Source organism: Apodemus sylvaticus, chromosome 4 (assembly GCF_947179515.1).
Source record: "Apodemus sylvaticus chromosome 4, mApoSyl1.1, whole genome shotgun sequence".
Taxonomy (NCBI): domain Eukaryota; kingdom Metazoa; phylum Chordata; class Mammalia; order Rodentia; family Muridae; genus Apodemus; species Apodemus sylvaticus.
Genome location: NC_067475.1, coordinates 78895654 through 79034447, shown reverse-complemented (window position 1 = coordinate 79034447; position 138794 = coordinate 78895654). Strand labels below are relative to the sequence as shown.

General features: G+C 50.2%; 7 protein-coding genes across 13 annotated transcripts; 4 read left to right on the top strand and 3 right to left on the bottom strand.

Moving 5' to 3' along the window:
- The first annotated feature begins 3143 nt into the window (after positions 1 to 3143).
- On the top strand, positions 3144 to 12612 carry Mex3a (mex-3 RNA binding family member A). The gene is made up of 2 exons (XM_052180122.1): positions 3144 to 4142; positions 7247 to 12612. The coding sequence occupies exons 1-2, from the start codon at positions 3689 to 3691 to the stop codon at positions 8350 to 8352; spliced, it is 1560 nt and encodes a 519-aa protein (XP_052036082.1). The 5' UTR covers positions 3144 to 3688; the 3' UTR covers positions 8353 to 12612.
- Positions 12613 to 13256: 644 nt separating this feature from the next.
- Positions 13257 to 20277, bottom strand: Rab25 (RAB25, member RAS oncogene family). Its single transcript, XM_052178677.1, has 5 exons — positions 19832 to 20277; positions 16657 to 16852; positions 14538 to 14731; positions 13927 to 14007; positions 13257 to 13592 (listed from the first exon to the last, which is right to left on the bottom strand). The coding sequence occupies exons 1-5, from the start codon at positions 19872 to 19874 to the stop codon at positions 13465 to 13467; spliced, it is 642 nt and encodes a 213-aa protein (XP_052034637.1). The 5' UTR covers positions 19875 to 20277; the 3' UTR covers positions 13257 to 13464.
- A 5808-nt stretch (positions 20278 to 26085) lies between these two features.
- On the bottom strand, positions 26086 to 29516 carry Lamtor2 (late endosomal/lysosomal adaptor, MAPK and MTOR activator 2). Its single transcript, XM_052180121.1, has 4 exons — positions 29353 to 29516; positions 28891 to 29053; positions 26987 to 27076; positions 26086 to 26277 (listed from the first exon to the last, which is right to left on the bottom strand). The coding sequence occupies exons 1-4, from the start codon at positions 29418 to 29420 to the stop codon at positions 26221 to 26223; spliced, it is 378 nt and encodes a 125-aa protein (XP_052036081.1). The 5' UTR covers positions 29421 to 29516; the 3' UTR covers positions 26086 to 26220.
- Positions 29517 to 30321: 805 nt separating this feature from the next.
- On the top strand, positions 30322 to 45256 carry Ubqln4 (ubiquilin 4). Its single transcript, XM_052180120.1, has 11 exons — positions 30322 to 30466; positions 31833 to 31984; positions 32311 to 32510; positions 32951 to 33213; positions 35421 to 35579; positions 38917 to 39142; positions 40202 to 40341; positions 40791 to 40874; positions 40995 to 41110; positions 41447 to 41633; positions 43596 to 45256. The coding sequence occupies exons 1-11, from the start codon at positions 30359 to 30361 to the stop codon at positions 43746 to 43748; spliced, it is 1788 nt and encodes a 595-aa protein (XP_052036080.1). The 5' UTR covers positions 30322 to 30358; the 3' UTR covers positions 43749 to 45256.
- A 12982-nt stretch (positions 45257 to 58238) lies between these two features.
- Ssr2 (signal sequence receptor subunit 2) lies at positions 58239 to 64700 on the top strand. The gene is made up of 6 exons (XM_052180119.1): positions 58239 to 58327; positions 58548 to 58702; positions 59520 to 59618; positions 61575 to 61683; positions 63130 to 63207; positions 64177 to 64700. The coding sequence occupies exons 2-6, from the start codon at positions 58548 to 58550 to the stop codon at positions 64285 to 64287; spliced, it is 552 nt and encodes a 183-aa protein (XP_052036079.1). The 5' UTR covers positions 58239 to 58327; the 3' UTR covers positions 64288 to 64700.
- Positions 64701 to 68767: 4067 nt separating this feature from the next.
- Arhgef2 (Rho/Rac guanine nucleotide exchange factor 2) lies at positions 68768 to 121403 on the top strand. 7 transcript variants are annotated; one of them, XM_052180114.1, is made up of 27 exons: positions 68768 to 68994; positions 79032 to 79324; positions 80810 to 80942; positions 87838 to 87955; positions 88845 to 88884; positions 89961 to 90054; positions 102463 to 102607; positions 104555 to 104622; positions 104914 to 104977; positions 105536 to 105665; positions 105882 to 105991; positions 106124 to 106270; positions 106660 to 106910; positions 107223 to 107348; positions 107830 to 107947; positions 108094 to 108342; positions 111189 to 111265; positions 112097 to 112266; positions 113509 to 113576; positions 115818 to 116018; positions 116286 to 116399; positions 116495 to 116562; positions 116688 to 116723; positions 116897 to 116947; positions 117133 to 117576; positions 119866 to 120049; positions 120460 to 121403. In XM_052180114.1, exons 2-27 carry the CDS (start codon positions 79053 to 79055, stop codon positions 120531 to 120533), a joined length of 3552 nt encoding a protein of 1183 aa, XP_052036074.1. In that variant the 5' UTR covers positions 68768 to 68994; positions 79032 to 79052; the 3' UTR covers positions 120534 to 121403. The 7 variants fall into 7 exon arrangements, with proteins under 7 accessions (XP_052036074.1, XP_052036073.1, XP_052036072.1 ...); XM_052180113.1 differs by having other exon boundaries at positions 68768 to 68999; XM_052180112.1 differs by lacking the exon at positions 68768 to 68994 and having other exon boundaries at positions 104914 to 104971.
- Positions 121404 to 125375: 3972 nt separating this feature from the next.
- Positions 125376 to 127782, bottom strand: Rxfp4 (relaxin family peptide/INSL5 receptor 4; the record flags this gene model as incomplete). The annotated part of the gene is given in 5 exon segments (XM_052180952.1): positions 125376 to 126694; positions 126696 to 127056; positions 127059 to 127095; positions 127097 to 127584; positions 127587 to 127782. Coding segments are annotated over 5 exon segments (1176 nt in total), but the record flags the coding sequence as incomplete, so codon positions are not given.
- Between the last annotated feature and the right edge of the window lie 11012 nt (positions 127783 to 138794).

The following is a 138794-nucleotide window of genomic DNA, read 5'->3' as shown; positions in this document are numbered from 1 at the left end:
GTTTCAGGCTACCCTGCCTTAAAAAAAAGGGTTAAAAAGATAAAAGGTGTCCCTCAAGATGAAGGACTTGCTGCCAAACCTGCCCATTTGAGTTCAGTCCCCAGGACTCACCTGGACTTGGTGGAGGAAGACAGAACTTGTTCTCACAAGTTGTTCTCTGACCATCCTGTGGGTGTGCTGCAGCGGGTGCATGCCCATAATATATAAATGAAATACAATTTAATTAAAAAACAAAAAGGCAGCCGGGCAGTGGTGGCGCACACCTGTAATCCCAGCACTTTGGGAGGCAGAGGCAGACGGATTTCTGAGTTCAAGGCCAGCCTGGTCTACAGAGTGAGTTCCAGGACAGCCAGGGCTATACAGAGAAACCCTGTCTCGAAAAAATCAAATCCAAAAAACCAAAAAAAAAAAAAAAAAAAAAAAAAAAAAAAAAAAAAAAGGCAAGTGGAGACCTCATAAAGCATGAGGGGGGCTGAACTGCCAGGAGAGAGCGAGCGGGGCAGCCAGTGAGGGGCAGGGCGACAAACCAAGGCCGGCCTGCTTGGTGGTCTCCCTCCCTTCCCAGGGTTCTGGCGTTAGGTCTATCCTTCTGCTTTAGTAGTCACTGTATAGACAGATATTCAAGAGTGCTCGGAGAAGACAGGGAAACAGGCCTCACGATACCAACTTCCCACATTCCTGTCTTCAGACCTCCATCCGGCCTTCCTCATGCTGGGTCACCTTTCCAGTCCTGCATCCATAAATGCATAAACACACAAATACACACAAGTATTCAATGCCCACAAACAATTCAACAACTCAACGAGGTCCTATATTCTTCAGCATGAAGGTAAGAGTTAGGAGAGGAGGGTAGGAGAGGGAAAGGAAGGGACGGAGACAGGAATGAAGACCTACACACACAGAGGCAGAAATGTACAGATAGACAGACATCCTCAGAGTCCAAAAAGACCTACACACACAGAGGCAGAAATGTACAGATAGACAGACATCCTCGGAGTCCAGCAGGGGACCAAAACACAGCCTCCACACTCTTCTGTACCAGGGCAGAATCGAAGAAGTGACTTAAGTTAGGCCTCTGTCCTCATATCCCTAAGTGAGGTGTTCCTGGACCTCAGGGAAGGGAAGGAAAGCAGGCCCGCAGGCATAACAGCCCAGCCTGAATGGCATTAGCCTGAACAAAGGAGACCTGAGCCTTAGGAACAAGGGCAGGTCCCTTGCCCCCACAGCAACTCTGCACCCATCAGACGCCTGTTCCTGTGGGTACACCTCAGTCCTTCATGCATACCTGGCCCTCCAAGTACCAGGCTCACAGGTGCTCTCTGCTGAGGAGGTGGAGGAGGTGGAGGTGGAGGAGGTCTGGAATCACAGTGTGACCTTGAGTAGGGGTGCTAAGATTCCCTGAGGACAGATGTATCCCTGTAGCCTGGAGGATCCCAGTGGGGAGCCCCCTTGCCCCACCACCTCCAGTCTGTCCCTTTCCCCTCTAGCAGCATCCTTTCCCCACTCAAAGATTCTGCCCTTTGTTTTCCTCCCTGACCAAATCCCCAAGGCTTTTTTGGTCATTAACCTCCTGCCTTAATTGGTTTACTGAGGAGGAAAGCAGAGACCGGGGCAAGCTGGGGGATCTTGTTTCAGTGAGGACAAGACAGCTGCAAACAGCCTTAGCCCCACTGACACCTGGTCGCCAGGGGAAACTTCCTCCAAAGAAACTCTCAGCACCCTGTCCAGGTTCCCGGTGGGCAGAAGTGCCCCATACCCCATACGCAGGTCTTCCTCTCCCTCGCCTGCTAGAGGCCACGAGCATCCACTCCCAGAAAATCCTCCATGCAGGCCACCTCCTCCCCTACTCTAGCCAGCCAGGTTCCTCAGCTCCAGGTCCTCCTCACCGTCTAGCTGTACAGAAGGGGAAAGCCTGCCTGTAAGGCTCCCACCCACCCACCACTCAGCTCGCAGTCCTGTCTCCCCAACTGATGCGGAACTCACTCTCCAAAAATCAGTTTAGAGAGCCGGCCTCCGTTCAGCCCTCCTCACCTCCCTGGGCCTCCCTACACCCCCATGCCGTGAGGTTACCTCAATTTACTGCTCTACCTTCATGCAAAACTTTATTTCACGACTAGTTCAGATTTCTGTTCCTAAAGGAAACCCCCAGGCAGGGGCGGGGAGGATCCTACTCACTGGGGCATAGAGCCTGACCTTAAGACCTCTAGATGTAGTCCCATCCCTTCTCTTGGTCAAAAGAATAAAAATAAAAATGAGAGAGAGAGAGAGAGAGAGAGAGAGAGAGAGAGAGAGAGAGAGAGAGAGAGAGAGAGACTGCAGTACACTCTAACTCCCCTCTCAACTGCCTGTTAAGCCTTTAAAAACTTACTTCTTATAAAAGAGGCAAGGGAACAGCTAAATGACCGTCCTAAGGGACAAAAGATCTCCACTATATTCGAGGTTGAGGACTAAAAGAAAAAAATCTGGGTTCTTAGGGGCTCCCAATCTCAACTCCTGTTACCCAAAGTTCAAGGCTCCAAACTAAATCACAGGAAGCCTCTAGGACCCCTTCTGGCTTCCCGGATCAGCCCCCACCCCCATCCTCTCCCTCCACGCCTCCTCTTCCTCACCGGGTCACTGCACGGACCACGGGGGCACGAACTAACTCACCTCCCGGCCGTGGCCTCTGAGATCCTGGAACTGGGGGGCTGGGGGGTGGGGACGGCTCGCTACCTAAGAGATGAGATGAGGGAGCCACATCCACTACCGGGGGTCCCACCCCCACCCGAACGCCCCTTCCTGGCTCCCAAGCAGCCCAGAAACCTGCTCCTCCCACTGTAGCAGCCGCGGGCTTTGTCTGCTCCACGAGCTCTTTCCCGGAGGCCTGAGCCCGTGGACTCCGCGATCGCGCGCGGGAGGAGGGAGGGCACTGCAGCCACGCGGCTGCTCCGCCCCGGTCCTCATTACCATAAGAAAGAGGCCCGGGACCCGCGGGCGGAGGAGAAACGCCTTTCCACACTGGCTCCCTCCCGCATACCACCCGCTCCTGAAATTTCTCGGACCACGACTCCCAGACCACCCGAGGCTTTTCCCGCGACCGGTGGGCAGAGCCCGAGGGGCGCAATCCCCTTCTTGCCCGGGTTGAGGAATTCCTCCCTGCGCCCGAGGGCGGGAAACTACAACTCCCGGCATGCCCCGGGCGCCCCCGGCGCGCCCCCCTCCCGTCAGTTCCATGCTGCTCCATCCAGTTCATTTAAAACAAAAGAGTTTGAGCGCTGGAAGGGGCTGGGCTCTATTGGGGGCCACTGAGCGACGCTCCGGGACTGGGGCTCGGTGCGGGAGCCTAAGGGGGCGTCTGCTCGTCGGAGGGTAGAGACTCTGGGTCCGAGGCGGAGGGGTGGGGGCTAGGGCCCGCAGCCCCCCACCCCACCCCGTCACCCCGGAGCGAAAGGAGATCTGCTTTCTTGGTTTTGCTTCTTTTCCCCCACCCCCACCCGGGGGCTGGGGCGAGGGGAGTCAGGTTACAGGGTGCTTGGGGAGGGGGGCTTAGGGGTGGGTCTATCTTTCTATCTCGCTTTCTTCCCCCCTCCCCAGCTCTTTGTTCCCCCTCCCCACACACCCCCTCCTCTCCTCTCCCCTCCCCTCCTCTCTCCTCTTCTCCCTTCCACCACCTCTCTCTCTCTCTCTCTCCCCCAGCTTTTGTTTCGCCATGCCTAGTCTAGTGGTATCTGGAATAATGGAAAGAAATGGGGGCTTTGGAGAACTAGGATGTTTCGGGGGAAGCGCTAAGGACCGAGGGCTGCTGGAAGACGAGCGCGCCCTTCAGCTGGCTCTTGATCAACTCTGCCTCCTGGGTTTGGGGGAGCCCCCCGCCCCCACGGCGGGCGAGGACGGGGGAGGTGGGGGGGGCGGCGCCCCCGCGCAGCCGGCCGCCCCCCCGCAGCCGGCCCCGCCGCCGACGCCCGCGGCGGCCCCGGCCGCCCCGAGCGCGGCCCCCGCGGCGCAGACGCCCCAGCCCCCCACCGCCCCCAAAGGGGCGAACGACGCCAAGCTCTGCGCGCTCTACAAAGAGGCCGAGCTGCGCCTGAAGGGCAGCAGCAACACCACGGAGTGCGTTCCCGTGCCCACCTCCGAGCACGTGGCCGAGATCGTGGGCAGGCAAGGTAAGCGGGCGTCCGGACACCGCGAGGGTTGGAGTGGGGGCTTGCTGTCCCCGGCGCGGAAAGTTCATCGCTTCCTTCTTTGCGCGCCTCTGGCTCCGTCCCTTCCCGACAAAGGGGCCCCGCCCCCTGCCCAGATTCCAAGTGCCACAAAGTTCCCCGCTACCCTTAGTCGGGACGGCTCTCGGGACCCTTCCTCCCCTGGGGCTCCGCCCGTAGACAAAGAAATATCCTGGAACTGGGAGAGGAAAGGGGAGGGGGGGAGCTGCCTCCCAATCCCAGGATCTGTGCGGAGGGGGTGTCGGCTCCTGGCTGGAAGGACTGACGGAATGTGCTATTACTTGGGAGCCCTTACTCTGATGTCTGCTTGTAGACTGGGGAGGGGGCACTCCTGGGACCTTCTGCTGTTGGAGTTGGGGACTCTGAGCGAGACCTAGTCCAAGAAGCCCGAATGAGGATCTGCCTCTTTGTTGGGCTGAGTGTAGGAATGAAAGGGGGTGTGGCCCAGGGGAGGGTCCCAGTCTAGAGAGAGGTGATGAGGGAGCCCTTGGCAAAGAGGGGTCCCTGTGGTCGCTTACACACCGAAGTTGGAGGGCCCCTGTGTTTGGGAGGGAGAATCTCGGAGGAGGTACCAGCCCTGGCGTGGGCCTCTCCTCTGTCTTGCTTTTGTTCTGGGCTGGCTACAGCCTGGAGCCAGGGGTCTGCAGAGAAGTCTCTGAGTGAATGTGTGGGACAGGGCAGGAAGGGCATGTGGGTGAAGGGGGAAAGAAACCTCCACTTGGATTATTGGGGGGGTGCGTGTCTGAGTATGCTGGGAGGGGTGTTGGATTAAGCCAGTGGAGTGTGTTACCACACCCTCTTAGCCTAGCATCCCTGGATGGGTGGGAGTGTTAGTAAGTACCCAAATTGAGCAACCTGGATCTTGGGGACCCTTCCCCTCCCATCTTCTAGGGGGTTGGGATTTGGATATTGCAAAGGGGCTGGGCTGGGAGGTGGAGTGGGGGGAGGAGCTGTCCCACAGTGGGGAACAATGGAGGGGCAGCATTCCGCGGGAGGAGAGAAGGAGGCCAGTTCCTGGCAGTGGAGGGGACGCAGGCTGTGGTCCCTACCCCATATCCCACTTCATTCACCCTAGTGTTGGGACTGGAGGATTTGGAGAGGGAGCGGGCCACTCCCCTGCACAGCGCCCCCTCCCTCAATCTCTTGGGGGTTCCTGGTTTAGAAAGTTGGATTTCCCCTCCTTGTCAAACACTGGGGAGTCAGAGCCTGGAGTTGGGTGGGGATATTAATATCTTTACTTGGGTGAGGTCTTGGAAGGAATTTAATGGAGTCTTTACTCTCGTGCCTCCTTAGCAAATGTGTCCATCCATCATAAAAGTAGAATTTGTCCTTGTAGAATATTGTCCGGAGAACAGCGGTCCTCCCTTCCCCGTTCTGTAAGCATATGGAAGTCCTCTCACCTCCCTCCTGCCTTTAGTGTTTCTCTGACTTTGGCCTCTACTTCTAGGGATGCTTCTTCAGGGTTGCAGAACCCAAGACGCTGAGGCTGCTAGGTGCTGTACTGCCCAGCCTCAGCCCCCCCCCACTCCCCCCCTGCTCCTTCCAAACTCCAGAACTCTCAGACACCTAACTCCCGCTGAAGTTTTTGGATCCAAAACTTAGGAGCCAGAACCTAGGTGCCCATCGGACGGCATGTCAATAGAGATGGCAGGAAGTATTGTGCCTCCCTCCTCCCAGTCTCAGAACTGAAGCCACCATCCAGATATGAAAGCAAGGATGTGGGCTTGGCACCACGGATGACTTCTTAACTGCCAACAGGTCTGAAAGGAAGTGGGGGCTCATGTTTTCCTTCCTAGTATATGTTAGGTCCATTCCTAACCCACCGTGTCCCGTCCCACCAATTCATTAGGGTTAGAAAAGACATTTAGGGGATGGAGGATGGAGGCCTGCGGTTGAAGGTTGGGGCAGCGTTTTGTACTTGGCCTTGGATGGGCACCTGAGGAAGGGCACCAGGCACTGGGATGTGCCCAAGGAGCTCAGGGAGAGTCTGAGAATGGGGCAAAAGTGTGGGTGTGTACTAATAATGCACAGTCTGTGTGCTGGGGGAGTCGAGATGGGAGAAGGCCGGTGCACACGTGAAGGGGTGGTCTGCTCACCCTTCAATATTGCTTGGATGTGGGCACTCTGCCCACTGCGTTAGGCCCCGTAGGCACCTGAACTCCGAAGGAGGGGTAAGAGACTGAGGCTGTCTGGGAAGCTAGGCAGGTCCACCCAGCCCGAGGTCTGCAGCCTTTTCTGCCGGCCATTCCTACTTCCCCTCCTCTTCTCTTTGTCTCGCTTTTCTTTCTCTTCCTGCCTCTCCCGGGCTCCCAGCTCTAACCTGATACTCCTTCTAAGCAGGAGCTCGGGTTCAGAAATGCTCAGTGCCCCTCTTCTCAGCCTCCAGGACATCTCAGTCCTGTCCTGGGTGGCAGGCAGGCAGGCAGGGAGTCCGAGAGGCCCGGCAGTAGGTCCTCTGGGTGATACTGTCCTCCTTTCTTCTCCCTTGAGAATCTGACCCTTGAGCCCCATCCCCACAGCCAACGCTTATGGTGTGGAGAAGCCACAGGGGTTGTGGGGTCTCTCACCTCCCTCCTGCTGCTGCGGTTTTAGTGTTTCTCTGACTTTGGCCTCTACTTTCTAGGGATGCTAGGAAGGCCTGGGGAGGTCACAGTAGCCAGTGTTCCCCGGGTGAGCTAGAGGACAGACTATTTTAATGAATGGAAGTCACATGAGTAGACTGGGTTAATGAGTGCTTTGAGCAAAGATCAGGAGCGGCCACTGAGAGGAAGGTGAGATGGAGGGAGTGAAAGGGCAGGTGCTGAGGGAAGAGTTGGTGATTTTTCTCAAAGGCTCTAAAGGAGGTGGTTTCGAAGGAGTGTATTTGGAAGGCTCCGAATGGAAGACAAGGGAAACAAGTGTGCATCCATGGATTGGTCTAGGTGGGGTAGGTTGTGTTTATGGTCATGAAGGTGTGACTGGATCAACTGAAGGATTTCTGGGAAGCTGGGATTCTGGGGAAGGTACAAACTTCTTTGTCCAGTGAATTTCTTTCCCACTTTGTCCAGGCTGCAAGATTAAGGCTCTAAGGGCCAAAACCAACACCTACATCAAGACACCTGTGCGAGGTGAGGAGCCCGTGTTCATGGTGACCGGGAGGCGGGAAGACGTGGCCACAGCCCGGCGGGAGATCATCTCCGCGGCTGAGCATTTCTCCATGATAAGAGCTTCACGCAACAAGTCTGGAGCAGCCTTTGGCGTGGCCCCTGCTTTGCCAGGCCAAGTGACCATCCGTGTACGAGTGCCCTACCGCGTGGTGGGACTGGTGGTGGGCCCCAAGGGAGCGACCATCAAACGCATCCAGCAGCAAACCAACACATACATCATCACTCCCAGCCGGGACCGCGACCCGGTGTTTGAGATTACCGGCGCACCGGGCAACGTGGAGCGTGCGCGGGAGGAGATTGAGACGCACATCGCCGTGCGCACCGGCAAGATTCTTGAGTACAACAGCGACGGCGACTTCCTGGCTGGCAGCCCCGACGCTGCCCTGGACAGCCGCTACTCAGACGCCTGGCGGGTGCATGCTCCAGGCTGTAAACCGCTCTCCACCTTCAGGCAGAACAGCCTGGGCTGCATAGGCGAGTGCGGCGTGGACTCTGCCTTTGAGGCCCCGCGCCTGGGCGAGCAGGGCGGGGACTTCGGCTACGGCGGATATCTGTTTCCGGGCTACGGTGTGGGCAAGCAGGACATGTACTATGGCGTGGCTGAGACAAGCCCCCCGCTGTGGGCGGGCCAGGAGAACGCCACGCCCACCTCGGTGCTCTTCTCCGCCTCCTCCTCCTCTTCTTCAGCCAAGGCACGCGCGGGCCCCCCAGGCGCGCATCGCTCTCCTGCCACCTCCGCGGGGCCAGAGCAGCTGGCTGGGCTCCCTCGGAGGCCCCCTGGAGAGCCACTGCAGGGTTTCTCTAAACTGGGGGCGGGTGGGCTACGGAGCCCCGGCGGCGGGCGGGACTGCATGGTGTGCTTTGAGAGCGAAGTAACAGCAGCCCTGGTGCCCTGTGGACACAACCTTTTCTGCATGGAGTGTGCAGTACGCATCTGCGAGAGGACGGACCCAGAGTGTCCTGTCTGCCACATCACCGCCACACAAGCCATCCGAATATTTTCCTAAGCTCCATGTCCCTGGTCTCCTGGGCCCACACCCTAGGGTGCCGCCCTGGACCTGTAGGGCTTTTTGAAAAATCAGTGACTACAGGGCAAGGTGCTTGGAAATATTCACTTGCTGGGGTGGGGAAGGGGAGGCCTGAGTGGCTGGTGGCGGGGCCACTTTCAGAGCCTCTGGTTACCCTTTGGGAGGGGCCATAAGTTTTACAAGAGTTACAACTCTGATACCTCAACACACCCTTAAATCTGGAAGCAGCTAAGAGAAGCTTTTGTTTAGCCTGAAGTGACCACCAGGACATACATCTGACCTTTCCCTTCTCCCTATCGTGTCATTTTGCCCCTTCTCTGGAGGGGTGAGAACACGGAGAATTGCCATCTGTAGCTAGAGGTGCTCTGAGTGACAGCCAGCCCTCTGGCCCTGCCCTCCCATCTCCTAACATGACCCTTTATCCCCCCTCTCACACACACACACACACACACACACACACACACACACACGCACGCACGCACGCACACGCTCGTATCCTGAGTTCCCAACAGTATAAGGAGATGGGGCCTATTAAAGATCTGGGTAGATCTTCTGAGGTGGAGGAGGGTACCATTAAAGGGCTAACAACTTACTGTCTTACAAGCTCGGCTAGACAGAGCTGGGAAGAGGGCTTCTCTTTCCCCTTCAACTTTTTGTTTGGCTTTTCCCCAGTTTTTTTCTTCTGGATCTGCCCTTCGTTTTGTTGTTGTTGTTGTTTTCCCTATTTCTTCAGCTCTCCCCTCCCTCCACCTCCAGCCGGCTGTTACCTTCATCCAGTCCCTTGTTCCTCTTGCCTCTGCTAGCCCAGCTGTGGGATAACATGTTCCTAGGAGAGAAGTCTGGAGAACGTTTCCATAGCCCCCACCCAGTTCCTCTTCTTGTAGTGGACCGCCCTTCCCCCACTCCTCCAAAGAATCAGTTCCAATTCTTGATGGAATGTAGTTCTAGACTCAGTGACAATTTGAGACGGGAAACTAATAACGGGGTAACTAATGTAAACTAATGGTGGGGTGCATGAAAGGTTGGAACCCCACCTTCATCATCTGTGGGCATTATACTTAGGGAGCAGTTCTTCTCCTGGGTCTTCTGCCCAAGGGAAGGGAAAGCAGAACAGAGGGACAGTCCTGGGGCCAGAGAGATGTGTCTGGAAGGGCTCCCCCACCCCTCACCGGCAGTGGCCTACCCCGACCTCTCTGCACCTCACTGAACCATTATCGAGTCCTTATTCTATTCGCCACAAATCATGAATTCTGTCTTACCCACTGGCTGAGGAGAGAGGCCAGGTCTTTGGTGAGGGGTTGGGCCAGGGCGAAGCAGGATTGAGGTGCAGTGAGCCTGTCACAAGAATCAGGTACTGTGACCGGCCTAGCACCCCTTTGCTGCTGCCCTTGCTCCCTGGAGTCTGTCAGCAGCCTCCTACCCTCCTGGTTCCGCTGGCCGGGCCAGGAGAGGATGGGTGACCAGGAGGCCAGGAGATGCTTGTATATAGTTGGGTGGGACTATTCTGAGCTCTAGCTCAGGAGTCCCACTCTTCCTGGATGGGGGAAGGATGTGGGATGAGGGCAGAGGGAGGTCTCTCTCTTTTGCCTCTTGTGAATTAACTTGCCTCTCCTCAGCCTTCCCCTCCAGAACACCAGCCTGGGAGGGGAGAGGAAGGAGGTCACAGCCCAGAAAACTGGCCTGTGGCAGCTTCCCTCCTTCCCACCAACGTGAGCCATCTTGAGATGTCTGTACAATAGAAACCAAACCAAATGGGCACCCTGGGCTGCCCAGGGGCAGGGGGCGGGGCGGGGGTGGGAAGAAGGGATGTCTGTCTGTCAGTCCCCTCCCCCTCTCTACTCCTTACCCACAAAGGCAAAAGACTGTTACACTAGGCTCCACAGACCCAATCCCACCCTTGCTGAGTGAGCCTTTCCTAGAAACAAGCGCAAAAGTGAGCTAGCAGCGAGCGAGCGGCAAACAGAGCAGTGGGGGAGTGAGATGGGCGACCAACAGAGGAGAGGAAACAAAAATAGCAAAAAAAGAAAAAAGCAGTTCTTTATAATTTAATATTCTATTTTAATAAAGGCATTTATTACCGTATAAATGTAGCAAAGAACCTGGGCTAATATGAAAAAAAGACTTTTTATTAGGTAATTTATTATATGAAAAGGATATTTTATTTTATGATAAAGTGATCCTTAAAAAAAACTTTAGAAGGTTTAGAATATATGTAGGGAGAGAAGAAAAAAATACATTTGTATTCAGAGTTAAATCTTAAAAAAAAAAGTTTTTAATATATGTTCGGGTTTATGTTCTTTTTTTTCCCCTCATCTTTTTTTTGGGGAGAAATGTCATTTGCTTTTCTTGGGGGAGCATCCTGGGATGGATGGTGGAGAGGGAATGGGAGTTGGTCCCTTCTGGGGCCCCCACCAGTAGATTGGATTTCACTCTGTGGGCTCCCCTCCCCCTCCCCCTCAGGGGAGCCGGCAGAGCCAAACAAAGGAAGGGATTTACCAGAAAGGAAGAAGCTTTGGGACTAAGGACTGAGGGTCCTGGAGTGTCCCTCCTTCCCTACCCTGTGTCAGGGGCAGTCAGGAGGGAAAGCCAGAACTGAGGCCTAACAGGCCTACTGAAACCCTCAGAGGTGTGAGATTTAAGAGAAATAGATTTTTTTTTAACCAAAAAATTTAAAAAAAAAAATGAGAAGAGAAAGAAAAACCGAGGGGTTTAAAAGAGAATACTACAAAATAATTCAAATTTATTTCATATAATCCTAGAGAAAGAAAAAGAATTACTAGTTACTTAGTAGATGATACTCAGATAGCTTAAAGTTTAGTAGCATTGCGGGCCGCTGAGCCCAGTAGAATGATAAAAGTATGGGGGAAAAAAACAAATAGAGGCCAGTGACTGAGCTGCCCTGCCCCTGGGAACACGGCTAGAGCAGGCTGCTAGCTTAGACTGGGAGCTTCCAGTCTGCTGGGGTTCGGTTTAAGTGCGGGACAAGAACATGAGAGGCTCTGTCCCAGGGTCTTTGCAAGACTTTTGCACTGGTCATCAGAAGCTCTGGAGGCTGGGCTGAGCCTGGCCATCTGTTAGGAAGCCCCTACTCCTAATGTCCAACCCTCCCGAGGCAGCATCTCCCAGGCCACCCTGAGGAAGTCCTTAAAGTCACCTAGGCCCACCTTACAGGTGGGTTCAAGAGCCAGTGGAGTGGTTCCGAGAGATTGTCAGCTCAGACTCCAGCACCCATGCAGGGTGGGTGTGGCATTGCAGTTTCTAGCACTGTTTTCCTTAACATCTGTAGTGGGGTTTTTGTTCATTTGTTTTTTGACGCAGGGTCTCTAGCTCAGTCTGGCCTTAAACTAGCAACCATCTTGCTGCGTCCAGTCACTGAGACTACAAGGTCCACACCACTATGCCTGGCTTAGAGAAGGTACATCCCAAGAAAGACTTCCTACTCAGGAAGTAGAGTGCAAGTATTGTCCCTACGGGCCTGGGAGAACCCCTCCCCATCCTGCCCCCCCAGAACAGATAGAAGTGCAGGGAACATGGGTGGCCTCTGTGCAACCTTTGTGTCCCAGCCGCCTTCTGTGTTCAGATAGGGATCACCCAAAGGGCCACGTCACAGCACCTTCCCCACAGAAAGCCCGAAGCCTGACTTCTGCATGTGAGAAATAGGCATTTTTAAGCACTTGCCTTAGCATCAGTCCCAGCTAGCAGTCGGATCGGGATTGGGAGAGAGAGGCCTCTTGGCTTTAGCTTGAGCAAGCAGTGTACCAGTGATTGACATGCCACTTCATGACCCTAGAGCCCAAACACATCTCCCTCTCCCCAATTTACTCTTCTCACCCCATCTAGAGACTAGAAGTCCCCCTGCCCTTTTTTGCCCTAGGACCCTCAGTATGTGGAGATGGTAGCATCTGGAAATTGGGAGAATTTCCCCCAGCACTCTTGAGGGCGAGTGCTCGGAGGGAGGGTCGAGTGGTTGGGTGGAGATAGCCCTGGGGCAGGGAACATGGTCTCTCCACTGTAGAAAGTAGAGTAGGATCGTGGTCAGACTTAATTTGAGGCATCAAGTGACTCGTACATATCACCTAGGAAGATTTCAAATGCAAAGTAAAGGTGGAAATGAAACAGACCCATGAATAATTGTCAAAGTGATGTTGCACACAATGCAGAGAAACCAAGAAGGGGGAGGGTTAATGTATTAAATGTGCTATTGAGAAGTTAATTTTATTAAAAGTATTATTACTTAAGGCTCTGTCTCTCACTGTATGCCAGCTGGATCTTGGGTGGCAGTTGCTGTGGGGTAATGGTGTTCTGGTGTGGGGTGGTGGTGTTCTGGTGTGGGAAGTGGCTATCTTCAGGGTACCTGCTACCATCCCTTGGGTAGCCATCTCTTGGCACTCAGGAAAAATGTTGAGAGACAAAAATCTGCCTCTTCCAATTTCAGTTCCTCCTGTTTAGGGACAGGAAACAGACTAGATGGAATGTTCACCTCTCAGTCCTAGGAACCCCTCCTCAGTACACTTAACCAGGCTGGTATCTTCCCCAGTGCCCCTGGCATTGGAGTGACCTCAGTTCTTGGCACCAGGGCTTTGGGTACCAGATGGTGCTGGAAGATGGTTTCTTTTGTTTTGCCTTCCAAATACCCCTCCCCTCCACACAATCTTCCATCCCCCACCTGCCCTAGAGGTTGGCAGAGGGATAGATAAGCAACTCCTGCCCCCTTGGCACGGTCCCCAGACCACAGAACTCCAGAAGCAGGCCCTGGGGGGCTGGGAGGAGTGGATATTGTAGGGATGACAGAAAGGGGTGGAGAAGGGGATCAGGGACTCAGAGGAGTCAAGGTTGGAAGGGTGGCACAGACACCAACAACGGACAGATGGAAGGCAGCAGGGTGGCCAGGCGTGATACAAAACAGCTTTATTTGTGGGCCCTCGCCTGTAAGGGGTCCAGGTGATGGAGAGGGATGTGGTGGACAGATCATGTGGTAGGGCCCTGGGTGCTTGTAACCGGGGACTTGGGTAAGGAGAAGTCCTGCAGTAAGGGTGGCAGAGCACCTGAAGGTGGCTGAAGGCAGGACATGGGGGTTGGCCGTAGCTGAGGTCAGAGGTTGATGCAACAGGTCCCACGCTCCCCAGGGCCAGGATTCTGTCCAGCTTGGGCATCGTCCAGGGCGATGGCACCGGTCCTGGCCCTTTGCTGCCTCTGGTTTGACACCTTTGCAAAGATCTCTAAGGACAGAGGGAAATAATCAGGCCAGAAGTTTACCGTCCCACCCCCTAATGCCTCACTTCCCATGCCAGTTCAGAGCCCAGGTGGCCACACCGAGGAAGAGTTTTTTGCTGTAACAATACCTGGGTCTTGTCTATCTTCCTGGGTAAACAAGGAATCCAGACTCAGCCCCCTAAAACATGAGGCCCTCCAGTTGCTCCCCTAAGCTCTAAGATGAGTGGTGAGACAGGAGGTGGGACCAGTGGCTCTGAGTGGTCTAGAGGCTACTGTGAGCTGAGGTTTAGGACAGGGCCTCACCCCAAATGGAGTAAGTACCCAAGGGCGGGCTCTCACCTTTGAGGACAGTCTCAAAGGCTAGCTCAACATTGGTGGAGTCGAGGGCTGACGTCTCCAGGAACAGCAGACCATTGTTTTCTGCCAGGAAGGGAAGCACATATTAGTTGTAGAACTACAGCAACAAACAGCAAGAACATTTATTTACTGCTTTCTAGGTCTCTTTATACGCCAAACCCTTGGTAGATAGTGGCATATTTAATCCTTCCTACAATTTATAAAGTAGGTTCATTTAAGAAAGTAGAACCTAGAAATGCAGGGAGAAGGAAGAAGGAACTTGTTCCAATGGCCTACATCTAGTAACTGGCCAAGAAGGGGCTGGAAGCTGTCCCTAACCCACAGCATTGAAGTGCTTACTCTCAAACCCAGAGAGTGTCTAGGGAGATGGCCACCAGGAGCCTGCAAGGGTCTCTGAGTATTTCAGGGTAGGGCTGTCATAGAATCAACTGTGAACTGTTGATGAAGACAGCCTCACAGCAAGGAGTCTGGGGAACCATATGGGTTCCCAAAAGGGCTAGAACAGTGAACCACATGAGGGAAGACCATTCATGGCCCTAAGTGTATGTATGAGCAGTTGAGGGGGGGTCAGACAGAGTGGGAGGGGCTCTCACCAGCAAACATGCAGGCCTCCTCAGTGGGGACCTCTCGGGCATGGATGAGGTCACTTTTGTTCCCCACAAGCATGACAACAATCGTGGCTTCAGCATGGTCATATAGCTCCTTTAGCCAGCGCTCTACTACAGCGTAGGTCTGGTGCTTGGTCAGATCAAATACCAGAAGTGCTCCCACGGCTCCACGATAATACCTGTGTGGGGGTGCAGGGAGGGGTGGGCAGGGACAAGAGAGGGCTGTTAGACTCAGCCTTGGAGCATAGACATCAAGCTTAACACCTGACATCTGCATGTCAGCAATCAGGCAGGACCCCCACCCCCACCCCTCAGGTCACTCAAGGATCCCAAGTGCAGGCAGGGAAACTGGTCTCAGAGTCTTTGAAGCATCACCTCCCTGCTCCAACCCCCACTAGCTCCTCAAAGGTTAGACTTCTCAGTCCTTTTTGCCTGACTTCAGCCCTGCCCATCTACTAGTGCCCCTGTGGACTCTGATCAGGTATGTTCTCTGATGTCTTTCTCACATAAATCACATAGTAGCCTCATCTACTGGCATCTTTCCAAGGAGAGCCAAAGCCCTGCCTCTTGGACCAGTATCTTACCTAAATTCCTGCAGGTATTTAGTCTCTTTCTGGAGCCTCTGAGTTCAAAAGGCTGTCTTTTTCTTTTTTTCTTTTTTCTTTCTTTCTTTTTTTTTTTTTTGGTTTTTCGAGATGGTTTCTCTGTAGAGTCCTGGATGTCCTGGAACTCACTCTGACCTTGAACTCAGAAATCCACCTGCCTCAGCCTCCCAAGTGCTGGGACAGGCGTGTGCCACCACACCCAGCTAAAAGGCTGTCTTAAGATAAATAGTATCAGGGCTGGAGAGATGGTTCAGCAGTTAAGAGCACTGACTGCTCTTCCAGAGGTCATGAGTTCAAATCCCAGTAACCACAAGGTGGCTCACAATCATCTCTAATGAGATTAGATGTACTCTGCTGGTGTGTCTGAAGACAGCTGCGGTGTACTTATATAAATAAATAAATCTTTTAAAAAATGCCAATGGTATCTAATCATACCTTGTTTTATTTGGAGACAAGAACTCGATATATAGTTGAGGCTAGCCTCAAAAATCAAGGCAATCCTCTGTTTCATCTGGTATTACAGGCATGAACCACCAAACCCGGTTTATTCCTAGTTTATGAACAAGTCAACCAAGTCTTATAAGAGTGGTGGGTAGGCGTGGTCCGTTAGTGTACAAAGCAATAACCCTTGTTTCCTGCTTCCTGTCTCCTGCGGTTCTATCTTCCACCAAACATGATAGACCACATTTCAGACGGCTGAACATGACACTGGCCAAGAGACACTTTGGATGTGGTGTCAGAAGGCCTAATTTTCTGAGGCTTTATAAACTATTTATAAAATACTCCAAGTTAGAGATGTGTTTAGTAAATGTTTGAACTAAATTCAATTCCAAGTACAATACATATATACATCCACCAATCAATCAATCAGCCAATAAACATTTTAAAAATAGTGACTGTGAATGGTGGGACATTCCTTTAATGTTCTCCATTAAAGTACTATCTCCAGTACTCAGGAGGCAGAGGCAGTGGACCTGTGTGAGTTCCAGGCTAGCCTGGTCTACACAGCAGGTTCTGGACCAGCCAGAATTACATAGTGAGTTCTAGTTCTACATGTGAACTCAGGCTAACCTGGCCTACAAAACACACTCCAAAGTCCAGCTCGCCCTGGGCACTTGAGATGAGACACGTTGCCAAGAGCAGACCCTGTGCTGAAGTGAGGGGGCGCTCTCAGTCCACGCACCAATTTAAACAAGGATGGATAGGATTACAGCACCTCCCTTCTTGCTGTAGTTCTCAAAGAGCTCCACAGAATGCTGGGTAGAAAGTGCTTTGTTTCCTCCTGGGCACATAAGAGCTTAGTAAATGGGGCCATGACTTGTGTTAATGATCGGTACATCCTATCTGTCCCTGTTGGTCAGTCATAGCACTTATGTCCCCATGATTTCCACCCCAGGGAACACAGGACTGTGTCTCCTGTCTCCCATCCTCCCACACCTAGACCAGAGGAGAGTCCTGGTTTCCCAGGTTCCTCACAATGCCCCCAGGCCTGGGCTCACGCAGAGGTGATGGCTCTGTATCGCTCCAGGCCAGCAGTGTCCCAGATCTGGGCTTTGACAGCGGAGGTGCCCAGCATGACGGTGCGGGTGGAGAACTCAACTCCGATGGTAGTGCGGCTGTCGTGGCTGAACTCATTACGGGTGAACCGGGACAGCAGATTGGTCTTGCCCACGCCTGACTCGCCGATCAGCACCACTGAGGGAGTGGAGAGAGAAGGGCTGAGCCAGGGCAGAGCAGCTCTGAGGCTACCTGTCCCACCGGAAAGAACTGAGATGAGAAAAGCAAGAAAAGAGTTGTCTCTTCTGGGAGAGACTGGTGCTGGCCACACAGCATAGGACATCTGTCTAGGGCAGGAGAACAGAAGGGCCAGGAGCATTCAAGACAGGGGCTGCTGAGACAGCAGGGGCTGCTCAGACAGCAGGGCAGCCCAGTTAAGAGCAACAGCTGTGGGTAGTTGGCAGAGGACACTTGGAAAGATTACTTAGACAGAGCACGTGAGAAAGGCTAAAGACACGCAAGGGCTGGAGTGCACATTTCTGGACTAGGGAGTGTGGGAAGGTTGCGATGTCTGTATGTGATTTGGAAGGATGAGGAAGACCGATGGGGTCGGCCAGTGACGCTTCTGTGGATGAGAGGCAGGTGTTACAATGCACCTTCGTGCATGCATGTGTGTGTGTGTTACTGCCTCTCCTCTGTTAGGGAAAGCATCCCCATCCATCCTTCCACCCACAGCCCTGTCCTCAGACCAGGGGCAAGGTTTTAATGCTAGGATATCTGTCCCTACTGGCTTTGTGGCCTTTTAATTTTATTTTAAGATTTATCTATTTCATGTGAACGTTTTGCTTCTGTGCATGTTTGTATATCACATGCATGCCTGGTGGAGTGTCAGAGCAGCGGGAAAGGAGTTAAAGATGATTGTGACACCACAGAGCTATCTCTCCCGCCCGTTTTGTGACCTCTTTGTGGCAAACTACTTAACTCTCTACATCTTAGTTTGTTCCTTGCTAAAATGCCAGTGGCTAACATTTATTTACATAGTGCTTCCCTCACATCAGTCACTATCCAAAAAACTTCCTGAAGCTTCACAACAATGCCTGAAGTAAATGCCTTTATTGTTCCCATCTCATTATTGTTGTTGTTGTTGTTGTTATTATTATTATTATTAACAGGGTTTCTCTGTGTAGCCATGGCTGTCCTGGAACTCAGTCTGTAGACCAGGCTGGCCTTGAACTCACAGAAATCCACCTGCTTTTGCCTCCTGAGTGCTGGAATTAAAGGCAGTACCACCACCGCTCGGCCACTATTCTGTAGAAAGCCTTATTGGGGTACTGTGCTGCCTGGCAGGAACTTGGCATTGACCAAGGACAAGGACAAGGGCTTCAAGCAGGAATCTGACATTAGGGCATAATAGGGAAGTAGATTAAGGCAGGAATTTTAATTTTAGAGTAGAAGGAAAGAAGCAGGCTTCATGCAAGACTTTGGGCTTGGACAAGGAAGTAGGCTAGGGGATTTCGGCCATTCTTACACACCCTTGGAAACAACTGTCACCAAAGTAATCCTGGGACTTTGCTTATTGCCTTGACAGTTTTGTGTTTACTGTCTTGTTTGTTCCCCACTGTACTACTTTTGATATTGATACCCGCACATAATCAAATTGGTATAAAAGTGGATTGGAAATTATTCAACCCGCCTTCAGTCTCAGAATTGACTGAGGTCATGCTGCAGTTTTGTCTAATTGTCTTTTTCTTTTTAATCCCTGCTCCTGCGCTGGAGAGTCTGTCGACTGACTGAGCGGGCGTGGCCACTATTCCCATTTTTAAGGAGAAGGAAGGCACCTACCCGGTAGGTCTAGCACACTGCACTAAGCATAGATAGATGGGCCACCCAACCCTACCTTCCAGGAAGGATCTGCCCCACCCCTCATTACAGGGGGTTGGGGGAGGCAGTAGCAGTGACCGCTCACAGGTGACCCTCATGGATGTGGGATGTCATGCCTCTCTGGACAGCTCCATGTGGTACCCCAGAGACAGTGTTCCAAGGCTACCCCAAAGCTCCCTGTTCTCTGACTAGCTCTGAGCTCTCACGACAGGTGACTGTCCTCTGCTCAATCCTGCTTCCTCCTGTTTCTCTTCACATGTGGTGGCTTATAATCATTACAGAATACCCCAGACCTCTCAGTGGCACTGGGACCTCGTCCGAGCTGACTGGTAGGAGGCAGAGAGGCCATGCAACCACTCACAGTGATAGCTCTCACCAGGGATGTGAAGATGATTGTGTGAGAACGGCACCTAGTAGGACCTCAACAAACAAACAGGAGCCACTATACCATGGCCACAGCCCCACCAGCTTCCTTGGGAAAAATGCCAAGGAGGACAGGCTCCCCGGCTCGGGCCAGGGTGGGGCCCGAGGTTGGGAGAGGCTGTGGGTGTGGTACAAAGGGAAGGAGAGTGCCACCGGGCCACGTAGCCTTCAAGGAGGGCTAGAGACCCACAGAGGGACCAAACACAAGGAGCTGAGGGAAAACAAGCGGGAAAGACGCATGCGCACCTTCAGAGACAGCTGGGTGAACCCAGTGCCCAGTATCTGGGTCCAAGGCTGGTACAGAGGCCATGGCACAGGCTGCAGCCCAGGAGTCCCGTGGAGTCCATTAGACTGCTCCAGACTCAATGCATTGACCCCAGGTATCAACTACTTATGTATCAACTTCCCTATGTATCAACTTCCCTATGTATCAACTACCCAGACCACAATGAATACGGCCCTCGCCCTTCTTTCCTACGCCATCTGCGGGGAAAGATGACGTTCTTCCTCTTAAATAGGCTTGCTTCTCCCTCTAGTCTGCAAGTCCTTTCTGAAGTCCGACTTCCATCTATTGGGCTTCACTGACATTGGCAGGAATGTGAGCATCTATTAGAGACTGGGCAGGGAAGCCTAATTTGGCAATAGGAAGGAATTATCAGCATCTTTATTGAGAGCATACAACTTCAGAAGTTCTGTCCCTGTAACCAGACCTGCCTGTACTCCCCATGGCCTTTCTCTCCTAGAAGGAATGCTGAGCGTGGGGATGAGTGGGGAAGAGTGTCCAAGGCAGAGATAAAAATCAGAAAGATTTTTTTCTGGAAATAGCTTCTCACACCCTCTCTGGATTCTCCCTTTTCAAGAGCCCCAACTTACCCTTAAAGACAAAATTATAATCTTCATCTGTTCGATTTCCCATCTCTGCTCAGCATGGAGAGTGAAGGCGTTTGCAGGTGCGGCGGTCACAAGTCTGTTTATTGGTTAAGTGGTCTCAACTCTCAGCTCTTAAGAGACCTGCACCTGGCTCCTCACTCACCGCGGGAAAGGACAAGAGGGCCGAGTTGAGGCCAGAAGAGCCCCGGAGGCTCAGCTCTGGGACCTTAGGCTACTCTGTAGGAACTGAGAGCACGGAAGCAGAGAACAGGAAGATCTAACCAGCTCCGCAGGGCACCTGGGACGCTGGTGGGTGGAGCGATGATGACGTCAGACAGGTTAAACAGGTTAGGCGTCTGCTCTTGGCCCACACGCCCCCAAATAAGAGGGCCTGCTCACAGAGATGACAGTGGGTGAGGCTGCAGTGAGCCCTAGTGTGCATGGCTGTTTCTGAGGTCCTAAGAAGGGGAACTGCTACTGGGCTGAGAGAAATAGACTCGTGGTGGGGCAGAAACGTACCGGCCTCCAGCTTCCCCATCTCAGGTTTTGGTAAGGACACATTACCATACAGGGACATCGGGGCTATTAGGGTAAGACATGCAAGCTGGGCACAGCATCTCTCTATGGTGCGGAGGAGCTCTGGGAGCCGGACCAGCATGCAGGTCAGGCCCCTCCTTAACAGCTCCAGGCCAGGGAAGGGCAGCGTGTCTCACTCTGGTGGAGCTGGGACACCACCTGCCCAGATGGGTCCCTTCCTAACCTACAATATGCAGATTTACTCCCTTCGTGGATGGATCTCAGAGACAAGAGCAGAAAGAGCTGGATAAGGTGAATATGGGTGCAGAATCTGAAGATGAAGGCCCCGAGGCCTTCTGGGGTCAGTCTTCTGATTGTCATACCTGTACAGTGGGACACACCTGTCCACACATGTGAATAAAGGTCATGGTGATGAATCTGCATTGCACAATTGAACACACAATTCGTTTAAAAAAAATTAAATTTTTTTTTAAAAAATTAAATTTTTTTAAAAAATTGCAATTTTTTTGTTTTATTATTTATTATATGTAAGTACACTGTAGTTGTCTTCAGACACTTCAGAAGAGGAGGTCAGATCTTGTTACGGATGGTTGTGAGCCACCATGTGGTTGCTGGGATTTGAACTCAGGACCTTCGGAAGAGCAATCAGTGCTCTTAACCGCCGAGCCATCTCCCCAGCCCAATTTTTTTTTAAAAAAATTAATTTTTAAAAAAAAAATTAAAACAAATGCTGCAGAGCAGGTCATGAAAACACAGGAAAGGGCGTGGGCACTCCCTAAACTAGAAAGGGTGAGCTCTAGGGCTCTCTGTTTTCTGTGTCCAGCAGGAACAGGCCTTTGGGCCTCTAGATCAATCCCAGGTGCTGCAAAATGGGTGTGTGAGATGCCGTTCTGAGAGCTGGAGAGAGAAAGCGCAGCAGTTAGGGACACCCGCTGCTCCTCCAGAAGACCCAGGCTAGATTCTCAGCATACACTGGTAGCTCACAACTGCCTGTTAACTCTGGTTTCAGGGAGATGTGATACCCTTCACAGGCTGCAGGCTTGCACAAGTGCAGACACACAGTCAAAACACTCATGTACATAAAATAACAAAAAATTTAAGCTGATGTAGTGACACACCTTTAATCCTGGCACACAGGAAACAGAGGCAGGAGGATGTCAGAGTATGAAGTCAACCTGGTCTATAGAGAGAATTCCAAGACAGTCAGGACTACACAGAGAAACACCATCCTACACAAACAGAATAAAAATTGCTTAAAGTGTAGAGAGCCTTATTGGGGTACCATGCTGCCCGGCAGGAATTTGACATTGACCAAGGACAAGGACTTCAGGCAGGAATCTGACTTCAGGGCATAATACGGAAGTAGGTTAAGGCAGGAATTGTTTTTTTGTTTTTTTTTAAGATTTATTTATTTATTATATGTGAGTACACTGTAGCTGTCTTCAGACACACCAGAAGAGGGCATCAAATCTCATTATGGGTGGTTGTGAGCCAACATGTGGTTGCAGGGATTTGTTTTTTTGTTTTGTTTTGTTTTTTCTGAGACAGGGTTTCTCTGTATAGCCCTGGCTGTCCTGGAGCTCACTCTGAAGTCCAGGCTGGCCTCGAACTCAGAAATCCACCTGCCTCTGCCTCCCAAGTGCTGGGATTACAGGCGTGTGACACCACTGCCCGGCTTATGCATGCTTTTGTACTCCCTGTAAATTTACGCATGCTTCCCATAGAGGATGGGCTTGCTGTATTTACAGATGGCTCTTCTAATGGGAAGGCTGCATATGTGATCGGATCACAGGGTCATTCTCTTGAGTTTCCCCCTGGTTCAGCACAAATAATTGAACTACATGCTATAGCTGCTGTTTTTGAAATGCTGAAAAACCAAACTTTTAATTTGTATACTGATAGCCAATATATAGCTCATGGTCTGCAATTACTCAAAACTATTCCTGTTTTAGATATTGCTAATTCTCGAATTTTGCAATTATTTATGCAAAGACAACTCAATTTAAGAGAACGTACAGTTCCCTATTTTGTAGGCCACTTAGGAGCTCATACTGGGGGGCTGGAGAAATGGCTCAGCAATTAAGAGCACCAACTGCTCTTCCAAAGGTCCTGAGTTCAAATCCCAGCAACCACATGGTGGCTCACATTTATAACAAGATCTGATGCCCTCTTCTGGAGTGTCTGAAGACAGCTACAGTATAGTTACATATAATTAATAAATAAATCTTAAAAAAAAAAAAGAGCTCATACTGGATTGCCAGGACCCCTTAGTGAGGGCAATGACACAGCAGAGTTATATACCAGGAAGGTTATAGGCCTTACACAGGAACAATTAGCCAAACAATCTCATTCTTTACACCATCAAAATAGTAATAGCCTGAGACAACAATTTGGTATTTGTAGGAAATGTGCACGTCAAATTGTAAAGACTTGCCCTGAATGTCCCAATTTCTACCTGTACCACATAATGGTGTTAATCCTGGAGGACTGATACCTAATCAGTTATGTTAAATGGATGTTACTCATATCTCTGAGTTTGGGAAATTAAAATATGTACACGTGACTTTTGACACCTCTTCAGGCTTTCTAGTTGCCACTGAGTTTAACAGGAAATACAACTAAAAACGTAATTAGTCATTGCTTGCAATGTTTTTCTATATTGGGTATTCCCAATCAGATTAAAACAGATAATGGAACTGGCTATTGCAGGCAAGCATTTGAGACTTTCTGTTGACAATTTAATATTATCCATATTACTGGGATTCCTTATAATCCTCAAAGACAAAGTATTGAGAAACAGGTATTGTGGAACTTTAAAACAATATCTTCATAAAATAAAAAAGGGGGAGTTATATCCTCCATATATACCACACAATTATTTAAATCATACTTTTTATTTTACATTTTTTAAAAAATTTGGATGCCAAGGAACTCTCTGCTGAGTGTCTATGGCACCCTACAACTAGGCATACTTATGCCTAGGTGAAACGGAGGATCCGCATCCTGGCGTATGTCATGATCCCAATCAGGTATTTAATGTGGGGAAGAGGGCATGTTTGTGTTTTTTCCTCAGGATGCTGAAAGAGCGAGCGTGCTAGCTGCCAGAGGGACTGCTGTGACATGCTGATCTGGGACAAAGAATGATGCTGAGAGCTTGCTGAGTGCCCTGACAGTGGTGACAGGGAAGCTGTTTGGACATTTGCTCCTGACCCACCTCTGCTTGCCTGTATCCCAGACTGGACAAGCTGCCTTGCTTCAAGATTTTGGACCTTGTAGGACAGAGAATATGGAGACTGTGGAAACTGATTTAGAAAAATTAATCAAATACAGAAGTTGTTATAATGACTCTTCTCTACCCTTTAGTATGACCAGTTAGTCTGACTCAATCATGGACTGGCATAGAAATCAATCCAATATTGGAAATAACAGTCGTCATTTGGAAGGCTAGTTCTGGACATTTTCAGAGACACATTGGGAAGTTAGCTGCAGTTCTCTATGATGCTGTTAGCAATAGATAAAATTGGGACAGGATCTAGATTTCAAACATGTTAGTGCATGTGTTAAATCTCCCAATCTTTTATTGATTGGTCATGTTAAAATTACTTTTGTTTCTTCTACAGTATTTAATGTAAGTTGTGCTGATTTTACACTTTCTAATTGTGTTAATGTGTTGAAACCTGGCATGTCTGTTATGGTGGTCTATCAATCAGCTTTTGTCTTATTACCTGTGAGTATTACAGGACCTTGGTATTCTGAAAAAAGCTTGCAAGTACTGGAAGAAGTGAGTTAGGCTCTAAGTAGAAGCAAGACAGTAGTGGGCTTGATTATTGCTGGTATAGCAGCTTTAATTACATTGATAGCTAGCACCACTGCCTCTGCAATTGCCTTGACAGAAGAAGTAAAGACAGCAAATTTTGTTAATCATTTAGCAAAAATGTCACTAATGTTCTGAGTATTCAAGATTTAGATAGGCGTTTGGAGCAACAGATTGATGCTCTTTATAATACTATTCAAACTATTAGAGAGGAGTTTCAGAGTTTAGGAGTAAGAAGCCATCTTGTGCCATGCTAAATACCAATGGATTGTATTTCTAAAGTTTACAATGATAGTCACTATAATTGTGAAAAAGTTCAAAGACACTTGGTGTGTTTGGCATAATTTCAACACCTCTCTAGATGTTTTAGCTTTGCATACTGAGATTATGAATTTAAAGAATGCTGCTCTACTGAGCTTTGATGCTGCCAATATTGCTGGCAAAATTATCCATAGCCTGAAGTCAGTATTTCCATCTTGGTCAAACTTCAAAATGGCATATATGGCTTGATCATGCTAGTCCTTCTTGTCCTGGGAATACTTTTATTCCTGCCAGTTGTGATAAAGCTTGTCTTTAACAACATCAATCTGTTGGTGGTCAAGGTACATGGCTTGAAACTAAAAATGAACCCCCAGAGTCATTAATATAACAGGCTGGCAAGCCAGGGACAGGTAAGATTCTGCACAAAGCTTTACCGACCTAAGACAGAGGCACGAGCCAAAGGCTGTGTTTATATTAATAAAACACTATTTATTAAAACACTAATAATGCTGTTTGCTTATTAATAAACACTAATAAGATTGTGTTTATTCAAATAAACACAAGCTGCATGTGACCTTGAAGATGGGTAAGGAAGGCCTCCTTGTGAGAAAGACCTAAGACAGGTTCAGCCTTGTTTTTGAAATAAAAAAAGGGAGAAATGTAGAGAGCCTTACTGGCATGCCATGCTGCCTGGCAGTAGCCTGACCCTGACCAAGGACAAGGACAAGGACAAGGGCTGCAGGCATGAATCTGACTTTAGGGCATAATAGGGAAGTAGGTTAAAGCAGAAATTTTAATCTTAGGGTAGAAGAAAAGAAGCTTCAGGCAAGATTTTGGGCTTGGACAAGGAAGTGGGCTTAGGTATTTTGGTCTTTCTGACAAGCCTAGGAAACAACTGTCACAGGACTTTGCTTATTGCCTTCACAATTTTGTGTTTACTGTCTTGCTTGTTCCTCACTGTACTACTACTGATCTTGATAATTGCATGTAATCAAATTGGTATATAAGTGGATTGGAGCCGGACGGTGGTGGCGCATGCCTGTAATCCCAGCACTCTGGGAGGCAGAGGCAGGTGGATTTTTGAGTTCGAGGCCAACCTGGTCTACAGAGTGAGTTCCAGGAGAGCCAGGGCTATACAGAGAAACCCTGTCTTGAAAAAAACCAAAAAAAAAAAAAAAAAAAAAGTGGATTGGAAATTATTCAACCCGCCTTCAGTCTCAGAATTGACTGGGCTCATGTTGCAGTTTTGTCTAATTGTCTCTTTCTTTTTAAACGTTGCTCCTGCGCTGGAGAACCAGTTGATTGACTGAGCAGGCATGGCCATTAAAGAAAGGCAATTCTGAGCCGGGCGGTGGTGGAGCACGCCTGTAATCCCAGCACTCTGGGAAGCAGAGGCAGGCGGATTTCTGAGTTCAAGGCCAGCCTGGTCTACAGAGTGAGTTCCAGGACAGCCAGGGCCACACAGAGAAACCCTGTCTCGGAAAAAAACCCAACCCCCCCCCCCCAAAAAAAAAGGCAATTCTGGATGGGTGGGAGTGGGAGGGGAGGTTTTTGTGATGTAAATTGCACTGGGCAGCCGCCACTGACTCCTCCCTCCCTCCCTCCCTCCTGAGTCCTTCCTTCCAAGAAAGCAGGTGAGACACAGTAAGAGTTGAAAATTTATTCAGAAAAACAGCAACCCCGCCCCCCCACTTCCTGCACCCAGCCCAGTAAGGCGTTTTCAGCCACCACCCCCTCCTCCCAGCCACCACCCCTTTCTACTCCAGCTTCCAGCACACTATTATGATGCTGCTACTTGGGTGAGGGGTTCCTCCAGGTACTGCACCAAGGCCTGGGCCTGCAAGAAGGCGAGAGCACAAGTCAGTCCATGCATTGCTTATGCTTAGACGGATCCCAAAAGCTCGTTGGCTCCCCACCCCACACTTAGCAGCAAACTGCCCCAGCCCACCCCCATTGCTCTAATGCACATTCCAGACATGGAGTGAGAAGCCAGGAGAACTCCAGAAAAAGAACATGTAAGGAACACAGTGAGGAGGCACTATAGCTGGACCAGTGCTGGGGTGATGTTACTGCACTCTGTGTAAAGATTGTCTTTATATTATTCAAATGCCGATTTCTGTGCCAGCAGAATTGACTGCAGATTGGACTTTGGCTCTTTTGGTTTCATTTGGCTACACATCTTGTAAACAGTCTCTCTCACCTTCTGATCAGCTTATTAAAAAGCTGAGGCCTACAGCAAAAGCAGGAAGTAGAAAGTGGGACTTCCAAGAAGAGATAGGAATTCTGGGAGAGCAGTCACCAGCTAGGGGAGGATGAAGAAGCAGGAGCCAGGACAGGACTTAGATGGACAGGTGATGATGAGTCACGTGGCGGGACATAGGCCAAGCCAGTGTGGCTGGGTTGGAGTAGTTGAGAATCTGCCCAGCTATAGTGCCCAAAGCTCATAATAAATCTAATCAAAGTCTCCATGTCCTTATACAGAGCAAGGGGATGCACAGATAGAATGTTACAGCCCAGGAAGTTTGTACCCTAGGAATGTTACTCACCTTGGCCTTGAGCATTCCAAAGCCTACCGTCTCCTTGGCATACATACACAGCAGAAGGTTGGCCACCCTTGTAATGGCTACACGGCCTTCCTGGTGGGAATGACATGAGACATTGGGGCATTCTGCTTGATACCCTTAGTTCCAGCCTTCCAAAGCCAGGGTTCTTCTGATCCTAGAGATATTGTCTCCCAGGCTTGGCAGGGCAAGAAGTTCTGACAGAGAGCTTTGCCCAGCATTTAAGACATGGGGGTCTGAAACTGGATCCCAGCCTCTGCTGGGCCATGTCCTAACCAAGTTATTCTGGGAAACCAAGTCTTCCAGAAATTGGGGTTTTCCTCTCTAATGCCAAGAACTGTCTCAACAGGTGAGGGACCAGGAACAGTAATCCAGCTTGCAGGTTGCTCTTGCAGTAGACTTGAGGTCAATTCCCAACACCAACATTGTGCTCACAGTTATCTGTAACACCAGTTCAGGGACCCAATGCCTTCTTTCAGCCTCCTTGGGGGCATACACATGGGACACCACCTGGGCAAAACAACTAGTACATACAGAATAAAATAAACCTTAAAAAGGTAAAACAGCCCCATAACCCAACGTACATGTCTCCTCTTTTCCTATGGTATAACTTTTCAAAATGGAGATCAATTAATGTGGATCATCATTTGAAAATAAAAATGGCATGGCGCATCCATCTATCAAGAGAAGTGATGCTTCCTAGAACTTGCTTCAGTGTACTAGGCTCTGACTCAAAAATAACAACTGTGGCCGGGCGGTGGTGGCGCACGCCTGTAATCCCAACACTCTGGGAGGCAGAGGCAGGCAGATTTCTGAGTTCAAGGCCAGCGTGGTCTACAGAGTGAGTTCCAGGACAGCCAGGGCTATACAGAGAAACTCTGTCTCAAAAAACCCAAATCCACCCCCCCCCCAAAATAAAGATCACTTAAAAAATAAGAACTGTGTTACTTGGAATGGATTTTAGAATCCCATACATTCTAGGCAACTGCTCTAACACTGAGCTCCACCGTGGGTCTCTTAAAATGCATTTCTTATAGCTTAGCTAGGCTGCAAGGAATGTCTCTGAAGCTTCTGCCCAGTGGCACCAGCCCTAAACTCAGCACCCAGTAGGAGTCAGCAATGGGTGAGAGCGGGGTAAAGAACTGGCTGTCAGAACAACAGTGAAGAGCTTTCCAAGGAGCCCTCACCCTCGGGAACCACTGATTTGGTTCTGCACACTATCACTGTCCAGGGCACTGGGAAATGGGCATGCTTCTTTAGCCCTTTCCCCTAACAACCTTTCCCCGTTCTGTGACACTCCATCTTTACAGATCTTTGTCCAAGCATCACTCTGTCCTAGGCCCTTCGCAATTGCTGTTGTCAGAAATACTTGCAGCGTCTGATGGATGGTGGTGTACACCTTTAATCCCAGTACTTGGGAAGCAGAGGCTAGCAGATTTCAGAGTTCAAGGCTAGCCTGATTCTATAGAGTGAGTTCCAGGTCAGCCAGGACTGCACAGAGAAGCCCTGTCTCTGGGCGGGGGTGGGGGTGGAGGGGTGGGGGGTGAGGAAAGAAAGAAAAAGAAAGAAAAACTCAAAGAAATCCTGCCTCAGTCTCTCGTGTACTGGACTAGAGGCATAAGCTACCATAGCAAGCACTGTTAGAAATATTTTTTCAAAAGATCACTGCATGGCTTAATTCTCTTCCTTTCCAATCGTCCTTCAGATCTTTTAACAAATGTCTCCTTTTCACTGAGATAGACCCTCAAATACCCCTGCACCCTACTCTCACTTCTTTAATACCTATGTTTTATTTGGCAAGGTGCAATGGTGCACACTTGTAATCTCAGTATTCAGGAGGCAGAAGCAGGATAATTGCAAGTTCGAAGTCAGCCTAATTTACTCCATACCATGCAGTCCATGAGGATAAATTTGAGACTGTCTTCATTAAACGCTTGGTTCCCGTTCCTATCATACGCGGCCCAGATGTTACTGGCGATGGCCGCAGTGACCCGGGCATCTGTGTCCCCATAACCGGAGTAGGCCAGCAGCGATCCCTCATTATTCAGCAGCCTGGCAAGGATGGGAAGGATATCAACAAACTCAGGAAGAGTGAAAGGCCTGAGTTCCTATTCCAATTTCAGCTACTGGAGCTTTTGGAAAGCAAGAATCTGAGCTGGATATATCTAGGAACACACTAGTCAACTGTCGATTTCCCTTTCCGAGGAGGCCCTCACTCAGGGCTCCCAAAGCTGCAGCTTGCAACATTAGCCACCTCCCGGCACAAGGCTCCTTCCCGACCCCTACTGCAGGCAGCCGCGCGCTGCCTCATTCTAGAGCGCTCACTGCTTGGGTTCCTGTTGTTCACTCACAGGGTGCTTTGGACTCCTCCAGTGTTGGCTTGGCTTAGCACCTGCGTCAAAGCCTTGGGACGCAACATGCCTGCGTCTCTTTACCCAGACCTGCACCCACACACCCCTACAGTCACAGCCTCTTGCTCTCCCTCAGCCGCTTCCGGTAGCCCGGAGTCCAGCTACGAGGTGCCTGGGAGTTGTAGTCACCGGGCCCATCTATTGCGGCTCTGGCCCAATTCCCGCCCCGCGAGGGGGCCTCTGGGAATCGTAGTTTCTTGGACCGCTCAAAGAATTCTGGGAAACATAGTTCAGTTTTCCAGTTAGACCATGTGGCTGTGGGGGCGGGAAAGAGCGGGAGAGCAAGGACAGTGGCAACGTTGGAAGGACTTTTAACCTCTTCCACGAGAAGGGCGCCTTCGTCCATACTAGTCAATCGCAATCTAATAATCTGTTAGGCACATCCTTGAGCATTTTTAAAAGCAATATTGTACGCTAGTCACAATTCTGTGGGGTCCTGGTCTCTTGACACCCAAGGCTCAGAGAAGCCACGTAGGCAAACTCCAAGTCTCTGAAACCATCCCTAATGGCCCCTCGGGGCGGTTCCCAGGAGGCCACGACTGTTCGAATCTGCAGAGGTCTTAAGGACGTCCTGTGCCGGGAACGAACCCAGGCCTGGCAGATTACGCCTCTCAAGAAAACCAAGTCACCCCAGGGAACGGAGATGAGACGGGGACAACGAAAGTCCTTTGTCCGAACGGGAGGGAGCCGCGGGCGGCCCTGAATCTCCCGCCCTCCGAGCTGTCCGGCCCGGGCCAGCCGCGCACCCCGCTCGGGCCTGGGCCTCCCTAACTGCAGTGCTCCCCCGGGCCGCCCGGGGCGCTGTGGCTGCGGCTGTCCGGAGGGGGCGACGGAGCCTTGGGGAGGGGCGGGAGGGGGTGTTGGAGGCTCCGGAGCCGAGCCGGGCCGGGCGGGCCGGGAGGAGGAGGAGCCGGGCGGGCGGGCTGGCGGGCGGCCGGGCGGCGGCATGGCGGAGCCGAGTGGGGCTGAGACGAGGCCCCAGATTCGGGTCACCGTCAAGACCCCCAAGGACAAGGAGGAGATCGTGATCTGCGATCAAGCCTCGGTCAAGGAGGTAGTGCGGCTGGCGGAGACCGGAGGGCGGGAGCAGCGCCCCGAGGGGTCAGCGCAGAGAGGGAGACCTCAGGGACGGCCTGGCGCTGGGGACGGCCCCCCGGCCGGGGCCGAACCCTGGGGCATCCAGGCAGGCGGAGGGGTAGGGGGCGCTCTGCCAGGGCTAGTCCGGGGAGCGTGGCGCGGGTCGGGGCCGATTTGGCCGCGCTACCAGGGCTGGGGGCGTGGTGGGGAAGCTTGAGGATGGGACACCTTGCTTGAGGGCTCCAGAAGGAACCTAGGCTTGAGAATAGTGTGCGCCAGGGTTACTGGTGGAGGTTCCAGGCGCTGAGGCACAGCGCGGCCCGAGCGAGCTGCGGCTGTGCTCTCCCGGGAGTGTCGCGTGGTGGTGCTGCTCTCTCCCTCTCCACAGATCCTCCTTGTCGCAAATCGAAACGGTTGTGTAGTGCAGTTTTATGCACTACAGGATTTATTGAGCGCACTAGGTGCTCAACAAAATAATGTAGAATGAGCGAGGGACTATTGCCCGTGTTCCTCATTGCTTGAGGCTTCTCCAGAATTGCACATAGGCGGGGCTTAGGATAGGCCATCTGGTTGGAAGAGAGGGATCTTTTGCTTAGCAAGTGCACTGTTTATAGTTAAGGTATGTGTTGTGTTGTGTTTTGGAGGAGCTGATAGAATCTAGAAAATGTAACTCGTCCCAGTGTAGCCTTTGGTACCACTGCCGCTCTCTCGTGCCAGCATTTTAAGTCCCCTGGGAAAAGCTGAATTATAAAACAGCTCTTACTGAGAATGTGTCTGATCAAGATGTTGATGTCCAGATCTGAGTTCCTATATCCTCGGGATGCATTACCTCCTCTCTGATCCTTATCATTAAAATCCCAGCCCTTGGGAAGCAGAAGCAGGTGGATCTCTGTGAGTTTGAGGTCTATATAGAAAGTTTCAGGACAGCAAGAGGTCCATACAGAGACCCTGTCTCTAAATTAATAGTTAATTAACTAAAGATGGTAACTAGCACACTAGATTATTCAATAGATCTCAATAATACTCTAGATTATTTGTTATAGTTATGAGGAATCTGGGAAGAAAGAGCAGAGAGAAAGCTGGAGACAGGCTGCGTCGAAAGCCTGTGGAGGGGGTTAGGATGGGGAGGGCTGCCTGTACCTCTGGGAGGTGTCACCCTCACAGAGAGTTGGGTGGTGGGACAGCAGCAGGGGCTTTCTGGGCTTGGGAGACTGTGTCATGGAACTGATTGAAAACAATGAGATCCGTGTCACTCTTGATTCTTGTAGCTAGAGGGGCAGAATTGAGGGTGGAGTCCTGGCAGGGTTAGCCTCCAACTGTGATCTCTGCCTCTTGACCCACAGTTCAAGGAGGAAATCTCCCGGAGGTTTAAGGCGCAGCAGGATCAGCTGGTCCTGATCTTTGCAGGCAAGATTCTTAAGGATGGAGACACACTGAACCAGCATGGGATCAAGGATGGGCTCACAGTTCATCTTGTCATCAAAACCCCTCAGAAGTGAGTTCAGAAAAGGAACTGACCTTGCTCCTAATTGGGACTTCTCTTTGGATCCTTTCTTGCCTGTTCAACTGCCCAGATGCTGTTGGCCCGGCCTGGCACAGATGGTCTTACCTCTGGGGGAGCCTGACAGTACTCCCAGATTGCCTTAGAGACTGTAGATACTGACACCGCCCCTCTCCCCTGGATGGCCCCCATCCCCTGCATCCTGCTAGCCTGGGGTAAGGGTGGGACAAGGCTGCTCTGGAGGTGGCTTGAGCTGGCAGTCCAAGGCCACCTTGTCACTTGTGCTCACTCCAACCAGGTTTCTCTACTCTTACCCTCAGGACTCAAGATCCAGTGACTGCTGCTGCCTCGCCCCCATCCACTCCTGACTCTGCCTCTGCACCCTCCACCACACCTGCCTCACCTGCCGCCCCTGTCCAGCCCTGCAGCTCTGGCAATACCACTTCAGAGGCTGGCAGTGGAGGGGGGCCCTCTCCAGTGGCTGCAGAGGGGTCCTCAAGTGCTACTGCATCAATCCTCTGTAAGCCTTTAGGGAGGAGAGCATAATTTTGTATTGGCCAGGGGAGTGGGGCACACAAAGATAAAGAAACAGAATTGACCCCGATCCCTAATCCTAGTGCCAAACTGTAGTCACTCTTTCAGATGTTGGTGGTTAAGCCAAGCTGGGGTGGGGGATGGATGATCAGTTTATGATGGTTTCCAGGATTTCAGAGGCGGAATCAAGTTCAGGAGCAAAAAGAAAGATGGGTGGGGGTGGGGGCTCCTGGGTAAAGAGCGGAGTGAAGAAAGGCAGTGGGTCTGTTTCTCCTTCACTGTGCACTGCTGTGCTTAGCTTGGCCTCTGCCTGTAGTCATGGGAGTGACTGGAGGGACATGTGAGAAGCAATTAGGACCTGTCCTGGAGAGCTGCTGGACCAGGGACGGGCTCGAGAGGTAGACTCTGACTCCGCTCCTCCCGCAGCCGGCTTTGGAGGCATCCTGGGCCTGGGCAGCCTGGGCCTGGGCTCTGCCAACTTCATGGAGCTGCAGCAGCAGATGCAGAGGCAGCTCATGTCCAACCCCGAGATGCTGTCGCAGATTATGGAGAACCCCTTGGTCCAGGATATGATGGCAAACCCGGACCTGATGCGCCACATGATCATGGCTAACCCCCAGATGCAGCAGCTGATGGAGAGGAACCCAGAGATCAGCCACATGCTCAACAACCCCGAGCTCATGAGGCAGGTGGGTCTGAGAAGGCTGGGGTGGGGGGGGAGGGCATGGCGCTGCGGCTCTGAGCCTCCTGTTCGCTCAATCTTCCTGCCCATTTAGTCGAGCAGGTGTGTTTTGAACACTTGGCTATAGTTAGGAATGGATGTGGGACTGGAACTCAGTGACAAGTGGAACCGATATGCAGGCAATGCTGGACAACTAGTGATACCCTGGGGACATAGTAAGGGCTCTGACCCTCCTTGGGAGCTTATAGAAGGTCTTCTAGAAGTGTCACTAAGTTAGGATCCAAAGGAAGACAGTGGAGGAACCAAGAAAAGAAAAATAATGTCTGAGGCCAAGGAATCCCAAAAGGAAGGACGGTCCAAACAGCGTTGGGGAACACAGTAGCCTAACTTGCCTGGTGGAGACAGAGATCCCTAAAATTTAATTTTTCTTTCTTGTTTCTTCTTTGTTTGTAGCTGGTCTTTGCTACCTTGTGGTTTCTTCTTTCCTCCCCATTTTATCCACCCAAACCATGTCAGCCCTTCACTAAATAGGAGAGAGAAGGATAGAGAGATCTGTGAATCTAATGTCTTTCTTCTTGTGTCTTCTTTGACTTCAGCTACTAATAAACTGCAAACAACCCTCCTGATCAACACACACACACACCCCACCTCTCGGGGGCCCTAGAATTTATATATCCTCTAAAAACTTCCCAAAATTCCAAATGTCACACAATGGTAGAAACTATCTGCAATTGGCAAAACTTTACACCTCTGCTAGAGCACAAGGCAAATCATAGTCAGCTGCTGGGAAGCAGCCCCACACCCCCACAGCTGGGATTAAAACGAAAACAGTCTTATATTTGTGGGGTTTTTTTGGTGTTCTTGTTTTTCGTTGGTGATGTGAGTTTTAATTTTCTGAGAGTTTCTTTGTGTGTCCCTGGTTTGTCCTGGAACTCTCTGTGTAGACCAGGTTGACCTTGAACCTAGAGATCCATCTGCTAATCTCAGCCCCCCACCCCCAGGACTAGAACTAAAGGTGTGCATCACCACCACCTGGCTATTTCTGTGTTTTTAAAAGAAACCAAGATTCCAGAGTTCTTACTACAACAGGGTCTCTATGTAGCTCTGGCTGTCCTGGAACTCTCTTTGTAGCCTGACCTCAACTCGTAGAGATCCTCCTGCCTCTGCTTCCTGAGTGATGGGACTAAAGGTATTTACCAGAAGGCAAGCTAGGTGGTCTTGCCATCAGGGTTGTGGAGACCTGAGTCTGACAGCAGGTCCTTGGAGTGAGCCATCAGCTCTAAGGATGACAGCCCTCACCCTCAGGGTGCAGACAGGTGAGGTTGGCTGAATACCCAGAAGTAGGGATTAGAGGATGTCCAGGCTGAATCCTTTCCCGACACAGTTTGATTTAGCAGGACTAACAGTGGTTTGCTGAGACCTGGCCTAGAAACCAGTTTGTACGGTTTACTTCTGGGTGTTAGGGTGCAACAGGACCCTGTTTTCATATTTACAGAAGGTAGACAGGGATACTTACCTGGGACGACTGTGACTTCAATTCTAGGTCATTTAGTTGCTCAGTGTCAAGTTTCAGGAATGTCATAAAGCTGGTAAACTGCTTTTATTCCTTGTCCTTGGACTTCTCTCTTCTCCCTTAATCTGTTCCGATCTTCTAAGACACCTTACCTAGACTTTCAGGACTCTGAGCAGAGATCCTTTATCATCCAGTGAGTATTTATTGAGTCATCACTGTGGAACAGGTAGTTGCAGGCGCTGGGGCCGGGGGGTTGGGGGGGGGGGGGTACCTGGTGCCTCTACAACTCTTCACATCCCCATTTTCTTTTTTTGGTTTTTCGAGACAGGGTTTCTCTGTGTAGCCCAGGCTGTCCTAGAACTCACTCTGTAGACCAGGCTGGCCTCAAACTCAGAAATCCACCTGCCTCTGCCTCCCAAGTGCTGGAATTAAAGGCGTGCGCCACCACCGCCTGGCACACCCCCATTTTCTTATGCTCTTGGCACCCCTGGGGTCTTCTGAGCCTGAGATGGAAATTGCTGCCTGACTCCATCTGGGAGTCTCCTAGTTCACAGAGAGGCAAGGGTCAAGCCCAGGTCACAGTGGAGGGAGGGCTCTGTCTTGCTTCCCGTGCTCCCTGTGCAGACTCCCTCCTCAGGCCCCTTTCCTAGCTTGGTGTTCCTCTGGTTCCAGGGCCCATCTCATGTTTTTCCCTTCACCAGACAATGGAGCTTGCTCGTAACCCAGCCATGATGCAAGAAATGATGCGGAACCAGGACCGGGCCCTCAGCAACCTGGAAAGTGTCCCGGGAGGGTATAATGCCCTCCGCCGCATGTACACGGACATCCAGGAGCCCATGTTCACTGCTGCCCGGGAACAGGTGGGGCCAGGAGGCAAGCAACAGGAGGGCTGGCTGGGCTCAGGATTCCCTACTCCCAACCTAGGCAGACCCAGTGCTTTCTAGACCTTATTACTTGTCCAGTCTCCTGCCGGGTGTGCCTTGGCTTGAAGGCATTTCCTGTAGTGCAGAGCCAGGGACAGCCAACTTGGTGGGGCAGAATATAACAGAGGTCCTTAGGGAAGTAGGTAAGATGGTGTCCAAGGGCCACAGCATTGTTCTTGATATACTCTTGCACCAAAGGCTGGGAACTGACCTGGGGTCAAAAGCTACAGTACACACACACACACACACACACACACATTTGCATATATGTATATATATTGTATATATACATATACAATATATATATACTGTATACCAGTATAGTTATATATCTCAGATAGCCATGGTTCACCTACATCCAAATCACTTGGGGGACTTATCAATAACGGGGTTCCAGACCCTACTTAGGGCTGCTGGTTGGTTCCTCTCTTCAGGCTTTTGTTTTGTTTGTTTTTGAGATAGATCTCACTGTGTAGCCCTGGCTGGCCTGGAACTCTCCATGTAAATCAGGTTGGTCTCAGAGCTCCTCCTTCCTCTGCTTTGAGTAAATGCTCAGTGAGCCCTGCTTTTGTTTTTATATTTTCAAGACAAGGTCTCACTTATAGCCCAGGTCCTCCCAGAACATGACATACAAGCCAGCTTCCCAGTTGTTAGGATGTGACGCTTTGGTCAGGATTGTGTACTTCAGAAAAACAACAAAGCAGTTATTTATTTTTATTTTACATGTGTAGATATTTTGTCTGCATATGTTTAGTGTGTGCAAGGCCCGGGGACATCGTCACGCTAAAGAGAACAAGCCAGCTTTCCGAGTGTGGGGTGGCGTGCCTCATAACTGTAGTCCCAGCATTTAGGAGGATCTGGAGTTCAAGGTCAGTCTGAGCTACATGAAATTCTGTCTCAAATTAATAAAGTGGCTCAGCTGGTAGATTGCTTGTCTAACATGCACACAGCCCTGGGTTTGAACGCCTGTAACACTAAACCTGGGCACAGCTGTGTGCTCTCTAATCCCAGAGGCCAAGGTCACAGTTACCTTGAGATACGTGATACTGTCTCCAAAACCAAACCTAACCGAATAGTTGAGAAAGACAGCAAGCACTCCAGTTAATTCTAAGCCTAGTGAAACATAAAAAACCCCAGTTTGGCTAAAAGAACAAAGCGTCTGGCATCCACAGACCGGGTCCATATACCCTCTTGGCCATTTTCTAGCAATGTGATTTTGAGTGATCTCCTGAGCCACTCCCTTGCTCTCACAGTGGAGATCATCCATTGTAGTTCTCACAGTTTTGGTCTCAGGACCCAATTATACTCTAAAAAATTATAGAGGATAAGCTGAGCTGGGAGCATTCCTGTGATCGCAGCTCTCAGAGACAGGTAGCAGAGGTTTGAGCTGGTCTGGCCTATGAGACAGGTTCTAGGTGAGACACTGCCCACCTCACACTCCCAGAAGGTGCATGCATTCCTGGTATCCTGTTACTCTAGACATAGAAGCAGAAGGATTAAAAGTTCAAGGAGAGCCTGGGCTACATGAAACTATAAAAAAACAAACATACAAAAGTTATAGAGAGCCCTAAAGAAATTTTGTTGTTGTGGGTTGGACCTAACAATATTTACTGTCAGAAATTAAAGCTGAAATCTGGGTGTGGTAAGAAGAGAGAACAGATTTAGAAGAAAGTGTGGTCTTGCTTGCAGATACTGCTAATGTCTGACACTGTAAGACAGTGGGCTTGTCGGATCTGTATTCATTCTGGTGAATGTCCCCTGCTAAATATACAGCTTTTGTAAGAGAGTAAATGGAGAGAACAAATTAACATTTTTCAGAGACAGGAAAACTTTCTAATCTTTCTGGGGGGTCATAGGACCACATTTTTGAGAACTGCTATATTAGAGGGATATTAGAATAAATATGCCAGGCATATATTAGGTGCTCAATAAATGGCCAGGTTCATCAACTCTGGTAGTTCAAGGAAGGAGATTTAATTTGAATGCTACCAGGAAGAACAGAGCAAGCTAGGAACTGGAAGAGGTGGACACACTAGGCTGACTACAGGAATGCGAGGTCTAAAACAGCAGTAAATATTAAAGCCTGGGCTAGAGAGATGGCTCAGCAGTTAAGAGCACTGACTGCTCTTCGGAAGGTCCTGAGTTCAAATCCCAGCAACCACATGGTGGCTCACAACCATCTGTAATGAGATCTGACACCCTCTTCTGGTGTGTCTGAAGGCAGTTACAGTATACTTACATATAATAATGAATAAATCTTTTTTAAAAAAAGGGAAAAGATTAAAGCTGTGGTTTCTGAGGCCAGCTGGTTATTGAAATGGGCATCTGTTGTAGCCGAGGCTCCATAGGCAATTGGTTAGCTGAGACCCCGTGACCCACTTTGAATCACAGGATAGGTGGGGGGCCAAGCTGCTCAGCTGTCTCCCTTTTGCTTCAAGTCTTAAGTGGGCTTCTAAAACTGAGCAAGTGAAGCGGGGTCCAGAGCTTGGCACACGTGGCCCCCTGGGCATACAGGTCCCTGAACAGCTGTGTCCTGGATGTTAGAGGAATGGAGGGAAGGGGTTTGGTGTCACCTTTGGGCAACATGCCATGTGATGAGGTACAGCCTTGAGTAGTCTTTAGGAGTGGGAGAGACTGGAGGATCCATCCAAAGGACAGGGGATGGAGGAAACCTAAAGGGAATCCTTAGCCAGAGCTGTGCTCCCCTGGGGTACCGTCATAGCATTCCTGGGTGGCTCAGGTGCCTCTCAGGGGACCTTGGAAGTGGGGAAGAGAGTTCTAGGGATTCAGATTAGGCCGAGGTGGCAGGGAAAGAGGGAACAGAGACAGATCGGGGTCAAATGAGAGCCAGGTCTGAGAGCCTGCATGCATAAAGCCAGCGCCTACTGTTGTCAGGGCTAAGGGTCAAAAGGTGGGTCTGACTTGGCCTCTGCCCTTTAACTGCTCTAAGAGCTGAAATACCTCATTACCGAAGGAAAAGATGCGTGTGAGCATCTGTGGGTTACAGCAGAAGGCAGAAGCCCACACTGAGCACAAGCAAGGAGAAGGCAGGTTTCCTGAGGACACTGGCTGCCAGTAGCCAGCATCCCCCCAGCTGTCCCCTCAGGGTCGGTGAGGGTGGAGCTAGTCCTTAGGACAGAGGATTCGTGAGGATGTGTGCGGCCCTGTCTCTCCTTTCCCTGGGGAGGGGAAGCTCTTAGCGAGCAGAGAGGGAGCCTCTCCCTCATCCCTTGTTCATTACAGTCCTTAACCCAAAACCTTTCCCTCCTCCCAGTTTGGCAACAACCCCTTCTCTTCCCTGGCCGGGAACTCCGACAACTCATCCTCCCAACCTCTTCGGACTGAGAATCGAGAGCCCCTCCCTAACCCCTGGAGCCCCTCGCCCCCCACCTCCCAGGCCCCCGGGTCCGGTGGGGAGGGCGCCGGAGGATCGGGGACCAGCCAGGTGCACCCGACAGTCTCGAACCCCTTTGGGATCAATGCGGCTAGCCTGGGGTCAGGTATGTCCTAGGGTGGAAGAAAGCAGCTTAGTGGGGGCACACCAGGGCAGCCCTTCTGCCCCAGGACTGAATGGGGTCCATACTGCTCCAGTGTTTTGAAAACAGGTGAGACCGAATTAAATCTAGAGAAGGGCTCAGCAGCCTGGGGTAATGGCCCTCCCTTCTCAGGAGGAAGATTTGTTTGTCTGACCACGTCCCTTATCCCTGGTAAAGACCTAAGTGATGGCTCATAAATACACCAGCCACACCTCCCAGCCCGTGGACTTGTCTGGTGCCACCCAGTGTAAATGTGACCCATTTACATTGTCAGAGTGGGAGATGAGGATTAGGGGGAGGGACACATTCAGAGACAGCAGCTGTGGTGTCAGAAGAAAAAGGCGTGCAGGGTAAATACAGGTTCCACACTGCTAAGCCCCAGGGAGTGGATTCTCTGCATGGTGACAGGCTCTAGTTCCCTGATTCCCCTGCCCTCTGGGAGATACTTGAATTGGGAAAGTCCTTTCCTCTTAACAGTTTCCTTATCCTCTTCAGTTTCCTTATCTCCTGAGGGAGGACTTGCTCTTGATCTGTGGCTTAAACAGTTTCTAAATGTGGGGAGCCAGGACCCTCTCCAAGAGAGGGGAAAACCAAACAGTGGCTCCATGTCTCCCGTGCAGGCTCTGGCTGCACCTTTGCAGTCCCTGGGTGAGGCTGGGGATGTGAGGCAGGCGTCTGCTGCTCAGGCAGGGTGAAAAGCCATTGCTTCCCACGGCACTTAGCTCTATGCAGCTCACACTGTCTGAGCTCACTGCAGGCACAGTCCGAGGGATATAACTCAGACTCGGGTTCTAGCCAGTTAGCCCTTAACCAGATTGATGGGACAAGTTCAGGATTAATCAGTGTGAGCTAACCTCAGAGCAAGGAGCACTTGGCCCCACGTCATGGTGCTTGGGTGCCTATGTGACCATGACCTCTCTGTTTTCTGACCACTCAGTGTCTGAAGTAAGGTAGATGTAGTGAGGTGTCTGGTTTCCATTTGGACCCCTTTCTTCCTGTTTTGTCTCTGCCTCTTTGTTCTAGGGATGTTCAACAGCCCAGAAATGCAGGCGCTCCTCCAGCAGGTTTCTGAAAACCCCCAGCTGATGCAGAACGTCATCTCGGCCCCTTACATGCGCACCATGATGCAGACGCTCGCCCAGAACCCTGACTTTGCTGCTCAGGTCTGAAACTGCTGAAGGAAGCTCTTCTGGGGAAGGGGAACAGTTGGCTGGACACTGAGGCACTGGGGCCAGGCTGCCTCAGCTCCTACTCCAAGTTCTGCGCCTTCACAGCTCTGTGAGCTAAGCAAGTTGTTTAGTCTCCCCATCTCTGCAAGTGGTGGCAGTCACAGCCCCTTCCCTGCTGGGATGGCGCACTGCAGGGACTCTGGCACTGGGACACCCTGTAGACTTGAAGCATAGCTCAGGTGACTGTCGGACGCAGGCTGATTCCTGCTGCGGTTTCTTGCTCAGCACACAGGCCCATTTCCTTGTCACTGTCCCTCCCACACGGGCTTCTGTGGAGCACTTTGCGATTCCCTGCGGTCATGGGGGTGCTGAGGAGGGTCTGCAGCTGTGGGGACCTCTCGGGGTAGGATGGCCCAGGCTTCCCTATCCCATCACTCTTGCAGATGATGGTGAATGTGCCACTGTTTGCTGGGAATCCACAACTTCAGGAGCAGCTCCGCCTGCAGCTCCCTGTGTTTCTGCAGCAGGTGAGTGAGGTCCAGAGAGAGGGGCCCAGGGCTGGAGTTAAGGTGACGGGCAGGCCCCGGCTGTAGCTTCCTGGCTCTTTCCTGATTCTCCTGTTGCCTTCTCTGCTTGTTTCCCAACAGATGCAGAACCCAGAGTCTCTCTCCATCCTCACCAATCCCCGGGCCATGCAGGCCTTGCTGCAGATCCAGCAGGGACTGCAGACCCTCCAGACTGAAGCCCCCGGGCTGGTACCCAGGTAAGAAGCATTGGTGGGTGTGTTTCTCTTTCTCTCTTTCACACACACACACACACACACACACACACACACACACACACACACACTGCCGTACCTTGGGCTGGGTCTGCTTTTTGGTTTTGTTCTGACTGTTTTTCCTTCTGGATCTCACATTTCCATTCCTTTCCTTTTTCTTTCAGACTAAGTCTCCCTTTCATAGCCCAGGCTAGCCTCAAGCTTGTGGTTGTCTTCTCCCGACCTCCCAAATGCCCAGATTACAAGCACTGCCCTCCACGTCCATTTCCCACCGTGTTGTGCACTGCCATCTCCTAACCTTCGTTCTTTTCCTGCCTCCAGCCTTGGCTCCTTTGGGACACCCCGGACCTCGGTACCCCTGGCAGGCAGCAACTCCGGATCTTCGCCAGAGGCTCCCACTTCCTCCCCGGGCATGCCAGCCACATCTCCTCCCAGCGTGGGTTCCAATGCCCAGCAACAACTCATGCAGCAGATGATCCAGCTTTTGTCCGGAAGTGGGAACTCGCAGGTACACAGAGCAGTAGCAACCTGAGTATCGTGAAGGGCAGGACTGCAGTCCAGGCAGCAGTGCAGGCCTCATAGGAGGCACGCCTGCGCCTGGCCTGCCAAGCATTAGCTGTGGGCAAGTGTCAAATAGGGTTTCTGCAGATTCTTTTTGCTTAAACTTTGTTTTTAAGACAGGGTTTCTCTGTGTAGCCCTAGCTGGCTGTCCTGGAACTCTTTCTGCTGGCCTTGAACTCAAGAGATCTGCCTGCCTCTTCCTCCTGAGTGTTGGGACTAAAGGCAAGTGCCACCACTGCTAAGTGGTTTGTGTAGCTTTAAAATAGGGTGAGATAGTGGCAGTGCTCGGCACACGCTCGGAACCCTGCTGTCCCAGCATCAGTATGGTATTGATGGAGAGAGCCAAGGGCAGAGAGGTTAGCTGGCTGAGGGTGGAAAGGGAAGGCCAGGACTTTGGGTAAGCACAGAGGTGACTTGGCATCTCAGACCTCTGCCTCAGTGACTCTTCTGGAAACTTCTGGACTCTTCTACAGACACTTGTGTAAATTCTAGGGGGGCTGAGCCAGGTTGATCTCTGAGGCTCGTCCAGTCCAAATTCTGTGATGGAGAAACAGCAGTAAGCACCAGGAAGGCTCTGACCCTGTAGGCCTGGGAGGCCCTAGGCAGGTCACACTTTCTGCTATCCCCAGTCAGGTGGGCAGTAAGCCCTGCCCTTCCGCTCGTTCTTCATGACCTCTTGCTCATGATCGAGCCTGGTGCTTCCCAAACATCCCACAGGGAAGCATTCCCAGGAGATAGTGAGAGGAGTATGTGGGAAAGAAAATTCCTGGTGGTTAAGAAGAGCACACATGCTCTCTCTCCTGGCCTCTTCTCTGACCGTTCCTCTGGCAGTGTGTGTATGAGGACTGTCAGGAGGGATATGTTTTGCAAACATCCTGGAGACTGTTGCACTCTGGGCTGTATGTTTGCACTTGCACGTGTGCATGCAACATACCTAGCCCAGCATTAGAATTTAATTTTTTTTTTTTTATTTCTTACTTTTTTGAGACAGGTTTTTCTTTTCTTTTCTTTATTGGCTTTTCAAGTCAGGGTTTCTCTGTATAGCCCTGGCTGTCCTGGGCGCCACCACGCCCAGCTCGGGTTTTTCAATATAATAGCCCTGGTTGTCCTGGAACTCAATTTGTAGACCAGGCTAGCCTTGAAGTCAGAAATCTGCTTGCTTCTGCCTCCTGGGTGTTGGGACTAAAGGTGTGTGGTGGCACCATGCTCCGCCTCTCAGAATTTTAATTTTTATTTCATATCTATGAGTGTTTTGCCTGCACGTATGTCTGGGTACGAAGTGTGTGCCTCGTGCCCACAGAGGCCAGAAGAGGTATCAGATCCCTGGAAAGCAGAGTTGCAGACAGTTGTGAGCCTTCATGTAGATGCTAGCACTCGAACCTGGGGCCTCTGGAAGAGTAACCAGTGCTCTTAGCCACATCTCCATCCCAGCACTGGTCTCTCGAAGCATCTGTTAACATCGGAAAGCATTTAGGAACAAGCTGATGCAGGTCTACTAGGGACTTGGAAAATTTAACAAAAGTATTGTCTGTCTTGTTACAGATATTTACAATCTTGGGAAGTAGGTTCCCTGTCTTCTTTTACAACTCATATTTCCTCACTTCAAGCACAAGGCCCTGAGGGGAGGGGGGTGGATGGGCCAGCAGGATGACACGCATCAAGGGCCGTCCTTGAATATGGGGAATTAGGGGCCTACTGATATTATATAAACACTCAAATTCAAACTGTTCCTATAGGAGGCAAGCACAATGTTCATGCCTGTAATCCCAGCACTCAGGAGGCTGAGGCAGGAGAATTGCAAATTCTAGGGCAGCCTGGGCTATATACCAAAATATTCTCAAAAAGGAAGGAAGAAAAGGGCTAGCCCGAGAACGGGTCCATGCCCACTTGCAAGTCCTGCCTCTTCCAGGTGCCAATGCCAGAAGTGAGATTTCAACAGCAGCTGGAACAACTCAACTCCATGGGCTTTGTCAACCGTGAGGCCAACCTGCAGGCCCTGATCGCCACCGGAGGGGACATCAATGCGGCTATTGAGAGACTCCTGGGCTCCCAGCTCTCCTGATCCCTTGGCCCATGCCTCCTGCCTTCCCCGCCTCTCAGTGCCAGCCTTGGCTCCTCTGCCAAGCCCCACCTTCTATAGCCTGTCTTCTTTGATCCCCACACACAGAACAGTGGGGTGACTTCCAAGGCTGTGTCCAACCCAAAGCTCTGTCCAAGGATTTTGATTTGTTTGCTGTCTCATGAAATCTCTCCTGGTCCTCTTGGAGCAGAGCTATCTAGTGTGCACAGTGTGTCAGTTGGCCACACCTCTTTGCCCACAAGTACCTTGGCAATATGCAGTCTTCTCCAAGGGTCTGAGAGGAGGACCCCGCCTGGCTAACTGGAAGTCTTCCGTCCGGTACCACTAGAGTTTAGCTAGCCTTTCCTCACTCCCACTCACCTCCCTCCCTTCCTCAACTCAGCCCAACTAGTTTGAAGTTCACTCTTTGGCCAGGTGCTAGTGAAACTGTTTTTCTTTCTCTGCCCCTATACTGGTTCGGCATGGGCTGCCTTTGGGACTCTGTAGCGGGGGTGGGGGGGGGAAGATTCCTCTCCTGTACAAAGGGAGCAGTGAGTCGGCACTCTGTGCAGGATGATCAGGGTCAAACGAGACCAGTGGGGACCCGTGCTCTAGAGCAACACCTCAGAGTTCTTGGAAGCAGGGACTGAGGAGACAGCCTGAGCGGGAAGCTTGGAAGGTGGAGCTGACAGAGTCTAGACAGACCAATAGATTGGTGGTGGAGAAGCTAGGCTGAGGCCTGACAGAAGAGAGACTAATGAACTTTGCATTGAAGAAAGGAGCTCAGCAAAGCTCAACAGTGAGACCCACGAGGAATCAGATTCCCAAACATATGTGTGCTCACACACACATTTCCACGATCCCGGCTTCAGGCTCTGGTATTTTGAGCCCCCCCCCCCCCAGAAGATCTGATGGGGTGTCTCAGCATTGTAGAAAATCTGTTATCTGTGTGTACATACAAGTTGGGGAGGTATGTGCTCTATTGATTTCTGGTTCACAGCTTTGTCAACAGAGATGAGTGGGTACAAGGGCCAGTCTAGTGGAAGAGTGTAGCACCGACGGAACTGGGTCCCTGAGCCTCTGGGCACTGGGGAACCAGAAAGCATATTGAGTAATTCTAGCGCTAATGGCTCTGACTGGTCCCCTGGGTGGCTTCCTAGGTGAGAGACTAGTGAGGTTTCTCTTCCAGAGCCCCTGCCTTTCGGTTCTTTGCTGGTTCCCTCTTAGGTCAGAAAGTTCTATTTGAGGAGAGGGGGGAAGGCAGAGGCCTTTGGTAAGGAATTGAGCTTTGCTCCACTGGAGGATCGAGAAAGTTTGCAGCAAGTTCTCTCTACTGTGGGTCCAGGTACTTAGAGGACCCCCTGGCTGAGAGACAGAGGTAAGAAAAGGCCTTCTGCTGTAGGTGGGGAAGGGTCCCACGCAGTTCAGACACGCCTTCCTTTCCCCTGTCTTACTCCCAGCACCCACCCTGGCCTTTGTAAATAAATACTGTGATTTTTGTTGTGAGATTATATTGGTGTTTTGTTTGTTTTGTTTTGTTTTCCTGAGGGAGGAATCTTGCTGTAGACATATTGCTGCCTGTCTTGAGTTGGGTTTGGTGTTCTGAGAGGGTGTCACTGAAGACCAAGCTGGCCTGGAACTTGCAGCAGCGCTCTGCCTCAGTGGCAGTGATGGGATTGAAGGCTGAGCTGCCTCGCTTGCCTTGTCCTTTTGGCAATGGAGCATCGGTAGCGTCTGGTGGTGTAAGAATGAACCATGCTTGGGAGAGTGGGAGGCCGGTACAGGCTAGGCCTTAGCGCAAGTCCCAGTGCCGGATACAGAGAAGAAAAGGAGCGGAGACATCAAGGAGCAGAAGTCTGGCTCGAAACTCAGCGCTTAGAGGCTGCCCATAGCCATAACGTTTTTGCAACCTACTTTAGCAAACCTTCAACCTCTCCTCTAGCCCACCACCCAGCAGAGGTCGTGGAAGAGAAGAGTTTTTAGGATGTGGGGGAAGTGGACCTGTTCAGCAGTAGTTCTTTGGGGGCGAGCTCCATCTTCCTTGTCAGCAGTTCAGTCCTGTAGCAAACACCAAATACAACTTAGCTACAGACCGGACCTCTAGGCAGGCAGACACCAGGCACAAACCAGCAGCTTCCGTCCTGTCCTTTCGGCAAGCAGTCACCACACATGAACCAGCAGCTGTAGTTGAATCCTGAAGAAACTGCAAGGGTTGTCAACCGAGCCACTGAAGCAGCAAGAAGTTCATGAGCAGTTCTTTGTCGAGCTTCTCAATGGCTGTTACCACAAGTGGAATTCAACAACACTATGTAAGGAGAACCAATATGTGTGTCATTAGCAAAGATTAGCCAGTCAGCGCAAACCAAAACTCCCCCCACTGTCTGTGGGGTCATATTTATACTCCTTCATCAAGCGTCCTTTCACCCGTTTGTCATATCCAAATATCCTTTCACCTGTGTCTGCTTCAGGAAAACAGCCTGTCACCTGTGTACCCCAGCCAACCATCATTTGTTATAACTAGAGGTTTCCAGGTCAGCTGCCTTTTTAAAAGTATTGCAATTCTTTTGGTTTAGTGTGTGTGTGTGTGTGTGTGTGTGTGTGTACACAAGTGTGCTGTGCAGCACATATGAAGGACTGAGGACAACTTGGGGAGTTGGTTCTTTGCTTCAAGCATGGTATCTTTGGATACACATGGTGTATCCAAGGTTGAAACTTCAGTCACTAGGCTTGGTGGCAAAACACATTTACCTACTGTGCCATCTTGCTGGTCCTAAATGCAGCCATTGACTTGGAAAATTTCACTAATTGGGAAGTCATCACTGAGAGACTGAGCTGTGCACCCGAGGACTTTGGAGCTGCCATCTAAAAGGGGTAACGTTAGAGTTTAAGAAGTAGGAGCCGGGTGGGAGGACAGGGGAAGAGAAGGGGGCTTACGGGACTTTCGGGGAGTGGGGGGGCTAGAAAAGGGGAAATCATTTGAAATGTAAATAAATTATATCGAATAAAAAAAATTAAAAAAAAAAAGAAGTAGGAGCCTTGATACGTGTAGCACTTAACACTAGTTGAGTTAGAGCTAGCCAGCCATGTTCTGCACTGTGCCAACCCGTTCAGGGAGCCCTATGGCCTTAGCCTGAGCTTAGACTGAGAGGCCAGTAGCTTTAGTGTCTGCTCAGTATAAAGTAAGCAAAGCTCTGTAAGAAGCGGCCTACATCCTAGACCTGGGAAGTGTGAGAACAGGCTGAGCATGGTGGAGTGTGCCTATAATCCTAGCACTCCTGAAGCTGAGACAAAGCTAGGGCAAAGTAAAACCCTTTTTCCACATGAGAGAAGGGACTGGAGACATGAGGCCCTAAGTTTAATTCCGGGTGCTGGAGGTAGAGGAACTGGGGTTTTTGGAGACTGGGGCAAGTAGACTGGTCAGAGCATCTTTCAGGGCATAAAATAAGGAAAAAATCAGCAGCTTGGGGCTCAGCCATTAAGAGCACAGGCTGTTCTACCTCGAGATTCAGTTCCCAACACCCACGCGGCAGCTCAGCCATCTGCAATCCCAGAGGACCCTAAACTCTCTTCTGGCTTCCTCAGGAACTGCACATTATGTGGGTACACAGACATACATATGGGCAAATACATACACATAAAAAAATCAGCCAATAGCCGGGGCGTGGTGGCTCACACTTGTAATCTCAGCACTTGGAGGCAGAGGCAGGTGGATTTCTGAGTTTGAGGCCAGCCTGGTCTACAGAGTGAATTCCAGGACATCCAGGGCTACACAGAGAAACCCTGTCTCAAAAAAAAAAAAAAAAAAAAAAAAAAAAAAAAAAAACCCCAAAAAAAAAGAAAAGAAATCAGCCAAATCAGCCTATAACATCCCGGCAATAAGGAGGCAGAGACAGGAGGCTCTCTGAAGCTAGCTCAAGGCTACTCTGGGTCTATATAGTATAGTTTCAGGACATCCAAGAATACATAGCGAGACCCTGTGTCAAAAAGTAAAATTAAAACAGCAGAATTACATGGTGATGGTATGGTTGTCAGGAGTTGGGATAAAAGACTCAACTGAGACGGCTCCCAAAGGTCAATGTCAGAACAATGTGAGCACCAAAATAGTAGCTTTGCTGTAGTCGGTAGATATGAAGGTGCATTTTTCACACATGCCCAACAGTTACCAAAACTATATACTGGGAAATGAGCATATCTCAGTGATGAAGAACAGAAGTAATAGAACTTGATCTCAATCACTATAGAGTTTTCTAGAACAACACTTTTGGAAATAAATATACTGCTATGTGCTAGGGCACGGTAGCATATACTTTAGACACAGCACTTAGTAGGCAGAGGCAGGTGAGTTCAAGGCCAGCCCTGGTTTACACAGAGAGTTCCAGGGATGGCCAAGGCTTCACAGGAGAGACCCTGTCTACAAACAAATAAACAAAATTTGTGGAGAGGTTGGAGAACTGAGTTGGTGGTTTAGAGCTTTTTTTTATTTGTTTCAATTTAATGTATATGAGTGTTTTGCCCCAAATGTATACATGGGGTGTTGTGTGCATGTTTAATGCCTAAAGAGGCCACAGGCTAAAAAGATTTTAAAAAAACCGGATGGATTGGGAGCTAGAGAGTGGTTCAGAGCACTGACTGCTGTTCCAGAGGTCCTGAGTTCAAATCCCAGCAACCACATGGTGGCTCACTACCATCTGTAATGAGATCTGATGCCCTCTTCTGGAGTGTCTGAAGACAGCTACAGTGTACTCATATAAGTAAAATAAATAAATAATAAATAAGCAAACAAGTAAACTTTAAAAAAAAGAAAGAAAAACGTAAGGAAAAAAAAAGGCAAAAAAGGGTTCTCAGAGTTAGAAATGTAGATCACTGTTAGAATGCTTGTCTGACCTACGATGAGGACCCCAGCAATGCAAAATAATTAAATAATACTTGTCACAGACTCAATCTGTAAATGTAATTATGTTGGGCGGTTTTTCTATGTCTCCCCCCCCCCCCTTCTCAAATAACTGCTGGGCATTTCTACACCAGTTCTAGTGCCTGGATAAAGACACAGAGCACTGGCATTTTTATTAACAAGCTGCAGGCCCAAGCTGGGAGGGCTCTGAGCTGGTGTAACTTGACTAGCCTGCTAATACCAGACGAAGGCCTGTTACGTGCCATCTGGTCTTGCCTGGCTCGCTCTGGTCCATGTGTGTCCTCATGGTAAATCCCCCTGGTCCCTCAGTGGCCTCTCTACCTTTCTTCTCCTCACACCCGCTGGTCTCTTTGGGACCACCCCCACTGGAATCAGAAGTCCCCACCCTATTCTCTTCTGCTCAGCTAACTGGCTAATCAGCTTTCTTATTAACCAATCAGGAGTGATGGCATGGTTGCAGGGAATTGAACTCATGACCTCTGGAAGAGCAGCAGTGCTCTTAACCGCTAAGTCATCTCTCCAGCCCCCTTTTCCTCTTTCAGCTTTTAATATTCTTTTTTTGTTTGTTGTTGTTCAGTACATTTAATGCTTTGATTATTATGTGATGGAAGGATTTTATTTCCTGCTCCAATCTATTTGGCATTCTATAAGCACCTTGTACGTTGATAGCCATCTCTTTCATGAGGAGCCCTAGAAGAGCACTGTTCGCCGCGCGTGTGGTGGCGCAAGCCCTTAATCCCAGCACTTGGGAGGGCAGAGGCAGGCAGATTTCTGAGTTCGAGGCCAGCCTGGTCTACAGAGTGAGTTCCAGGACAGCCAAGGGCTACACAGAGAAACCTGTCTAGAAAACAAACAAACAAACAAAACAGAAGAAGAAGAGGAAGAAGTCACACAGACATACATGCCAACAAAACACCAATACACATAAAATAAAATGTGAGCAAATGAAACTGTCACCAGATAAAAATTGGTCAGGTTGAACGCCTTCAGAAACCTTGGTAGACCGGTTTCTCTGACCTGGTTCCTGCCCTGGAACACTTGACCATGATGCCCTGCACGACAATCCAGCCCACTGTCACAGAGCACAAAACATAGAATTCTTCATGTTAATGAGGTATCTAGATGGGTCACCCTGAGGTTTAGCCAATATCTTTCTCTTCCTGGACATCCCCTTCCCATCCCATCCCTATTTACACTCTGGTTCACCCTGAGTAAGTCATATGCACCCATTTTCCACAATGAACAATGAATAACCAGTTTTGGACAAACAAGGACTATCTCTCTCTTCCAGGCCTGCTGTGCGGGGAGCCTTTGTCATACTGAGCCATGCTGGAGTGTGGGTCCCCACGCCCACCCCTCGCCTTCTCCAGCCTCATGCTCCTTGCTGGCCCACAAGGTCCCTTATTCCGACAACACATGGTTCCCACTGGACACTGGACACCTGGGAATTTGGGAACCCCTGCTTCCTTGACTTCAGCCTACCTTGTCACCCTGGCTGGGGCCCTCATCTTAGGCCCTCAGCACCCCAATAGCAGTGAGGATGGGATGTAGCCTAGTTCCCTCCCATTTAGTCGGCCCCAGAGGCTTTCCTACACCCCAGCAGCAAGAGGGATTAGGACCCACTCCTGTGTTAGCATTCTGTCTAAACTCCACACTACAGTTGCCAGGCAACAGCCAGGTATGCTCCTCCCCGCAGTTACCTGGTAAAAGCCAGGTAGGCCTGGCCCACTCACTATAAAGGGACTGCTCGCCCTCTCCTCTCTTACTCTTGCTTCCCTCTTGTTTCTCTCTTGCCCTTGGGCTTCCCTCCTCGCCTCCCTTCCCTGTTCCCTTCCCCCGCCCCCACGTGTTCATGGCCAACCTCTACACTCTACATCTCTTCTCTTCTCTTCTCTTCTCTTCTCTTCTCTTCTCTTCTCTTCTCTTCTCTATCTCTTCTCTTCTCTTCTCTTCTCTTCTCTCTCCCCTCTCCCCTCTCCCCTCTCCTCCCCTCTCCCCTCTCTTCTCTTCTCTCTCTTCTCTCTCTTCTCTCTCTCTTCTCTCATCTCTCTCTCTCTCTCTTCTCTCTCTCTTCTCTCTCTCTCTTCTCTCTCCTCTTCTCTCTCTCTTCTCTCTCTTCTCTCTCTCTCTTCTCTCTCTTCTCTCTCTCTTCTCTCTCTCTTCTCTCTCTCTTTCTTCTCTCTCTTCTCTCCTCCTCCTCTCTCCTCTCTCTCTCCTCTCTCTCTCTCTCCTCTCTCTTCTCTCTCTTCTCTCATCTTCTCTCTCTTCTTCTCTTTCTTCCTCTCTCTCTCCTCTCTCTCTCTCTTCTCTCTCTCTATATATATCTCTTTCTGCCTCTCCTCTACTACCCTCTAAACTACCCTCCCCATGCCCTGATTAAACTCTACTCTATACTATACCTTCGTGTGGCTGGTCCCTCAGGGGGAAGGGATGCATTGGCACCAAGACGCTGAGACATGTCCTTCCCCCATACCTCACCACACCCCCTATAGAACATCTTTTTATAAACTCACCAACCTGTACTTAGCTTGAATACAGCCTGCGCCACATAGAAAAATGCTTTTGCCTTTTGGTTTGCTTTGGTTTGGTTTTTTAAGAGTGTTTGCGTAGCCTGGAACTATCCTAGAACTCTTTATGACTATGCTGGTTTCAAACTCAAATCCACCTGCCTCTTCCTCCTGAGTGCTGGGATTAAAGTTATCCACCATCATGCCTGGTTGTAAAATGCTTTAAACAAACAAAAAATAAATAAAAAAATAAAAAAAAATTAAAGGTGGAAAGTGGTGGCTCCGAAGTTAAACAGCTCTTACCGGCCTTCCTGAGGACCTGGGTTCTGTTCCTAGTGTCCACATCTGGTAACTCATGACTACCTGTAGTTCCAGCTGCAGGGGATCAGCCGCCCTCGCCTAACTGCTGCAGCTACTCATACACACATCACAATAAATAAAACTAAATCTTTAAGGAGAAGTAAAAGCCAGAGCAGGTGTGGTGGCTCCTGAGTACAATCCAGTGCTCTCCCGGAGACCCCCAGACCGGGATCTAAAGTCTTGTCTTCCCTCTTTCCCTGCCTAGATACAGCCTGATCAACCCTTTATTAACAAAGCAGAGGTGAAGGCAGACAAGAAGATGTTTCAATAATCATGCCGATGACAATTTCCTTACTGCTAGGGGATCTCTGGGTACTGAGAGGTTAGCAAGGTTGCTAGGTATTGCAATGCTAGATTCTGCACCCAAGGTCTAGACCTAGGAGTGTATTCACACAGTTATCAGCTTTTGTTGTGCAAACCTTGCTCCTTAATTTAAAACTGTTCTGGGCGGTCTGTAGCTACTTATTGTAGTGCTAAATGCTGGCTGTGGTTGCCTCAGGGACAAGGAGGGCCTCACTTAGACCTGGTGGTTGTCTCAAGAGCTGCCAAGAAGGGAGGGAAACCCAGGCAGAAGGCGGCAAATTATAACTCAGGAATATTGATAGGGAAGTAACTTCTAGGATAGATATCTGTCCTGATCTAATTATCATAAATCTAAAGGTTTTGTGTCTTTTGTCTAGGAACTAAATGATCAAAGACAGGGTAGAAACTGATCAAGATTAAGTATATACTACAACAGCTCACAGAAATCAGCATCTGAAAACACAGTGCACAAAACCATCCATCCCCCAACATCTCTCCCTTTTAGTCCAATAAAAAGCTCATTACGTTATTAATAAACTTTATACGGGGCTGGGGAGATGATGGCATGGTGGCTCACAACCATCTGTAATGGGATCTGATGCCCTCTTCTGGTGTGTCTGAAGACAGTTATAGTGTACTCACATATAATAAATAAATAAATAATTCTTTTAAAAATCTGTATACAATAAAAGTAAGTATAAAGATTTATCAAGTAAAATTATATTCACAATGTTCAGACAGTCCATTTGTATTTGGAAACCTTAGGTAAAGTATTCTATTATTTATTGTATCTTGGTGAGTTTATAGTTCTGTACTTAAATCATTTTCTATTGTTTGTGGGAAATTCAGGGATGGATGAGTTTTTCCTGCGCGGGGATTGGCAGCTTTTTTCCCACCCCCCTTTTTCCTGCATCAGGGCCATCCCTTTCCATGAGGATGGAAAGTCCTTCCTGGCTACAGCAGCTTTGGCTGAGGTGCCATCTCTGTGGAGCTGCCCAGAGGCTGGAGAAGAGGTGCTGCCACTGTGGACAGCTCCTGTGGGACAGCTCCTGTGGGACAGCTCCTGCAGCGGTATTTCACCGAGGCTGGTAGTAGGCTGAGACAGGAAAGGTTTCTCCACTGTGAAGAGCAGCTGCAGCGGTATTTCATTGAAGCTGCAGGCTGAGACAGGAAAGCTGCCACATTGGACAGCTCCTACGACAGGCTGCAGGTTAAGGGGGGGTGGCCTGGTGTTGCCATTTTGAAAGCTCCTGTGGGGGCATCTTACTCCAACTATAGTCTGGGGTAGGAAGGAGGGGGCAGGCTACTGTTCTGATGGCTTTTAGAGCACACCATTTAGGGACTACAGTGTTCGCCTGTCTTGGACAGCATACTGACGTCGGATGATCCAAGGGCAGTGTCTTGCCCAGTGGCAGCTTGCCACATTCGAAGCAAACAACATAGGGCTGTTCTTCAATTCGCATCATCGTCTCTGAAGTGAAATAGGGATGCTTCCAGAAGCAGACATGTCACTGTCATGAAAACCTTATGTTAATAAAATCTTCAAATGCCATATTGTTGAAGACCAGCTATCTATCTAAATTATATGTAAATTGATTGTTTCTAGCTATTTACTATATGTTTAACCTAGGAAACAATTTCTGTAATAATAATATCCAACATGCCTAATACATTTGTTTGACTACTAACTTGCATTTGTTTGTTTGTTTGTTTGTTTGTTTTTTTGAGACAGGGTTTCTCTGTGTGATCCTGGCTGTCCTGGAACTCACTCTGTAGACCAGGCTGGCCTCGAACTCAAATCGGCCTGCCTCTGCCTCCTAAGTGCTGCGATTACGGGCGTGCACCACCACGCCTGGCTCTAACTTGCATTTTTACAATATCCTAATCAGTTTGTAATAGCAGCTTTCAAAAAGAACTAAAAGTTCACATTGCATTTTTAAAAGATTTTATTTATTTATTTGTTTTATGTATATGATGAGTACACTGTAGCTGTCTTCAGACACACCAGAAAAGTGTAACTGCCTGCAGCCACAGCGAACTGGGTCCCTGGAAGAGAAGCTGGGGATAGATGGATGGGTGGTGAAAAAGAGCAGAGTGGAGGCCAGGACAACGCAAATGCTGATCGAGGCCCAAAGTTTAGGTTTTTTGTTTTGTTTTGTTTTTGTTTTTTGGATTTGGTTTTTCAAGACAGGGTTTCTCTGTGTATCCCTGGCTGTCCTGGAACTCACTCTGTAGACCAGGCTGGCCTCAAACTCAGAAATCCACCTGCCTCTGCCTCCCAGTGCTGGGATCACAGCTGTGCGCCACCACCACCGCCAGGCTGGAGTCAGCCATTTTTAAGCTGTCCTCGAAGCAAGTGATGAAAGCACTATGGAGACAGCCTGAGGTTAGATGCTGGAATAAACCTGTCTCAGCAGCATCCTTGCGGGTGGCTCCTGTCAGGGCTGCTTCAACTTCTCTGGTGTCCCCTTGCTTTCCTTTGTGAACATGCAAGCTTTTAAAGGCTGCACACGTTTGCACTGACATATGTATGGAATGTGTATATAGTGTGTACACTTCAGCTAAGGGTGATCTCTGCTCTATGTTCAATCATCCTGAATGAGTTCAGAATTCTCCATATGCAAAACGACTCTTTCTGCATATTGAGAATCAGTAACTATATTAAGAGGTTCAGGAAAATCTTGTAATACTATGGGAATGACATGTAGCTCTGATTTTTTAACTGACTCATATGGATTTTGAATTAGCTTTACTTATATTTCCTGACTTATTTATAACCTGCCTTTCCTGATTTATTTATATCAGCTTAGATGCAGGAGCTCCAGAAATTGGTGTCCCTATTACTGTCTGAGGGAGAATCCAATAAGTTCTTTTTATAAACTGAAGTTGCTTGCTTTTGGGGTATTCAGTTGTTCAGCTGTCCCAAAAATGTACTGCAAACTCTTTGCCAATGTTCATTTTCTGCCCACAATGAGGCAAATTCAGCATTATTAAAGTGTATCACATCAAACAAAAGGATATCTCAGGGACAAGGTGGTTCAGAGCCACGTGGCTGGCTATTTAGTCCAGTCTGCAAAGAGCAAATAGATTTGGTTTCTTGCAAAGAGCCGCAATAGACCCTTTCCCCCTGCTTGGGATGAGAACTTTAGGTTCTCACTGGGTTAGGTGGCTCAAGACTATAATCCCAGCACTTGGGAATCTAAGGCAGGTATACAAGTGCCATGAGTTTGAGGCTAACCTGGGCTACATAGCTCAGTTCCCAGCAACCACATGGTGGCTCACAACCATCGGTAATGGGTTCTGACGCCCTCTCTTCTAGTGTGTCTGAAGACAGCTAGAGTGTACTCACATATAATAAATACATTTTTAAATCTTTTTAAAACTCCAGAAGAGGATGTCAGATCTCGTTATGGATGGTTGTGAGCAATGTCTGGGCAGTGGTAGTGCACACCTGTAGTCCCAGCACTTGGGAGGCAGAGGCAGGCGGTTTTCTGAGTTCGAGGCCAGCCTGGTCTACAAAGTGAGTTCTGGGACAGCCAAGGCTACACAGAGAAACCCTGTCTCAAGAAACCAACCAACCAAACAAACAAACAAACAAACAAACAATGGTCCAGACTGAACAGCCATGAGAGTAAAAAGATGGACAGGGAAAGAAGGGAGAGGAGGGGCCGAGAGAGGAACCAGGAGCCAAACAGACCAAGAGGGAAGAGGACCGAGAGGAGGCCTGGCGCCAGGATGGCTGGGCTATAGAGGAGTCAGAGAAGCTGGGAAGTGAAACCCAGAGGCTGGAGAGGGTCAGGGTAGAAACCGGGGTATGCCAGCCAGGTTAACACAATGTTGGGTGCCTGTGTCCTAGCAGCTGCTTTGATATGTTGTTACCATTACTATTACCATTAGCCTAGGCCAAGTCTCCTGAGTTTCTCTGAGACCTATCTAATCTCTGAGCAGATTAGAAACTTTCCAGTCAAGAGGTACCTCATACACTACCTGCAAATATATCTGAAAACTAACACACAAGAATTGGTTCTGTCCTCCTACCAGATGGGTTCTGGGAGCGAACTCAGCAAGAGCCTTTTACCAACTGAGCCATCCCAGTGGCCTCAAGATTTTTATTGGGGCTGGGGAGATGGCTTAGTGGGCAAGAGCACTAACTGCTCTTCTGAAGGTCCTGAGTTCAAATCCCAGCAACCACATGGTGGCTCACAACCACCTGTAACGAGATCTGATGCCCTCTTTTGGTGCGTCTGAAGACAGCTAGAGTGTACTTACATATAATAAATAAATAATTAAAAAAGATTTTTATTTACTTTCATTTTATGTTTATGGGTGTTTTGCCTGCGTATATATCTGTGAACCATGTGCCTGATGTTGTATGAGGCCAAAGGCAGACCTCAGTTCCCCTGGAAGTGGAGTTACAGAGACTTATCAACCATCATGTGGGTGATGGGAACCGAACCTCAGTCCTCTAGAAGAATAAAAATTGCTCTTAACCACAAATCCACCTTTTCAGCCCCAGGATTTTTCTAAATTCAATACCTTGCTCTAATCAACGGTCTGAGAGTGAGAAGGAAGTCAAGAGGAACATGATGTGCCTGAAGCCGATGGATGGATGGAGTGTGGAGCACAGTAAGGAGCCAGATTTCTCATGGACCCAGGGAAGTCATCCACTGTGGTCTCAGGATGTTTCCCTGAAGAGAGTGGGCGGTGCGGCTGCCTTTTCCTAAGCCAGTCTCACTATCTGCTGCCTCCCTGCTGCCAAGTTCCAGACCCCAATGAGAGTAAATGACAGATCTTGCTTTATTTTCTTTAAAGATTTATTTATTTATCTATTTCATGTATGTAAGTACACCGTCACTCTCTTCAGACACACCAGAAGAGGGCATTGGATCCCATTATAGATGGTTGTGAGCCATCATGTGGTTGCTGGGAATTGAACTCAGGATCCCTGGAAGAGCAGTCAGTGCTCTTAACCGCTGAGCCATCTCCCCAGCTCCTGTGGGTAAAAGTATATTTTATTGGCCTGATGTAATTGTGGTCTAGGTAACTTTCTGCCTTTGTCTGCTAACCTGTGCCTAGTCCTGGAAGCCTCTAGCCCCTGTACAATCTTATCTAGGCAAAGAATGTTTTCAGCCTCTGAGACCTACTACTGAATAAACTCACCCTTCCTAGTTCTTTCTGAGCTCTGGCTGGCTGGTTCAACTCAGCCGTTCTGGCTCCAGCTGCTCCCCAAGCTGACTGATTCAATCTGGCTTCTCTCGCCCTCTGACTGAATTGCCGTCCTTGACCTCAAACACTCTGGCCATGATGACCATTAATCCCAGCTTCAGTTAGGAGGCAGAAGCCAAGGGATCTCTTGTGAATTCTAGTCCAGTCCTGAGAGAGAGAGAGAGAGAGAGAGAGAGAGAGAGAGAGAGAGAGAGAGAGAGAGAGAGAGAGAGAGAGAGAGAAGGCAAGGAAAGGAGAGAAGAGAAGAGAAAAGAAAAGAATGAAAATAATCATAGGGGCTGGAGAGATGGCTCAGCAGTTAAGAGCACTGATTGCTTTTCCAAAGGTCCTGAATTCGAATCCCATCAACCACATGGTGGCTCACAACCATTCTTAATGAGATCTGATGCCCTTTTCTGGGGTGTCTGAAGACAGCTACAGTATACTTACATATAATAATAAATAAATCTTAAAAAGAAAAAGAAAAAAAAAAGAAAAGAATTATAGCACATCCCAGGAGAGGCAGGTGCAGTAGGAGAATGTTCTCTCGTCATTCCCCCAGCATCTATAGCAGTGCTGTAGCACAATGGAGGTGCAGAGTCAACACATGCTGGATATAAGAGTACTACAGAAGGGATGTGGAAGAATTCCTTTGCATACGTGCTATATGCATGTATACATATTCACGTATTTATGCGTGATTGTGGTGTGTGTGTGTGCGTGCACACGCGTGCATGTAGAGATCAGAGAACTTGCCAGTGTCCTATTAAATGGGTCTAGGGATTCAAACTTAGGAGGGCAGGCATGGTGGCAAGTGTCTTTACTTGCCGAGGGGTCTCTCTGGCACTGTTTAGTAATTGTCTGAATTCTCTGTAAAGTGCTAATTTCATAAGGCAGTGACCAGCCAGTTTGGAAATCTAAGAATTCAAGGAAAGGCTCTATCAGGTTCTGCAGCCGAAAAACAAAGTCGGAGTCTCTTTGAATTTTAAAATTGTGCCTATGCAGTTTATTTCATTTTAGTTTACTTAAATAAACAGAGGATTTTTCAATTGGGGATGTATTAAAGAAAAAAAGATTGGAGGACACACAGGAAAGAGTCAAGGACTCTAGATAACTCACTCCTTTGGGGTAGCAGCCACCACAAAGGGGAAGGTGGGGCTTGTTTTAGAACTACAACATCCACAAGGCACTGGAAGGGACATCAGGGTTTCCGGCCAGATCCGTTTCCGGTCGTTTGGAGGCTGACGTTGTTTTCCGGTTGTCTGTAGCCCAGGGAGGCGTTTGGGGTACTCACGGTGAGTCTGGGAGTCGCAGGAGCGCTGGGGGTCTCCGGTGACCCGGGCTGGCCCGCGGCGCGGTGCTCATTGCTGTGGCTTGGGCGGTTCTCGGAGCCCGCCGGCTGCCGACGTGGCGGCGGGGCTGGAGCGTGGCGCTGCACAGGCTGCCTGGCTGGCAGTGTTTTTCCATACTTGGGTCGATTGCTCACTTTGCTCTTTTTTTTTTTTTTTCCCAAAGATGAGGCTGCTGGCGGTTGTGGTGTTGGCGCTGTTAGCCGTCGGTCAAGCAGAAGAAGGAGCCAGGCTTTTGGCCTCCAAATCATTGCTCAACAGATACGCTGTGGAAGGGAGGGACCTGACCCTGCAGTATAACATCTACAATGTCGGCTCCAGGTAACGGCCTAGGGTTAGCAAGCTCCTTTCTGAATTCTCAGCTTCCACGTGGACAGTGAGAACATTTTGTTGGGGAGCAAATTCTCTTTTGGAGTCTTCCAGCATCGAGCGCACTGAGTGAGTGAGTGAGTGAGTGAGTGAATGAATGAATGGATATACTAGAGGGTTTACCTTTGTCGGGGTGCTTTTTGAAAGTGAAGGCATCCTTAGGTGAACTACAAGAAACCGTCTTCCACTTTGGGGTCCTGGAAGGCTTTCAAAGGCAGGAATAAATTCAGCTTGTAAAAAAGGAAATACAGACACAAAATGTACATCCTGGCCTCTTAGCCTCGAGTGCAGACTTCCAGCTTTCTTCTTTCACTGACAATCACTTTTTTTTGTTTGTTTGTTGTTTTTCAAGACAGAGTTTCTTCGTGTAACCCTGGCTGTCCTAGAATCCGCTCTTAGACTAGGCTGGCCTCAGACTCACAGCCATCTGCCTGTCTGTGGCACTGCTTCCCGGGTGCTGGGATTTAAGGCATGTGCCACCACGGCTGGCTCCAAGGGGCACTTTGATTGTAGTTATTTCCTTTTATATTTCTTTTCCCTTTTATTTTCTTACTTCCCCTATCTAGAATTAGAGCAGGAATAGCTCTGGGCACATTCACTTCTGGATATTTGAATATTCTGGTATTTCTGAGCAACAGAATCCAGGCCTTGACCTGGAATCTTCAAGTCAGGCCCACCTTACTGTGGGGGTTCTATTGACCAGCAGGTAGATTTTCTGGTTAGTTCCCTTAGTTTTATGGCCCTCACTCTCATTTCCTCTGCTTTCCAGTGCTGCATTAGATGTGGAATTATCTGACGATTCCTTCCCTCCAGAAGATTTCGGCATTGTCTCCGGTATGCTCAATGTCAAATGGGACCGGATTGCCCCGTATCCTTTTTGTATGGGTGGTGCGGGCTGGGAGAGGGACATTGCCTGGGTCACAACAAGGGAGCTGCAAGCAGACTGGGTGTGTGGCCCGTTCCTTGTCATCTCTGGGGACGATGAGGTGTTGGCAGTGTGAGTGTGCCTTCCTTCAGGCTGTGAGGCTATCTGTATCTCCCCCAGCTCCATTAGGGAGATAGACATTTGTAAAAATATCTATAGCCAGGAATGGATATTGAATGTGCTTTTTTTCTTTGCATTGCCGGAGACAGACCTAGGTATTCACACATATTGGTGGTGAGGTGCTTTCAAAGCAGATTCAGTGGGATGTCACCAAGGAAACTCTGGGTAACTTGTTAGCCTCTCAGTGAGTGTCTGCTTTCTGATTTGAAGGTTATTTTATTATTATTATTACTATTGTTATTATTTTGGTTTTTCTTTTTTTTTTCCTTTTATTTATTTATTTATTTTTTTTTTTTATTTTTCAAGACAGGATTTTTCTGTGTAGTTGAGGCTGTCCTGAAACTTGCTGTGTAGACCAGGTTGGTCTCAGACCCACAGGGATCCACCTGCACCTGCCTCCCAAGTGCTGGGATCAAAGGTGTACACCATCTCTGCACCGTGACAGTTATTTTTAACTAGTGAATTACATGATTAGTTCTCCCCTCCCTGCTTTGTGTATTAAAGTATCTTTAGATTTGTGTGTGTAGACATCAGATCCCTTGGAGCTGTGGTTACAGAAGGTTCTGTCCTATGTGGATGCTTGGAACCAAACTCCAAAGAATAGGAAGTGTTCTTAAACCTCTGAGCTGTCTCTCCGGCTACATGCTCACGTTTTTCTGGTGAGGGTAAATAGTCTCTTTGTATTTTTGTTTGCCCCTTTTGTTTTTATCCTGTGTACTATATTTTTAAGAACTTCTGTGGTGGACTGGGTGATTTTTCTGTGGGTAAGAGCACTTGTGTTTTCACAGAGTACAGGAGGCTGGCTCCCAGCACTCTGTCAGACTGCTCACGCCATCTGTGAGTCCAGCTCCGAGATCCTTTCCCTGTCTGCTCGCGCGCGCGCGCGCGCGCGCGCGCGCGCGCGCACACACACACACACACACACACACACACAGGGAAAGAAAAGAAATAATAATCAATGACAGATTTTCTAAGTTGTTTAAAACCAAGTGTGTTGTATTATTATGGGAGGGAGTCTCTACCCTACTCTTTTCTGTTTAGCTCCCGAACATAGAGCTATCTGTTTTATTCCCAAGCTGCTGGCACTGTGCTGAGCAGGTTCTGAACTCTTGTAACCTGTTAGGAAATGAATGAATGACCAGATGACTGCCACCCACTTGCCGGCTGAGTCTTGCTCTGCGTCTCTTGCCACGTCTTCCTGGCTCATCCTGACCCTTGGCGACATTTTACCACTCTCCTTCTTCTGTGGTCCCTACCTGAGCCCCCCACTCCATCTCAAGTTTCACCTTCCTCTCTCCTCAGTCACAGGCTCTAGCCTTTTCTTAACTAATCACGGATATTGGGGAGCAGAAGACAGTTTAATACTGTGCCCCAAGATCAGGTTGCAGTCTGGACTGGGGCTCAGAGCTCAGCTTCTGAATACACAGTGCACAATACTAACCCTGACGTGTCTGTGTATCTCTAGGGAGAAGGCTCAGCAGTTAAGAGCACTCCCTGCACTGTCAGAGGACCCAGGTCTACTCCCAGCATATTGTATATATTATTAGTATATTACCCCGTATGCTATATTTCAGAGTGCATATGGTTAGCCATGAGGGGATAGAAAGGTTGTTACTGCTTTGTTTCATTGTGTTTCTGAGACAGGGTTTCTGTGTAGCCCTGAGTGTCCTGGAACTCACGGAATCTGCCTGCCTCTGCCTCCTGGGTACTGGGATTAAATGACGACACCACCACACTAGACTTTCGTCTTCTCCTTTTCTTCCTTAACCCTTGGGCCAGTGCTAGCAATGTCTCCCACACAGTGGTCCTGCGTCCTCTCAAAGCTGGCTACTTCAACTTCACTTCTGCCACGATTACTTACCTGGCCCAGGAGGATGGGCCTGTTGTGGTGAGTTCCCAAACCTTGAGCTGGGTGGGGCTCCAGTTCCCTTAAAAACACCCTAGTTTCTTTTCAGAATGTATGGTTTGGCTTTTATGTATGTGTGTGAGCATGCACGTATGCCCATAGAAGCCAGCAGGCATCGATCCCCCGGCTGTCTTTCCTTACAAACTCTTGTAGAAAATGTCCTCAGCAGCTGCTAAGACAGGCTGACTGTATATACTGGAGTGGTCCTAAGGACCTCTGGTTCCAGTCGTAAAGTTCCAGATCCAGGTGCTGCGCCCGGGGAGACCGCAGCTTCTCTTCCCTTCACCCTTTGCTCTCCCTTTATTCTGGAATGTGTCGCTTGCTCTCCATTTTTCAGCTGTCCTTGCCATTTCCAGTCGCCTGCCCAGGCTCCTGTTACTGTCTTTCCATCTCTTAGAAGGATCTGTTTACCCCCAGAGACCAAGCTTTTCCACCTGCTACTTGTACCCTCCCAGGAGCCCTGCCTTCTGTCCTTCTTCCTTCCTTCCTTCTTTCCTTCCTTCCTTCCTTCCTTCCTTCCTTCCTTCCTTCCTTCCTTCCTTCCTTCCTTCTCTCTCCCTCCCCCCCTCTTTCTTTTTTTTCCTTCTTTCTTTGTTACTAAGACATCTCACTATGTAGTCCTATGTAGTTCTGGCCTGGGACTCATGAGTCACAGAAGAGACCCTCTTGTAGGGCAGGTTAAAGGTGTTTGCCATCTAGGACTTGGAGGGGGCGGTTGTTTCTTTGTTTTTTTGTTTGTTCGTTTTGGTTTTTTGGATTTGGCTTTTTTTCGAGACAGGGTTTCTCTGTGTAGCCCTGGCTGTCCTGGAACTCACTCTGTAGACCAGGCTGGCCTCGAACACATAAATCTACCTGCCTCTGCCTCCCAAGTGCTGGGATTACAGGTGTGCACCGCTACTGCCCAGCTATTTTTGTTTTTTGTTTTTTGTTTTGTTTTTAGGATAGGGTGTCTCTGTGTAGCTCTGGCTGTCCTAGAGCTCACTCTGCAGATCAGGCTGACTTCTAATTTAAAGGTCTGTCGCCGCCTCCCATGTGCTGAGATTGAATGCATGTGTCGCCATGCTTCATCTATCTAATATCTAATTTAAAAGCTTTCCTTACCTGTTTTTTTTTTTTTGTTGTTTTTTAGATTTATTTGTGTATCTGAGAGTGTTGCCTGCTGTGTGTGTGTGTGTGCGCTACATTCATGTCGTGTGTACTGCATGCATGCCTCGTGCCTGAAACTGGGGTTGTGGGTGTTGGGGGCCGCCTCTGTCCTTGGGCAGCTGGGGCACTGCTGCTTGAGCTACAGCTCTGTCCTTTAGGCACTCCTGCCTGTGTGTGTGTGTGTGGTAGCCATGTCTGATGCTGAGAGATGTGTCGCTGGAACCGCCTGTTCCCGGGTGAGGTGACTTTGAAAGTTGCCTTAACACCTTTTTTCTTCTCCAGATCGGCTCCACCAGTGCCCCTGGCCAGGGAGGAATCCTCGCTCAGCGGGAGTTTGACAGGAGATTCTCCCCCCATTTCGTAAGCACTTCTAGTATTTGCCAGCACCAAAAACCTGGACTTTCCCTCTGCTCAGCCTTCACTTGTGGCCTGACTTAGAGTTCTGTGTCACTTGGACGCCCCAGCAGACTCAGTGGGAGTCGCCAAGTTTTGGGATAGTCGAGTGTTAGGTTCCACGGCCCAGCTAGAGCTTGGAGAGAATTTCTCAGAGCTGGTTAAACACTGAGTGAGGAAATTTAAGTCATCCAGAGTTCCAAATGAGAGACAGTCCGTCCCGTCAGATGTCCTGGGGGCTGAGGATGTAACTCAGTTGCTAGGGTGTCTGCCCCTCATGCTCAGGGCCCTGGGTTCTATCCCAGCACTTCTGGGAAGTGAAGGCAGGGGTGTGAGCAGTTCATCATCAACCATTCAGTCAGTTTGCAGCTAGCTTGGCTACAGAGACGCAGGAGCAACAAAATTCCCCTGATGGCAGGCATAAGGGACTCAGTAAGGCGTTGAAGGTCACGCTCTGGTCAGTCAGGCCTTACACTGGGCCTGGCGGGGCTACAGTCAGCACCATGTGTCCAGTCTCTAAGTCCAGGGAGGATTTAACCCTGCAAAGAGGCGCTGAGGAAGGACAGACTGGGAACAGCTCAGATTGACCCAGGGCCTGGTGTGAGCCAGGGGTGACAAGGGTTAGCAAGGCCGGAAGGCAAGTGGCAGCGAGCAGGGTGAGGTGTGAGGGAGAGAACCCAAGGGCTCGGGAGGCATGCCTGGTAGGCCATCCCCCTTCTCAAATGCTGTCTAGAATTTGGGTGAGGTGAGGCTTTGACTGCACAGCTTGAAAAGGAAACTAGTCGTAGAGAGCCCTGTGTCTGAGGGGAGAGGCTGGCAAAGTCCTGCTTACATTCTGGGCCCTGCTGCTCCCTTCCCATCGGACCATTCCCTCCTTCCGTTTCTCTCCCGCATCTGTACCCAGACTCCTAAGCACACCCTTGTTTTCCTCCACAGCTGGACTGGGCAGCCTTTGGGGTCATGACCTTGCCCTCCATTGGCATCCCCCTGCTCCTGTGGTATTCCAGCAAGAGGAAATACGATACTCCCAAACCCAAGAAGAACTGAATGCAGTCTCCTCAGCCCTCTCTCCCAAGAAACCAGGTGTTTTCTAGACTTCCTGAGGGTGTCAAGTGTGTTCTCTTGGCCCGTGGCTATTTTGTCCTGAATCTTACCCCCAACTCAGCTAAGAATGCAAGGGGCAGGCCTGGAGGGTGGAGAGGGCCTCCCTATTGTCGCTGAAGCCATACAGACAGGACCACCTTTAGCACAGCTTCAGGGCTCGAAGGTCCCACCAAGGTGCCGTTGATATATCATTAGCAATGTGAACTCTTTGGGGTCCAGGAAGGGCCCTTTGGACACTGACACCCCCATCCCCTGGCAGCTCCTCTCAAGAGGGTTGAAGATTATGGGGGCTACACAGGCACTGCCTGGGTTAGGGGCCCTTACCAAATGGGTTTTCTAATAAAAAACAAATGCCACACCCGTGTGTTTGTCTTGTGTCAACAGGCTGGTCATTTTCAGAGCCCAGGTTTTGAATCTTCCACCCCGGGCTAGCCAATGGGCTTTCCCGGCCTTGAAGTGTGGTCTGTTTCCAGAGATGGGCCTGATTCCTTTTGAACCGTGTGCTCATCTTTCTGTTTTCACATCCATCACCACAGACCACAGACTCTCCGTAAGCCTTCCTGCTGGCTCTCTACAGCTAGAGATGGTCTTGATCTATTTACTGGCCTTTCTACCACACTAATCTTTTTTTTTTTTTTTTTTGAGACAGGGTTTCTCTGTGTAGCCCTGGCTGTCCTGGAACTCACTCTGTAGACCAGGCTGTCCTCGAACTCAGAGATCCTCCTGCCTCGGCCTCCCAAGTACTAGGATTAAAGGCATGCGCCACCGCTGCCTGGCCACACTAGTCTTATTAGTCAGTGGTTCTCAACCTGGGGAGCGAAGGATCCTTTCACAGGGGTTGAATATCAGTTATTTATAATTCATAGCCGTGGCAAATTGCAGTTATGAAGTAGCAATGAAAATAACCTTATGGTTAGGAGTCACCAGCATAAGAGGAACTGTATTAAAGGGTCACAGCATTAGGAAGGCTGAGAACCAATGGTGGTTTCTAGGGATGGAAGAGATGGTTCAGGGCTTAAGAGGGCTAGCTGTTCTGTTGGATTTGGGTTCTAGTTCCAGCATCCACGTGATGGTTCACAACCTCTAACTCTAGTTCCAAGGAACCCAGTGGACTTTGCTAGAGCTAGGTGCTTGATTGGTACACAGAGATAGATACATGCAGGAAAAAAACTCATATAACTTTAAGTTTTAAAACTAAATGGCATCTCAGGCTGGAGAGATGGCTCAGCAGCAAAAGCACACACTGCTCTTGCAGAGGACCCAAATTCAGAAACTAGCATCTATGTCAGGTGGCCTTTAACTCAAGCGATAGTGGATCTAACTCCCTTCTATGACTTCTGCGGGTGCCTGCACATATAAAATAAAAGTTATTATTAAAGGAAATGGCTTCTGTTGAGCTTGGATTTATTTTCTTGTGTTGACATGGAGTCTCCTTATTGCATAGCTCTGGCTGTCTTGAAACTCCCTTTGTGGACCAGGCTGGCCTCAGACTCCCAGAGATCCACCTGCCTCTGCCTCCTGAGTGCTGAGATTATAGGCCTGAGCCAAATGCCCAGCAACATTTTCTTTTCAGGCCAGGAAGAAGCGCTGGGTTTCCTGCAGCATTGGACCCTCTAGTAGCCAGGGGGAAAGCAGCTTTGGCTTTTACAGAGTCGCCTTCTCCACTGTAAACTGACTCTGTCCAACACAGGAATGCCGTGGTCTGAGAAAGGCCTCCCAGGCAGGAGGGCGACCCAACAAACGCTGGCTTTGTTTGATTCCAGCTCCTCAGCTCCCCTGCCTAACCGGTTTAACCTTTCCTTTACCAAGCAGTGGGAGCCTCTGGGTCCCTGAAAGATGAAAAGGACTTGGAGACAACGGGAAGCTCCCAATGGGGTGGCCCTCGGGCAGCTCACGTCCTTCCTCCAGGCCCTCCAGCTTGGATGCCCCAGCGCCACCCAGGTCAGAAAGCAAGAAAGATGGTTGCTCTGCTCATCCTGTTCCGGTGGGAACCCGGGGACGCTCAGACCGGTGAGCAGGTGGGAGTGCACTCGCTAGAGAGGACCTTATCTGGTACTGAACCCTTTTCAGAGAGGGGACCGCTGTTTCCCAAGTGTGCTTCCTCCTGGAGTTACAGAGTTAAGTCCCAGGAGGAGGGCTCTCCTGCCCACAGCAGGGTGGACTTGGGCAGGTGACATAAAGCTGTTTCTTTCTTGGTGTTCACTCTGGGTGGTCTCTTCTAGAAGGCAGGGGTGCTCTCCTTTTCCGTACACAGATCATTGCTGTATGAACTGGTACTGGTGGGAGAGGAGATGAAACGGGACCTCAGAGATGATAAGTATGGTGAAGGCAGTGGATGTCAGGGGTACTTTGAAAAGAGGCCAAACTAGATACTTCATCTCTCACGAGATCAGCTGCCTTGGAGTGGGGGGGGGGGGGGGAATTTGAGCCTCCCTTCAGCCCTTCAGCAGTGGCTGTGGAGAATGTAAGCGCTCCTGAGGTCTGCACAGATTTAGCTGAAATAGTTGGCTTCAGCACTGCCCTAGTCACCTTCAGGCAATCAGATAGGATGACTGCCAGCATCATCGCTCCTTGAGGAGTGTGTGCACACACGCGCGTGCACACGCACACACACACACACACATGCACACACACACACACACACACACACACACACACACACACACACACACACGCACCGAGGATGTGAACCCTGGATCAGGTTACAACCTGCCGAGTGAGCAACCCCCTCATTGCCCTGAAGATTGGGTGACCCAAACAGGGGCTCCACCCTAAAAGGACAGCTAGCAGCCCTGGAGCCAGCAGGTGCCAGGTCTCTCCTGCCGGCTGCAGACCAGCCCTCGAGCCCTCCCACAGCGTCCGGGCAGCGTCCCAGCGTCCCATCTCTACTCGGCTTGGTACCAGAGGGAGGCAGCGGCTTCCGTTGCTACTCCCTTCACATCTAGGCCTTCAGACCTGAAGAAAGTGGAGGGTAGGGGGGCTTACTGTGCAGGGAGAAGGGGCAGCTCACTGGAGAGACAGGAAGTTAATCTCCCTGGAGAGCACAGCTGGAGCATGGAGGGGAGCACTGACCACACAGTGGGGATCCCAGCCCCTAGGGCCACTCAGTGCGGGCCTCTGGCGACTGTCTTGGAGCTTGCATCCTCATCAGGGTTGTTTAATGTGGATTTCCATGGCCTCCTCCCCACTAAGACGGCACAAGCATTTCTCCCGTATTCTCAGGAAAAAGCAAATTACTGTCCCTTTCTCACATTTGGTTGGGGCATGCAGGGAAGGGTGCTTCGTTCTCCCTCACCCACAGCAAGGACCTTAGAGCAAAGGGCAGCTCTGACCACAGGACAACTAATCTGTCTGCTTTGTTCACTTGGTCTCGAAGGGCAACGTAAATGGGCATATCCAAAGATCTCCAGCAGGTGGCAGTCTAACATATTTATTTTTACTTAAAGTTTTTGAGACAAGAGTCTCAAAATTTGTCTCTTCTATAGATAAGACTAGTCTGAACTCACTAGATACCCCAAGCTGGCCTTGTCCCAGAGTGCTGTGTGCCACCACACCGACCCCCATCACTCTTCCTAAGTGACTACCACATATCCATACTTCCCGTTTGCTGCCCGCTTTACAGATGAGGGTCGAAGCACTCAGTAACGTGCCCACGGCAGACACTGTAAATCCCGAGTTGTCGGAGACAGCAGATCTCCCAGTAGCCACAGGATCCTTAAGAGAGGCATGCACCCTGTTACCTCAAGAAGTCCAAGCTGTACCAAGCTGCCCTCTGCCCTGGCGGAAGAGGCAAGGGTTGAGGCCACACCCCCTAGGTTGTTACCAAGGAAAGGGTGGAGGACCTGGTCAAGTATCCTGCTGCCTGGTATCCAAAACAAGCCTTGCTCTGTGTTGGCACTCTGGCGGAGTGGCTGGCCACCCTGGGGCTGTCAGAGCCGGGGCCTCCTCACCTGCAGAGGCCTATAATCTCCCTTCCGGTGCACTTGCATGACAATAAATACAACCTTCTCCTCCCACGCGCTACTGTACCTGCCTCTTAAAGGGACCAAAGTACAGTTTTTAAGCCTAACTTGAGCGAGGACAGGGGACCTTGCTGACCTGGGGGAAGACCTTGCTGTTAAATAGGTCTCCAGCTGTAACCCTTGCCCTGGGTTGGTGTTCCCCTTCCCCTCCCCAGCTTCTCCCTGTCCCCTGTTAGAGGGAAGCTAAAAGTTCCTAGTTGTCAGGGTCCACATCTTCTCCTCTGGGGGAGGAAGGGGGACCCCAGCCTGGTTTCCCACACCAGTTTCCGTGGGAGACTGAGTCCTGCGGCTATCTTTTGTTCAGGGAACACTTGGAGCAGGGCAGTGGCACCAAAAGGGTTAAAGGCCTGGCCACAGACTGTCTAGGGTGTTTGAAGTAGGGTGGGGAAGGGAAGGGCTTAAGCAGTTGAAGAGGCAGCTGGTCAGGACTGGAATGAGTGCCCCCTGGCCCCTATGCAAACTTCTGGACCATGAGCAGTTCCTGTAGCGGGACCAAGAGAGAGGCACCCCCACTGAGGTGCTCGGAGAGACCTTTAGAGGGGCTACTGCCTGAAGCAGGATTTGAGCCTATACTGAAGTCACCAGCTGAGGGCAAGAACAGGTTCCCCACCCTCAGGACCTCTCCCAGGTCTGGTGAGTCTCTTGTTCCCTTTCCTGGGTCCTTGCTTGATAAATGTACATTGCTCAGGAAGGACGGATGTCCAGGAGCCCCTCAGCACCCAGGAAGTAGCAAGAGAAGAAAACTTACAGGTTTCTCACCAGCATGGTGCTTTCACTTCCTGTCTCTGATTAGGGGGAGCGTGCTTGTGTAGAGGCTGTGTGTGTGTGCCCATACGTGTGTTTGTGTGTCCGTATGTATATATACATGCTCATATGCAAATAGGAAAATAAGGAGTCACTATAAATGCCAATGATTAATTAACACAATGTGTGTATCAGATGTTGATACATCCTTTTTATGTTTTCTTTTTTAATCTTTAGAATCATGTAGGGTTAACATACTCAATCCTTGTATTAAATACAAAGTTTAAAGGATTTAGGTAACTAACCTATGTCAATTAATTAAGTTGTAGGACTATGTGTCAAAGTCGAGTCGATCTGTGTAAGAGTTTTGGATCATTTGAAATTGGAGTTAGAGACAATTGTGAGCTTCCATGTGGGGTTGGGAATTGAACTGGGAATGTCCTCTAGAAAAGCAGCCAGTGCTCTTAACTACTGACTCATTTCTCCAGTCCTGCTCCTCCGCCATTTATTTATTTGTTTGTTTGTTTAAGACAAGGTTTCTCTGTGTAGTCCTGGCTGTCCTGGAAATCACTCTGTAGACTAGGCTGGCCTACAGAAATCTGCCTGCCTCTGCCTCCCAAGTGCTGGGATTAAAGGCATGCTCCACCACAGCCCGGCTTCCCCTCTTTTTTGGAGACAGGGTCTTTCTGTATTTCTGGCTGTCCTAGAACTCACTATGGAGACCAGGCTGGCTTTAAACTCACAGAGCTTCATCTGCCTCTTCCTCCAGAGAGTTGGGACTACAGATATGCACACTCCTGACCAGCCCCAACTATGGTCCCTACAGTCAGGACAAGGATGGCCACAGGATCGGGGAACCTGGAGGCACAAATGCCCCAGCACCTCTTGTGTCTGGAAGTATCCCAGGGAGTTAGTTATGAGATGTCACAAGCCTTTATAAGATTTTTCTTTTGTAGTTTTGAAAAGGAATTACCAAGGATTATGGTGTAATGGCATGTCTTTTTCCTTAATTTTTAAGTGTGTGGGTAGGAGGGACAACAAAACACATAATGAAATCTAATATTTTTGTAAGCTAATAAAAATTGTAAATTCATGTTTATGATTTAATGAAGTAACCTTAAAGGGATGAGAGGGAGGGGTCGCGGCTGCCCGGGTGTACATTATGTCCAGAGCTTCATGCAGAGAGCTCTTGACCAGTCATTTGTTCCTAAAGCCAAGCCCTTCCAGAGTCTACACGGTCCCAGTGTCCTATTAGGGCTACCCACCCCACTGGGTGCTTTAGCGCTTCCTGTGATCTGCCGGATTAATTTCCTGTGTCACCCTGGCCAAAGTCTTCTCAGATGTCCCTCTGAACCTCAGACCTTCTCCTGCCCCACCCTTTTGGCACAGATACCACACAGTGCCTGCTGACACCGGTGGAGAGACGAGGATTGGCTGCGCCCGACAGGTCTTTGCTTCCTTACCCTACTCCTTGCTGGCTGGACTAAGACCCCGGCCCCTAGAGAGAAGCATGCAGTCCCAAGCCCAGGGTGGGGTACAGTGGGGAAGGAGGCAGAACACTTCAATTCAGGTTGCAAACAAAACAAAGCTGAGGATCACCTTTGGAAACAGCAAAATTCCGGACTGGTGTGAGAGCCTTGAGTGTCACAGAGGAGAGGGCGGGGTGGTGTCGAGATGCCTGCCTGGTGACTTAGAGGAGTGTGTGCTTGGATTCGGGTCTGGGGATGCTTGGCTGCCTTCCCAGGTTGGAACGTCTGGAATTTCCTAAGAGTGAAGGCAATAGCTGATCTGTGGGCCACGGCTGCAGGATAATGCCTGTTCAGACTCACCACAGAAGCCAGCCACACAAGCATCTGGCCACTTTTGCATTGATGGATGGATTGTCCTTCTGGGTCCCTGTCTCTGTACTTCACACTTGTGTATGTTAAAGTTTACAGTACTGCTTGCTGGATGGATGGATCTTCTCCACACTCCCTCCTCCTCCTCCTCCTCCTCTTTCTCCTCCTCCTCCTCCTCCTCCTCTTTCTCCTCCTCCTCCTCCTCTTTCTCCTCCTCCTCCTCTTCCTCCTCCTCCTCCTCCTCTTCCTCCTCTTTCTCCTCCTCCTCCTCTTTCTCCTCCTCCTCCTCTTTCTCCTCCTCTTCCTCCTCCTCTTCCTCCTCCTCTTTCTCCTCCTCCTCCTCCTCCTCTTTCTCCTCCTCCTCCTCCTCTTCCTCCTCCTCCTTTCTCATCCTCCTCCTCTTTCTCCTCCTCTTCCTCCTCCTCTTCCTCCACCTCCCTCTTTCTCCTCCTCCTCTTTCTCCTCCTCTTCCTCCTCCTCCTCCTCTTTCTCCTCCTCTTCCTCCTCCTCTTCTTCCTCCTCCTCTTCCTCCTCCTCTCCCTCTTCTTCCTCCTCCTCCTCTTCTTTCTCCTCTTCTTCCTCCTCCTCCTCTTCCTCCTCCTCCTCTTTCTCCTCCTCCTCCTCTTCTTTCTCCTCTTCTTCCTCCTCCTCTTCCTCCTCCTTCTCTTTCTCCTCCTCCTCTTCCTCTTTCTCCTCCTCTTCCTCCTCCACTTCCTCCTCCTCTTCTTCCTCCTCCTCTTCCTCCTCCTCTCCCTCTTCCTCCTCCTCCTCCTCCTTTTTTTTTTTTTTTATTACTCTGAGTGTTGACTGTTTTCAACTGTGACCAGTGTGTGGTGGTACAGAGCTGATTGTCTCTTTTTGTTTAAGATTTTATTTATTTTATATATGTGTCTATGCTGTTGCTGTCTTCATATACACCAGAAGAGGGCATCAGATCCCATTCCCATTTCAGATGATTGTGAGCCACCATGTGGTTGCTGGGAATTGAACTCAAGACCTCTGGAAGAGCAGTCAGTGCTCTTAACTGCTGAGCCATCTCTTCAGTCCCTTCTTTTTCTTTTTGCCTTTTGCCTTTTGGGAACTGTAGTGTTCTCTTCTCCAGCACTGACAGAAAAGTCAGAGAAAGAGAGAAACAGGGAACAGCAGCACTCGGCCAAGGCCAGCTGATGGGGAAGACAGACCAGTCCTGCCGCGGATGAGTGGTCCCACTTACAGGTCGCAGAGGAAGCACAGTACCGGGGTCTGTACCTTTTCCTGACGATGAAAGCAGCTCTGTTCTAACCCTGCTTCACACTGTGGGCTCCTGGTTGTCTTAGGGCTTCTGTTGCTGTGTTGAACACCATAACTAGGAGCAGCCTGGGGAAGAAAGGGTTCATCTTGCAGTGTGCAGTGAGCCCGTCATGTAGAGAAGTCAGGGCAGGAACTTAGATGCAGAACTGAAGCAAAGACCATGAAAAAACACAGCCTGCGCCCCAAAGCTTGCTTATTCCGCTTTTCACCTAGTGGGCTGGACCCACTCAAACTAATTATTAATCAAGAAAATGCCCCACAGGCCAATCAATCTTGTGGAGACATTTTCTCAATTGAGGTTGCCTCTGGCTTGTGTCCAGTTGACAAAAAGTAGGCAGCACAATGGTTTGCCTTTCTCTTTTATGTTTATTTATTTAGTGTGTGTGTGAGAGAGATGTAGGAGGAATTGTAAATGGTTGAGAGCCACCATGTGGGTTCCGGGAACCAAACCTGGGTCCTGTGCAAAAGCTGTCAGTGCCCTTGACCGCTCCAGCCCCTCTTCAGGCTTTAAAGAAAGGATGTTATAACTTATTTGTGTGACTGTGACCTTGAACTCAAGTCAACAATCTGGTGACAAGCATCTTTAGCCACTGGGTGACATCAGCAGCCATTTGTTACTATTTTCATTTTAAATGTACACTTCTTCACTTATTGGGGGCACATGATAAGGTGCACGTGGATGTCAGAGGATGACTTTTCTAAACTGTGTGGGTCCTGGGGATGGGTGGTTGGCAGTGAGCAGCCTGCCCACTGAGTCAACCTCCCTGGCCCTGACTGCTTGGTTCTGAAGTCGGTGGGAGGCGAGTGACTTCACTCGCTCTCTTCAGGAGCCTGTGGTCTGATTTCAGAGAGTAATACAGGCTCCCCAGTGCGGTGGGTCAGCTTTAAATCCCACCAGCTCCAGTTCACTGCATCCATGGTTCTGAGCGAGCTACTGAGACTTGGGACGCTGACAAATCCAGGGGTGGGGGGGGATGTCTGTCTGCTGGATACCCCAGAGGACTGCCTCTGTGGGCTCCGGGTGATATTTAGGAAGTGGGTATGCTGGGGTTATCAATGTCTCCTCCCCAACACCGCTGCAGAATGCCTGACAGATATATAGTAGATCTTAAAAGCCTTTTCAATAAGACACAGGAAAAAAAATATTTTAGGCTTGTGAGCCATATGGTCTCTGTCGTAACAATCAACTTTGCTGACAATATGCAAATGAGTGAGCATGTTAAAAACCCTATGAGTACTGAAATTTGAATTTTATGGTATATATAAAGAGAGAGAGACATGGTCCTATATATACTACATTGGTCTCAAACTCACAGTGTAGCTGAGGATAACCCTGAATTTGTATTCGTGTGTGTGTGTGTGTGTGTGTGTACATATGTGTTCCTGTGTGTATGGAGACCAGAGGTCAACCTCAATGTTGTTCCTCAGGATTTGTTCACTTTTTATTTTTGTTGCTTTTTTAAAAAAAATTTTGCGGTTTTATTTAGTGTGTCTGAGTGTTTTTCCTGCATATATGTCAGGGTACCATGTGCATGCCTGGTGCCTGCAGAGGCCAAGAGAGGGCTTCAGATCTCCTGGAACTGGATTTATAGACAGTTGTGAACTAGGGAGAGGACTAGGCCCTTTGTAAGAGCAGTGAGTTCTCTTAGACACTGAGTTAGCTCTGCAGCCTGTCAGTCTGCCTACTCAACACTGTGGCCCAGGCTGACTGGGAGTTAGTGCCGTCCTCTCTTCTTAGCCTATCAAGCGCTGGGGTTACAAGCATGCACCTGCAGGCCCTACTTCAATGTCTTCTTTTCAATTTTTTTCCAACAATTTAAAATAAGGGCTGGGTGGGACTGAGGGCCGCCAGGGCGTCTTTCAGGGTTGGAATACTTGCTGGTCCTGCAGCAGTTCAGGTGCCAGGCGATCATACGGCAGTTTGCATCCGCCTGCCATTCGAGTTCCGTGGGATCCAGTGTTCTCTTCTGGCCTCTATAGTCACTACACATACTTGGGGCATATCCATGTATGCAGGTGAAACAGTCATATGCGTAAAATAAAAGTAAATAAGTATTTCCTTAAAATCGAGGAGCGGGGCAGTGGTGGCACATGCGTTTAATCCCAGCACTCTGGGAGGCGGAGGCAGGCAGATTTCTGAGTTCGAGGCCAACCTGTTCTGTGTCTACAGAGTGAGTTCCAGGATAGCCAGGGCTACACAGAGAAATCCTGTCTCAAAAAAACCAAAACACAAAACCTCTGAGAGCAGCGAGGAGCCTGGCAGGGCTCAGTGGTCTGAGCTACCACATGGTGGGAGAAACTCGGCTCCCAAAACCATCCTCTGGCCATCACATGTGTGCTGTGTCACGTCCCCCTTGCATGGTCTCCTCCTCTCACACGTACATAGACACGAAATAATCAAAATGCAATTTAAAAATAAAGACAAGGCCACCGAGATAACTTAATAGGAGTGGAGGCGCTTGCTGTGAGGCCAACATGAGGGTTCAGGGTTCAGTGCCCGCAACCCACGACCCACGAGGAGAGAAACTGATTCCTGAGACTTGTCCTCTCAGCTCTACATGCGCTCCATGGTGCATGTGCACACACACACACACACGCATACACACAAATAAATGTTAAAAATAAAGAAGGCCAGCAAGATGACTTCATGGGTAAAGGCACCTGGTGAACAAGCCTGGGGGACTTGACTCCTGGACCCCATGGGAAGGTGGGAGAGAGAACTGGTTCAACAATGTGCTCTTCTGACTCCACACCTCCAATAATAATAATAATAATAATAATAATAATAATAATAACAACAACAGTAATAGCAGTAATGAAATAAATAAAAATGCATGCTGAGGAGCTGGAGAGATGCCTCAGTAATTAAAAGCATGGCTATTCCTCCAGGGGCTTGAAATCACTTCCCAGCACCCACATGGCAGCTCACAACCATCTATCACTAGGTCCCATGGAATCTGACGTGGCCTTCCGGGGCACAGATGTACACACTGACAAAGCACCATTGCATAGGATACATTGTCAAACGAGGTCAGGCACGGAGGCCCACCCTTTAATCTCAGCCCTCGGGAGGCAGAGGCAGGCGGATTTCTGAGTTCAAGTCCAGCCTGGTCTACAGAGTGAGCTCTAGGACAGCCAGGGCTACACAGAGAAACCCTGTCTCGAAAAAAACAAATCCAAAAGACAAAAAACAAAAACAAAAACAAACAAACAAAAAGAAAGCAGTGTAAGAATATGAGCCCCTCCCTCAGCGGGCCCAGGCCGAGCCATCCCTTCCCCCTCAGGAACCAGACACACAATGGCATAGCATAGAATAGAGTTTATTCAGGGCATGGGCATGGCATGGGAGTTAAGAGGCTAGTAAAGGCAGAGAAAGGCAGAGAGAGGGAGAGAGTAGGGAAGTAGAGGCTAGCCATGACCACATGGAGAGGGGGGAGGGGAAGGGGAAGGGAAGAGACCAAGAGGACCAGAGAGAAGCTAAGGAGTAAGAGAGGCAAGAGAGGGGAGGGCAAGCAGCCCCTTTTATGGTGGGCCAGATCTACCTGGCTGTTGCCAGGTAACTGTGGGCGGAGCATACCTGGCTGTTGCCAGGTAACTGTTGGGTGGAGCTTAGACAGAATCCTAAGAGCTGAAGCAGGTGAGTTTCCATGAACTCTTGAAGTACTCGGATTACATAGCGAGAGCCTGTCTCCAAACCCAGAATCTAGGAATGTAGCCGCGTGGTGGACCATTTTCCCAGCACGTGTGAGCCTCCAGGTTTGATACCCAGCACTGTAGATGTTAACGGGACAGATCTGGCCTTGTTGCCTAAGGTTTGCCATGGTCTATCCTAAAGGGTCCCTCCCACCCCTCCCTTCCAGGGCCTCTGAGCATCAGACAGGCTGTTAGTTTCTCTTCTAGATAACTTTGCACACAGCAGTGTTAGTGTCTGGCTGTGACCTTTTTTTTTTTTTTTTTTTTTGTCTCAAGATAAAACAGTGGGTAACCTCACATGATCCCTATTTCTGCTTCTTTCTTTTTCTTTTCCTTTTTCTTTTTCTTTTTCTTTTTTTGTTTTTTCGAGACAGGGTTTCTCTGTATAACCCTGGCTGTCCTGGAGCTTACTCTGTAGACCAGGCTGGCCTCGAACTCAGAAATGCACCTGTCTTTGCCTCCCAAGTGCTGGGATTAAATATCTCGAATTCACAGAGATCTGTTGGGCGGCCTCTGTCTCCTGAGTGCTGGCATGTGCCCCCACTACTAGGCCATACATGATTCTATTCTATCATGATTCTATTTCTGGAGGCAGGCAGATTTCTGAGTTTGAGGCCAGCCTGTTCTACCGAGTGAGTTCCAGGACAGCCAGGGCTACACAGAGAAACCCTGTCTCGAAAGACCAAAAGAAAAAAAAAAGAGAGAGAAAGAAAAAAGAATCTATTTCTGTGAAGAGACAGCACGATCAAGGCAATTTATAAAAGAAAGCATTAAATGGGGTGCTGGGGTGCTGGAGCACTGAAGCAGTTGCTAAGAGTTTACATTTGATTCACAGGCAGGAGTCAAAGCTGGGGGGAGACCCTGGAGCTGGTGATGTTTTTGGGAACCTTAACACTAACCCCAGGGGCACACCTGTCCAACAGGGCCCCACCCATTACTCTTTCCCAAAACAGTTCTACCAACTGGGGACCAAACATTCAAATACAGGAGTCTATGGAAGTCATTCTTGTATTTTCTGAGACAAAAGAAAGTAGAGGGGAAGGAAGAGGAGGAACAGGAGGAGGAGGAACAGGAGGAGGAGCAGGAGGAGGCTGTAGCTGAAGCCCAAGGTCATTCCAGCTTGCACACCTGATTAAACCAGTTACACCTGAAGAAAAAGCAGGGGTCGGCTTTGAGCACAGCGCCCCCTGCTGCACCTCCTTACAGTTCTCTTCCTAGTACCCACGGTTGCAAGTGGTGAGCTGCTTAGTCAATGAAGTCACCAGAGAGGTGAGACCACCCAGGGCAGAAAGGGGTCAGGGAGAGAAGTCCAGAGATAGCTTACTGTTTCTTCCTGCCCTGTTACTTCATTTCAAGCTCCTGTTTCAGAATCTCCTATGTGTGTCACCGGAAACAGAGATGTGACTTGATGTGACCTCAGTGCCTGCTTCCTTGTCCCTCAAGCCATTTCCTGAGGAAAGCAGTCAGGGGAAGGTGGGAGGGAGCAAAGAAGAGAACAAAGAGAAAGCCAAGTCCTGGAAGGTGTCCTCTGACCTCAAGCACACTGAGCCACACATCCGTAAACTGTGATGACTGAGCCCACACACTGCGACGCACATGCGTGGAGGTCAGAGGCCTTCAGGAGTCCTCTCCTTGCACTCTGGATCCAGGCATTGAACTCAGGGAGTCAGGCTTGCAGACAAGTGCCCTTACTCACTACGCCAACGCACCAGGCCCACACGGGCCCTTTCCCACCCTGTTAGTTTACCAACCTAGAAGCTTTCCCTTCCCTTGGCCAGACTCTAGCCCTGCTCGAAGTCAACCTTCTTCTCCTGTTTTGCTTTCTGGAGACTCCCAGTTAGTAATTTGTGCTGACCCATTGGTAGACAAAAGATTTTTTTGCTGTGTTGTTGGTTTTGGTTTCCGGTTTTTGTTGTGTTTTGTTTTGTTTTCGTTGTTGTTGTTTTCTCCTGTCCTGAAACTCATCTTGTAGCCCAGGCTCTTCTTGAATTTCCACAGGTTTGCCTCTGCCTCCTGAGTGCTAGAGCTGAACACGTGCACTGCCTTACCCATCCTGGCCAAACACGTGACAACACACACACACACACACACACACACACACACACACACCACACACACACCTAAGGACGGACTCAGTACCTGCTTTTCTTAGCATGACTTTCTACTCTGTGGATTCTCCACGTGTGAGGAGCAGTAAGGAGCAAAGGACTTCTCTTTAAATGTTTCATTCAGTGGTGGCACACGCCCCTAATCCCAGCACTTGGGAGGCAGAGGCAGGCAGATTTCTGAGTTCGAGGCCAGCCTGGTCATCTGCCTCCTAGTGCTGAGATTGCAGAGATGAGCCACCACTCCCAGCCGGGCTCTCTTCACTGTGACGAACACCTATTAGGAGCTGGAAAAGCCAAGTTGTAGACTCAGCCTTGCCTGCAGCTGGCCTCAGCACCCGGAGGCAGGCCTCCTCTGCCTCAGCCCAGCGAGGGGCGGGGCCAGGTGCTCAGCAGCCTGGCTGTGAAGACTCCCCCATTCCAGGCTCTTTTCTTTCTTTTTTTTGGGGGGGGGGGTCAGGTAGGATCTCACTATGCAGTTCTGGCTAGCCTGGAGTTTGCCACGTAGACCAGGCTAGCCTCACAAGATGAGCCTGCCTCTGTTTTTTGAGTGCTAGGATTAAAAAAGTATGCACCACCCAAGTCCAGCTTTTTTTTTTTTTTTTTTTTTTTTTTTTTAAAAAGACAGGGCCTCGGCCTGGAGAGCTGGCTTAGCAGTTAAAGAGCACTGGCTGCTCTCCCAGAGGTTGTGAGTTCAATTCCCAGCAACCACATGGTGGCTCACAACCATCTGTAATGGGATCCAATGCCCTCTTCTGGTGTGCATGAAAACAGAGCACTCGTATACATAAAATATAAATAAATAAAACTTTAAAAAATGTAAGACACTGCCCCACTCTTAGCAGAAGCTAACACTCAACATGTAAGGCAGCCTAGCCTGAACCTGCTCAGGGCCTTGCCCTGACCCTCTTGAAGGATGAGAATGATCGGCGGAGGAGCACCGAGCTGCCTCCAAGGTTCTAGAACCCTGCTCACCTTCTCTCTCTCTGACGCAGAGCGGCCTCCGTGAACCTCCCATGAACAGCTCAGTCCCAGGGGAGTCCTTCATAGGTGAAGAGCCAGTGCCCCACGGCCACCCTCAGTGCTGCCCGCCTGCTGTTGAATCCAGAGAACCACTGGAGGAGGTGGAGGGGACGGACGAAAACCAGGATGACAACAACAATGGCTTCCACACATCACTCCTTAGAAGGTCCGGGGCTTTCCGTGCCCGTACCCGTAGCCATACCAGTGACTCCCTCAAGAGACACAGTTGGGGGCCTGGCAAGGAGTTCCATGACCCGATAAGCAGGTGAGAACCCCAGGGCACCTCCTGATCCTCCCATGCCCATCTCTAGACCTCGGAGAAAGGGTTTGGAAAGGCACATCCTGGTGTCTTTGCCACCCTGAGCCTGCCACCCATTTCTCTGGAGAGACAAGAATCGTGGAGGAATGACAGGACTGGAAAGCTCTCCTGGACAATCCCAGCCTGGTCTGTGATGGTGGAGCTTCTAAACAGGGCTCTCCAGAGCGACACTCACGCATTCCCACGGATGGCACAGGCGGGTGGGGTGGGGTGGAGAATTGAGTGGGCACCATCTGAGTTCCAGAGCTCCGCTCAGCGGAGCCAAAACAACAAAAACAACTCAGAGATCATATAATCTAGCCTCTTCACTCTCCAGACAGGAAATAGGTCCAGAGAACTTTAAGAGGCCCCTTGACGGAAGTGGGCCACTGTTTCCCCAGGTTTCCGCCATGCTGCTGCCTTCAGACTGAGGCAGACCCATCTCTTGGACAAAAGTGCAGCCAGAAACTTTATGTTTATTACTTTGTCTTGGCTTTTCTTTATTTTTGAGACAGAGCTTCAGGTAGCTCAGGCTGGCCTCAATTACTGAAAGAATAATGGCAGGGACAGGTCACCCTGCTTGTCTGGGAACAGGCGCCCTTGTACAGAGGGCTGCATATTCTTAGCAGGCTTGGGGAGAAGGACTTGTGTCTCCCCTATCTCCTGGAAAATCCCTGCCCACTTCCCCCAAATAGAGGAAGTCAAAAAAGAGAAGGTCGGGGGAGGGGATTGTTCACGTGAGTCCAATGTGAGTCCAGGGCCCCTGGTAACACCAAAAGTAGTCTCCTGACAAGGGCATCATCTTCTTAGACATTCCCTTACCTCTGGTGAGTGGTTTGACTCACCAGAACATGGACCAAGCAAGGCGGCGGGGATGGGGGGGGGGGATGGCGGGGGTGGGTGGGTGGGGCGGGGGGGGGTGTCGTCGAGTGAAGGAGATGCCCCTAGGACTTTGTCCCAAAGCTGGTTTTGTGGGAACTGCGTGAACAGCAATACCTTCTCATAAGGCTAGCTTGAGTGTCTTTTGTGACGTCTGCCTACAGTTTAAGTGTTTTGTGACGTCTGTCTAGATTCTCTGGGTGTCTCCTTGTCACCACGTTAATTCTGTGCCTCAGGTGCAGAGGGATGGAGCTCTGGCTTTCCTGTAGCTAAGCGAAAGATGTTGTCACCTGACTCCAAACGCGGAGACTTCAGCTTGCCCTGCCCCTCCGTCCTTTCTGGAGGGTAGTACTGCCTTTGGACCAGCAGGGGTCGCTCTTGTCCGAAGCCAACTGTGCCAGGGCCGAGCATAGTTTGGGTCTGAGTTGTGCCTAGGCTAACAGGAAGGGCTGGGCTGGGGAGGGGGGGTACGGGGAGGGGGCAAACAACAGGGCTGGGCTGAGGAACTGTTCTTTCCTGGTGCCCATCACTGACTACTGGCTACAAGGGTTGTGGTGGCAATGTGTGTTTCAGGAGGAGACTGCAGTCATCGGAATGCCCAGGCTCCCAGGAAGCCCCCTTTCTACAGAGCCTCGAGGAATTGGGCACCCCTTTGGGAGCGCAGCAGCAAGGGCAGGAGCAGCAGAGTGGCCAAGCCTTCCACCGGGTATGACAGATAGACTATTCCTGGCTCCCCCTCCTGATCCTCCCCGCCAGCAAGCACTCTGTGCTCTTCTGTTCCTTCAGCTGCCGACTCTGTGCCCGGACCTGGCTCGGACTCCATCTGAGCCCATCTGAATCCATCTTCTGTGGCCCTCTGTCTGCTTCCCTGTCTGTATGAACTGTACCGGACGCTTGGTAGCCTGCCTCTGTCTCTTTCTGTAACATCGTTTCTTCATTTCTATGTCTGTCTATCTGAATTGCTGTGGGTATCTCTGTCCCCTCCCCCTTAAAAGTCCCCTCTCCCTCTGGAGGCTATGACACTCCTTTCTGTGGGCCCTACAGTTCCCAGAGTTAGAACTGTACTCATTATTTGTGGGAATAGACTAGGGATCTGATACACTGAAAGACACAGTAGCCAACAAGATTTTAATAGGAAGAGCAATTGAGAAAGGGTACAGAGCCTAGAGTGTGGGTGATGGCTGAGGTCACTGTAGATCAAGGGTGAGGCCCTGTTTAATCCCCAGCAATAAAGGAGGGGCCTGGGAAAGGGAGACAGAGGACCTAGCCATTATTCAGCTTTCTGGACGAGGGAGGGAGTATAATCGAGGAGTGCTGTCCCAGGACCTAAGGACCACTGAGGACACACAGGTTTGAGGGAACCCCCTGGCCCTGTAAGCTAGTGTCCTTCACTCCAGAGAGAGTCCCAAGCCTCAAGATCCCCTCCCTGAGCTCCTAGCCCAGCTTCCCAGGAGCCCTAATATGACCCTGACTGTTAGAGTCTCTTAGGTGGGTCTCCACCCACATCTCTGAAGGTTTTCTTCCCTGACACCCCCCCCCCCATTTTAAGTGAGAAGATAGAAAGAGCAGACTCTCAACTCCTAGATCCTCCTCCCTCAGCAGCTGGTGGAGCGACCTCCTCTTCCTCCATGTCAGACATAAAACTGCCTTACAGTTGCAGTTATTAGGAGAAACGCATTAGGCCGCCCGACCTGGAGGCTGACGCATAACATCGTGGGCACGGTGTGACTTTGGGAAATGGTTTTGCTCTTCTGGTTCTCTTCCTTTTTGGCCCAGACCCTCTTTCCTCTCTCAGATGGCTTAGCCCGTTGTAGTGTTGTGATTTCTCCTCTCACCTTTCCCCTGGTGCTCCCTCTGTTTATTATGTCTTCCCCACTCTTCTGATCTTTAGGCCTCTCCTCTCTTTGCCTTACTGTTCGGGGTTCTTGTTTTTCTTCTGTGGTACCTCCAACATCGGGAACCAAAAGTCTGATTCACTAGGGCTAGACAGGAACTGCAGACAGACATCTATAAGCACAATCTCATTCCACAACTGACCTCTTTACACTGTAAAGGAATGTACGTGTGTGTGTGTGTGTGTGTGTGTGTGTGTGCACGCATGTGCACATGTGCATGCAGCCGATGCATGCCTGGCTGCTGGCATCTGGGTTTCTGGTCCTCTCATTTGCCGAGCAGACACTTTGATGGCCACACAGCCACCTCTGCAGTGCTGACCTTCTAAGCTCGCCAGCTCGCTGCACCAACAGATACTCTTTTATTTTCTCTTTGCTTTTGATTTTTACTATTTATTTTATTCCAGATAGGTCTACTTCTGTACCCCAGGCTGGCCCTTCACCCCTCCCGCCTTTGCCTCCTTAGCTCTGGGATCACAGGCACACTCTACTTTTTTTGTTGTGCTTTTGTTTCTTCAGGCTATGTAGCCTTAGCTGGTCCGGAACTTAGGCCTCAGCTTGTGCTGCCTGTCCTGCTTTGTAAGCGTAAAGATGGCAGGCAGGAAGGAATGACTACCCCCGACTCGGGCTTCGGGTTTTTGTTTTTTGTTTTTAAATGAGATTTATAAGTAACAAAACTAAAACCAAAACAAAATACTTCCCATCCCAAGATTTATAACATCATCAATATCTTCATCCCTGCTGACTGCTGACATGTACTTCCTTCCCTCCCTCCCCCTCCCTCCCTCCTCCCTCCCCTCCCTTCCTCCCTCTTCCCTCCCCCATCCCTCCTCCCTTGCCCCTCCCCCCTTCTCCCTCCCTCCTCTCCCCGTCCCTAAACAGCCTGGTCAGCCGGGTGCGCACACCTGAATTCCCAGCACTTGGGAGGCAGAGGCAGGTGGATTTCTGAGTTCGAGGCCAGCCTGGTCTACAGAGTGAGTTCCAGGACAGTCAGGGCTACACAGAGAAACCCTGTCTCGGAAAAACCAAATCAAGAAAGAACAGGCTGGTCTATAAAGGACTTCCGGACTGCCTCTGCCTCCGAGTGCTGGGATTGGGAGCGTTTGCCACCAACCTCAGACTAACTTTTTTCTTTTTAACACCCATCTATTTATGTGCCTGCACACGCGCACACACATGCCCCTGTGTCTGTGTGGAAGGGGGAGGCAGCTGTCGGGTGTTGGCTCAAACTAAGGTCAGCCCTGGCTTCAGTCACTGGGGTCTCTCTGGGCCCCCCTTTTCTTCATTTCCTTCCCACCATAGGTCATATCATGATGAATTTTTTAAAATTCCCCCTTTTAAAAATTGTTTTTTTTTAACACAAATGTATATTTTACCCACAATGTAATATGTTTTTTAAAAAAGATTTTTATTTATTATTATTTGTAAGCACACTGTAGCTGTCTTCAGACGCACCAGAAGAAGGCATCAGATCTCATTACAGATGGTTGTGAGCCACCATGTGGTTGCTGGGATTTGAACTCAGGATCTTTGGAAGAGCAGTCAGTGCTCTTACCTGCTGAGCCATCTCTCCAGCCCTGTAATATGTTTTTATGGCTGAATTTTAAAGCAATGATGATGACGTATTTTATAAAATGTTCTAGATTCTTCGTTTTCTTTGTTCTGTTTGAGACAGAGTCTAGGCTGGCTCCAAGCTCGTAATCTTCCCGCCTAAACTTCTTCTGTACTAAGATTTCCGTGGTGTCCCCTCCTGCCACCCTCCTGCCCAACAACACAACTTTCAAGCAACACTCTTATTTACTTTTTATCTCTGTGTTGTTGCAAATTGCTATGGTCACTCATTCACATTTTATTTATGCTTCCTTTTTGAGACAGGATCTTATGGAAGCCACAGGCTAGGTTGGAAGTCTCTGTGGTGGAGGATGACCCTGAATTCCTGGTCTTCCAGTCCTCACCTCTCAGTGCTGAGATCACAGGCCTGCAGCGCCTCGCCTGCCTGTGGTGCTCAGGATGGAAGGCAGGGCTTTGGCTGTGCTGAGCAGGCACTCTGCTGGCTGAACGGCATCCGTAACCCTGTGCTTTTCCCTGCAAGTTTATTATTACTGGAAGCATACCAAGGCTCACAGGTGGAGGACAGTGCACAACTCTGTGAGATTCGTTTTCTCCTTACACTGTTCCATGGGTTACAGGGACGAGATCTGGGTGCAATCCTGACAAGACGCAGCACCAGCACCAGCCCTTGCTGTGTTTGATATTATTAGATTTTATTTATTTTTGGTTCTTCTGGGCAGGGTTTTTTTTTTTTTTTTTTTTTTTTTTTTTTCTGCTCTCTGTCCTGGAACTGGTTCTGTAGCCCAGGCTGGACTCTTATTCACGGAGATCCACCTGCTTCTACCTCCCAAGTGCTGAAAATAAAGGCATGTACCACCGCTGCCTGGGCACTTTGGGTTTTTGTTTTTGTTTGTTTTTGGTTTTTCGAGACAGGGTTTCTCTGTATAGCCCTGGCTGTCCTGGAACTCACTCTGTAGAGCAGGCTAGCCTCAAACTCAGAAATCCACCTGCCTCTGCCTCCCAAGTACTGAGATTAAAGGTGTGCGCCACCACTGCCTGGCACCACTTTTGTTTTTTTTTTTTTAATTCTGGGGTCTCTATATTATGTATCTCTGGCTGTTCTGGAACTCCCTATGTAGACCAGGCTGGCCTTGAACTCAGAGTGCTGCCTGCCTCTGCCTTCTAAGTGCTGGGATTCAAGCTGCAGACCACCATGCCAGTGTTAGATTATTGATTTTTAATTCTGTTGCATAGTTGCTTAGTTTCCACTTCTTGCTTTGGTGACAGTGGCCTTGTGAACAACCCCTTGCCAAGTATCTGTGAGAGATTTTCCAGGCTGTGTGCTGTGGCCGGAACTGTACCGCAGGCTCCAATGTGCACCTTGTTAGAGTAGGATTAGTGTTCCTTTCCATTCCCACCTGCACTCCCTCTGGCCTGAGATCTTCTCAGCATCCTGTGATACCCCAGTGTTGCTGTTGGTGGGAGGGGCCTGTCCAGTAGCTGAGAGACCCTAGCTTTTCCTCCTACACACACAGCACTGCTGTGCTTTCAATTTTCGTTGAGACGGGGTCTTATTTTGCAGCTCTGGCTAGCCTGGAACTCCTTACATTAGACTAGGTTGGCTTCAGATTCACAAGATCCACTCTTCTCAGCTTCTGAGTGCTTGGTCAGAAGCATGCACTATCACGCCCAGCTCAATTTTGTTGTTGTTTGTTGTTGTTGTTGTTGCTTTTGAGACAGGGTTTCTCTGTGTAGCCCTAGAAGTCCTGGAACATTTTTTTGTAAACTAAGTTAGTCGTAAACTTGGAGATTTGACTGTCTCTGCCTCCTGAGTGCTGGGACTAAAGGAATATGCTGCCACCACTCCATGTGATTTGAATTCCCTGTCCCACTAGCTAAAGATGTTGAACTTTTTTTTTTTTTTCATAAATTCACTGACCATTTGTGACCACTTTGCATGCCCATTTATTGACTGGACTGTCTATTTTTCTGGGTTTTTTTTCTCTTTTATGTTCTAGACATTAGTCCCATTTCTTGTATATCTAGACTTTCTCTTGTTTTTAGCTTGTCTCTTTACTCTGATAATTGTCTCCTTTGCTGTGCCGAAGCTTTTAAACGTCTAGTGATTCCAGTTGTCAGTTTTATTTCCTGCCCTTTGGAATCCTTTACAGAAAGAAAACCCTCTGCCCAGGGCTGGGGATGTGCCTCAGCTGTTGTCCTGGGTCATCCACTGCATCTGTGGCTATAAAGATGGCTCAGCAGTTAACAGTACTTGCTGCTCTTACAGGAGACCAGTATCATCTGGCTTATATCCTGCATAACATCAGGCCTAAGGAATGGCACTCTTTTTTTCTGGCCTCTTTGGGAACCTGCATCCATGTTGTACACATGCACACACACACACACACTCACTCAAGCATACATGCATACACAAAAAAACAAACAAAAAACAAGCAAGCTAGATCTGGCAGTATATGCTGGTATTTGAAGTACAAAGTAATTCTTGGCTATCTTACAGAGGAACCTGTTTCTAAACAAACAAAAACAAAAACAAAAAGGGGTTGCCTATGCTTGTGTCTTGAAATGTTTCCCTGTGTTCCCTTGCTACAGTTTCAAAGTTCCAGGCCTTCCTGTAAGGTCTTTCATCCATTTGAATTAATCTTTGTTCAGGGTGAGAGAATCTTGAACTTTGCACAGGGGTCATCTAAACTCCGTGTCTTAGCAATCTCAGTGTCTACACTCCTGAGGGAGCCCAGATTCTCTCACCTCACTGTGCTCAACGCATCCTCTAGATATCCGGGCACTGACCTTTGTGGTTATTATGTGTTTGGTGATTTATCAATTTGGGGCTCTGTCTTTTGTTTTTTTTAAAGATCTATTTTATGTACGTGAATACACTCTCACTGTCTTCAGACACACCAGAAGAGGTCATTAGATCTCATTACAGATGGTTGTGAGCCACCATGTAGTTGGTGGGATTTGAACTCAGGACCTTTGAAAGAGCAGCCAGTGCTCTTAACTGCTGCTGACTCATCTCCCTAGCCCCACAAGCTATTTATAGCTGGGTGCGGTAGCTCATTCCTTTAATCCAGCACTCTGGAGGCAGAGGCCAGAGAATTTCTGTACATTCAAGGCCAGCCTAGTCTACATAATGAGTTCCAGGACAGTCAGAGCCATACAATGAGATGTTATATCAAAAGTAAAAATCAACCCTGGAGTCAGGCATGTCACAGAAAGTCTGCAATTCCAGCAGTGCAGAGGCTGAGGCAATGGAATCACAATGTCAAACCAGCTTGGGCTATATAGCAAGACCCTGAACCAAAGAAACCACACACACACACACACACACACACACACTCACACACACACACACACACACACACACACACACACACATTCACACACACACACACACACAGAATCTAATTTAAAAATTAGAAAAAAAGGAAAAGCAAGCATGATATACATATATCAAAACATCACATTGTGCCCCTTAAATATGTTCCATTATTCTGATTTAAAAAACAAACAAAACCCTACATCCCAATTCACAGATGGGATGTAGTAGCTCAGACAGACTGCAAGCCAAGCACTTGGAAGGTAGAGACAGGAGGACAGGCACATGCCTTTAATCCCAGCATTCAGGAGGCAAAGGCAGGTAGATCTCTAAGTTCGAGGCCAGCCTGGTCTACAGAACAAGTTCCAAGACAGCCAGGACTACACAGAGAAACCCTGTCTCAAAAACACACAAAACCAAAAACAAAACAAGTTCAAGATTGTCCTCTGCTCCAAGGTGATGTCAAGTAAGAGGCTAGCAGGGGGGCTCAGCAGGTGACATCGCTTGCTGTGCAGGACACCACCTGAGTTTGACCCCTGTATCCCATGATGAAAGGAGAAAGCCACTCCTGAAAGTTGCCCTTGACCTCCACACCCAACAGAAACACACAGTAACAATGGAGAATATATAAGGTGGCATTTTCTTTCCAGGTTAATGGATTAAGCTGCGGGAATACTGTCTTAACTCTTTCTAGGGAAATAGCCCAGATGAGGGGTAGGGGTGATGCGGGGGGGGGGGGGGGGGGGCCTGGTGGAAGGGCTGAACTGTGGGGCAGAGTGGGCAAAGCAATGGCTCCATGTGAGGCCTCCACACAATTCCAGGGTCAGAGCTTCTGCCATCCAGCTGCTGCCTCTTCGGCTCACTTGGCCACCGGCATGCTGTCCAAGGCTGTGTCCATGAGTGGTATCAATTTCCTCTTGGACTGCTCAGATCCAAATGGTGAGTCAAAGCGGGGAACGAGGAAATGGTGGCCCCTTCCCCCATCCCTGTCACCAGCTATCCCAGAGTTAGCTGTTTGGAGTTCAGACGACTGCGTCAAACACTCCTGGGGCTCAAGAGACAGATCTTGTTTGTTTGTTTTTGTTTGTTTGTTTTTTGAGATAGGGTTTCTCTGTGTAGCCCTGACTGTCCTAGAACTTGCTCTGTAGAGCAGGCTATCCTGGAACACAGAGATCTGCCTGCCTCTGCCTCCACCACCCCGCTAAAGTGAAGGATCTTATTCAGGACACCAGCATCTCTGAGGCTGTCCTGCCGGGGGCAGAGGACATGGATAGAAGGGGTCTTCCCAGGCTTGCCCTCACTAGAGATGGAGGATGGTCACTTAAATCACATCTTTGTCTGAAGATGACCTAAGAGGGGACTGGCAAGATGGCTCTCTGGGTTTAGTGGGTAAAGGTGTCGCAAGTCTAACAACTTGAGTTCAATCCTGGGGACCCACATGGTGGAAGGAGAGAGACACTCCTGCTCTCCACATGCCTGCCCTTGCCCTTGCACACAAACAAGTAACTGAATGAAGACTGAAAGATGGAGTATGAGGAGTACGGGGTGATCGGTGGAACCTCTGCCCGCTCCGTTTGTTTTCCAGAACAGGAAGGAACCATTCAGCTCCAGATAGCTCTCCCCTTGAGCTTGCTCTCAAAATGTTCAGCCGTGCGCTCCCCAGACCCCGCCCTCTGTCCTTGCTCCCGAGTGGCTGCCCTCAGGAATGGCGTCACATGCACCTGCAACCTGGGAACCTGATCCAGGTGGAGGGGGTTGGGAAGGCAGCCTAGGGTGCCTTTGTCTGGCTTTTTACTAGACACGTCTCTTTTCCTTGTCTACCTTGCAGGTAATTCATCCCAGTCCCATGACACAGGCCTCAGCAAATGGTGAGTTTGGGGGATTCTGAGCCCACAAAAGGCTTGGACGTAGGAGTGATGGGTGTGGGCTTTGGAGCCCTAAGACTCCCTGTTTCTTCAGACACCTTTCCTCCCCCTCCTCCGGCCCCGCCCCGCCCCACAATGCTTCTGATGAGAGGCCATCTTCCCGAACTGCACAGGACCCTTTTGCTTCTGTTGTGCAGCAGCTCGTAGCCCGAAGGGATGGGACAGAAAAGAAGTAACCGAACCCTATGGAATCGGCCGAATAGCAGAGAGAGATTTGCTTGCTGTTGTCAGAGACATATGGGGGAGTTGGCCATTCTGCTGCTGGGTGGACAGTGACCACGGGTGGGCTTTGGATGGCAGATAACCGGCTGATGGATAGTGATTCTAAAGAGAGCTATTTGAGGGCTGTGGAATTCTCAGCAGAGGGACTGGGCCCGAGATGGAGCTTAGAAACAGAGCCGGACGCCGGACATTTCCATAAGTATGCAAATCAGCATGCAAAATCAGCACCTGTTCATCTGGCTTGTGTGGCCAGAACCTTATTAGATTAGGGCAGCCCTCATACTCAGTGTGTCTGTGTGGGCAAAACACGGGCCCTTTAAGAACCGGGCTCTTATTTGTGATCCTAAAATTCTCTAGCTGACACAACCCCCTGGCTCCAGTCGGGATTAGCTCATGGGATGGGCTGATGAAATCCCAGGAAATTCGGTTCTTTATTGGCTCTAGGCCCAGAGGCTTGTTTCCTAACAGCAAAGGGTCTACACAGGGCTCTTGTTCCGAGAGGGGGAAATGCCCCCTGGAGGGCCCTCTCTCCAACCAGTCTTGATGGAGAACAGTTTGAGAGGGACTGGGCCCTCCCATCTTCAGCTGGAGAGGAAGCAGGGGGGCTGCCTTTATCTGGGAGGAGTCTAGAGTTTTCTCATAAATAGAGGGGCCGGAACACTTGAGCACCCCGATCCAGAAGCGCTCCAGAGGTGGGATTATTTCCCGTCTCCTATCTCGATGGCCTGGGCAACTCTAACCCTGTGGTCTGCTTTGTTTTCCAGCCCCCTCCTTACCTTTTCCCTGTCTCTCTGCAGTGGTAAACAGCTGGAAGAGGACTCGGGGACCTGGGCAGGCTCCTCCCTGCGACGGACCTTCAGCTTCCTCTTGGGCATGACTGGCAGGGACAAGGTAGGAGTCAGCCTGGGAAACAGGCGCAGAGCCGCGGTCCTCCTTTTCCCCCTTGTCCACTCCTCCCCTACTCCCCTGTTAGAGACTCAAAGGGCTCTCATCGGCAGGGAATACATATGATGTACCTTCAAAGCTCTGAGTGTCCCAGTAAATCAGCCTCTCTGCTGCCCTCCTCTCCAGCTTAGCAGACAGCTGCTGTAGACAGCTGGAATGGGGGGGGGGGGGGGCAGGAGCTGAGAAATGGCTAGGGCTCCCTCATTTTAGGCCACCCATAGCTAAGAGCTGGGTAACCGAAATCTTGCCCATTGGACATAAGAATGATAATTACAGCAGTGACTTTTACTTACTCACAGGGTGTTAGAGTTTTCCAAGTGCTTTTACACTCATAATTTGATGGGTGGATACAGCAACTGAAGGGTTGAGATAGGACCACAGGCGGAGTGGGAGCTGCGGGGTGTGTGATTATTGTAGCACACGTGTGGCCGCGTGCCTTCGGATGCCGGGAAGTGACAGTGACGGTGTCCTGCTCTCTCCTCTGTCATTACCCCTCAGCTCTGGGAAGCAGGGAGCTTTGGCTGCAGCCTGAATCTTCTATTTTCTTTCTTCTTAGACTTTTTGCTATTTGGAAACAAGGTCTCCCTCTCAGCTCAGACTCCCCTGGAACTCACTGGGATGGAACTCAGCCTCAGCTGTGCCTGTCCCGTGGCTCAGCTACCCTTAAACTATGGAGTTGAAAATGACCTTGAATTCTTGATCCTTCTATTTCCATCTCCAGTGCTAGGATTCCAGGCATGCACCACCACACCTAGCCATGAAGGCCCCCTCTCTCCTTCTCTTCTTCCCTTCTTCTCTCCCTCCCTCCTTCCTCCTTCCCTCCCTCCCTCCCTCTCCTCCCTTTCCTCCCTCCTTCCTTCTTCCCTCCCTTCCCTTCTTTCCTCCTCCCCCTCTTTCTTCTTCTGGCAATGACTGCCCAGCCCTACAGCCTGGCTGTCCACCCTGCCTCAAGTGTTCTGAGCACTGGGCCTGCAGGCTCCCCTCACTGCAGCACAATAAGCCACTCTCCTTCCCCTCTGGTATGCATGTGGTTTCCACCCTGAGGTCACCTCTGAGCACTGAGAGAAACCTAGAGGAGACAGCATCCTATTCTTCTGGCAGAATCACGGGGGTCCCCCCAGTCAGGTCTTTACTGAGACAGCAAGCGCAAAGGCAGGGAGGGCCCTTCTGGAGGCCAGACTCCCAAGGGCGGATTCCCTCTCTAGAGGGGCAGGGAAGGTAGAGGCCTAAGCAGGCCCAGTGCTAGGACTCTTTCCGGAGCGGGAGTTGAAGCTGAGGGAGACAAATGTCATCCCCAGCACAATCTTAAAATCCCTGGACACGGGGGAGGCAGGAGGGGTCAGGAATCAGAAGGCTAGGAAACAAAGCAAGCAGGAAGCCCTTAGGATGTCCCTTCCCTCAGGACACGGCCCTGTCGGCCGTCACACTGCATTTGCTCACCCTTGGCCTAGCAGCCCTGTAGGAGATTGAGTAACCTGAAGAAGGGGAACCTGGGTAGAGATTCCGGAGCATGGCCAGGGAACAAGAAGAGGGAGTGTAGGCCGGCGTGTTGTCCTGCTCTGTGGCCTGTGTTAACGGGGTCTCTGGGCCCGACTCTATCTCTCCATCTGTCTTCTCTATACACTCACTGAGTGTGTGCGTGTGTGTGCATGAGTGTGTGGTGTGTTTGCGCGTGTGTGTACCTGTCTACATTATGCTCGCTTCCTCCCTGTTCCCTGGCTTGGGTACCAGTGTTGCCCATTGCTAGGATGGAGAGGAGGAGGTAGCATTTTCTCCCTGCCTGACTGGAATCCTACAGGTGGCCAAGCAGTTTCCCAACGCTCATCTTGTTCTTAGAACGGCTCCGGCAGAGATAAGGGGTGGTGATGCATTAATCACCATTTCACAGACAAGATAACCTAGAGCTGGGCTGCTTGGAGGTGTAGCAGTCCTCTTGAGTGGCTGGTGTCCCTCTCAGTAAGCCCCAAAACCTTCTTCCACAGGAAGCCACTGTGGGCATGGACGCCTTAGACATTCCCAAGTCAAGTCCAAGGCTCAAATTAATCAGAAAAAAAGGCCAATTTGTGGATTGTGTATGCCTATTTCTAGACAGCCAGGACACTCTTGGTTCCTCCAATGGCCCTCTGGAAGCCAGACCCTTCCTCTCTAGCTGTCGATGGGGATGGGCCTTTTTTTCTCCTTTCAAGTTGAATGAGCCAAAGAAAGCACTGGCTACTTTTAGATTCTGGCAGAGTTTTTTGTTTTATATATATATATATAATATATATATAAAACAATTTCTCAAAAATGTCACTGGTAGGATTATGGGGGGTGCTGGAATGATAGTGTTTGGGGAAAGGGAGGACCCCCAGAAAACAGAAACTCAGTCAAGCTGAAGACATAGTGCACTAAGTACAGATAGTTTTAAAGATTTGGTTTTCCGGGGAAGATGAGGGAGAGATGAGTATGTGGGCCAGACAGCACGCTGTGATTGGGGAGACACTAAAAGGCTGAGGCAGAGGAGGTCGCCCTCTTCCAGAGACCTTCCACAGGGGCTTTATGTACCTAGTCTGGGGGTAAACCTAAGTTTACTAGTTACTCGAGTTTGGCTTATAACAATGTCTGGCTCAGGCCTTAGAGAAAAGTGAGGCCCAGCCCAGCAGAGGTCTCTAGCCCACAGTGAGAAAACCAGGCAGCGGAGTCTGATTTCCAGCTGACTGTTAGTACATTTCTCAGCTATGGCAAGGGGAGCAAGTCTGGAGGTGCAGAGCCAGCCAGCAGGTACATGGGGGCAGGGGTCCTGAGGCCTTTCCTAGGATTCCTTCAGAGAAAACAGAATTGGTCTGGGAAAGTCCTTTCTGCTTCATCTGGCTAGCCTGGACTGGATATTGTTTCCCTTTTTCCTGGCTTTACTATATAAGGATCCTAAACAGGAGAATGGGTACGAAAGGTGAGGGAGTTACTAGGCAGGAGCTAGGACAGGAGCAGAGTGGGAGGGGCGCAGAGCTGGGGTGAGGAGCTGAGGAGGCCAACCAGCACAGCCGGTGGGTGAGGCAGTGGAGCCCAAATTAGAGACTGAGGCTAAAATTGGCACTCTAAGAGTGCTGGCTTGGGCTGGGAACCTGCAGCCTTAACACCATCCTGTCCTGCTACCGAGCAGCCCAGAAGCTAGAGACAATGGCTGGGCCTCATCTCCCTCCCTCTTTACCACACACTTTTGGGGGAGTAGATTAGGCAGTACTCTAAATTTTTACAAAGTTTTGTCCTAGGGTGCTCTGTTTTTTTTTAAACAGAGAAATGGGAGACCTTGAAAGGTGGAAATGGAGCAGACTGGAGAATTTCCCCAGTGACAGGAAACTCAGGTTGACTCAAAGGGTCCAGAGAGATGAAAACCCACCCACACTCCCCAGCAAGCTCAAATGTTTCCTGACAGAGCAAGCTGGCAAGTTGTTTCTAGTCTCCTGTGACAGAGAAAACTGCTGTCAGGACACAAGGAAGGATTTCCTCAGCTAGCCTCAGGAAAGGTGGAGCCTTCTCACCTTCGTTGCCACAGTAATTGGCAGAGGTAGGGCTGAGAGGGATGGTCAGTGTGTGGTCCACAAAGCCCAGAGGGTGAGAAGCTTGCGGGGGAGGGGCGAGGGGAACCGTCTCCCGTGGATTCCTAGCCTTTGGAAATGAGTCCCCTTTTAAACCCTTTTTTGCGGGGTGTGGGGGGGGGGTGTGGGGGGGGGGCTAGAAGCCTGCTAGCGATGAAGCTTCTAGTTCCCCTTTGATTCCCCCTCCTTCTTGTCAGACCAGTCCAACATTGTGAAAGCGGTCTGTGTACTCAAGCCTGTTTGATGGGCCCTTATGGCCAGGTCTCCCAGTTACCGATAAGGTGACAGAATCCTCTAACCTGAGGGTCTTTAAAGAGTGAAGTTACCCGGAATGGGCGCCAGTGTTTTTCAAGGACAGTCGAGCTAAAAGGAGGTCGCTGAGGTCAGAGCGTGTCTCTTGGCGCTAAAGGGAAAAGGGATCCTCGAACCTGTCCCAAGGAACCCTGTCCTGCGGGCTGCAGCGATACTAACCCCGGCGTCCCGTCCGGTGCGCGGGTACCCCGCCCTGCCTCCGCTCCGCCTCTCCCCTTCCTGAGCCCGGGTGGGGGAGGAGACTAAGGTTTGAGGAACTGGCGCTGGGTGCAGGGGCGAGGGGACTCAGACTTCCTGTCCCCGAGGCCGACTCGTGCGGCCGGACCCCTCCCCCGCCGTCGCTGGACACCGGGGGCCGCCGCGTCCTCCCGCGGCTCACGCTGGATTATGTCTCGGATCGAATCCCTCACTCGCGCGCGGATCGACCGGAGCAAGGAGCAGGCAACCAAGGTGGGCTGGCTCTGCGGCCGGGCGCCCTGCCGACCTCTGGGCCTCCGCCCCGCGCCCCGCGTCCCCCCGCCCGCTCAGGGGCGCCCGAGTCCGCGCGAAGCGGCCGGACGGGGTGGGTGGGGCTGCGAGCGCGTGGGGAGGGGGCTGGAGGACCGCGACGTGACCCGCGTCTCCAGCACCAGCGCAGCTTCTGTGCGGGGATCTAGGAGAGCTGAGCTGGGTCACCAGTGGTTCGGCGGGACCGAGTGTTTTGGGCCGCTCGGAAGAAAGTTGCTCTGGTAAGGGACCGAGCGGGAAAGGGGGGCGAGCGTGTCGGGTTTCTAGGGACGACGCTCTGGGGCACCCCTTTCCGCACCCCAGTTTTGGGGGTTGCTCGCGCGCGGCCTTGCTTCCTAGCGCCGGCTCGGTCGTTCCCCCTTTGTCCCCACCATCGGGTAGAGGGAGGGGGCCGGAGGGGGTGTTTTCCCAGCTCCCTCCCCCACCTTCCCGCCCCTCCAAGACAAAAGTCAGCTCCTCCTCTTCTTGCGGATGGACTTTCCAGCTGTGATTCAGTTCTTGCCTGGGGTGGGCGGGTGGCTGGGGTCAAGGCAGCAAGCGGCCGCCCAGCTTCCCCGCCAGGCCACGCCGATCCCTCAGGTGAAGCGAGCTGCCTTTGTGTAGCTGGGATGCCTGCTCTGGTCCTGAGCGTCTGGGTGCCAGGAGCCCAGAGTGGTTCCCATCCTTATCTGTTCCAACAGCTTTCAGGCTCCTGGTTCTCCAGCCGCCTCGGCTGACCCAGTCCCCACTCCCCTCAGCCATATTTCTATTATCGCCTCGGGTTGGGGGTCCTTCACCTGTCATCTGGAGTCTGGCTGTGTAATTATCAGCACACTCTGCAATACGACCTCTCCAGCACGTCTTTACTAGTGTCCTTTATTTCTGTCTTTGTATTCAGACGCACTCCCAAATGCCCTGACTTTCCGCACCTCAGTTCACAGGAAGTGGTGAAGCGGAGGACTGGTAGATGAATAAGTGAGGCCAGGGGGGCCTGGTTCAGGCAGGCCCTGAACCAGGGCCTCCCTGTACCCCAGGACACTCACATTATAAGGCAATCTGGGAAAGCAAAGGCAGGAAGGGCTTTAATCTTAATCCCTGTCCTTAGCGAGAGCGTAATGACCCACCCGCAGCCAGCCAAGCAAGCAGATCATTTTCAGGCTGGGAAGCCACTCTGCGAGTGGAAAGCTGCCCTCTCCCTTCCTCCAGGTTCGGGCTTTGGCTGCTTGTTTTGCTGCTGCATTGGAAGATGGTCGGTAGGGGTGGAAGAGCCTGGCGGAAGCTCAGTTTTAGGATTTTTGTAGGTTTCGGGATGGGAGTCTGCTCCCCGGAAGAAAGCTAGCAGGACTCTGAGCGCCTCCAGGGTGAGGTGACTTGAGTGTGAACTGTGGGGTGGCAGACAGGCTCTTAACAAACCCTAGCGACAGGCCAGGCCCCAGCTCCCAGAGTCTGTTTATTTTTTCAACCGTTTGAGCGAGACCCTGGAGTAAAGCCAGGGTGGGGTGGGGGGACTTTTTGAAAGCACGGAAATTTGGTTCCACCCTAAAAAGGAAAGCCATGGGGGTGGGGGGCAGACCTGCCGGGCTGTAGGAAGACACCCTCGGGGCCTTTCTCTAGTCCAGACACCTGGCATCTCACCCTGTTTTTTTTTTTTTCTTTTTTCTTTTTCTTTTTTCATAACACGGTGACTGGAAATCCAGAAGCCTGGCTTTTTTATCTTGTGACTAGCTAGCTATGGAGGAGGGATCAGGGAATCTGACTGGTCTCCGGGAGATCAGTGAGTGGTTCTGAGAGGGCAGAGAGGACCGTGGGGAGGAGGGAGGTTGTCAGTTTGAGCTGGTCGGAAGGGGAGGGACACCTCCGGAAAGCTGTGGTTACTGAAGTGGGGGAGTTGGTTCCTAGCCACGCACCCTGGGTCTCCCTCTTCCCCTCCCCAGCACACCAGCTGTCTCCTTTCTTTTTATACTGTGGTGGGAAGTCGAGGGGCCCCCTGGAAATGAGATTATTTGAGGAACGTAGTCTTCCCTGCTACCTACAAGGGAGGAGGGAGAAGGGTCAGCCCAGAGATCCGCTGCTCGCCCCCACTTCTTTCCTTACTCAGGAGGAAGAATTCAAGTGGAACCTGCCCCTTTCTCCTTTCCGGCATGGGACCTCTCCTTCCTCCCTCCACGCTTCCCTTTTCTCCGCATTGTTTCTGTTCTTCCAGGCTGTCTTCTGTTCTCCGCCCCCTCAGTTCTCTGCCCTACTTCCTACCTCCTCAAGCCTCAAAGCTGCTCTTTCCATCTTTGGGCCCCTTATCTCCTCACCCTACTTTCCTGAGCCCTAACGGTCTTGGCCCACAGAACAAAGCAGGAGCATCATGGGTCTTCCTGAACCCTGTGTGTGTGTGTGTGTGTGTGTGTGTGTGTGTGTGTGTGTGTGTGTGTGTGTGAGAGAGAGAGAGAGAGAGAGAGAGAGAGAGAGAGAGAGAGAGAGAGATCGGGAGCAGGGAGCAGGGAGAGCGGCTGCCTTTGTTCTGAGTACCAGAGAGGTGGCTGGCTTTGTTTGCAGGGCCAGGAGGGCAGGGCTGGGGGAGCCCTGGAGGGAAAGGAGGATCCTGATAGTTTGGGAGACCTGAGGAGGAGTTGGGTCCTTTGAGAAGCTGAAGTCTGGAGGCCATCCAAAAGCTCCTAAGGGTTATGGGCGGTCAGGCAAGCACCGGGTGGGGAGAAAGAAGCAAAGTTGAGAACGGGGACTTGAGACTTTGAGAGGTCACCTAGGGACTGCAAGATGGCTGGGGAGCACCTCAGAACACCCAGGAGCATCAGAGGAGGTGAAGAAGGATCTGGTTTCTGCTACTGAAACTGTGACCTTCAATCAGGGAATCAAACTGTGATTCCCATGTGTGCATGCTTCTTGTGTTGGGGGTGTGTCTCTCTGTCAGAGATGCTCAGGGTTGCTCTTTGAAAAGTATTGCTTCCCAAGCTCAGTGGGCAGAAGGAAGTAGTTCCCATTTTAAAGTTCAGCCTCTGGTGTTGATGTAGGCTCTGAGTGAATTGGTCATGGTTTCTGGAGCTGGTAGAGAGATGGCTGAGAAGTGCTGGCTAGACCCTTCTGGGTTTGTTTGTGTCTCCTTAGGGAGGTGGGGGTGGGGCTGCAGGCGGCAGCTACCCCCTCCCAACTCAGCTGGCCTGCCTTGTGCCAGGAGGGCAGGGAGTCTGGCACAGCTATTGTTTGCCTGTACAAATGCCCGTCTGTCTGCATTTTTCTTGCCCTCTCCCTCTTGGCCCGACAGGTGTGGCTGGGTGGGGAGCAGGCTGGGGTCCAGGGTAACTGGGTCTCAGAGTCTTTATCTAGCTGGATTTTATTGCCTATGGTCTTTATCTAGCTGGATTTAAGTGTCCCTTTCCCACATCACCAGGATGCTGGCCAATCCCGCATCCAGTAGTTTAGCATCCTTCATTAAGCAGAGTTTTTCTAAGTGCCTTTGTGTATTCCGTGATAGCCTTCTCTTTTGTTTCTGGCTGTGGCTTTAGTGTCTGCATTTGGCTACCTTCTCTCTGCTTCCAGCCTGGAGTGTCTGGGGGAGCAGGGCCTAGCACACCATCCAAAGTCCTCCTCCTGGACTTGCGTCAGGAATCTTCTCGCTCTTCCTTCTCCAAGCTCACAGATTTCCCCTTGTGGAATTGAAACCAAGTTTTCAGGCTCTGTACTGCTCAGCAGCAGCCCTTCCCCGGCACAGCCAGTGACCCTGGGTCCCAGCTGTCCAGGGCGGAGCCACGGGCTTGAGTCCCAGTGGGCTCCTTCCAGAGTCTGGAGGAGGAGGCTGAGGCCAGTCTCTTACAATCTGTGGTGATTGTGAATACTGCACAGTTCTCCAGAGGCCTTGGTATGGGGAGAGGAGGGCAGAGAGACCTGGGGGAGCCGCCCTGACTCACCCTGAGGAACCCGGGAAGTCAGAGCCGAGGTTGGATTTTCTGTGAATCACTCTTTTCTCTTAGCCTAGGGCACAAGATGGGGAGAACTTGTCTCCCCACAGTGGCCAAGATTTGGTGTGAGAATGGAAGGAGGTTTTCAGTTGACATTCTGACCCCCAGGGGAGGTCTCAGTCAGAGGGAGTAGGAGATCAGGCTTGGGGGTGCTCCAGGAGGAGGGAAAGGAAGGACTGACTGGAAAGGGGACAGCAGCACCTATGGTTCTCATAGGCAGTAAAGGGTGTCCCCAGAGCAGGGGTGCTATGGGAGACCCTGTCTTTCCTTCCCCTTTTACCTCCTTTTCCCAACATACATTGTGTGCCCACTGTTCATGAATGAGGCTTTTGGGTCTCAGGATGAAAGTTGGCCTTCTGGGTCCCCCTGTCCCCAAGTTCTGGAACTACAGGAGTATTGCCGAAACACCCAAGCCTATTCAGTTTGATATCCAGTTAACCCCACGTGTAACATTAGCCTGGATCACGCCCGTGAGCAGGGAAGACTTCTGAGATCTGTGAAGAAGCAGCAGGAGGACATCCAGAGCTGGACAGCAGAAGGCTGGGCCCTGAGCCCTGAGGTGGATGTTTAGACTGAGGAATGACAGGCCTTTCTTGCCTCTGTGGTGCTAGGATTCAATCCATTGCTTCATATCTTTTAGACCCTTGAAGTCTGAGCAACATCCCCTGCCCTTTTTAGACATTTTCTTTTAAGTTAGTGTCTTGCTAAGTTGCCCAGGTTGGCTTTGAACTGACCACCCTCCTACCTCAGCCTTCCCAGTATCTGGACTTCCTGGTGTGTACACCACCCCCATCCTCTCCTGGACATACTGTGGCATGGAGGAGATGAAGAGCTCTTCTGCTCACTGCGTATAAATGGGAGACAGTGAATCAAACCAGTCCACCCCCCCCCATCCCAGTCAGCAGTTCCCATGTTGTTCCGTTCTCCACAGCTTGAGTCCTGGGGCGTGCCCAGTCCAGCCGTCTCTGGGACAATGGTGCTAGGCTGTGCCAGGGTGGCTTGCTGCCGGCTAGGGCGGGCGCTGGGATGTGCTGTGGCTGCCGTCCTCCGCTAGCCCACCTAGAGCAGGGGTCACGTGAGAGAGGGTGAGTGGCAGGCGGAAGGCAGGCGCTGGGGCAGCTGGGGTCTGCATGGGCAGAGGTGTGAAGAAGGAAGAGCCCTCTCTGGCCCCTGTCCCTTGGCCACGCCCAGCAGGATTGTCCAGGCAGGTGGTGCAGAGCGCGCTGTGTGGTAAGAACCTGTCGCAGCTTTCGAATGTGTCTAAGCGCGCTGTTCTTTCTGGAGTGGCCCTTGCCAGGCGCGTTGTTCTGGTGACCATTCTCCTTGTACTTGCTTGTTTGTTTTTAATTAAATTTGTCATAAATATTCATACTCTAGATTAGTGCCCTAGAGAAGCGTGGGAGGGCGGAGAGGTGGAGAGAGAGAGGAGAGAGAGATAGCATGTGGCAAGGGATATTTAGGCTTGGCTTTTGAACTCCAAGGAGGTGAATTTGAGGTGACACTTTGATCTAAAAACAATTAAAGAGCTGTACTTTCCCACCAGACGGCTACAACTCAGAGCAATGGGAGACTTTTCTAGCGGCTCAGGTAGGTAGGAGCCACCAGAGCAGAGGATGATGAAATGCCCCTTACTGAGGGACAGGGAGGGAGGGAGGGAGGACCAGCCTTCAGAGACTAGATGCATGGCTGAGGGAGTGTAAGACATGGAGGAAGAGTGTGCGAGGCACAGGAGAGAGGAGAGCAGGCCAGAGAGAGAGGGCAGCCCTGGCCTAGGGCGCGCGCCTGCGAGGCCTGGACTTTGGTGGCTGAGGCAGGATGGTTACCTTTTGTTCAAGGATAGACAGGGCTACCTAGCGAGACCCTGACTCAAAACAAAACAAAACAAAGTAAAACAAAAAGTTACCAAACGAACTCCCAACAGTACAGTAGGGGAGAAAGGAGAAAAGCATGGTGGAGGTGTGAGGAGGGGACATGGGGGTGATTTCCCTCTAGACCACTGGGATACATCATCCTCGGGCCACCCCAGGGCACTGGGCTCCATCATCCTCAGGCCACACGAGGCCCAGAGCTCTCTGGTCTGTGGCTCTCCGCACACCCCAAGGCCCAGGGCACTGGGTCCACTGCTCTCCGGCCCCTGGAGTGCTGACTCAGCACCTTTATGCTTCCCTTTTCCCCATCCCCCCCCCTCTGACTGCCTGTGTGGTTAGTGGCACAGACAGGACTGCTCATCCAGACCAGGATGAACGGTTTCCACTGAATTGTGACTTTGTGTCCTAGGGTCCCAGCAGTGTCCTCAGCTTGGGGCTCCTACTCTCAGCCTCAGCCACCTGCATGGTGTCCTTGTCCCCTAACATCATTTTTTTCCCCTTTGAGACAAGGTTTCTCTGTGTAGCCCTGGCTGTCCTGGAACTCACTACGTAGACCATGCTGCCCTTGAAGTCTGAGACTCACCTGCCTCTGCCTCCCAAATGCTAGGTTTAAAGGCGAGCTTCACTCCTGCCTGGCTTGTCCTCTAATGTCTTTAATTAAATAATTAACTAATTACTTTAGATACAGGGTCTCACTGTGAAGCTCTGACTGGCTTGCAATTTACTATGTAGGCTAGGGTGGCCTCAGACTCAGAGATCTGCCTTCCCCTCCTCCCGGGATTAAAGCCATGCCCCACTGTCCCATTTATCCTGCTCTGTCTGATTTATTGGCCTATGCCATGGTGTGGGTGTGGGTGTCAGTTCTCTTCCTCTGCCGTGTGGCCTGGGGATTGACCCGGGGTCATCGGGTACCTTTGCTTTTCTTTTAAGCTCTCTTCTAACCTGTTTGCGTGTTAGTTTGTTTCTCTCTCTCTCTCTCTCTCTCTCTCTCTCTCTCTCTCTCTCTCTCTCTCTCTCTTTTTTTTTTTTGGTCTTGGTGGTAGTGGTTGAGATAGGGCCTCATAGCACTGTGTAGCCAAGACTGTCCGTGAACTCCCAAGCTTCCTGCCTCCACACCTTCAGTGCTGTTTGTGTATGAGTGTGTGCGTGTTGTTGTTGTTGTTGTTTTGAGACAGTTGTTCCATTGCCCAGGCTCACTGCAATGCCCTGTCTTAGTCTCCCAAGTGCAGGAGTTACCAGGCAAGGGCTGCCACAGCCGGTGTTGCCTTCTCACCTTTTCTGGCTCTTGGAGTTTGGGGAGGAGCAGAAAAGCAGTCAAGGACTCTTACAGAAGCTGGAGGGGGTGGGGAGGCTTAAAGGCAAAGGTAAACATACCTCAGAGGCCAAGAAAGGTATGCAAGAATGCTACAATCCCATCCCAGCGCTGACCCGGAGGTCAAGGGTACCTGAGCCCTCAGACACACACACACACACACACACACACACACACACACACAGACAGAGAGACAGAGAGAGAGACAGAGAGTGCTACTGAGGGGTTTTTGGGGCTTTGAGTAAGTAGAAGAGTTAGAGGATTGGGGTCCTGACCCCTGAGTTGATGGCATCTGAAGAGGCAGGCTGCCCCCACCCAGCCAGTCTAATAAGGGGATCTCCTGCTCTGCCATCCCTGCTTCCCCATGACTGCTCTGAAGACAGCAGCTCCAACACTGTTGTCATGGTTATGAGAGGCGCTAACTCCCATAGATTGGAAAGCCGGTGAGCTGGCATCCTCTGCTTCTCTGGTCCTCCCCTCTCTCTGCGCATCTTCCCCCAGCACCCAGAAAGCGTACAGCAGCCCGGGGGCGACAGAGCTAAGGCTGGAAGGTAGAGTGAGGACGCAGAGCTCTAGAGCTAGGGAGATGAGTGGGAACAGGAGGCAGCCCAGTCGCCGGGGTCAGGTAGGTCAGAGGCCCAGCAGCCTCAGGGACTGACTGCCCGGGGCCTGGTCATGCCTGGACAGCCATCTCGGACATCCATGCATAACAGCTTATGCCTTAGCCTCTCTCTAGGCAGGCATTTCCCCCATGCCTCTGCTTTCGGCCTGTTTCTCTGCACGCCAGGTACCTGGGTGTCTTCTAGCCTCACCTCTGTCTCTCAACCTTTCCATAGACCCGGGAAAAGGAGAAGATGAAGGAAGCTAAAGATGCCCGCTATACCAACGGCCACCTCTTCACCACCATCTCGGTCTCCGGCATGACTATGTGCTATGCCTGTAACAAGAGCATCACGGCCAAGGAAGCCCTCATTTGTCCCAGTAAGTTTTGGGTCCCAAAGGTGACCTCGCCTCGGTTACCCTCAGCCCTAGTTCCTCTGTCAGTCCTTCCCACCCTGGATCCTTAAAGGGACTCTATTTTCTGGGCCCCAGCTGGGCTCAAGTGTCATGCTAGGTGCTTGGTCTCCTGCTGCCCTGCCCCACGCTGGGTGGTGGCTATTGGAATGTGGCATAAGCTGGTTGGTCTCTTGGGTGTGGGGTGACAGAGGCTGTTGTCACTCCACGCAGCTGTCACTGGCTTGGGTATCCCCCTCGCTCGCTCGCTCGCTTAACAGCTGCTGACAGTTCAGAGAAGTGCCTGGAGAAGGAGCAGGAATGTGCTAAGCAGGGTGGGAGAGGGGCTACGGACTGGAGGGAAGCTGCCAGCCTTGCAGCTGCCTCTGCCCGTCTCCCTGGACAGTGTAGACTTGAGGGATGCTTTGCCCCCCTGCCTTTCTGTTGACTGTGAGTGGAACAGAAGGCTGCTGATTCAAGGACAGGCTGGGATTATCTAGTTCTTTATCCCTGATAAAGAAATTTAGCAGAGACCTGAGTGATGGAGGGAAGGGCTCAAAACTCCTAATCTTGCTCATGTCTAACCTTTCCCCTGTCCAGGAAGGAGACAGGAATTCTGACCTCCTTAGGATACCAGTGCAGAGGGCTCCAGCTCCGCCCTGCCCCATCCCCACCCGTGCCTTCCTCTGAGTAGATAGATGAGACTGTTGGAGCTTGATGCTGACTGGCACAACTCCGCTCTAGCCTCCTGAGCCCTCTGGGATGTTGCAAAGGAACCTCAGAACCAGAGAGGCCTGCCCCCCAACCCCCTCTTCACCACTTGATCTAGAGCCAAAAGATGAGGAGGTAACCCCAATCTAGATCCCTCTAGAGACCTGGCAAAATACTCAATCCGGAAGCTTGTTGCCAGGGGAACTGGGGAGGTGGGTAGCACTATTTTGAGAGCAGGTGGAAAGCGGAGGCTTGATCCAGAGACACTAGGTGTCGTGGGTAGGAGAAGGGAGCTCCAGGGGGTGGGCCGTGCCACAGCCCGGCTTCCGCCGGCCCCTTGTGCCCCACCCTGTGTGCCTTGTATTTGTGGAAGTGAGCATGGTGTTGGGCATTGTCTGCCTGAGTTAGCAGAGTTTCCTGTGGTGTTTGGGGGGCAGGGGGAGCTGCAGAGCTGAGGGCATGTCAGGAAGGGAACAGCCGTGGTCCTGAGTGCGACTCAGCTACTGCCTTCCCTTTCCTACTTCATGGAGAGGTGGGGTGGGGGATGGGGGAAAGCAGATGGAGTGTGGGAGCTGTAGTTTGCCTCACTGGGAACAGAACTTCCCAGGCCTACAAGAGCAAAAGCTCCCAGAATGGAGTTAATGCAGAGGGCTTCCAAGACGGGTAGGGGAAGGGCCATTGGTCCAGACTTGGAAGCAACCAGCAGGAGCCGCCGGCACACACGGAAGAGGATGGCTTTAGGATCTGAGCACATCCAGGGTTAGCTGGATGGCCCAGGGAAGCGAGCAGCTGGCCAGCCCCGGTTCTTCATCTGCGGAATGAGCGCTCTGAGGGAACTGAGGAGGGAGCTCTCCTCAGGGCCCAAGGTGCATTCTGGCTCCCTCTGTCAACGTCTGGTCTTGGAGGAGTGCCCATGGCCATCTGCAGTGTCATCTCCTCTGTGCTCCCTCCTTCTCCCAAGCAGCAGACACCTCCCTTCCCTCTGGTCCTCCAGGCCGTCTGGATTGTCCTCACCAGACCCCTCTCACTTCAATTCCTGCTTGAAGGAAGAGGGAGTTGGGGGAGGGGTTGACGTGTAATGATGACCAGCAGCTCTGGGAAGTGAGGAGAGTGTCTGCAGGACGTAGGGCCTGGGAAGTTGGGTGTTTACATGTGGGCGTGTCACCCGCTGTGATACCCCAGCTTTCCCTTCACCCTCTCTATCCCACCCCCCCCCCCCCCCAGCATGTAACGTGACCATCCACAACCGCTGCAAAGACACCCTGGCCAACTGTACTAAGGTCAAGCAGAAGGTGAGACGGCAGGGTGGACGGAGGGCTTGCGGGGAGGGCAGTGCCATACCTGCGGGCCTTCCCACTCGCTCCTCACCCTGTGTTCCTCTCCTTACCATGGGGCATCCCAGACCCTCGGCCTATGTAAACAAAGCCCTGCCACACGAGTTTACCCATCCCGATGCCCCTAACTGCAGGGTCAGCTTTCTCCCAAGAGGGCAGCTGCCACCAGATCCTGGCTTGTCTTTGGGTGACAGCTGGTTTTTATTGTGTGTGTGTGTCTCTCTCTCCCTTTTGCTCTGTGTCTCACAGCAACAGAAAGCTGCACTGCTGAGGAACAACACTGCCTTGCAGTCCGTTTCTCTACGAAGTAAGAGTGAGTAGTAGGGAGGTCACAGGACAACCAAGTTTCTGAGCCCCTGGGCTCTGCTGCCCTTCCCCCCCCCAGGTCACCCAGACACCCAGGCACACACAGCTCCTTTTAAATGGAAGTGCCTTGGGAGGGATTGCCACAAGGGATGGTCCTTATTCTTGGGCTTAATATCTCGACAAGAGCCTTGCCACATCCTGCTGTGATAGCCATTTACCTATACTTCGTTTGGGGATTGACTGTCAACCGTCAGTTCAGAAAAAGCTTGGTGCCCAGGTTCCTTCTCACCAGCTTGGTTCACTGCAGACGGGCCTCACACTTCTGGCCTTCAGTTTGCTTATAGGCTTGTCTGGGGCGGCAGGTCATGTAAGAACAGGCTCTTAATTCACGGTGGAGGCTTGTACAGTGGGCAATGGCATTGTCTTGATGGCTTTTGCCAATTTTCTTTGACTCTTAAGGAGCTGAGGACAGGCTGGACGGTTCACCATGGCTCCTCTCGAGGAGCCTGGGAGAGCAAAGGGCCAAGGAATTAAGCTTTCTCCTGCTTGGCCTCCTTCCTTACAGCGACCACCAGAGAGCGGCCGACGTCTGCCATCTACCCTTCTGATAGCTTCCGGCAGTCCCTCCTGGGTTCTCGGCGTGGCCTGTCCTCCTTGTCTTTGGCCAAAAGTGTTTCCACTACCAACATTGCTGGGTGAGCTTCTGTTTGGGGAGGAGGGGCCTGGCAGGAGAGAGCACAAAGCCCACAGAGCCCCATTTCTTTCCCCTGAGTTCAGAGCTGGAGACAGATATGAGAAAGATAAGTTCAAGCTCAGAGTAGCTATCCCTAGGAGCCTGACCTTGGGTCCCACCCTGGGAAGGGACCTCCCGCCCGAGTTGGGGTGATGCAGCTGGCCTCCGCTTCCTTCAGACATTTCAATGATGAGTCTCCTCTGGGGCTGCGTCAGATCCTCTCCCAGTCCACAGACTCCCTCAACATGCGGAACCGAACCCTGTCGGTGGAGTCCCTCATTGATGAAGGTGAGCAGACCTGGCCTTGGGCAGAAGCGTGCTGGCCAGACTATGGTGGGAGAAGTCTGCGATGGGGAGGGAGAGGCTGCAGGGACAGGAGAGCCGGGCGCTGAGGCGCCGCCTGCACTGATGCACACACAGGTGTAGAAGTGTTCTACAATGAGCTGATGAGCGACTTTGAGATGGACGAGAAGGACTTCGAGGCGGATTCCTGGAGCCTTGCTGTGGACAGCAGCTTCCTGCAGCAGCATAAGAAGGAGGTGATGAAGAAGCAAGACGTCATCTATGGTACGCCAAGGACACTTTGGTCCCCTGCCCTTTCTTTTGTCTTTTTTTTCCTCTCCTCTCCTCTCCTTTCCTCTCCTCTCCTCTCCTCTTCTCTCTCTCTCTCTGTCTCTCTCTCTTTGTCTCTCTTTCTGTCTCTCTCTCTGTCTCTCTTTCTGTCTCTCTCTCTCTCTCTGTCTCTCTGTCTCTCTCTCTCTCTGCCTCTTTCTTTTTAACCAGGCTCTGCTTACCTAAGTCTTCCCCCTGCCACCTACCTGTTGGGACACCCCCATCCTATCCTTGGCCTCCATGTCCCCAGCTGGCACCAGCTTGTCCCTGTGCACCTACTTCTTGGGCCCCATGAGTTGCGCCTGAGGTAGAGTACAATGGGGACGTGTCCCTCTGTGTCGCAGAGCTGATCCAGACGGAGCTGCACCATGTGAGGACCTTGAAGATCATGACCCGCCTCTTTCGCACTGGGATGCTGGAAGAGTTGCAGCTGGAGCCAGATGTGGTCCAGGGCCTATTCCCCTGTGTGGACGAGCTTAGCGACATTCACACACGTTTCCTTAGTCAACTATTGGAACGGCGGCGGCAGGCCCTGTGTCCAGGCAGCACGCGGAACTTTGTCATCCATCGTTTGGGTGACCTGCTCATCAGCCAGGTAGGAAAAGACACACGTGTGCCTGCTGTGGGGGGTGCCCATGAGGTGCGGGGTCAGAAGGCAATCCCGGGAGTCTGTTCTTTCCCATCCTGTGAGTCCCAGGCACGCTAGCAGGCGCTTTTACTTGCTGAGCCATCTTGCTAGCCAAAGAGTAAACAGTTCTTACCTCCAACCAAACTCTGGTGGCCGGAAGGGAGGCAAAGTGGGACACCTGGAGAGGAGGAGGCCGTGTGACAGAAGGCCAGAGGTGCGCTGAGGCTGAGGTGCGGCTCTGTAGGAAGTGCTGACCCAGTCTTGCTCTCCTGACTTCAGTTCTCAGGTTCCAACGCTGAGCAGATGCGCAAGACCTACTCGGAGTTCTGCAGCCGCCACACCAAGGCCTTAAAGCTCTATAAAGAGCTGTACGCTCGAGACAAACGCTTCCAGCAGTTCATCCGGGTGAGCACGCCTCTCCAGGCCCAAGCCTTCTCATGGCCCCAACCCCAACTCTCCCATCCCCAGGGTAGCATATGGAAGCTGTCTGCTCACAGAGGGCAGCCCCTCCACACTCTTATGGACTGTGCGCCTAGATCTCTTGTTTGTTGAGACACAGCCTCTCTGTGCCGCCCTGGCTGTCATGGAACTCACTGTGTGGCTGGCCTCAACTCAAAACCTGCCTTCCTGTACTGCTATTAAAGGCATATGACACTACACCCAGCTCGCTCTTAGATCAACAGCCACCCCTCACTGGGCGAGAGGATGTTGGTCTAGTTTTCATGCCACCATGGGTTGGCTCGTCACCACAGACCTGTTACATTCTCTTACTCATTTCTCAGAAGCTGTCTGCCTAGGCCAACATGTGGCGGATGCCAGGGTGGGCCAGCCTCAGAGCCTGGGCTCCAGTCTCTCTGTCCCCTCAATCTTTCATCTTCCCTTACAGAAAATGACCCGCTCAGCTGTCTTGAAGCGGCATGGAGTTCAGGAGTGCATTCTCCTGGTGACTCAGCGGATCACCAAATACCCAGTGCTCATCAACCGCATCCTGCAGAATTCCCACGGTGAGGAAGAACATGGGGGCAGGGCCTGCCTGGGGACATCCAGGGGACAGTAGCAGGGCTGGTGGGGAGCCATGAGCAGTCTCAGGTACAATTGGGTTGGGCTGGCACTGGCTGAACTCCCTCTCATGCTGGACGTCTGGTACTAGGGATAGAAGAAGAGTACCAGGACTTGGCCACAGCCCTCGGGCTGGTGAAGGAGTTGTTGTCCAACGTGGACCAGGATGTGCACGAGCTGGAGAAAGAGGCGCGCCTGCAGGAGATCTACAACCGGATGGACCCTCGGGCTCAGACCCCTATACCTGGCAAGGGCCCTTTTGGCCGAGATGAACTTTTGCGGAGAAAACTTATTCACGATGGCTGCCTGCTCTGGAAGACAGCCACAGGCCGCTTTAAAGGTCGGTGGTCCTCCTGGCATATGTCATAGGCAGATAGTCTGTGTGAGTTGCAGCCACCCTTAGGGACTATTTTTTATAACCTCTTACCTTGCAAGGGCAAAACCCATGGCTGCAGAGATGCAAACTCCAGCCAGAATTCCAATAGAAATGCATCTGGGAGACCCAGAGTGAGAATTGAACACTGGGAGAGACTGAGAGTCTGGAGAGGAGCGATCGGGCTACAGGGCTGTGCTGGGGTGGGGGTGGGGTGTTGGTGCCCTATCCCAGGCTCACCTTGTAGAATCATCTACAGTTAAAGTCCTTGCCTCTAAATCAGGACAAGAAAATAGCACCTCGGTTTTAGAGATGAAGGAGGGGGGGGGGTACCTGAAGTCAGAGCTCATAGGGAATCACATCTATGCTGTGAGATTCCTACCCTAGGGCCTGAGTCCTGTCAGTCCTTACTAGACTCTCTCCTCCATCCCTCTCTCTCCTTCCCATCCCTCCCACACAGCAGCTAAGAATATGAAGCACTGAGGGTAAAAATAGCAGGCTGGAGAGCTCTGTTTCTGAGCGATTAGCAAAAGCCCTCCCCTTCTGTGTCCACGGTTTAGTAAAAATCCCCACAGGCAAAGGGTGACTGTATGTTCTCGCTGTGGCATTCAGGTCTTAAAGAATTGGTCTTTGGTTCCTCCCTTCCTCTGAGTGCAGGAGCATGACAGTCTGAGGGCCCGGAGGGTGGAGCAAGAGAAAGAAACTGAAGCAGGGCCGGCTGGGGTGAGAGGAGAGGAGATTAGTCAGAGGTCAGAAGTCAGGGTGGGGGTGGCCTTCAGCCTGCTCTCCTGGTAGGAAACTTACTTTGCCCCCCTCTTTCGCAAAAAGACAGGAATATGTCAGTATATTAGAATACCTAAAAAGGTTCATGCATTAGTCAGACACCAGACACAGAACTTAAAGGCAAAAGACATAACCTGTCTAGTTCTGGAAATCCTATGACTTAGAAAAATCTTGGATCAAGCAAGTCCTGCTTGTACTTGCTTGTAGTTCAGCTATCTAAGAGCCGAGGCAGGAGGATCGCTTGAACCTATATAAAGTGTAAGTGTTTATGTAACAGCAGCTGGTTTTCAGAGCCTCTAGAACAGGCATCACTATTCTGGCAGTGGCTGAAGACCCTAGCTTAGGAAGTATGAGTTGGGCCGGGCGGTGGTGGCGCATGCCTGTAATCCCAGCACTCTGGGAGGCAGAGGCAGGCGGATTCCTGAGTTCCAGGCCAGCCTGGTCTACAGAGTGAGTTCCAGGACAGGCAGGGCTACACAAAGAAACCCGGTCTCGAAAAAACCAAATCCAAAAAAAAAAAAAAGGAAGTATGAGTTGGGCTGGAGGGAGGCTCAGTGGTTAGGAGCTCTTGCTGCTTTTGCAGAGGATCTGGGTTCAGTTCTCGGCGCCCACATAGCGGCTTTTTTTTAAATTTTTATTTATTTATTTATTTATTTTTTTTGATTTGGTTTTTTTCGAGATAGGGTTTCTCTGTGTAGCCCTGGCTGTCCTGGAACTCGCTCCATAGACCAGGCTGGCCTCGAACTCAGAAATCCACCTACCTCTGCCTCCCAGAGTGCTGGAATTACAGGTGTGCGCCACCACCGCCTGGCCCCCACATGGCAGCTTAAAATTTACAACTGTGTAGCTGCAGTTCTAGGGGATCTATGCCCTCTCGAGCATCTGTGGAGATTACATGCAGTGACACACATGCAGTCAAAAACCCTTATACATACAAAATAAACTCCAAAGAATCAGAATTGGGTGATTTAGACTTTTTTGGTTTTGTTTTTTTAAAGAATTATTTATTTTAGGTATATGAGAACACTGTAGCTATCTTCAGACGCACCGGAAGAGAGCATCAGATCCCTTTAAAGATGGTTGTGAGCCACCATGTTCTTGCTGGGAATTGAACTCAGGATCTCTGGAAGAGCAGTCAGTACTCTCAACCACTGAGCCATCTCTCCAGCCCTAGATTTTTTTGTTATTGTAGGTTTTATTTATTAATTGGGTTTTTTCTTTTTCTTTCTTACTTATTCTTTCTTTCTTTTTTTTTAAAGATCTATTTATAATTATATGTAAGCACACTGTAGCTGTCTTCAGATACTCCAGAAGAAGGCATCAGATCCCATTACAGATAGTTGTGAGCCACCATGTGGTTGTGGGATTTGAACTCAGGACATCTAGAAGAGCAGTCGGTGCTCTTAACCACTGAGCCATCTCTCCAGCCCCTCTACTTATTCTTTTTAGATAATATCTTGCTATAGAGACCTTGGCAGGCCTAGAACTTTATTTTTAAACCAGGCTGAAAAACTTAGAAATCTGCCTGCCTTTACCTCAGGAGTGCCGGGACCACCACACCTGACTAAAACTGGATGATTTAAAAAAAAAAAAATCTGAACCAGTTAAGGCAAGAGTTCCTTTGAGCTCCCTGCTGGCCCTGGAGGCTGTTTGTCTGGTACCATAGGCAACTCTCTCTTCCCCTCTGTTTCCATGTTGTATGAATGAAGAGGTTGAGCCAGGCAGTGGTGGCTACATTTGGGAGGCAGAGGCAGGTGGATCTCTGAGTTTGAGGACTGCCTGATCTACAAAGTGAGTTCCAGTACAGCCAGGGCTACCTTGTCTTGAACCTTGTCTTGAAACATTGAAAATATAAAGGTGAGGTTGGAGGTCAGAGGTCAGAAAAGATGAGGGAAGGAATGGGGGTGGGGGACCAGGTCAGGGAGACAGGGAGACACAGCCTGAGAGGTGCGCCTGGTCCTCAGAGAGGGGGCAGACAGTTGCTTTGAGCCTTTAACGCTGACCATTTTCCCACTCTGTGTCTTGGCCAGATGTCCTGTTACTGCTGATGACAGATGTGCTGGTATTTCTCCAGGAAAAGGACCAGAAATACATTTTCACGTCTCTGGTGAGCCTTCCTTCTATTCTCTTATCTTTTGCTTCTCTCACCAAGCTCAAGAAAGTCTTACTGAGTCTAATACCTATTATAGCTGTTAATTCTATATCACAAAGGTAAGATAGCTGCCAGGTGACACTGCTGTCCACAGGCGCGTTTACCCTGTCGGGAGAGCTATCATTAGCATCATTTTGTAGATGATGAAGGCAATAGTGGTTGGAGGTACATGCCTGGAATGGCAGCCCTTGGGAGTTAGCGACAGGAGAAGCACGAGTTCGGGGTCACCCTGAACCACAGGGTGAGTTCAAGTCGAGCCTAGACTATAGGAGACCCCACATCTAAAAAGTAAGTAAATTTACCATTGGAATAGTGGCATACCCCTTTAATCCCAGCACTTGGGAGTCAAGGTAGGCAGAGCTCTGAGTTCGAGCCAGCTGGGTCTACATAGCAAGTTCCAAGCCAGTCAGGAACCACATAGCGAGTAGTGAGACCTTGTCTTAAAACCAGCGACAACAGCAGGCACAAGCTTTAGAGTTCCAGCGTGGAGACAGCAGAGGTGAGGGGTCCAACTCTGAGGCTCTTTTGGGCTACATGGTGAGTGAGTTCAACTCCAGTTTAGGTTACATAGTGAGACCTAGGAGAGGAGACAGAGAGACAGAGAGAGAAGCAAAGAGAGAGAGTGTATCGAGGGACTCATGCACATCTAGATCGTCCTGGCTGGTACTGATGCTTGGGCTCTTGTGTGTATAGCATCATCTTCAATCCCATTGGTATTCTAGGACTGAAAACCCTGATGTTAAGGGTTTAGGATTCCTCAGCTTAAGTCTTCTTTTTCCCTGACAGGACAAGCCCTCAGTAGTTTCCTTGCAGAATCTCATCGTAAGAGACATTGCGAACCAGGCGAAAGGGATGTTTCTGATTAGTTCTGGCCCGCCTGAAATGTATGAGGTGCACGCAGCATCCCGAGATGACCGCACTACCTGGATCCGTGTCATCCAGCAGAGTGTGCGCCTGTGAGTGTGTACCCGTGTGTGTGTGCCTGTGAGTGTGTACCTGCGTGTACGTGTGGCTTCCTGTCCTAGGCAGAATACTTCCTGGGAACTGAACTCATGAGAGTTTGGGGCAGAAGTTGGGGATAAACAAGATGAGTCAAGATAGAAAGTCACATGAAGCCGGGCGGTGGTGGTGCACACCTTTAATCCTAGCTCTCTGGGAGGCAGAGGCAGGCAGATTTCTGAGTTCGAGGCCAGCCTGGTCTACAGAGGGAATTCCAGGACAGCCAGGGCTACACAGAGAAACCCTGTCTCACAAAACAAAAACAAAAAACAAAAGAACGTTCACATGAAAAGTTCTAATTTATATCTATATAACCCGGCTACCCCTCCAAGATGGTGGTGGCAGACCTGTCAGCCAGTGACACAGTGCCAGCTGTGCGTGCATCACTGGCGTTAGGAAGAAAGCTCTTATTTGGGCTATGTTACATTTTACCTCTTTTCCTATTTTACCTATTTTCTAAAAATGAAAGTGCGGGGTGATTAAAGCACTAATGTTAGTGAGCTGAATACATTTTTCTCTAAAATGTTGAAAACAACTTGGTGTGGCATGAACGCCTACAGCCCAATACCTGGGAAGTGGATGCAGAAGGATTCAGAGTTAGCGGACAACTTTGATGCACGAGGGGTTCAGGACCAGCTTGGGCTGAGGGCCTGTCTTAAAACCTACAACAAGCCTGGCAGTGGTGGCCCACGCCTTTAATTCCAGCAGTTGGGAGGCAGAGGCAGGTGGATCTCTTGAGATTGAAGGCAGCCAGGTCTATAGGGAGAGTTTCAGGATAGTCAGGGCTACAGTAGAAACCCTGTCTCAAAATACCAAACCAAATCAAACCAAACCAAACCAAACCAAACCAGAAGCCTCCAACACAGTCAGTCAGTGCTGTAGCTCAGTTGTCAAGAGTGCCTGCCTAGCCTTCTGGATGCCTGGACCCCTCCCCCAGCACCACCTAAGTCAGAACAGCAACCCACAGAGGATCAGAAGTCGAAAACAGTAACAAAAAAGTTGGCAAAATGGCTCTCCCCACAGAGTGATTAGATCTAGAGATCAGAGCTAGAGATGGACGCAGGCTTTTCATACCCTTGATAAGGCTGAGTAGTAAGAGAGAGATGAGGATTAGAGAAAAGAGCGAGGAAAGCCACTAAAGGTGTGAGAGGAGGAGGGAAGCTGACCGCTGGTGTCTTTTCCACACACCCAACCTGTAGGTGCCCGTCCAGGGAGGACTTCCCTCTGATCGAGACAGAGGATAAGGCGTACCTGCGGAGGATCAAAAGTGAGTTCCCTCCAGGGAGTGGGCTGATTTACACCACATCCACACCGAATACCGCGCTGCTCCCACAAAGAGGAGAGGGGCTGAGGAGATGGCTCACAGGTTAAAAGCACTGGTTTCTCCTTCAGAGGGCTCAGGTTTGATTCTTAGCACCAGCTTGGTGACTGACAATTGTCTGTGACTCCAGTTCAGTGGATCTTGAATGCCCTTGGCCACCTTGGTCACCAGGCACGTGCATGATGCACAGACCTACGTGCAGGCAAAACTCATAGGCATAGAATAAAATAATCTTAGGGGAAAATGAAAGCTTCACGGAGATCTATCCCAAAATAAACTGTTAAATGAAAAAAGCCAGGCTTAAGACAATGTGATGTGTATGCGACAGTTTTGTAAGATTAGGGCAAATAGGTGTGTGTGTGTGTGTGTGTGTGTGTGTGTAAAATAGAGTAGCTCATATCTCTATGTCCCACGGGCATCTCCTGCCCTCTTGTGGCCCCTAAGGGCACTGCCTGTGTTCATGGTACACAGACATATGTGTGGGCAAAACACCCATGTGATTAAAAATAAAGGTTAACGCCCACGATTTTAATCCCAGCACTTTGGGAGGCAGAGGCCGAATGATCTCTGTGAGTTCAAGGCTAACATGGTCTGCAAATGTAGTTTCAGGATAGCCAGGGCCATTACACATAGAGAAACCCTCGCTTGAGAAAACAAACAAAAACTTTAAAAAAAAAAAAGGTTAAGTAATTTTAAATAAATTATTTTGCCAGGCGGTGGTGGCGCATACCTTTAATCCCAGCACTTGGGAGGCAGAGGCAGGTGGGATTTCTGAGTTTGAGGCCAGCCTGGTCTACAAAGTGAGTTCCAGGACAGCCAGGGCTACACAGAGAAACCCTGTCTTGAAAAAAACAAAACAAAAAAAAAATTATTATTTTTTAAATCAGAACAGGCTCAGGTGGTGCACACTTGTAGTCCCAGCATCTGGGATCTGTAGTGGTAAGATCAGGCATTCAAGGCTGTCTTAGTTCCTTTTATATTGCTGTGATAAGACACTGAGCCCAAAGCCACTCAAAGAAGGAAGGACTTTTGGGCTTACAGTTCCAGAGGACTAGGTTCACAATGGTGGGAACAGCAGGTGGCAGATGTAACCTCTGAAACAGCTGAGAAAGTGTGAGTCCTTTGAGACCCCCAAGGCCTGCCCCCAGGGACATTCTTCCTCCAGCAAGGCTCCACCTCCTAATCCTCCCCAAACTGCCACCCACTAGGTACTTACCATTCAAATGCCTGTGCCTTACAGAAAACACCTTGTTCAAAATACCACACAGGATATCCTCAACTATATAAGGAATTTGAGGCCAGCCTCTGCTACACAAGACTTTGTCTCAAAAACAAATAACAAAAAACCAGACCAGAGTCCAAAGGCCAGATAGCTGCGTCTAAGTGCAAGCGACTTGCTCACTCAAGCGAGCCGCTCTGGAAGCGCTCTGATGGAAGGAACGTGGAGAGGAGGAGGTGGCCAACCTTTAGTCATCCAATTTTTTTTTTTTTAATATTTACTTACTTTTATTTTATCTGCATTGGTGTTTTGCCTGCATGTGTGTTTAAAGGTGCCAGATCCCCTGGAATTGGAGCTCTATGGGCACTTGTGAGCTGCCATGTGGCTGCTGGGGACTGAACCCAGGTTCTCTGGATGAGTAGTCAGTGCTCTTAAGCTCTGAGCCAAAACTCTACCCCTAGTCATGGATTTTTACAAACAAAAGTAATGGTGATTTACACCACACATACAAGATTTTTTTGTTTTGGGGAATGCTTCAAGTCTAAAATTAAGTTCTGCCCCTCTGCTGCCGCCCGGGCTGCCGTCTGCTAATTCCTGGCTACCCCTCTGCTGACCCTGGGCTACCCCTCTGCTGACCCCGGGCTACCCCTCTGCTGACCCCGGGCTACCCCTCTGCTGATCCTGGGCTGCCCCTCTGCTGACCCCAGGCTGCCCCTCTGCTGATCCCGGGCTACCCCTCTGCTGACCCCGGGCTACCCCTCTGCTGACCCCGGGCTACCCCTCTGCTGATCCTGGGCTGCCGCTCTGCTGACCCCGGGCTGCCCCTCTGCTGACCCCGGGCTGCCCCTCTGCTGACCCCAGGCTGCCCCTCTGCTGACCCCAGGCTGCCCCTCTGCTGACCCCAGGCTGCTCTCCACAGGCTCTTTGGGTCCTTGGGTCCTTCCATACTCACCTCTTCCTATCCACAGCGAAACTGCAGCAGAAAAACCAGGCGCTGGTGGAACTGCTCCAGAAGAATGTGGAGCTTTTTGCCGAGATGGTCCACTTCCAGGCGTTAAAAGCTGGTTTTGTGGGAATGCCCCCGCCAACCCTGCCCAGGGGCCTTCTCCGACTTGAGTCCTTTGAGTCCCTTCGAGGCGAGCGTCTGCTAAAAGAAGCCTTCCGTGAAGGTGAGGGCCACTGAAGAGTCTAGGTTGTTCACTCAACACCACAACCCATAAAGGGTTTGGGTTTGTCCTGGTCTAAGTCCTGGGAAGGAAAGGGAAAGAGGTCTGAGCTTGCCGTTGGATACAGGCTGCGCTGCCTATTGAGCATCCTTGATGTCCCTTGGATGCCACATGGCTGACTGAAACCCCACTACCCAAATGTGAACCCCCTGAATACTTGGATGGCCTGTGTTGGGCGGGTCCCACTGGGTTTTGTCTCTTTCCCTTCAGTGGATACCCTGAAAGACCTGCTGTTGGGCCCTGGTGTGGACCTGTCTTTGGCATCCCGAGAACCAGCCTTACCCTTAGAACCTGACAGTGGTGGCTGTCCTGGGGTCACTGCCAGTGAGTAGGGGCAAGGAAAGCAAGATGGGAGTGGCTCAATAAGGGAGGGGGGGCTCCGAAGAAGTATATTCTGCTCCTTCTCTTTTCTGCAACAGATGGCGAGGCCAGAACCTTCAATGGCTCCATTGAGCTCTGTAGAGCAGACTCAGATTCCAGTCAGAAGGTGGGTTCTTGGAGAGCCAGGGAGTGGCCAGAGAAAGGGCACAGCTGGCCTGTGGCTCTTCAGTAGATAGCTGCTGAGGAAGGCCCCGGTCTGTGCCTGCTGACTCCCCATTCTTGTTTCTGTAGGATCGGAATGGAAATCAGTTGAAGTCGCCACAGGAGGTGAGATGGGAATTCTGTGGTAGAGATAGAGGGGAGCTGCTCTGTGTCTGAGAAATTGTAGTCCAGTCTGGGTGAAACTTTTAAGTCTGTCTCTAGACATTATTTCCACACCCTCTTGATAACTTCCGGTACTTACCCCATCCTGAAGCTTGCATCCTCTCCTCTGTCCTCAGGAGTCGTACCAGCCATTGGTCAATCTTTATGGACTTCTACAAGGCCTGCAGGTCAGTGAACCAGTGCTGGAGTCGGGAAGAAGGGGAGGAGCCACCCAGGGGTGTGCGTGTAGATGGCTGCCCTCCTAACGGGCTTAAATGCTCCCCCGCGCCAAACTCTCTGGGACCCCGGGATTGAGAGAAAGGTGGAGAGAAATGGCTTCTAAAGCACCTTTTGGCCTCATCCCATCCCCCAGGCTGTTGTGGTCCAGCAGGAAAGATTGATGGAAGCCCTGTTCCCTGAGGGCCCTGAACGGTGGGGAAAGCTCTCCCGAGCCAACTCTCGGGATGGTGAAGCTGGCCGGGCTGCGGTGGCTTCTGTAGCTCCTGAGAAGCAGGCCACAGAGCTGGCGTTACTGCAGAGGCAACACACCCTGTTGCAGGAAGAGCTGCGGCGCTGCCAGCGGCTCGGGGAAGAGCGGGCAACCGAAGCTGGCAGCCTGGAGGCCAGGCTCCGAGAGAGCGAGCAAGCCCGGGCCCTGCTGGAGCGGGAGGCTGAAGAGATTCGCCGGCAGCTGGCAGCCTTGGGCCAAAACGAGCCACTCCCGGCAGAAGCGCCCTGGGCTCGCAGGCCGCTGGACCCTCGGCGCCGCAGCCTTCCAGCGGGCGACGCTCTGTACTTGAGCTTCAATCCCCCCCAGGTAAGGCCTGGAGTAGTGACGTGACACTCACAATCATAGGAGCCTGCAAAACCCGAAGGACACTTAGTTGTCGGGGATTGGAACCCAAGTGACAGCAGGCAGCAGATTTATGTCAGTTGGTAAAATGCTTGCCATGCAAACATGAGAAACTTGAGTTTGAAACACACACACACACACACACACACACACACACACACACCCCGGCCAGAAGCCCTGGAATGTGGTACACGCTCACAATCCCAGTGCGGGGGAGGCAGGTGCAGGTTCAGCCTCGCAGCTCATTGGCCGGCCCGCCTAGCCTCTGGTGAGCTCCAGTAGGAGACCCTGTGTCATAAAACAAGGTGGATGACTTTTTGTTTTGTTTTGGCAGGGAGAGGAGTTCTAGACAGGGTTTCTCTGTGTCGTCTTAACGGCCCTGGAACTCCCGCTAGACTCAGACTCACAGAGTCTGCTACCCAGGCAAACTCTGCCTCCACCCTCTAAGTGCTGGGATTAAAGGGGGTGCACTACTACCACCATGCTAAAGACATGAAGACTAGGTGGCTCAGAGGTTGAGAGGTCCTGCTCTTCCAGGGGACCTGGGTTCAATTCCTAGCAACCACATGGGGGCTCACAACTGTGTGTGATGCCTGTTCTAGGGTTTCCAACACTCATACATTCATGGAGGCGAAACAACAGTACACATCGAATTTAAAAGAAAGAAGTAAAAGAAACAGCCAGGCTGTCTCTAGCCTTGACCATCTTTCAGGGTGGAGAGATGGTTCCTAAGAGCACTGACTGCTCAGTGAGTTCCAGAGGACTCAGGTTCAAGTCCCAGCACCCACATACAGTCCCAAGAGATCTGGCACCTTCTCTCACACATACAGGCAGGGAAAACACCAGTGCCCATAAAGTAAAAGTGAATAAATCTTTTAAAAAAAATAGGAAATTAAAAGGAATGACACCTGAGGTTGATGATGAAACCAAACAGGAGTCTCATTGTTGCTAAGGAGCCGCTCTGTTGCTAAGGGGCCGCTTTATTATACGTTGTTACTAAGTCTCCATACCTTACAAGACTAAGTTTGCTTCCTAAACCTGTTATATCCTGCACACCATGTTTTTCAACCTATGCTGAACTTGTAACCCAATGATGCTATCCTACCCCTTTGTGCCTTGCTAAACTCCTGAACACTGGTGACGACTCCCCTTCCATGAGATGTATTCTTGCACTATCTGCCAGGCAGCCTTGAGCTCTGAACCCCCAAGTCTTTTTTTTGTTTTGTTTTGTTTTGTTTTTGTTTTTCTTTTTTTGGATTTGGTTATTTTTAGACAGGGTTTCTCTGTATAGTCCTGGCTGTCCTGGAACTCACTCTGAAGACCAAGCTAGCCTTGAACTCAGAAATCCGCCTGCCTCTGCCTCCCAGAGTGCTGGAATTACAGGCGTGCATCTCCACTGCCCGGCTTGAACCCCCAACTCTTTGGTCCAGATGCTCACACCAATCTAAACAGTTTTCTTTTTTTCTTTTCTTTCTTTCTTTTTTTCTTTCTTTCTTTCCTTTTTTAAGATTTATTTATTTGAGTACACCGTCACTGTCTTCAGACACACCAGAAGAGGGCATCAGATCTCATTATAGATGGTTATGACCACCATGTGGTTGCTGGGAATTGCACTCAGGACCTCTCAATGCTCTTATCCTCTGAGTCATCTCTCCAGTCCTAAACAGTTGTTTTCTATCAACCCAAACCCTTTCCCATAAAAAGGACCTCAAAAGGCAGTGAGGGGCTGCTCTCTGAAACCCCGACTTAGTGGGAAGCAGTCATCTGGACAGATCCTTGTGCATGTCTATATACGGCTTGCTTTCTTTAATCAGACAGTTGTGGAAATGGTTTTTTTTCTCAAGTCGAACATGACCTCTGGCTTCTTTATACGTGAATGCATGCACACATAGACAAAAAGTATTAGTTGAACTGAAAAGAAACTTAAAGCTAAGTTTAGTGGCAGAGGCTGTGCAAATCTCCAGCACTTCCAACAAATAAACATTTCTGCTATTCTATGTGGCGCATTATGGGTATGTGGAGTTCTTGAGTATGAAGGCCAACTGGAGGACCAACTGAGACCAGCAGATGTAGTGTTCAAGGGTATCCAGTGTTGATCTCAGTGGGTGGTGGATCTACTGAGAGGGAGTCCTTGGTGAACCCCAAGAGACAAGGTGTGTTAGGACCTGGGGCGGGGGATTGGGGGCTCACTGCTCTCCCCGTCCTGCACCTACACACTGTTCATCCCTTGGACTTATGGCTTTCCTTCCATAGCCCAGTCGAGGCCATGACCGCCTGGATTTGCCTGTGACTGTTCGTTCCCTCCACCGACCCTTTGATGACCGAGAGGTGCAAGAACTTGGTAGCCCCGAGGATCGACTGCAGGACAGCAGTGACCCTGACACTGGCAGTGAGGAGGAAGTCAGTAGCCGTCTGTCTCCACCCCACAGTCCACGAGGTGAGACCCTAGAGTGGTTATGGGGCCGAGGTCCAAGCCCTTAGGACTGTGACTTCTGAATGTACTCTTAAGTGGATCCTGAGGTTTGCTGATTCAGGGAGAGACTGGGAGGCTTCCGGCTCTGTGAGAAGACCAGCTGGAGGTAGAACTCATGAGAAGCAGTGTTTTCCCATTGGTTGGTGACTCCCAACCTTTACAAATAGTAATCTGTTTTAACGGGTTAAAGACTTCCTCACCTTTATAGTAAGGAAACTAGATTTAAAGGTTACTGCCTGTGGGTCATCCAGCTGAGGCGGCCCCATCCCCCACCCACCCCCATCCCCTTCCTAGAGGCCTTTGTGTGAGTCTGTGCTACTCCTTAGGGAAAACCTACCTGCTCACTCACCACCTCTCTGTCTGTCACCTTCCAGACTTCACCCGAATGCAGGACATTCCTGAAGAGACAGAGAGCCGAGATGGGGAGCCTTCAGCTTCAGAGAGCTAAGGGGACACTTCCCGCCTGCCTGGTGCCCCACGGAAGAACATTAGTAAAGGGGGCAAACCTTGAAAGAACTGCTGATTGTCCTTGCCAGTTCCTGAGATCCCTAGATGCCTAGGGGCCATGGGGACTTGGGGACATAGAGGCCACCGCACTCCTGGTGTCCTCCGACAGCCACACCGCAGATGCCAATTTTTCATGCCTTCTCCCCCTACTTAGGAAAAATTATTTATTTATTGTTTATTGGTTATGGGGGGGGGATGATTTAAAGGGCCAGGGACATGGGAACCAAGCCATAGGTATCGGAGGGCCTCTCCTTTAATACCACTGGGATATGTTTGGCCTTAGCCATACAGCCTAACACCCCACCCCAGTGACACCCATATGTGGCCACAGAACCTACTGCCCCTTTAAGGAGGGCTGTGGGTAGGACCATGTCCCTCCCCCACTCCCCCAGCCTTTTTCTGCTGTTCTTTCTCTTCATCCTCCATGGAAATCTGGCTCCTTGGAGTTGGTGGAGCAGAGGCTGGGATGGCCATAATGTATTGGGGTGGGGAAAGAAGACTCTACAGGGACCAGAATGTTTTGTTTTTTGTTTTTGTTTTTGTTTTTGTTTTGTACCAAAGCCAACCGCACCTGTTTTATATTTTTAAAAGAAGATTGTAGGCACTTCTAGCTCCATGTTTTTGAACTTGAGGAATTAGGGAGACAGTGACTTATTTCATCGATTGTCAGGGGGCTTCTATTCGGAACTCTCCCTTAGCCATTTGAAAGGAGCTCTAAGGTGGGCTGGGAAACCTCTACGAACCCTCACCTCATCTCCTGTGGCAACTACACATAAGCAAGAATTGGGGGAGGGGGATTTTTTTTTTTCAATGCAACCCTAATGTCCACCAGCGATAGCCATTTGTCTGCCAATTTAATTGTTAAAAGAACAAAACAAAGCAAACAGAAACAACAAAGGAAAGAAAGAAAGAAAAAGCGCAAGCAGGGAAAAAAATAAAGACCTGAATGCACGAGGCACTGTCTCAGTGCCGGTCCTGAGGACTGCGGTGCATGCAGCCAGGCAGTGACCACGGTTTCTGAAAAGGGGCTGTCACTACCTCACTGAAGAGGGCATGAATGGATGCAGCTGCTCGAACTCTTATTAAAAATCTCAAAATTGCAAGGCTGGAAATGAAGCGCCGCTCAGCCTCTGGCAGCTGTTAATGGTGCAGATATTAGAAAACCCGTTTGCATCTTATTTATATGCTGTGCTTGGCTGGCACATCTGGCTCTTGCCACCCATCTCTTCCCCTCTCTGCCCCCCATTTTCATTCCCACCCTGACAGAGCCCAGGGCTTAGCTCTCTGAGTAGCAGCCTATACGCTCTGTCCCTTGGAAAGGCTGCAGTTGGTTTCACTTCTCATTCCACTTCTTGTTTCTTGGGCCCTCCTCTTAGGCAGCTGGGCAGGGGCAGGGCATGCGCACTCCCACAGCCTGTAAGGCAGGGTGAGGAGGAGGGTCTCAGGACCCCACTGAGAAGGGGAATTGAAACTGCATGGGCAGCAGGCTTTGAGGGTTTGCTTCCTTCCCCTTCAGCAGCCTCTGGCCTTAGGAGGCACTTTCTCTCTAATCATGGGATTCTTGGGCCTTAGGAATTGTTTTATATGTTTATTTATTTACTTTAGTATTATCTTTGAGACAAGGTCTTTCGGTGAAGCCCAGGCTGGCCTTGGTTTTGAGGCAATCCTCTCTCGCCTTGGCCTCCCAAATGCTGCAATTATAGGCGCAAGCCAGTCTGCCTAGCCCACATTGCTTTTCTTTTACACAATGGGTGCAAAAAAATTGCCAGGCCAAGAAGCCAGCCCCACCTCCTCTTCCTAACAAACAGCAACACTTCAGTTTCAAGCCTACTGATGCTGTGGGAGGCAGCACTAAGCATCTGGGCCGAAGCCTGCAGAGTCGGGTGCAAGAGACTGTTACGGAGTCAGGAGAAAAGCAGTACAGTTTCCCAGCCTCCCCCAGAGGGGCCAGGAGAAAAACCTAGAACCTGAGATGGATTTCCTCAGTATGAGTTGGGAGAGGCTGGCTTCCTCCTGTTGCCTTATTACCATAGCCCCAGCCCAGCATCAGCCCAGAGCCTTTCCCAGCCTCCTGTCACAGTCTGTCCCTTGTTTGTCCCTTCCCTAATCCCACTTTTTAGACCTAAAGTCTTAATTTTCTCCCACACCATCCCCACTGCCATTTCAGATTTCTGTGACTGTGTGCTCTGAGAGCCAGGGTCCAGCTAGCTTTTTGCTTAAACCACACTGCTCCCTGAGAGGGGGCTCTAAGCCTGGGCACTTGGCACTGCATTGCCACACCCTTTTCTCCATGCTGCCCCCTCAAAAATAGGGCTACATGCAGTTACTTGAGTTGGTTTTGTTAATATTTACCCCGGGGGCACGGTGCAGCAGATGCCCCCAGAAAAGGCAATATCCGGACCCAGCCTGGCCTGCAGAGGCCCTGGAGGGGGCAGGAGGAAGAATGCTTTGGTAGAGGAGGATTACCCACCTTCCTGGATGGCTAGGAATGGACCTGGCCTTTTGGAGCCAGTTTAAACATTACCATAAAGAGGAAATTAAACATCAAGAGGCTAATTAAATCTTGTTCCTGTCCTTTAATATGTGCTGAGTTGGGTGGTTCTTAAGTGCTTCTCTGTAACCGAGACGCCCGGAGGCATGGCGGCTTCTACCGCTGCTGCTCCCCTGGGGCCTGGAGTGGCTAGTCACAACCTGCTTTACAAAGCATCCCCCAAGCCTGGTTCTGAAGGGAGGGATGCAGTAGGAGCTCCACTCATCTGCTGCCTCTTTCCCAAAGCAGCCCCTAAGCAAGATCGTTTCTGATAGACAACTTAGGTCACTATGGTTTTAAATGACTACGGAAACCAAAGGGGGTACCTTCTGCTCAGGAGACAATTGCAAGGGGCTGGGGGCCTTTAGTGTCTATCTCTTAGCAGAGTTTGATGTTGGTTTCAACCTCGAGTGCTCTTCACCTATTTTTCTTTTTTAAAAAGATTTTATGTATGTGAGTATATGTCACTGTCTTCAGACACACCAGAAGAGGGCATCAGATCCCATTATAGATGGTTGTGAACCACCATGTGGTTGCTGGGAATTGGACCTCTAGAAGAGCAGTCAGTGCTCTTAACCACTGACCCATCTCTCCAGGCCTTTCACCTGGTTTTTGAGACCAAGTGGGGAGCATGCCAGTTTGCCTAGACTGCCAGAGGGTCTCGGGGCTCCTACCTTCCGCCCCAGCACCACTTGGACCCAGTAATTTTTTTGTTTGTTTTGGTTTTTTGGATTTGGTTTTTTTGAGACAGGGTTTCTCTGTGTAGCCCTGGCTGTCCTGGAACTCACTCTGTAGACCAGGCTGGCCTCGAACTCAGAAATCCGCCTGCCTCTGCCTCCCAGAGTGCTGGGATTACAGACGTGTGCCACCACCGCCCGGCGGACCCAGCAGTTTTATACTGGGAGCCAGAGCTTGAACTCAAGTATGCAGTGCGTGTGCTCCAAGTTCTTTACCCCCAGCTATCGCTCTGTAGTTGTTCTTGCTGGTGTCTGTAGTCTTCTATAGCATTAGAGTGGTGTCAAGCACTTCTGAGCACACGGGTGTAGGGTAAAGAACAACTTTGTGTGCTTGCGTCTCTCAGTCCACCTTTGTGTGGATTTGGCAATCCAACCCAGGTTGCCAGGCTTGTGGCCCATGTATTTTTCCCTGCTCTGCCAGCTTGCTGGTTCTTATTTTATTAGGTATGTGTGTCTGTGGCGTGCATGTATGGGTATGCGTGATCAGATCATGAGACTGTTCCATAAATGGGGACATGTGGAATAGCATTGAGACCTCAGTGGCTCACCTGTACCTGTCTGCCAGTTGCCCTTGTTTTCTCCTTTCCATTTCCCATGGAAGGTGCCCACACTAGGAACCCTGCCTCCAACACTGCTAGATCCTTTTATTTTTGGAGACTCTAGACCAAACTGGTCCTGGATCCTTTATTCTTCTTTATTAAGAAGATCTTGAATTTAAGGGATTCCAAGACAAGCAGAGTTTGACAGACACTCCACTAACTAAGATGCGTTCCCAGCCTCTAGAAATCAGGTAGAACGCTATGCATGGCAGCACCCACATACAACCCCAGGACTCGAGAGAGTCAGGAGTTCAAGGCCAGCTGTGGCTATACATTGGGTTGGAGGTCAATCTGAACTAACTGCACACAGATGACTCAGTCCAGTAGCTGCCATGCATGTGTGGGGACCTGAGAACCTGGCACCCACAGAAAAGCCAGGTACAGCTGCACCTGAGGCTTCACCTGGGGCTTCACCTGGGGCACTTGACCCACTGGTAAGCTTCAACTTCAGTGAGAACCTTGCTCAAAAATAAGATGGGGTTGGAGAGCTAGCTCGGGAGTCAAGAGTGTTTGCAGACCTTCTGCAGGACGTAAATCTGGTTCCCAGCACCCACACCCCGGGCAGTTATTAACCACCACCCGTAACAAGCCCAGAGGGGCAGGTGTCTGTGCACTCACTCACCCCATACACAGACACAATTATTTCAATTGAAAACATTTTTAGCCAGGCAGTAGTAGTGCACACCTTTAATCCTAGCACTTGGAAGGCAGAAGCAGGTGGATCTCTGAGTTAGAAGCCAACCTGGTCTACAGAGTGAGTTCCAGAGCAGCCAGTACTACATAGAGAAATCTTATCTCAGAAAAAAACAAAAAACCAACAATAACAATCGTGGAGGGTTTAGAAAACTGCTTCACCAGGTAAAGAACCTTGCCAGCAAGTCTGATAGCCTAAACTCACTCCCAGAATCTTAGACCGTGCAAGGGTAGAACAGACTCGAAGCTGCCCTGATTGCCACATGCGTTTCGATTGTGTCTCCTCGTCCAAAAACATTTAAATGAAGTGTAATTTTTCTAATAAAGCAATGTGTGATGGCACATGCCTGGAATTCCAGCCCATGGGAAGCAGACACAGGTGAGTTCAAGGGACAGCCTTGTCTATACAGTGAATTCCAGGATAGCTAGGGTTAGGTAATAAGGCCCTGTCTCAAACATACACAAGGAAATTAAGAAACCTTATGTCTGACATTCACACATGCAAGTGTGAACACATGTACATGCACACACACACACACACACACAGGAAAGAAGGGAGAGTGGGCAAAAATGATCTGAAAAGCCCAACTTGAATTCCCGTTTGGGATCAAGATTAAAGAGTTCCAAGCTACCCTCCCTCGGCTTTATAGTTTGAGACCAGCCTGGGTATCATGAAACCCTGTCTCCAATTTTAAAAGGAGAGAACTGACTTGTAGAAGAAATTTGCCTGAAGGAAAGGTTCCAGCAAACATGCTCTGACACGTGGCAGATATACTCAGTCAGGCCTCTGGTTTCTGACCCTCAGCCTCCAAACCTTTTCTGTACCTCTTGACTCCCTCCACCCATGGCTTTCCCTTGTGATGCTTTCCCAGGCCTTGGTTCAAAGAGACCGGTCCTTTCACTATTCTCAAAGGCTATACACTTAGTGTCTGACGGGTAACCAAGATTCCAGAGAGCTCCATCCTTGCATCCTGTGGCAGCAAAACTATGGACAGATGTTGGGGAGGAGGCTGCGGTGTCTCTGTGGGGACCCCAGAGACGACAAACTGATGTTGGGGAGGAGGCTGCGGTGTCTCTCTGGGGATCCCAGAGATGACAAACTGATGTTGGGGAGGAGGCTGCGGTGTCTCTGTGGGGACCCCAGAGACGACAAGCTGATGTTGGAGAGGAGGCTGTGGTGACCAGAGAATACATTTTTGTTTTGGGCACGGAAGAGGGATAATGGGTGCCCTGTTCTAAAGTGACTAGGACAGGGAGAACCTGTTAGTCTAAGCCCAGTGATGGAAGTTATCCTGTGAAGTACTTGTAGAGAAAGGTCAAGACAGTCTGAATAAGCTGGTTCTTTCTCAGTTCCTCTTTGCCATCTCCAGAGATAAGCTTTGCCACATCCACCTCCTGTTTGGACTCCAGCTTCTCGGTTCTGTCACACCCAGAGTAGGAGACCAAAGATCAGACTTTTCCTGGGGACATGGCCAGGCGGCCGAGAGAGCAGCTCCTCCCTAGAATCTCTGGGCTCTGCCCCTGATAGGTCTCAGAAAGGAGAATGTTCAGTTGTGTTTTTGTGTGTTGTAGAAGAGCCACTCTCCTGGGTGCTGGCTGCCTGTCTCCCACCTACCTCCTTGAGGGCCGTTTGTTCCATGCAGGCCTTGCTCTGGGGCCACAGTCTTGACCAGAAAGCTCTGAAGGAGCTGACAAGAACTTGCTGGGGCTTCCGCCGAAGGAGACAGTAGGTCACTGGGGTGAGGCAGCTGTTGCTGTGTGCCAAGCGGGTGGTCACTGGAAGGGCGTAAATATGGATGGTGTAGAAAGTACTGTCCCACGGCACCAGGTCAAACCTTACCAGAATTTCCCAGACAGTGACTACATGGTTGGGAAACCAGCAGAGGGCGAAGGAAGCCACTAGGATCGGACAGAGCGGGCTACCACTCGCCTGTTCTGCCACTGTCATCTGCCTGCCTTGTTGCTGCCGCTGTAGAAAGGCCAACAGCAACAAGTAGTTGGTTGTAAGGATGCCCAAGGGCACGATGAAGGCCAGAACTACCCTCTGAAGCTGGTAAGCCCCCAGCCAGTATCTGCTTGGGAAATGCAGAAGGCAGAGGCACACGCCCAACTCAACCTCAGCCCCAAAGATTGCTGTGGGCACAGTCACCAGGGCAGCTGCCACCCACACTACCAGGGTGACCACACGGGCCCAAAAGACTGAAAGGTGACTACCTGGTCCCACAGCCATGGCCACCACCCAGTATCGCATAATACTCAGTGCTGCGATTAGGAAGGTGCTAGCGTAGATGCTGAGGACGGTGGTCGTCAGAACCATCTTGCAGAGTGCACGTCTGAAAGACCAGTGGAAGTCCATTGCTGACTTGGTTGCCCAGAAAGGGAGACTGAGGGCCAGCCTCAAATCTGCCAGAGCCAGGCTGAAGACAAAGGTGAGCCAGGCACACGCTGACCACAGTTACCTAGTACCCACAGTACAGCCAAATTTCCCAGCAAGCCAATGGTACCTACAAGTCCGTAGGCCAGTACAACCACGATCCTCAGAACAAGGAACCGAAGAGGCATGGCAGCACCATCAGTACTCAGCACACTGTCTCCAGAGCCATTGGCCCAGAAGAGGGTGCCTTCTGACCTTCATACATGCACAGTAGTATGCACGCCCTACACTACTTCTTCAAAATAAGATTAAATGATTTAAAGACCAGGCTTGAGGGTTTGCTGGCTCACTCCAGCCTGGTGTGTCTACCAAATGCCAGGACAGCCAAGGTTATGTCCTAGGACCCTGTCTCAAACAAACCAAACAGGTTTGAAACTAATAAAGTACCTACTTATCAAACCTGACAATGTGCGCTGGAGGGGGGGTGGGGTATGTGTGTGTGTCTGTGTGTGTATCTACATGATGGAAGGAGAGAACAGATTCCTGAAAGTTGTCCTGATGTTTGCCTGCCTTCAGTGGCACACTGAACATCCATGCTCATACAGGCAAATACTATTTAAACAGTTTTAAACAGGGGCTAGAGAGTCCTCAGTCATTAGGAGTATTTGTTGCTCTCGTGGATGACCTGCGTGTGGTACAGCACTCATCTGGCATCTTGCCATCTATAACTCCAGTTCTAGAGATTATGACCCCCTGTTTTGGTCTCCATTGTCTCGCAGGTGCTACATGTCCATACATGCAGACATACATCTAAAAATTCCTTACAGAAGTTAAATCAGATGAAAATCCTCCATTGTTTGCGGAGCTAGTGTGAGTTTATACCTTGTTCTTTGCGTGATGACTGTCACCTCAAGGGGAAGTTTGGAGCATTGGTCATGGAAGGAAGCAGGACAATGAACAGCTGTTATCATGCCAAGGGAACACTGCCAACTAAAACACAGGTCAGAATTCAGCACAGTACCATGTGACCTTGACACTAAGGAGGGGAGAGAAAGGAAAAGGAGGAAGTTGAAGTTTCCCCTGTGCCCTTCTGGGCACATTGGGCTTGTGAGGCTGTCGGTGGAGGGACACGCCACGCCTTCAGGCCTGTTCTACATCGCTGAGCAGTCCTGCCCACCTGTGCCACCCCCACTGCCACTTCCTTTTTCTGGTAGACTCAGAGTTCAGTCATAAGCACAGTCCTCCATGTTCCAAGCTTCATCGCAGAGTTCTGGAACCTGAGAACAGCCTTTACCACACCTCATCCTGTCTCCCCATGAGCTCAGTCTCAACTGGAAAACTGCCTCATTAGATCATCTCCTTTCTCTCCTCACATCTCTCTCTACGGCAGGAGCTTTGGGAGAGCATGGAATGGGGCGGTAAGAGTGAGATTTTTTTCCCAAGGATTCTGAGAGCAATTCAGCACTTTTCTGCTGGTTAAGGAAGTATCTGAAACTCAGTTCTCTTGGGACGCTGGGGCTGGGGTCAGAGAGGCGGTTCAGAGCAGCTCTGGCCCATATGAGAACTCCAGCAGTGAGAGAGATGCTTTTTGGGAAACAGGATGTTGGGGTTTTGAGCAAGAGAGAGGTGGAATGAGGTTGGTAGAAAGTGCTCAGCCGCAAGCCAGGTGAGCCCGAGGGCTGCCTGTAAGTGTCATAGCCCTGAAGGGAAAGGTATCCTGGCAGTCAGGAGCCAAGGAATAACAGCACAGTCACTCAGCACAACAAACCCCACACAATAATAGATTTATTGGGAAAGACACAAGAGAATGCCACCTCAGTTAAGGAGAGAAGCCACAGAGAACTGAGCAGAAGACACGGGTTATACAGCTTTTCTTGTGGGGCAGAGCTTTCCAGGGTGGGGGTTGGTGAGATTTCACAGCCTGAGCTTGTGCCCCAGGGGCTTACACTACTTCCTGACATCATAGTCTGAGTCGGCCTCATGTCAGTTATTCATTTCTTGGGGCCAAGTTTTTTGGTCGGAATCATATTGCCAGCCTAGGCACTCAGGTGACCTGGCTGCTGGAGTGGCTCAGCAGTGCTCCCTTGCTTGACGGGATCCTCCAATCCCATCACTTGCACACAGAATAAAACCCAAACCAGGAAGCGTAGGTTGGAGAGGGAGTTTACTGAGGAGATAACAAGCCAGTGTGAGGGTCTCAGTTCAGAGCCCTGGAGCCCATGCAGAGCTGTGCTCAGTAGAAAGCATCTGTAATCCCAGGTGCTCCCAGGAAAATGGAGGTAGTGTTAGTCACTGCTGTAGCAGGACTTTGGCTACTCTTTGGGTTTTTCTTTCTCCCACCCTTCTCCACCCCTTTTCTTCCACCCTTTCACTCCCCTAGCACTAGAGAGAAGAGAAAAAAGGACAGAGAGGAAAGGAAAGAGATCCCTGAGTAAAGTCAGGAGTCGGGAAGGGGCAGTGATACTGTTAGACTACATCCTGCTGTTTAAGTGCATTGAGTTCCCTGAGGCAAGTTTGATCTTTGACATCGGGATATCTAATTTCTTTTTCTTGTTTCTTCTTTGCACACAACTACTTAACAAATCGAGACGAACAACAACTCACAACAAACAACAACCCACTCTCCCTCTTGGGGCCCTAGCATTTGTATACTCTCTGAAAAGTCCCAAGAATTCCAAATGTTACACACTCACAAGATCTGCAGCTGGGAAAATCATGCCCCTGCTAGACTACACTTTTCTGTTGCTCTGAGAAAATTCCATGGCCAAGGCAACTTGATTAAGGAAGTTTCTTTCAGTGTATGGTTCCTGAAGGCTAGAGGCCATCACGGAGGACAGCAGTGGGCAGTAGGCAGGGTGACAGGAGCTTGACACAGAGAGCAGGAAGTGAGGCAAGACCATAAACACCCTAAGCCCATCACCCTGCCACAGTCTTCTAGCAAGGCTCCACCTCCCAAAGGTTTGCAACCTCCCCAAACAGCACAGTTAGTGGCACTAACTGAAGTCCCAGTATTTAAATACCTGAGCCTCTGGGGACGTACTTATTTAAACCACCACATAGTTGGACCTGGAAAACTCATGGATCAGCTATGGGTGAACAAGAAGACCATCTTAAGGTGGCTAGTGAAGACTATCACCTGACATTCTCCACTGAACCCTACACAAGTGCATAAGCACACACACACACACACACACACATCATATATCCAAAAAGATATAAACAATGTATTGGATTTATTTTCTCTTCAGTGGAAGAATGAAGGGGCTGGGGTTGGAGAGATTGTTTAACATTTAAGAGTGCTTGCTGCATCTTCCATAGAACCTGAGTTCAGCCAGATGGCGGTGATGCACACCTGTAATCCCAGCGCTTGGGAGGCAGAGGCAGGCAGATTTCTGAGTTCAAGGTCAGCCTGGTCTACAGAGTGAGTTCCAGGACAGCCAGGGCTACGAAATCTAAAGTTTCACATCTGTCTTCCTGCCCAGCCATTGGCTGCGAGTAACTTTATTCACCAGTTAGAGCCAACTGGGGGCAGGGACCTTCAGCTTTTGAACTCAAAGATTCTCATGTGATTTTGGGAGCTGAATTAACACAAATAACATTAGAAATGATCCCCAACATCTGATCCTTTTTGTCCAATTAAAAAAGGCTCTTTTTTATCAGACATAAATTGAGCACAGCCATAACAATTATGTAAATTATAAGCTATGATATACAATTAACATCCAGTCCCTCCTATTTGTCTACTTAGGTAAATGTCTTAGTCAGGGTTTCTATTCCTGCACAAACATCATGACCAAGAAGCAAGTTGGGGAGGAAAGGGTTTATTGAGCTTACACTTCCACGTTGCAGTTCATCACTAAAGGAAGTCAGGACTGGAGCTCAAGCAGGTCAGGAAGCAGGAGCTGATGCAGAGGCCATGGAGGGATGTTTCTTACTGACTTGCTTCCCCTGGCTTGCTCAGCCTGCTCTCTTATAGAACCCAAGAATACCAGCCCAAAGGTGGAACCACCCACAAGGGGCCCTCACCACTTGATCACTAATTGAGAAAATGCCCCACAGCTGGATCTCATGGAGGCACTTCCCCAACTGAAGCTCCTTTCTCTGTGGTAACTCCAGCCTGTGTCAAGTTGACACACAAAACCAGGCAGTACAGTAAAGTACTCTACCACCCATCCTGAATTAAAGAGTTTACAGTTGTATACTCTGGGGCGGTGGACTGAGAGGAAGCCTGGTAAAGTCGAGCTAGGGCTTGAAGTCCTGAGACCCAGAAGGGACATAGGAGCTTCGCCTGCTCCTGATTCCAGGTCTCTTTCATGGAGCCACCGCCTCCTAGAGAATTGTGGCCATCAGTCATGTAGAAGAGGCATCTCAGGCCAAGCCGATAGAATTCACTGGCTGTCTGACCCAGTCCACCCCAGAACTGTATAAGATCCTACCCAGAAGGAATGGAGGTGTGTGAGATTTACTCTATCAGCTGAGAGCATCTCTGCTTGGGAAGAGAAAGTTCCCCTAAAGCCTTCACCACCGGAAGTTTCCCTGCACTCCATGCTGGCTCACAAGCCAGCCCTCCATTGGCTCAGCTCAGCCCAACAAGTGCAGCGTCTTGGAGTAACAGAGGCTCCCAGGGCAGCAGCACCAGAGCAGCAGCACCAGAGCAGCAGCTGCAGTAGTGGCAGAAGTACTTTGCTTGAACCCACCCACTGGGCAGGGCCAGCGGTCTCCAAGGATAGCCTCCAGGACACAGATCCACAACTTGCGACAACATGGGGTACAAACGGGCTGCAACTGCATGAACAGACACTGAGGGACAGTGAGCCTCTTCCTATCCCCAAATCTGGAGACAAGCAATTGTAAAAAAGACAATTGTCTTCCACCAGCTCAAACAAGGAGCAAAATTTCATCCTTAACTGATCTGTGCACCCTGCACAGTCCATACAAATATCTTAATGGTACTAAAATTTGGTTGTGAGATTCATATATTACAGAATGTACAGCTTTGACTAGATTTATCCTCAGAGATGCTGAACTGACACACTGTTCCAGCCCCATGCTTCCTATGCTGTCTGGAGAGTTGCTTCCAGAACAGCTCCCGGAAGTGCTACTGATTCCAGAGGATCTTGGGCCAGATAGTAAACTCATGGTTATATTAGAGTCTGATTTAATTATAATATGGTGTTTTCAATATTATTCAATTAGAAATAGCTAGGAAGTAGTCAAGGTTTGACAGTTCAGATATACCATAGATAGATAGTTTTCAAAAATATCAGAATTCCACAGAATCTGACATTTAATTATTTCATTCAAATTAGAAATTTTGACTGGGGGGGGGGCTGGAGAGATGGCTCAGTGGTTAAGAGCACTGACTGCTCTTCTGAAGGTCCCGAATTCAAATCCCAGCAACCACATGGTGGTTCACAACCATCTATAACGAGATCTGACTCCCTCTTCCCAAGTGTCTGAAGATAGCTATTTTACTTACATAAAATAAATAAATGAATCTTTAAAAAAAAAAAAAGCTGGGCGATGGTGGCACACGCCTGTAATCCCAGCACTTAGGAGGCAGAGGCAGGTGGATTTCTGAGTTCGAGACCAGCCTGGTCTACAGAGTGAGTTCCAGGACAGCCAGGGCTACATAGAGAAACCCTGTCTCGGAAAAAAGAAAGAAAGAAAGAAAGAAAGAAAGAAAGAAAGAAAGAAAGAAAGAAAGAAAGAAAGAAAGAAAGAAAGAAAGAAAGAAAGAAAGAAAGAAAGAAAGAAAGAAAAAAAGAAAGAAAGAAGAAACCAGATCTGAAGGCCAGGAAACTGAAGCACAAAGATCAAGGCCGGTCTAGGCTACAAATTCAATACAATTCAATTTTTTTAAATGAGCCAGGTGCCATCTGGCCTCGAACTCTGAGGTCCACCTGCCTAGGCCTCCTAAGTGCTGGGATTAAAGGTGTGTGCTGCTGCTACTGCCTAGAGAACTGTTTGTCTTCCTGTGACAGGGCCTCAGGGTGTGGTCCTGACTGGTCAGGAACTAACTAGATCAGACTGGTCTAGAACTCACAGAGATCTATCTGACTCAATCCTTTGTATTTGGCAAGTGCTGGTCCTCATGAGTGTATAGATATCAGCCTAAAGAGACCTTTCATCAAAAAAGGGTTGGCAGGTGAGAGATGGCTCAGAGATTAAGAGAACTTGTCATCCTTGCAGAGGATCTGAGTTTGATGCCCAGTGTCCACAGGATGGATCATAGCCGTCCATAACCTGAAGCCCCCTTCTGAGTTCCTTGGGCACCAGGCACACATGTAGTACACAGACATACATGTAGGCAAAACATTTGTGCATATAAATAATAATAATTTTTTCTTTTTGGATTTTTCAAGACAGGGTTTCTCTGTGTAACCCTGGCTGTCCTGCTGGAACTCACTCTGTAGACCAGGCTGGCCTCGGACTCAGAAATCTGCCTGCCTCTGCCTCCCAAGTGCTGGGATTAAAGGCGTGCGCCACCACTGCCCAGCAATAATAATTTTTTTAAAAGGTACCCAGTTCACAGAATACTTGGCTATTTTATGAAGCCCTGGGTTTGCTCTCCAGCATCACACAAACCTGGTGTGGTGTTGCATGTCAGGAATCTCAGGAAGTGAAGGCAAGATCAGAAACTCAAGTTCATTGTCAATGACATGTGGAGTTTGTGACACACACACCCTCAGCCCATGTGCAACCCTGCTCCTGACTCAAAATCAAAACAAAATAACAACAGAAAGAACAATGGGTTGGTTCAACATGTGAACGTGCCTCCATACACTGGCAGAAGAGAACCAATTCCTGCAAGTTGTCACCTGACCTCTATACCATGGCCCTTCCTGCACATGAGCACACACACACACACACACACAAACACACACACACATACACACACACACAGATGTACCATGGCCCTTCCTCACATGAGCACACACACACACACACATACACACACAAACACACAGAGATATTTTTCAAAGACTCTGAAATTGTGCAAATATATCTGTTATGGTAAATCTCCAAATCCAATAAGCTCGTGCAAAAATCACACAACTCCGTTATAGCATTTATAAGCTGGACGCCTAGAGTAGACAGATCTCCCACTGCACCACTCTGCTCCCCAGCTAGGAGACCCCTTGCTGCTTGTGTCCCCTCCAGGCTGTGTGGTTCTGCTCTAGCTTCCTTCCACCTCCTCTTCCACCATCATCATCTTCTCTCTCCCCCTCCTCCTTCGTCTCTCCCTCTCTAAAACCTCCAGCCCCACCTTCCCCTTCCACTGCCTAACCACAGGCTCTAGCCTTTATTTGACCAGTTAATATGTAGAGAAGGTTCACATGGAATCACCTGAGCATGTGATCCACACCTCGTCAGGGTGCAGGCCCTCTTGAAGAAACAAAATTAGCATCAAAACACAAACAGCACTAGGGCAATCCACAACATCTATCAGCAATTTTTCGATATGTCTCACTGTGTAATCCTAGACAGGTTGGCACTTATTATGTAGACCAGGCTGGCCTCAAACTCACTTCTGCCCTCTGATTGCCTTGAGCCCTCAGACCAGAGAGGGCACCAGGTCCCTGGAACTGGATTTACAGATGGTTGTGAGAGGAGCCATGTGGGTGCTACTAGAACGTGGGTCCTCTGGAAGAGCAGCAAATGAGTGCTTTTAACCGCAGAGCCCTCACTCCAGCCCCATGAGGTACATTATTTCAGTAACTACTTTACCAAAGAAGATAAAAGTGCAGAAAATATGGCAGTAACATTAGGAATCCATATATTGGTGGTAGAACACTTGTCTAGCGCCCATAACGTTCTGTGTTCAATCCCCAGTACCACAAAGAAACAAACCAACAAATGTTTTGGAGCTAGACATTTAGGTCAGTTGGTTGAGTGTTTACATACCCTGTATGAGGCTCAGAGCTTGATCCTTATTATTGCGTGAACCAGGAACGGTAGCACACACCTGTAGTCCCAGTACTTGGGACAGGGAAGCAGGAGTCTCAAAAGTTAAGGGTCATATTTGACGACCTATCAAGTAGAACTGAATATCTGTCTATCTATCTATTTATCTATCTATCTATCTATCTATCTATCTATCTATGTACCTACCAAAGAGGATTTATTAAAATGACTTATAAGCCGTGGTCCCGGCAGTCCCACAATGCCTATCTACCACCCGGAAACCCAAGAATCCAGTAGTCAAGGCTCCGTACCTCAGCTGGTCTGCAGTATACGGATTCCTGAAAGAAGTAGTCTCTAATGGCTGTGAAGGATTGCTTTGCCATCGAGGGTAAGGGCAAGCACACACACAGAGAAAGAAGCATCCTTCTTCCATGCTATTTATGTAGGCTGCCACCACATTAAAGGTGTACTTTCCAACCTCAAAGAATCTGGATTAAAGGTAGATCTTTTATAGGGTGGTGGTGGTTCATGCTTTTAATATCAGGAGTTCTACCCAGTGAATTTCAGGACAGCCAGGGCTACAAAGATAAAACCTGCCTCGAAAAACCAAAAAAAAAAAAAAAAAAAAAAAAGAAAGAAAGAAAGAAAGAAAGACAGAAAAGAAAAGAAAAAGAAAGAAAAAAGAAAGAAAAGAAAAGAAAAAGACGGCTCAGTGGCTAGGTGTTATAAACTGCATGGATTATGGAATGATCTTTTTCTGGTGACAGGGAATGAAAAAATGACACACACACACACACACACGTACAGAAAGGTTGGGATCATCATGGTCATGCTCTCTGGAGAGGTGCACCAGCAATCCAGAAACTCAGAGTGTTTGTTATATACAGCTGCACAAGGCGTCCACTTTATTATTACATTTATTATATTTTTATTTGTTTATATTGTACATTGTTTATTATATACAGCCTACTCGAGTCAGCTTATCTTGGTATGGGGTCTCTGTAGAACAGCAGTCTCAGGCTGCAGTTGTCTGTGAGGAGGAAGCTGTGGTTGGTACTTCCTGTACACACTGTCAGCATCGGCACTAGACCAGGGAAGGCCTTGCTGTCCCCCTGAGCCTGACCTGAGGAGGCTTTGCCACTCCTGTGGGTTTGAGGTTTTGCGGTTCACATGGTCATACTCATGTCAGTAACACACATCCGTTCAGCACTTCACCTACTCTCCACAGTGAAGTGTGCTTCCTTTATTCTAGACCAGGACCCAGTTCCCAACATGCATATGATAGCTCACAACTCTCTGTATCTCCAGCTCCAGAGAATCTGGTGCCCTCCGCTGACTTCCAAGGACCAAGCTCACATGGTACACATATGTAGAAGTAGGCAAAACACTAATACATATAAAACAAAATAACTTTTTTATATATAATTTTTTAATGTTTTTTAAAAGATTTATTTATTTTATGTATGTGAGTACACTATTGCTCTCTTCAGACACACCATTAGAGGGCATCAGATCCCATTACAGATGGTTGTGAGGAACCATGTTGTTTCTGGAAATTGAACTTAGGACCTCTGGAAAGGCAGTCAGTGCTGAGCCATCTCTCCAGCCCCATAATTTTTTATGTGTATTTGTGTTCTGTCTGCATGTATGTCTATGTGTTTATGTGAGAGTATTGAACTCATGGAGTTACAGTTATAAGTTGCCATGTGGGTGCTGGGAATTGAACCTGGGTCCTTTAGGAAGAGTAGTCAGTGCTCTTAACTGCTAAGTCATGTCTCCAGCCCCTCCTTTTTTTTTTTTTTTTTTTTTTTTTTTGAGACAGGGTTTCTCTGTGTAGCCCTTGCTGTCCTGGAACTCTGTAGACCAGGCTGGTCTCAAACTCAGAAATCCACCTGCCTCTGCCTCCTGATTAAAGGTGTGTGCTACCACCACCTGGCTTAAACTAATAACTTTTAAAAATGAGAAGAGAAGAAGTAATGAGAAGATCCACATTGTTAGCCAGTGTGAAAATGTCTACCAAGACCCCGAGGCAATGCTACGTTCCTATTGGAATGTTTAAGTGAAAAGACTGACCACAGGAGCAGATGCAGAGACCCACAGCCAAACATTAAGTGGACCTCGTGGAATCCCACAGGAAAGGATGAAGAAGGATCGGAGGAGCCAGAGGGAGGTCAAGGGCGCAGGAGAACACGGCCCACAGAATCACCAGGCAGGGCTTATGGGAGCTCGCAGGGCTTTACAGAGAATCACCAAAAACAAACAAATAAACAAACACACACAACCCCCCCCCCCCAAACCTCTGAAATGGGATGATACCATTGCTGGATGCATGTTCTGGAGCCAGGCACATTTAGGGGTGTCCCAGGCAGTGACTTGGGGAACCCTAGCCTTCCTGTTCTAAGTAGGGTTTCATTTCAGATGCCAGGTGTTTGTCTTCCTGAGACGGAGTGATGCAGCGACTCCTGGCTTTTGTTGTATTTTTGACAGGAGACTTTGTTGTCCAGAGTGGCCCCTTGACCCTCCTACCTCAGCCACACACGTGTTGGGATTACCTTTGTGTGCCGCCATGCCTGTCTTTGCATCCCTTAATTAATCTTAATTAAATGGGAGAAGATGGAAGGAACTCTCTAAATTAGTGTGCTATAATGGCCAGCTCCGCGGTGGAGAGCCGGCCTTGCTCTGCCGGCAGGGATAAAGCAGGGACACGGTGATAAGGAACCTGAAAACCAGTTTGCTGACTCAAGGCCTTTGGTTCTGAGACTGGGTGTGGCTAGGGATCTAGTGAAGGGCCTTGAGCACTCTGCTGCTCACCCACATGCCCAGCCCTCCGTAGTTTTTATTGTGAAGAGCATTCTAAGTTGCCCAGGCTAGTCTTGAAAACCAGAGCCAATTTTTTAAAAGGTTTATTTATTTATTATATGTGAGTACACTGTAACTGTCTTCAGACACCCCAAAAGAGGGCATCAGATCTCATTACAGATGGCTGTGAGCCACCATGTGGTTGCTGGGATTTGAACTCAGGACCTTCAGAAGAGCAGTCAGTGCTCTTAACCACTGAGCCATCTCTCCAGCCCCACATCTGTTTTTTTCTTAATAATCCTATGTTCACTTCCTATCAACTGGTTGCTTGCTCTACCTCTTGATCAATGGCTGACTTTATTTAATCTTGTTTACAATAAGCAGAAAGCTCTTGGCTGAAGGTGTGTGCTAAGGCTGAGCCACACCACATTTAGGAACAGATTTTTCCTGTAAATAACACAATCTCAGGGTTCACAGTGTGATTAAATAATCCTGCAACATTTCCCCCTTTTTGACTAAATAAGAAAAGAAAGGTTTTAACTCTAACACAGTAAAACTGTTT

Bases quoted from the DNA above. Each gene is read 5' to 3' on its own strand.
- Mex3a (XM_052180122.1), top strand. From the start codon at position 3,689: ATGCCTAGTCTAGTGGTATCTGGAATAATGGAAAGAAATGGGGGCTTT. The intron at 4,143-7,246 runs GTAAGCGGGCGT...CACTTTGTCCAG, and splicing joins CGAGATCGTGGGCAGGCAAG to GCTGCAAGATTAAGGCTCTA.
- Rab25 (XM_052178677.1), bottom strand. From the start codon at position 19,874: ATGGGAAATCGAACAGATGAAGATTATAATTTTGTCTTTAAGG. The intron at 14,732-16,656 runs GTGAGCCCAGGC...ACCCCCACACAG, and splicing joins TACAGAGCCATCACCTCTGC to GTATTATCGTGGAGCCGTGG. The intron at 14,008-14,537 runs GTGAGAGCCCCT...CCTTCCTGGCAG, and splicing joins GGAGGCCTGCATGTTTGCTG to AAAACAATGGTCTGCTGTTC.
- Lamtor2 (XM_052180121.1), bottom strand. From the start codon at position 29,420: ATGTTGCGTCCCAAGGCTTTGACGCAGGTGCTAAGCCAAGCCAACACT. The intron at 27,077-28,890 runs GTATGGAGTAAA...CATTCCCACCAG, and splicing joins TTATCCTCATGGACTGCATG to GAAGGCCGTGTAGCCATTAC. The intron at 26,278-26,986 runs GTGAGTAACATT...GCCTTCTTGCAG, and splicing joins TTGGAATGCTCAAGGCCAAG to GCCCAGGCCTTGGTGCAGTA.
- Ubqln4 (XM_052180120.1), top strand. From the start codon at position 30,359: ATGGCGGAGCCGAGTGGGGCTGAGACGAGGCCCCAGATTCGGGTCACC. The intron at 35,580-38,916 runs GTGGGGCCAGGA...CCCTCCTCCCAG, and splicing joins TCACTGCTGCCCGGGAACAG to TTTGGCAACAACCCCTTCTC. The intron at 40,342-40,790 runs GTCTGAAACTGC...TCACTCTTGCAG, and splicing joins ACCCTGACTTTGCTGCTCAG to ATGATGGTGAATGTGCCACT.
- Ssr2 (XM_052180119.1), top strand. From the start codon at position 58,548: ATGAGGCTGCTGGCGGTTGTGGTGTTGGCGCTGTTAGCCGTCGGTCAA. The intron at 58,703-59,519 runs GTAACGGCCTAG...TCTGCTTTCCAG, and splicing joins ATCTACAATGTCGGCTCCAG to TGCTGCATTAGATGTGGAAT. The intron at 59,619-61,574 runs GTATCCTTTTTG...CCCTTGGGCCAG, and splicing joins AAATGGGACCGGATTGCCCC to TGCTAGCAATGTCTCCCACA.
- Arhgef2 (XM_052180114.1), top strand. From the start codon at position 79,053: ATGAACAGCTCAGTCCCAGGGGAGTCCTTCATAGGTGAAGAGCCAGTG. The intron at 108,343-111,188 runs GTCGGTGGTCCT...TGTCTTGGCCAG, and splicing joins AGCCACAGGCCGCTTTAAAG to ATGTCCTGTTACTGCTGATG. The intron at 111,266-112,096 runs GTGAGCCTTCCT...TTTCCCTGACAG, and splicing joins AATACATTTTCACGTCTCTG to GACAAGCCCTCAGTAGTTTC.